Genomic DNA, 143668 nt, shown 5'->3' on the forward strand with positions numbered 1-143668 from the left:
CTCCGTGCATGTCAGCTGCCCTGCGATGCCACGATCTACCTCCCAATAACTTCCACCACCAGGTTTGGTTCTCAGGTTTGAATGCCTGACCTTACCGTAATCCTCCAAACCTACACTGTATGGGCAAAAGTATTGGGACACCTGCTCACTCATTACTCACTCAATTCTTCCGAAATCAAGGGCACTACAAAGAGCTGATCCTGCTTTTGTTGGAGTAACTGTCTCCACTGTCCAGGGAAGAAGGCTTTCTACTACATTTTGGAGGAGCACCGCTGTGAGGATTTGATTGCATTCAGCGACGAAAGCTTTAGTGAGGTCAGGATGTTGGATGATGATCACCACCCCACCTCATCCCCGACTCCCTAACTTGTCCCAAAAGTATCGGCTGGAGCACCAACCATCATTCCAGAGAACACAGTTCTTCCACTGCTCCACAGCTCAATGCTGGGGGGCTTTATACCCTATACTGTAGCCCATATGTCTGGCACTTCTCTACAGGGACTAGACAAGCCGTGTGTCTGTTTGCACACCTGTGTCAGCAATGGGTGCAACCTAAAGTTGCTGAATGCATTCGTTAGAAGGGGTGTCCACAAACGCCATTTGGACGTTTATAGTGTAGCACTGGTCATTGAGTCTTTGGCTCATCTGACCATTAAAAATGCTCCTCAATGGCTCAGCTGCAGTGTAAAGTAATTATTGTGATTTAGCAGTTTCCTGTGGGTCTGATTTCCGAGCTTGAGCTCAGTAAGATATTGCAGATTTGACCACGGTACATTTCACCACAAGACCACAAATCTGGTTACTGCAGTCATTTGTGCTACACCTTGTGGTGTTTTTCATGCTGTAGTCTTTTGCTAAATCAAGGACACTCTATGTTCCTCTTGCAGATGTTTCCTGTAGTTCGAAGAGAGCTCTCCCGGACGCCTTAAAAGTAATACAGGCTCATTCGCTTTACTGCATTTACACTAATGCACATACCATTGAATCCTGGCGCAACCATTGAGTGATCCTGCTTCCATTAAAGGATCAATTATAACTGGAAATATGCATTACACACTTTTATAATGCACGTCTTCATTTGTCATTTGAAACAGGAATCAGCAAAACCTCAAGACCTTCAGACCTATCATGATATTTGAGCTTCAAAGTTCATAAAGTTAGAGGTGAAACATTTCTGTAATGTTTCAGGACGGATTTTGTTTACATTTAATAAAGACCCGAAGCCAAAGTTTCGGCATACTGCATGTGTAGACCTTAGTAACATCACAGACAACAGCTCGTAAACCCCTTTTCGTAGCAGTTTGGGGGGTTTTCACCCATTCCTCCTGCAGAAGACCTTTAGTTTTGGTTAGGCCTCTAGATTCTTGGTCCGTCTTCCAGTGTAAAACTAGCTTGAGAGGGACACTGGTGTTTTGGTGGTTCCTGGGTTGTTCCTGACCATTTTAACCTATTTGCTTTTAGCCGAGGGTCACAGTTTGGGTCTTCTTTCAGACCTTCCGTACCCTGCATGTACAGGGTACATGTGTCTTGCAGCTATACTAAAAGAAGGCTTACAGGTGTGCTGTTGGTTTACGAGTTGTATACGTCTATCCCACTTTTTCAGTTTATAAAAGTACACTGTTTAAATCACAATATTACTGCTTGAATAGTTTTTATACTACAAGAAAGGACAGTCCAGTATACAGCAGCATTTTAACGCTATCTCTAACTAAGGGTGGTATTTCCAAATTAGCAAAGGTGCCGAAAGTATTCACATTCATTAATCAGCTCAAAAGTGTCGATATTAAGGTTTAAAAGACTTCTATAGAAGCTGAAGCTCAACTGAAGCTTTTTACTCCAGTAAAAGTGTAAAAGTACTGGTTTCAGAACGACTTCAAGTAGAAAAGTAAAAGTAATGGAAGGAAAACAAAGGCCTGAAGCTTAGGCCGCGCCACAGGGGTCTATAGTGCACTACCCCTCTACACCTCCCCTCCCCAAAAACCCCTTTCTCTAAAAGCCAGAATGAGTATAATGCTCTTTAATAATATTAATATCTGATATTATAATGCTCTATTAAAATGTTGATGTTAAAAATGTTGGGCTGCACTAGGCTCCTGTTTCAGCTGCAGATCTGCCCATTGAAAATGAAGCATTTCAGTAATATCAGCTCTATTAAAGGAGCGTCTCTGTGCTCTACTGAGCATCAACATGAGCTTCATGGAGGAAAATATGAGAAGTCGTCGTCTAGAAGTTTTGTAAAGCTGCAGAAAGTCAGACTTCAGAGGCGTGTGATCAATAAGCTTTACTGGAGTGTAAATGTGGGGCTCAGTCGGGACGTTTCACTGCAGCTCTCTTCATACTAGACTGCAGACGTCTGCTGTGAGCTCGCTGGAGTGGGACGGGACGTGTGCAGGTGCGATGGATCGATGGATTGATGGATTACAAACCAATAGGGAGTCAGAATGGTAGATGTTTATACTTCTCATCCAATCACGATCAGATTCACACTTCCCGGAGGCGGATTTATTATTCTGGATAGAGTTTTTTTTTGGGGGGGGGTTGAAGGATGGCGAGGCGGAATGAAAACAAAGGGAATGAAATAGGAGAAACAAGGCTGTTTTTTTTAAATGTAAGGAGGAGAAAGTTTAGATAGTTGGGTGAAAATGTTGAAAGAAGTTGAAGTTAAAAGTGAAAAATAATTACACCAGTAATTATAAGTATTGATACCAACATTTCTACTTGAGTAATTGTACTTTGTTACTTTTGACACCTCTGCAGATTAGACCTGTGTCAGATTTCTGTTAGTATCTGCCCCGAGTGCATTTAAGAGAGCCACAGAGAGGGGGCGCTGTGGGAGCTCACTGTTTGGTGAAGCCACGCTCTGAAAGCAGGTGGGAAACAAACGAAGCCCACCGCATTTGGGAGTGAACGACGCGCTGAGGTCGTTTCAAAGGGGAAAATCAAGCAAACCTGGATGTCAAATGAGTCTGAAAACAGTGGAAAAGCCTCCTAAGACCTTTACCTCAAGCTCTGCGCTCTCAGGTATGAGGCTTCATCCTCTAAACCTGTGTGGTTTGAGCCTCAGTTAGCCGGAGCGCGGACTGTGCTGTGGGGTTTAGCCCGCTAGCTAACTCAGCTAGCTAAATGTAGCCGGTATAGCCGACTACGAGCCCAAACCCGGCAGGATTTACAGTCTCAGTTTGCCTGTCTGTTCCTCCCAGCACCAGTCGCTGGACTTCTCTCTCTCGGACACGAGTTTTTACGGTCAGCGCTTGTGTCGGTAGCTCGCTACTCTGGGGAGCTGGAGCTAGCTGAGCTAGCTGAGCAAAGGCTAGCTTAGCGAGTGGCTACAGGTCCAAAACCATGAGGAAAAACCTTCAAATTCAGCTTCTGTCCTTTCTAACAAGTCACTCGACCCGAGTCAGCTGAGTTTAAGTGTGTATAAGTGGGGTTTCAGGTCTGACAGAGGTCTGTGGTGAGCAGAGTAAGCTAATGCTAGATAGCTAACTAAGCTAATGCTAACCAGCGTCTCTCTCCTAGGTCTTGCAGTTGCTGTCAGACGGAGGATTTAACACTTGTTGATGGACAGAGGTGAATCTTCACCCTGTGAGCAAGCTGACCCGTGTGTGTGGTTATTTTTCAGTTTGGAAATAAGGCGGGTTGAGGTGGCACAGAAGAGGAGGTGCAGAGGTAACACCCGGCAGCCGACGATCCCCCATTGATACCGTATACTGTATTTCAGACTGTATGATGGTGTGAGAGGTCTGTATGAAGATATAAAGATATATATACTGTAATGAAATATAAAGAACGTAGCTCGCATCTTAGAGAGGCACTTACACTTTATTTCTGCACAAAGTCACATCTGTACAAAATCACATCTGCACAAAATCACATCTGTACTGGTTGGTGTGGCGCAACAGACAACACCACTACCTGCCACTGAGCTACCACACCATGTGGGAGACCAGGGTTCGATTCCCGGTCTGGGTGACTATGCTGAGCTACACCAATAAGAGTCCTTGGGCCAGACTCCTAACACTACGCTGACCCTCCTCTGTAATACGAGTAACCCTGTAAGTCGCTCTGGATAAGAGCGTCAGCTAAATGCCATAAATGTAAATGTAAATGTCGAAAATACATTTATACAGAGCTGTGTGTGTATCTTGCACATCCAGTCGACTACACACACACAATCATTTCCAGGTCCTACGAACCATTTCGTATTACAAACAATTTCTGTTCCTTTATAACTTAAAAGTCGTCAGGTATTGGATGTTAAAATATAAAAACTTAATTTAAATACTTAAATTGACATTCCAGGATTTTAAGGCTAACTAGCAGGTTCTACTTCTCTACAAATTCTGCTATTAATTCTTTGTTAAATGGCCATCCTGAGACAGAGGAGCCACAAATCCAACCAAAATTGATGAATAAATAATATATAGAAACTTTTTTTATTTTTTTATTCCTGATTCTTTAAAGCTGCCTTGATAGATAAACATTCAGGTTTGGTTTCACTGCTGTTCTGTTTTCTTGAAGCTTTTCCAGGCCTTTTTAATTCTTATATATATATAATGTATACGTCTTGCTATATTTTAAAATATATATATATATATATATATATATTATATTTAAAATATATATTAATTAAATAAAAGGGTCTGAAAAAGCTTAAAGAAAACAGTACAGCAGTGAAACCAAACTTGAACGTTTATTTATCAAATCAAGTGTGTGTGTGTATGTATGTATGTATGTATGTGTATATATATATATATATATATATATATATATATATATATATAGCACAGTATTGCATACTTTTCAAGCACCTCATACATAGCCAGTTATTCACATGTGTTCCTTTCACTTATAGGATAGGTTATATTATATTTACAATATTTTGTAAAAAATAAATTCATTCTTAGGTTTGAAATAAATGTCTCCCCACTGCATAAAACTTATAATATTATTTTAAGAAAGTTTCCAAAATGAAGAATGACAATTTAATTCCAGTTTTCCACAGATTTTTGATAGTGGAATCTGTAAGGCCATGGCAAAACCTTCAGCTTACGCCTCTTGAGGTAGTCCGTTGTGGATTTTGAGGTGGTTTAGGATCATTATCCTGCTGTAGAAGCTCATCCTCTTTTCACCTCCAGCTTTTTTACTGGTGTGAATTTACTGGTATTTCTTGTACACTGGCTGCAGCACAAGCCCAAAGTATAATCAGTCCACCACCAAAGCTTAACAGTTGGAAATGTGGTCTTCTCATGAATTCTGCACCCTTTTTTCTCCAGCGATACCTACCTTTGCTCATAGTGGCCACAACGTTCTAGTGCTTTAGTGTTTCTTTGAAAACGTCTGAAGCTAAATTTTATGGTGAGGACGCAAGAACGGTTTCCTTTCTTATGACTCTTCCATGAAGGCTGTATGTGTGCAGGAGTTGCTGCACAGTAGAACGGTGCACCACCCCTCCAGAGTCTGCTCAGTCTTCAGTGTGTGGTTCAGGATGCCCTGCAACAGAAGAAGTGTAGCCAGAAAGAAAAGTCCTTTTCTTCTGCGTCAGCGTGCGAGTCGATTCATGATTGAGGACACTTTCTTTCAGTTGCATTAGTGGCTTAGAGTATTACTTTCAGTCTATGGAGGCTTACACCCATTTTCTATCTATTCAAGATTATTGATGATCCTGCATTAGGGGTGAACTCAGGAAGGCTCGCACGAGATGCCACTTTTCTGCTGAGCCTTTCAGCCAGTACAAATTGAACGCTCTCCTTTTCTTCACACATTAGAGCACATAAGAAGATCAAATGTGGCCCGCAAATGGTTTGCTGCCGATGTCAGCAGTATTTACAGCTAATGTGTGAAGAAGGGGTCGACTAGGGGTTAAAGCATATGGGGAGAAGGAAAGAAAGTGACGTGCGCGTGGGCAAAAGTGTAAGGCTGAGGAACGTGTGGGACGTAGACTGGACAGTTATCCACCTGGTGATGGTGTTCAGACAGACCTAACTTTCGGGCATTTTCACACCTGTAGTTGGTTTGCTCTGGTCCGAATCCATTGACTTGGAGCGTTTTCCCTTTGGTTTGGTTTTTCAAGGAGTATTTTGAGGAGTATTGGTTTTGAGGAGTATTCCTGTGCACTACAACATGGAGCAGCGGCATCTGTTCAGAGCTGTAATAGTCTAATTATTTGGGCAGTACACCAGGTTAACAGCTGGTTAGGGGAGCCATTCACCTCAAACTTGCAGAGTACACCTGATAGTTGGGTTGGATCGAGGTCAGATCACGTTCATTTACATTTATGGCATTTAGCAGACGCTCTTATCCAGAGCGACTTACAAGGTTACTCATATTACAGAGGTGGGCCAATGTAGTGTTAGGAGTCTACTAGCTACTACTAGTAGACTAGCAGGTAGTGGTGTTATCTGTTGTACCACACCAACCACTACAGCACGTTCCCACCACAAACAAACCTTCCCAGAGTTCGATAGGGGTTGTTTTGGTCTGCATCCAAGTGTGATTACTGTGTTCACACCTGCCCGATGTAACCGGACTAAAAAGTGCAGGTACTAAACCGCTTAGAAAATATGGAAAGGGTTCAGTTAATTGTTTCTGTAGTTGACTGTGGTAGGGTTTAAATCAGTCTGTGAAATCCTTTTTTTCCAATGGACTTAATTTGTTTTGCAACCTGCAGCTGGCGCTCTCCCAGTGTCCCAGAGGATGGAGACCAGGGTCTACCACCTGAACCAAGAAATGATTGAGAAACTCATCCAAGACTCTTCCAAGGTAAGGACAGTGGTTCTGTGCCAATCAGTCAAACATCTAAAACCATCTGCCTGATATTGTATAGGTCTCGCGTGCTACCAAAACAGCTCTGCCCATTCGAGGCATGGTCGAGGGACCAAGACATTAGCAGCAGACCCTTTAAGTCCTGTAAGTTGTGATGGGGGGCCTCCATGGATCACATCAGTGTTGCCATTTCACTCCAGGCCTTCTGGAAGTCCCCTGTACTAAACCGACAGCACAGGTCTACTAGTCACAAATCACCACTGCAACAAGTATGATAGGACGTTGGATTTGTAAACTTGGCCAAGCCTGGCTTCCAGAGCTGATTAATTCACACTAGGATGACGGGCAAACCTTCGTAGCATGTCGTCTGAATTGCGGCAAAGGTGAGTCATGCTGATGTTGAACATTTTATTGAATGGTGAAAGGCAAAACACACCCTATAGTGTTCCATTAAGTCTAACGGAAGCGTAATTATCACATTACGCACAGTCTGAATTTTAATCATCTGTAATACGAGGTAAGCTGAATGTTTAGAAAGTGAAAGCAGGGCATTATGAAAATTATCTGCTGGGTGGAAATAGTGGAACCATTTTATACAGCATATTCTCAAATGCTTTTTAAAACTCTATTAAAAAAGCATTAAGCTTTTTTAATAGAGTTCTATAGCTTTTTTATAAGTATAATTTATATTAAGATGTAATAAATCTGACCTATTAGTCTTTAATACTTAACAGGTTAAAAGGTATCCTAGAATGGAAAACTGTGTCCTTTGGCATGGAACGGACAGAGTACATAAAGGTTACAATCTGTGAACCTCAAACACTGTAATTGGTGACAAAGTCCACTGTTGATTGAGCCGTCATTGTGTAGTAATATGCGTTTTCTCATTTCTGATCAAAGTGAAGTACAGTCATTGTGCGTGCTTTCGGAGACGGGCGGACAGGCGGGAGGCTTGCCACTAAGAAATATAGGTGGTTCTCCTCTTCTGTGTATGCAGCTTCCATTTCTACCATCTTTTGGCTTTAAAACATCGCAATGAGAGTGAACAGGGACATACTATCCACTCTTGTATACAGTCTATGGTCTTAGCTGATTCATGGTGTCCCGTAATCACCCCTTCAGTGCCATCTGTGCATTTGATTGCCTAGGTGGAGTCCCTTCCCTTTACCCAAAGCCACTGACTGCTTTTGTTCGACACCCTGTGAAAGATCCTCCACTGCTTGCTCTCTCAGCGTACTTCCTACACTGGCCAGATCTTGACCTCAGGATCCCAGGATTCATGCTGTTTATGCCAAATTCTGTCTCCACTATCTGTGTGCCTCAGCAGAAATTGAGATTAATCAGGCAAGTCTATGTTTCTCAGGTTTTCTACTGTCCAGTGTTGGTGGGCCTGTGCTGAGCCGCTGCAGCCTCAGCTTTCTGTTCTTGGCTGACACGAGTGAAAGCCCAGTTGTAGCCAATCTACCTCAAAGTTGTTCATAGTGTTGTGCATTCTGAGATGTTTGACTCTTCCGACGCAATACCAGTACATCAACTTTGCGTATCGGCTGTTACCGGATCCCGCACCATTTGTTGAATTAATAAGCCATATACCTCGCCACGTGGGAGAGACTTCAGGGCTGGCTTTAACATTACTTTTCTAACTTTGGATAAACTTTGGATAAATATGAAAGACCATCTGTGGCAGTGACGTCATTACACCTTCCCCTCGCCCTCAGCTGTCCTCGATTACAGGCGCAGGTTTAGTTCTGGTGTCTTTTTGTTGCTGAAAAACGGCAGAAACAGCAAAGCTGTGGCTTTTTAAAACAGCGGCGGGGGATTTAACTCTGGAATTTACTGATTTTCTGTGAAAAGTCAGGTAATTTGTGGATTTTGGACACTTCTGGGCCTCAGAACAGACTGGGACTGATCTCCGATTCTAGTATCGCATCAGTGCATCCCTACTTTATACACCTCCAGCCCATGTTGCCAATATTTATCTCTCTCTCTCTCTCGTCTGTCTGTCTGTCAGTTTGTATGTATGTGTGTGTCAGCTATCGGTGCAACTTTAGAAAAAGGAGCTTATGCATTTAGGAGGGGTGTCCACAAACATTTGGTCCACAAACATGTAGTGTACTCAGACCAGCCTGCCTGACTCCATCAATCATGCCACACTCAGTGAGACCATATTCCCCCCAGTCTAATTACCTGAAGCTGCTGGCCGGCTCGTATCTGCAGGATATGTGTTGCCCTGCTGCCACGCAATTGGATGATTAGATAATTGCATGAATGCGTACATGCTCGCATGTCTTCCTAATAAATAGCTTGATGAGTGTATAAATATAAACATGACTTCACCCAGACTTCCAGCCTTCAAGACCGGATCTCTTAAGACCGTAAGGGCAGTCATCCAACCTCCTGTTTGAACTTCCCACTTAAGAGCATTTGCATTAGCAATTTCTGAGACGGGCCGCTACCTAAATATACACAGTGCTTTGAATAGAAGCACCTTTTAATCTGGTTACGTAAGCGATTGGCTGCGCACCCAATTATAAATACAGCATAACACTTGTGCTGTGACAGTTGGTGTGTAGGAGGAGGTTTTGAGGGGAAAGCCCATAGAGGTCAGAGTGTGTGTGTGTGTGTGTGTGTGTGTGTGTGTGTGTGTGTGTGTGTGTGTGTGTGTGGGTATGTCTTGCCTCTCTCATACACTTGCACTTCACTTCATATTACAGCATTTGTCAGTCTTTCTTTGAACTTGTTTCAGTGTGCTGACGCCTGCAGAGACCAACAGCCGTTAACTGAGCTAAATGGAAGGGAAGCTAAGACTGTGTGTGTGTGTGTGTGTGTTTGTGTTTGCTGCTGTTTTCTACGGAGCTACGCTAGTGACATCCCACAGAAATAAAACTTAGGAAGATCCTAAGGAAAAACTCTTTTTAATACCCTTAATTTCAGAAGAAACCCTGAACGTGCAGGTGTCCCAATACTTTTGTCCATGTAGTTTTAAACAGTTGCAACTCCTGACTTTTTTTTTTTGTATTACTTTACTTAGTGGGAACGAGATCCTAAATTGTGGCCAAGACTTATTAAGACAAGATCTCGTTCCCATGCTTCACTAAGTTGTGGGAACAAGATCTTAAGTCATGGCCGTGAGTTATTAAGGCGTGGGAATGGGATCTTGTCTTACTTAAGTCACCCTAGGATCTCGTTCCCACGAACGCCATGATAGTCTAAAAAAAAAAAAGTATATTGCCCAGCTCCAGCTGCCAGTATAAAAACATATGAAACAAATATTAATTAACTGAATTGATTTTTGCAAATGCAAAAACAAAAATCACAGTAATATAAAATAATCATCCCTTGGCTTGATTTGAAGGTTTGGTACTCTCCCTTTGGACAGTGGGTTATGTTTTTTTTTTTTTTTTATTCCCTTCTATATTGCTCTTTTACTGCATTTTTGCCAAATGTCTTTCCTGTCCGGTGTAGACCAGAGGAGGCTAGGTTCCCATTTCAGCCTTGGTTGTTCTACTCGCCACGGTCAGCACTGGCCTGCTCAAAAGAGGCTTGAACCTTACTTGCTAAATTTGAACTCGCTGAAGCTTGGCTGCCGGAAGACGTACGAACCCAGGACCGATTCTGGCTAGTTTTGGGGGAGGGGCTCGTTATTGTGAAATTAGTGAAAGTAGTAGGACCTAGGTTCATTGGTTTTCAGCACTTTCTGCAGTCATGGTGTTTCACCATGCAGGAAACCCTGCAAACGAGGAGGCATTCTCACAGGAGAGAGTTTTTAGTCCTGCAGGCAATACCCCCAGCGAACCCCAGACCGCTGATTTCAGGAGAATCAGAGGTTGGTGCTTTTACAGTGGCTTTTACACTTGACCAAACGTACCGAACTCTCGGAGCAAGCGCTCCCAGGTCTGTAAACAATACCCTAGGGTGAAAACTCTAAGTCTATGGCCCTGTTCACACCTGCTGTTTCCATCTGTCCTAAGTGATCTGATCACGAGTGGACAGCGAGAAGTAAAGTTACACCTGGCATTAACATGGGTCTTAAATGCGTCTCCAGGGACCACTTATGAGGGGTCTTAAATGTAGGAAGGGTACTGCACATGCTTCACAGTGCATGTGTTGTCAGACAACCCCCCTGGCGTCCCCTTGCTAACACTTTGATCACATGACCTGTTAACTCGCCTGCCAGTGCTGCCCAGTTGTCTAGGTAGTCCTTGGGATACACATTGGGATGCTTTAGCTCAATTTACATGACAAAATCGATCAAGCTGGTTAGGCCATTTGAGCAGCGGAGCTCTTGACCAGCGTAGGGTATAATTTCATTTGAGTTGGATGGTTTAGCTAGTCTACAAGTATGAGCAGCCTTACCAGGATAGACCTTGAGAATGATGAAGCTTCACCAAAATCAGATGCAGTGTACGCTATGCTGGTCAAGACCTGGTTCCCAGCTGGTTTACTAGCATGGGGTATGTTTTATCCCCTTGCCACTGTCGCCATCGGCTTTCTCAAAAGAGCCTCAGACCCCTCTTCTCATCCCTGTAAAGCTGCTTTATGACATTTGTTGTAAAAAGCACTGTTTAATTTGAATATACAAACACCCTGCTTTGCTTTGTCCATCTTGGACTAACCTTGTCCCACAGTGGAGTGTACTTGGGAAATATCACCTTGGTCTTTTGTGGGCTCAAGTACAGAAACAGAGAGACTCCTGGCAAAAGAAGTGAATGGCCTTTGTGTTTGGTCTGGCAAGCGTTGGCAGAATTCACACCCGAAGGGTTTTGGGGTCACTTGGGGTCGTTTACGATTCCCAGAGTAGAATATTAAAAAGGTTTGAATGATTTAGGAGTGTTATATTAAACATCCGTACCAGCCCTGATGTCCAACCCACGCTGAAATGATGTGGGGAAAGAGCGAGCCATCTGCCCACCCAGAGAGACCAGGGCAGATTGTGCTCTTTCAGGCTCTGGCTGCTGATGGCAAACAGAGGTTTTGAATCTGCAACCCTACATACAGCTTGCTGGCATGGCTGGTTGGACAAACTAACAGATGGACAACAGATAGACGAGGTAGTTTGCTAGCTTTTGGTAATGCTGCTCAGTAGTTAGAGATTGCTCACCAAGTTTCTCATGGCGGAAAACAGGGAGTCCTACAGTTTTAGATCCTCTAAACATGTGATTTGAGCCTCAGTTAGCTAAAACATGATCTGTGCTGTGGTGTTTAGCATGCTATAGCTAAATTAACTAAGCCTAACTAGCCGGCAATGAGTCCAAACACAGCAGAACCGGCCTCTCGTTTTACACCAGTAGCTCGCACTAGTAGTGGTGGTCAGACTGACAGTTTACACTCATTAACTGATTGATTTAGGGTTGCACAGTGTTCATTTAGTATGTGACCTATCATGATAACTATGTTTTGGCTGATATTTTGTCAAAGAAATATTGTAATACTCTTATTGTCATTAAGAGCATTTTATGCCACTGATATAATGCTATTATAGTAGCATAATAATGCAGTTATTAACCTTTTAATGATTAAGAAAATTCAGATATTGGAATTGGAGTATTTATAAAACATCGACATACTGGTTCACATTAATATACTCTATGCTAAGTCTGTGTATTGTGAGATGCTGATAGTGTAATTATTTTGATGGGCCTATAGTTGTTGTTGTTGTTGTTGTTAGACTGATTGTTCAACATTAATTGGGTGAGAAACCTTGGGTGGTGTTATTAGTATTAGTGGTGGCTCAGCGCCGATTACAGCACCAGGCTATTGATGAAAGGCTTGTGGGTTCAATACCTAGGCTCGGCAAGCTGCTTGAGCAAGGCCCTTCAACCTCCCTGCTTTCCTGGCTGTGTGTGTGTGTGTGTGTGTGTGTGTGTGTGTGTGTGTGTGTGTATGTGTGTTTTTCCATCCAACACAAAAAACTAAGGTCTCCAACAAGTGATGGAAACTTGAAGCCCGCTAAACAGCACCATACCTGTAACCTGTCGTGGTTTGAGAAGTGTGTGTGTGTGTGTGTGATTACAAGGCAGAATCTTTCACACTGAGCGCCAAGGCCGTTTCCTCCAAGCCTGATTCGGCTGTTAGCTGCAGGCAGCTGGGTAAGGATGGGTCCTGGCCAGCAGGCTCCAGGCTTCCGGCTGATTTAAGGTACGACTGCCATCTAGTGATTAATAATAAAAAAAAAAAAAACATTTGAGAGGCTCAGCATGGGCAGACGGAGGGCACAGAAATGTAGGCCATGACGCAGCCATGAGACAGCAGCATGCTGAGACAGGGTGGATTAACCTTATTAAGCCTCCAGTGGCACAAACACCAGTTTCAGCTTATAGAAACAAACAGTGCAAATTTGTCTAAAGTAAATTTGAAGTTACGGGGGTGTTAAAAAACACGGTTTTGCAAATAGCTTTAGCTCTCCAGGACGCGTAGGCTTGAAGAGAGGGCGGAGCCATGTTAGCCTTGTGATTGGTCAGGGGTTTGCTGACGTAAACCTGACCCACTTTTAGGACCACCCATTCCAGGATGGCAATGCTGGTGAAATCCAGCAGACATTTGTTAGACCTTAGGAAGATACAAAGGGAGACATAATCATAAGACATACTGTGTATGTTCACACTGGGGGCCCTGAGGAGCCAGATTTAGGTTCCCAGGGGCTTTACTATGGAGTTGGTCCCCATTTCCGCTCTTTTGAGAGTGGCTTGCAATCTCTGTTCTAGTCAATCCCAGAGATTTTGGATGGGGCTGAGGTCAGGGCTCTGTACAGGTCAGTGAAGTTCTTCCACACCACGTTTGTCCAATCATGGCTTTATGGATCTTGCTTTGTGCACAGGGGCACAGTTAGTCAGTCATGTTGCAACAGAAAAGGGCCGTCCCCAAACTTTTTCCACAGAGTTGGCACAGTGCAGTCAGGTAACTCCTGTAACTCCAGCGTTCTCCTGGTATTCGCCAAACCTGGACTAGTCCATCCGTTCTTCCAGTAATGTATGTAGGAAAGGAAGGCTGCATGTCTAGGTGATTGACTTTATACACCTGTGTCAAATGGACTGAATGAAACACCAGTGATTAATACGTCTGACAATTCTTTTGTCCATATAGGGTAGGTTGTAAAAACAACATCTCATGGTTGATTTTACAAGTGAGTATCTCCTTAGGAGATGCGTTGGCATAGGGCGTAATGATGGAACAGCTCTATAATCATAAAGACTCTTAATGAGATTTTGTATTGTTTTTAACATCAATATCATGATACATTAGTTTTATTGCTATGCAGTAAGTAAATACCACTATCTAGGGTAGTCCCACTAAAATCTTAAATATAGCTTCTTTTTTTTTTAAATCCCTAAGCAATGCTGCAACTCAATAATTAGCCTATGTCGTACACATTAGGTCTCGTAAGAAGATATTTTCATAGAATTACTTCTATATGTTATTCTCACACTTTCCCTAACTATGTTAGTCATAATTAACATTAATTTCATAGGCCCTCAAATAGAACCCTGTGGGACGCCACATGATATGATAGCCAAACAATTTAAAAGTTTCTACAATGAATAAAAACCCTAAAAAATAGGGGTTAAGGATTTATTTATTTTTTTTGTCGCGACACTTTAATACAGTCCCATGTTTAAACGCAAGTAGCTTTTTTTAATAATTCATTATATACGTTTAATTTAGTAACTTTTTCTGTGCTGCAGCGTACGAGTAGTGAAATTACTGTCGAACAAAACTGAATCTTTAAAATCTAAAAGCTAGCATTTATATCCTTAAACACAGACACCATGTGAGCACAACCAGTTTATTAAGGAATTGAGTTTTGACTCAGCAGTACTAAACAGATTCCAACAGACGCAAACAATAGGTGTGTACTCGGGAGAAAAGGTTCAGGCTCATTATTTCTACGCGAGACAAACTTGATTTAAGAAGTGTGTGTGTGTGTGTGTATATGTCTCACAGGATGGATACAGTAGCAACAGCAGGCTTTCATTTAGACTTTAATACAGAAATAAAATTAAAATACAGAACAAACACAAACTCGCGTAGAAAACCAACATAAAGGTCAGGTCTCTGAAGATCTATTAAACATGCATCCATCCCACAAAAAAGGAAAGCTGTGTGTGCATGTTTTACACTGCAGCAGGATCTGTACTAAAAAAAACAAACAGACCAGCACAAAAAAGGTGCTTAAAATAAGCGATAGAAAATAAAATCCACTCTAAAAGTTATGAACCTCTATAAAATATATACATACAATATATACATATACATAAACACACACACATATATATAAACCATGCAGAGAACTTTATATACACATTTGTGCGTGTATGTATCTGTATGTACATTATGTATACATTTCTTCCTGTCGAGCTCCGTGTCTGTGTGGGTATACACGCCAAGGTCAAATAACATGCTGCAAAACGGAGGTTTTCCTAAAGTTTAGAAACCATGCCGCTCTTGGTTTATTCTCAGAAGCAGCCTTTAGAGCTCAACGATAAGTAAAAAGAACTTGAATCTGATCTGTCCACTTGGACTAAACCTGTAGCCTCACGAAAGAGCGGAGCATCGGTAATCTGGTCGAAGTGCGCAGGAGATTATTTCCATCTGTGTTCGTCTAAAAGAAAATCAAAGAAGCTCCTTTTTTTGGGGGGGGGGGCTTGTAAATAAGTTAAGAAAAACAGAGTAAAGAGAAGAAATTGAGGAAAATGATAAACTGAAAACTAACGAGAGAGAGAGAGACAGACACACTTATTAGGTTCTCCCTCACAGACCATGAGAGAGAACCATTGTCTCGTATGAAGCTTTTCCACTGGACAGTGCGGCACAGAGCAACAACTGGTACCCTCAGAGTACCAAGGTCCGAGCTAGATGGGCAGACCAACCTCTTAACAACCTCACATGCATTATATCGCTAAAACCCGGTCAACTTTCAGTGGAAGTCAATGTACGACATTTAATTCCAAACCATTTGAGCATTTCTATTGGTCCATTTATCATTGCAATACATTACAGGGAGGGTAGGGGGCAGTGTGGCTACAGGAAAAATGACTTGTGGTGAGGGAAGTGAACAAAACAAAACAAAGAATTGTTGAGTTGCCATGTATCGTCACAGTCATGCAACATTCAGCCAAACTGCTTTTACCACTCGAGGAACAACGTGCTTAATGCTGTAGAAGTATCCCTTTCAGATAGCCTTGCTAGTTAGGGTAGCGAACTGCTAATATCGCCAAAAACATTTTAGCTACAACACAAACAAACCAAAATTAAATCTGCATCATCCCCGCTGCCGAATTGGGGTTTGTTAAACTTGTATCGGCAGTAGATCCTCAGTCACACTAGACCTGCAGTTAATGCTGTCTTGGGAAATGCATAAAATATGCCATGACTGGCTGGCAAAACAGTCTCCATTAAAAGGTAAAATTACAGAACCATGATAATGCAGTCTCCTCATTCACAGAGCATGCAATTGCTCTCTAATGAGCTTAATTACAAAGAGGAGGAGGAGGTTTCTCGGTTTCAGGTCTTCCCCGGCCTGGTCAGGGATACAAAATTAAACTCTAGGCGAAGTTTTGCACACAAAAGCCAATACAATGGATGGCAGTTTGTTTGTACAAACTGCTGGGGTTACAGGACCTTCATGGTGGCTGCATGACTCCGGTGCCATTGATCGTTTAACCAGTCAATGTTCCGCCGCAGCCGGTACGGGCCGCTTGACAGTGGAAATAACGACAAGTCGCGCCACGCTGCACTGTCCAGTGGAAATGCAGAGACCGGGACGGAGAATACCTCACGTCTCAGGCAGACTGCTGGTGTTTAGATTGGTTGACGTTAGTGTGATAAGCCCCAAAAATCCACAGTTCGTAAACTGCCTTCTTAAAAAGTACATGAATCACTCTAGTCAGGACTTCATGGCTCAGTTTCCATAGCAACTACTCTTGCTGCTTTGCGTGCCAAGCTGATGCTCAACACCCCAAGCCGGAGGCTCACCCCATTTGCCCTGCCCTCTCTGTCCATCTTGCTCACTCTCTCTCCCTGTATGTGTGTCCCGAGTTAACTCTCCTGTCCTCTCTCATCCCTCATCCCCTAACCCCTCTCCCCCCCTCTTGTCAGGAAGACTCTAACTGCTGGCTACACTTTCCCTCCTTCACTCACTCGTTCGTTCTCTCTGCTTCCCTGAGTAGCCGTGTAGTAGCTGTCCAGGGTGCTGATGCCTCTTTCGTTCTCTCCGGCCTCAAAGCTCTTCTCCTCCAGCGGTTTTCCGATCCAGGCTCCGTAGCCCTGCTGTCCCAGCGCCTGAAAGAACTGCACCTTGGCTTGCTGGAAGGAGGTGGCCCCCATCTTGGCGTGGGCATACGAGGGCAGGGCCAGCAAGTCCGCTCTGCCCGAGCGCTGGCACACCTCACAGAACAGGCGGTAGAGGTTGGACTTGGAGACACGGGACACCTCTAGCTTTGCACTACAGAGAGACAGAGAAATGTGTAGTACCAGTCACTCTTCAGTTCATGCAGTCCAGATTTGGACTATATACATTCTGTCTAGTCTCTAGAGAAGTACTGCCAATAAAATAGGACTCTCTGGAGCAGATCAACATAAACCTATTAGGGTACCATACGCCTAATGCCAGACGTTGGCTAGAGGGGGGTATAAAAGCCCCCCAGCATTGAGCTGTGGAGCAGTGTTGGGAGGAGGTTGAGTGGTGCTCATCCAGCATCCTGACCTCACTAATGCAAGTCACTAAATGCAATAAAAATCATCAAAGCAATGCTCCAAAATCAAATAGAAAGTCTTCATGTCCCAATACTTTTGTCCATATAGTGTATATTGAGAAAAAAAAAAGGACTGACTTTTTGACTGTCCAATTTAGCACAATCAGAGGGGAGTGGGGACTAGGAGAAAAGTCAACTGCCGGCTGATCAACAGGTCTTACCTGTCCACCTTCCCTTTGGTCCCGTCCAGCACTTCGACGCTCAACTTGTCGGGGAGGCTCCAATTCACACTTGACTCTTTGGTCTTTCCTGTGTGGCGGGTGGAGTCGTACACACTCACACGGCCCACCTGCATAAATGCAAAATTGTATATACATTTTTTTATATTTGCCTTGTATCGTGCAGAGAACTACTAATCCAATAGCAGTGTTCACACAGGTGTGCTGTACGGCTTTACCTCAGGATGGTTAAGGGTGAAGTTTGGAGGCAGGCTTTTGCTGAACTCTCCGTCTCTGGCCAATCGGCAGCACACTGCTCGCGTCAGGTGACCGTGACTGTACAGGTAACCTGGAATGATGAAACAATGTTACCCTGTTCAACTGTGTTTTTTTTTTTGTAGGTACAAACTACAACACAGATACACTTGTGAGAAAAAGTAAGGGAACCCTTTGGAACCCTGATCATCCCGTTTACAGACGAATCCAACACACAAACAGTTCAGTACTGTTCATGTCTCTGCAGGCTAGACAAAGTAAGTGAACCTGCGTGTTAATGACCTCTCCAGTAGCTAAGTGGCAGTTACAGAGCTTGGCTTGTGTGAAGTGTGAGTTTCACAGGTGCTTTGCCCATTATATAATAGCCCACAAATCCTGGTTCCTGGCAAATCAGCTCTTTTCAAGAGACACTGGTTAGTATGAACCATGCCTTGATGCATGCAACTTTCAGAGGACCACAGAAAAAGGCCACAGAAGCACTGCTCTTATCACTCCATGGTCTGAAAACCTGTCTACAAATAGAGACTACAACTTTCTTGCAACTTTACCAGGATGGTCTGATTTATACAGTGGCTGGAGTTTATGGAGAAGTCAATATGTAACTACAAATATTAGGCTGTCAAGTCTCTGGATGGTTACACAAACAGACCCAAATCCTTATTTAGATTTACATTTTTTCTCATATTAAATACAAACGTCTACATACTCCCTCACATGACCCAAGAATTTGCCCAGTACCGCCTTTAATGACTGAACGCTGCATGAGAACAGCCTGTAGCAGTGTTACCTAAGGTGATGGAGCTCAGGTAGACAGGGTGAAGGAAGTGGCTGAGCAGCGCCCCCTGCAGGCCCAACACGTTCCAGCGCAGGATCTTGTCGCTGCAGCTCATGGTCCTCAGACGCTCTCCGTGCTGGATGCCGTCCCATGTGGGCACGATGGCACTCGACTCCACTGGAATTGTGCCTTCACCTGAAAGTGAGAGCGTGACAGAAAGCAGAACATAATCCGTCAAGGTTCAAGTAATGAAGCGGGCAACAGAGAACAAGGCAGAGGGTGTTAAAGAGTTGCAAAGGAGGAAATGAATCCCAAAGGAAATTACAGTTACAGCAGCGATAACAAGAACGGCACTAGTCAGTACTAGACAATTAACACTATGGATTTCCAAACGAAAGCAACCCACAGTTTTATAGAACTTAAGCTTAAGAACAAGGAGAAAATTAAGAGCCTAGAAGACACTGTGAACAGTGCGAGGCATGCAGAAGTCCCAACTTCCCCACGAGTTATTAAAAAGAAAGCACAATAAGTCATTTTTCCCCTCTTAGAACAGCGGTCAATACTCCACAGCTGGCCTGATGGGGTGAGCACAGTGATGGAATTAACTGGCCTGCTTTTGCTAAAGACCCCGGCCAGATTTATGACCCTGGTGCGAATCAATTTACTCTCAAGACTGACTGCGCGACACGCAGAAGCTCTAAACATTACTCTCATCTGCTGCTATTGATTAGGCGGCGTATGCATAACCAGATTAGAGTTCATGCAGTGGCACTTACTTTCAAACAATTACAAGGAGCTACTTAATAGAGTCTGTATAAATGAGTGTATTTAAAAAAAAAAATTAAAAACAAGCCCAAAAACGAGAGCATACAAATGAGCGGCTGCCTCACCGTTTTCCACTTTGGTCCGAAGCTTGCCCTGTTTAGCATTCTCAAAGAGCGGCATGTGAGCCGAGCCTGTGACCTCTGCTGCCTCGCTGCATGATTTATCAAAGAGTGCGCCGTCCCCACACGGAGCAGTGCTGCAAGAGAGAGTTTAATTACTTTAAAATTTAGCTCCACATTTAGCTGAGCAGTCATAACATGTACAGCAGCAATTGTAGAGTCTTCAAGCTTGGCTTATGTCAATATCTAGAGCATCGCAGTATGTTTTACATTGCCTTTTGCGATTAGGAGAGTCCCGATCCAGGCCTATTTTAATGGATCGGGTATTGGCTATTTTAATCCCATTCCAGTTCCGACTGTTTGTTTTAACCATGGTGTTCAGCGCGCCATCTGGTGGTCCCAAGTCACCATTAATCCTGCCCCGTCAGTGCAGATGTCCTCAGAAGGTAAATAAAGGAGTTGAGAGTCTGCAGTGTGGAGCTATATTTTACAGAAGAACATGAAAACGGACCATAATACCTGAACCTTTATGAAACGATCACTGAAACTCTGCTTTCAAACCAGCACTGAGGAGCACGTTCAGAACAGAGTGGAGACAAATCTTAATACACTTACACTACAGAAAGCTATAGAAACCCAAATCTCACACAAGGCACATTCACCCACAATTTCACAATGGGTCTGTTTATAGCTCTAGTGTAAAAACTGGTGTTAATGCAAGTTACTGGAACTCAATATTTATTGCACACTGCATAATTTGCACACTACCCCTAATTATTTATTATTCTTTGTCTGTATTGTGTTGTGTTGTACTTGTGTTCTGTATGCACTGTGTCTATGATGCACCATGCTCCTGGAGGAACGTTGTTTCGTTTCACTGTGTACTCTGTATGTAGTTGAAATGACAATAAAAACCACTTGGTTTGACTTGATTTGACTTGAGAGGATGAAGCCATGGCTTAAACATTAGAGGAGTTAAGACTAAAAGGTCTCCGGTTCAATCCTTGGACCGAAGTGGGGGTTTTCATGGCCAAGGCTGCCATGAGCAATCCCAGTGCTCTAACCACTGAACCACCACTGCCTTTTTTTGTTGTTGTTAATAAAGACTGTGTGTGTGTTCACATGCATTGCCACAGATGGACTAAATGTGGAGACTGAGTTGCTGTGCTATGGCAATAAAATGCCCTTTCATTTCCTTCATTCATCATAATTAGAAACATGTGAGACAGAGTTCTGGTGCAGGCCATACCTGATGTACAGATGGAAGGTGATATCAGATTTAATCTTAAGCTTGTTGTCCTCGGCAACCTCAAATATGCTGTCCTCTGCAGGACTGTCCCAGTGTTTCATCAACTCGCTGTACAAAAACCTGAGAGGGGGGAGAAAGAGACAAATGGCAGCCAGAATCTGAAGGATGAACAGCTGAAGCTGCAGCGAATATAAATTTACTCCACTCTTTAATATATTTATGAGAATGAAATTGGACTCCTGGTTTTCAGAGAATGAGATGGAGAAAATGCGTTTGGAAAGAGCGTCGGGGTAAAACGATACCGGATGAAGCCTCTTCTGGAGATGATTTCGGCGTGGCAGTCGTTAACCGTGTCCCCTTTTAGGCTCAGTTCCTCTCCTTTCACGCAGCGGTTTCCTAAAGTTGGAGAAAACATTTGAAAGGTTTATTGTTACACAAACATTCCCACAATGTGTGTGAGAACATCTCTCTACCATTACACTACTCATCAATAAGCATCTTGGTTTATCATACCTGGAAAAGGGGGGAAAAAAAAAAAACACCACAAAGATTAGCCTCAGTGAGCCAGTGGCTCACTTATATGAACACCACAAGAGGGCGCCACTTAACATTGCAAGTTACATTAAAGGTGCACCTGAGTGGAAATGTGTGTTTGTCTGGTAATAGTTAAATAATGAGAACCTCAAAAACACGGCTGTTCCTCATTCAAAAGAGCACCCAGCAGAACCAAAACACAGCTGTAAAACAGACCAATTCCAAAACCCAAAAACTGTTACATCACAGTCTTGACCTAGTTATGTTCCCCCCCTTTAAAATTTATATAAACCCACCCACTAGAGAAAGCAATAATGGTTATACGTAAGGCGACTTCGGGAGAAAATGGGTGTTTGTAAAAACTGGAAAACAGCTCCTCACCACCTAGTTGTGGGAATATGGACCCAGGCTTTGTGACCACAGCTTTTGACAGCTCAGCGTCCGCAGAAAGGGAGCGCAAACTCAGGACGTGACTAACAAAAGCTGGGGGGAGCAAGTGACCTCCTTAGATGAACCAAACTGGAGCCAAACGCACATCACAGATTTTTTTTTGGTTTGTTTGTTTTTTTGTTCACTGGTAACACTCAAAAAGGCAAAACCTGGAAAAGCAAGCAGGGCAAAGCTAAAAGCTAATTGGCTACAATCTCAACTGGCTAACAGCACATCATGCTGAGAGGACAACGAGGACAGCAACACTATCTGCTAAGACTCTGGAGTATTTACAGCTTGTGTTAAAGGATGGCGGGTCGAGCCAAGCCGTGCTTGAAGCTGGAAGGGCTCTTGGTGCAGATTGGCTTTTGACCATTGCCATCAAGAGCGGAGAGGCTGGTCCATTCTTGGCTTTTGTAGGTCAGGGTTTTGAATCTCGCAAACATCATGTTACTGGATTACAATCTCATAATGACTAAAATCGTCAGAACCCCACTGGCATGAACAGCACCCAACCCATCGCTGCTTACACTCAAAAGTGTGACCATGCACAAAACAGAGCTTCTGAGCAGCTTTTACTGACTGAGGAATTAAGGAGGGTTGACAGCGGGACACACTGAGTCAGTGCACATTATCAGTGGCACATGACTGAGCTTTGCCTGAGTGTCCTACTCTGCTGCGATGCTGATGTGCGTTTGTTCGCACAACTGTGTGTGTGTGTGTGTGTGTGTGTGTGTGTGTGTGTGTGTGTGTGCGCCCAGAGGCATGCTGTGCCCTGGCTGTCAGTTAGCTCTCCTTGTGAAGTCTGAGAGCTTGTGTTGGGACTGTAATTACACAGATAAATATTAGGACTGCAAAGTATCGCATTGTGCTACACAAGAACCATTTGTAACCTACTATAATGATTGGCCTACTCTGATCTAAAGGGATCAAATATTAAGGCTCCCCAATTGTCAGAAGCAACTGTGTCCCTTAAGTTATCAGGAGGACTATGTATTGGTAAGAACCTGGCAGGGGTTATGAGATAGTGGGCTCTGAAGACATCTAGCAACCGGGGGTTTAAACACCACAGAATGAACCACTGCCTGCCACCAACCTTATTTACAGATAAAACGTTAATTAAAATGTGAGAGTTTGAGAACGGACACAGTACTGCAAAACAATCACAATACTTCAATATATAGAGCTTTTCTTACACCCATAATATTGACTTGACTATATACATTGCTGAGATTATTTATTTATATATATATATATACATCGCTTTTTAGTTAAGCATGGTCTTAATTGTTATTTACTGTTCTTAAAAAATAAATCATTAAATGCATAATTACTACATTTAAAGTAATTTCCAGAACAAAAATAAACAAACGGATACGTGAGCCTCTCTTCCATGTTTAGCCCCACGCTGCTGAGAATAAGGAAATGCCATTTTTCAGGGAGGACAAGCTTGAGACCTCAGATCATCATGTCTACGATTGGTCCAAAGAATTTGTAAGAGCCAGTTGTTTAAAAAGTCACTCCACAGCGTCATAATTCATTGCTTAGGAAGTCTTTATGTACTCGATTTGTTGCCTTGCATAGAAGTTATGGAATTAGAAACTATGCACAAATACACAAAATACAACGTTAAGAGAATTAAAGAGTTGTATGCATTCATATGCAATCATTTACATAGGAATGCAACACAGCCCATTTTGCGGTGTTGGACTTAGGTTCTACACTTGGTTTGCCCTCTAGTGGTGGAGAAATTCACACATCCAAAGGTCCAACAAAAAGGAATATAGCGGTCAACCAATTTATTTATTTATTTATTTATTTAAATTCTGCCTCATTTCTACCATGTGTCTTCAACTAGATCACCCTGTTGTAAAACCCTGCTAGAAAGGTCAGACAACTGTGTGTCAAAGGCAAAGTGTGTGAGTCTAGGAGAAAATCAGTCTGCTGCTTTACTTTAGCCTAGTTACCGAACCCGTGTCTTAATAGACTGTGCAAGTCTCTCGTAACCAGGTTGTTCACAGATCAGATATTTTCATTCTAATAAAAGTTAAATTGGTGAGACTGGTGAACTGTTCTATACAAAAATGACTGTCAGGATGCTGCGCTGTTTCTTGTGTGTTTAATCACACCTCCTCTGGGACCCAGTGCAGCTTAAACACTCATATTTAACAGAGAACATTTTGTTGTTAACCGGGTGGTATGAGCGATGTCCCCTCGCTCCCTGCACTGAAATAAAAACGACACCACTGCAGTGGTCTGCGCAGCCCTAGTGCGTACCTGTCCCGAGGCTGACGACTGTACCCAGGCTGTCACCTCCTCTCCTCATGATGATTGTGGCAAGGATTTTCCTACCCAGAAGGCTGTGCTGGATACGAGTGGTCAGTGCATTGAAACGCTGATGACTCAGCATGGCGAGCTGATCATGCATGGTGCTGCCTGACACCGGTAACTGCAAACACAGACACACAAACATTTGATTATCTTTTTATATTGGACCAACATAAAGCATTTAATTAGAAGTAAAGCATTAAATTAGTAGGTCTCAGCCCATGTTTCTGCTTTATAGCACCTCAGGAATTAGTCTTAAGACCATGAACAGCAGGTCTGGGGGTTAAAAAGTTAAGGTGGTGCCAAAATGACAAAAATTCTGAATTGCCATTTTCTGAACCTTAAATATACAATTATATGTGCCAAGGTTGTGGGTCACCAAAGCTTATTTAATGCACTTGGCTTATTAGTCTTGGAAACTACACTGGAGAGACAGAGACCATTCCTCCAAATCAATATTCCCCCAACTGTTTGGACAATTGTGGTGAATAGCACCCCCCCCCCCACTTTAACTGGTCATAAAAGGTGGTGAGCCAAGTGAAATGTGTAGAAGTGCATCACCACCATCCTTAAGAAGGACCCTTTCAAACGTTTGGTATATTTTAATAAAACATACCTCAGGTGTGAGCTCTCCAGTGCGTGCTGCTTTTTCAGCCTCTCCTATCAAGACCCGGAGAGCTGCGTCAGCAGCCTCCTGCTTCCCCTGTTTCTTGTTGCTGGCGCAAACAGCAGGGAACCAGCGGCCTCCCAGTTTAGCCTGGTAGGTAAACCTGTTAGGAGGGGGAGCAAGAGCAGAGAAAGATTAGATGATCAAATGGTTGCACCATCCTAAAATAAAGTTGTGGTTTTCCATCACTGTGTTCATCATTAGAACATCTTCCAAGTTCTCCTCATGGAGTCTAGTATTATTTAGAGTTCTCCTCAGATCAACACCTGGTTGTAAATCAGGGCTTAATGATGGTAAATCAAGTGAACTGCAGCTGCTCCTGCTGAACACATCCATGCTGTGCTGGCTGGACTGGGGACGTCCAGGAAAAACCTGGAAGAACCGAGCTCTGTTCTTCAGACTAGTTTAGAAGATCTCACTACTTTCTTCAGAAAAAGAAGCTCTTGCTCCTTTTTACTTTTTAAAGGGATTTAGAGTAAAAAAACAAAACAAACAAACAAAACACTTATTGCAGACATAACCTGCTTTAAATAATGTGCTTGGGTCCCAAAAACGTTACTGTGTGTACGCGCACATACCTGGGCTCATGTGGAGGTCCAGACTGGCCCACCAGACGGATCTCTGCGGCGAAGCCTCGCGAGCGGGCGTACTCCAGCAGGCCCGACACGGCATTGTTGTTCAGATGGTTAATGAGGTCGCCGACTCCAGCCTCATGGGCCGCCTGCAGCTCAGCCGCCGTCAACGGGGGCAGCGAGGGGCAAGGGGGCATCGCCGGGGGAGACTCTCCATCACCCAGAGGGCAGAAGGCATACTGGGGCTGCCAGAGATAGAATTTCGTTGTCAGGGACTCGGACAAAGAACAGAGGTGAGGAGTGAACTGTCTGGTAGAGCTGCACGACTATCAATTAATCAAACCAAGTAATGCCCCTGCAGATCGTCCTTCTGCCGATACTTAGTAGGGATTTCAGTTTAATTCAGAGCTCTCAATTCAGCACTGACCTGGATCATCACACAGAAAAGACTATAGATGTGAGGTTCTCTCAATCAGCACGTTAGCGCAAGGCTAGTGCCTTACAGTTACTGCAGTAAGTTAACTACAGGACACCACCCAAGTAAATATCACATATGCACCCATGCATCGCATCGCACTGAACGATGCACTGAATTTCCAGAACAATCACAGCACTAGTTCTTAGCCGTGCTCTTGTAAACGGACTCTGGCAAGTCCACCCAGCTTCTTCTCATGCCTTTTCTTGCTCCTCAGAGAATGATCGCCTCTCATAAGTCACAGCCCCCTTTTCCTCTGTACCTTGTTGAGCTGCAGTTGTCCTTCTGCCAACAGCACCTTCACGGCTTCCTCCGCTGCCAGCTGCCGCGCTGCCTTCTTGCTTGGTGCTGAGGCTTGTGGGAACAAGTTGTCCCCGATCTTTACTCGGAACATGAACCTAATGCCAGGAGAACGAGAGAGAGATGAAAAGAGAAGACCATTCCATAACATTAGAGGGGCTATCGAGCTTCACAATACTGCACAAGCTTATGACATTACACAACATTGATCAAAATCACCCTACAGTGCTCCAGTACTACAGGTGGCACCATGACAATTTATGGTTGTGTCATGACCGTTTGCTATAAAGCACCGCCTCTTTAGCAAAGATCAATCAAATGCTTAGTCACATGATATCTGTGGTGGTTTGTTGTCTCCAGAATTTTTGCTTACAGTGAACTGTTAACTCTTTGGTTGATCATAGGGCTGCAAACTGCAACTTTAAGGGGCCATGTTAATAGTAGGAGGGCAGTGATTTGATACTCAGTCTCTGTATCAGTCTGACAAGCCGCAATACGTACCCTATTTAACCACGTTATTATAGTCTTTACGAGCAACAGCGCCAGTCAATATATGATCAAAACATGGTCAACTCTTAATATTTACATCTCAATTTCAGACATATTTAAGTAGCCTAGAATCTCCTAAAAACATATGGCATGGGTGATCATCTTTTTTGCCATCAGCAGCCAGAGTCTGAGAGAGCACAATTGTCCGTGCCTTCTCTTGGGGGGCAGATGGGGCTCTTTCCCTTCATCAGTCTTAAAGCGGTGTTGGCCGGCACTGGCGTCTATTAACTGGCCCTGGTGCTAGTGGGAGCTTTGAACAGGAGGGTTATTTGGCAGCACCAAATTATTTTTATAAAAGAAAGTGGCCTAAAGGTCTAAAGGTTAAGAGAGAGGGGGAAATTGGCAGAAACTCAAGGTGGCGGTATCTGTATATACGGACATAAATAAAAAAGGGGAGTCGTGCCACCCAGTGGTTCTTTTGGATGCTAAACTCTACTGATTTACTTTTACACCGAATTCAGTTTGTTTACGCTTCTGATTAACTTAACTTGTCAGTGGACCCTGAGATAACTGCATATTTTAGGACACATGAAGTCAAGAGGACAACGCGCGAGCTCTTGCATTAGCAGTTTAACACAAGACATCAAAACACAGCCCCTTATTACTGCATTATACTGCAAGCAGGCCGTCTCTCCGCACTCGGTTGAACCGCAGTCAGCTCCAGTATTTGCATGCATTTGCAACCGTGCGGCAGAACAGCACATTACGACCTGGCCAAAGCGAGCGAGAAATAACGTGCCAGGGTCTTTCGCCAGGACACTGCAGACACTTGTAAAAATGCTTTTCCACATCATTAAACACCATTTTAGGTAACACACGTGCGCACACACGCCGCCACCTGCTAGCCCTGGTGAGGGTTCATCTCGCTCTACAACATCATCCTGAATGAAGAGAGCGCCTGCAGAGATGGGCACTAGGACACGAGGGTGGAGAAGGAGAGGGAGAGGGGACAGAACAAACAAAAGAAAGGAGATGGATAGGGAGGGACAGGGAGGGGACAAGAATAGCTCTACCAAAAAACACGTTGGATAACAAGTTCAGCACACGACAGGAGAAAGGAGAGACGGGAGGATGAGCTCGAATAGAGTTCCACCTGAGTGGTTAGGGTTATGGTCAGCATTGGGTTTGGGGGGTATTTAGTTACAGTGTGACTGGTGTACAGTAGCACCTGTATGAACCTGCAAGTGTAGAAATACAATACAGTGGATAGGCACGTTACCGCGGGTCGTGCGGCGGTCCCTCCTGTCCAGTGTTGAGAAACTCGATGGAGTTGCCAGTGCGCTGACTGTGCTCCATTAAAACCGAAACGGGATTCTTTCCTCCGGGGAGCGAGCGAGACAGTGCCTTCGGGGGCTCGTCCATGCACTCCTGTATCGCCACAGCACAAAACAGAAGAAACGAAAAGTCAGAAACAGTTCAATATCTGCACATAATAACAGTCACATTTTGTGACCCTGTTAAAATACGAGAGCTTCACTAACGCAGATTAAGCTTCATAGCCCATTCATGTTCCTTCCATGCTGAACCCTTTGCTGAGTAACTATACAGCTTAGTTAGTGACCCATAGAAATGTATAAGTATGCAACCAGTATCCTAGCAGCCACCTTAAAGCAGGGGTGTCATTAGACCTGATTTACTGGGCCATGTACCCCAGTAAAATGTTACTGTGCCCCACTAAAATCACAGCAATAAAAAGTAAACACAAACTCACTTCAGGCACTTCGGGCTGGGCCATACAGTACAAATACTATATTACAATATTTAAAGACTTATTTTTTAAGATACACTTTTTTTTTTTATCACAATACATGTAAAAACAGACAAAACACCAGTAGCGACAGATTCTAATAAACTGCTATTCAGATATACTGCAAATACAGTGACTTATTAACATCGGCTGCACTTCATCTAATTAAACCAGTCTAATTACATTGTTAGTAATGAAACCTGTCGCTGATCAGTGTTTATTAAGCACATACAGTATCCTCAATATGCTTAGAAAAGCATAGTTATCACAATATCTTATTGTATTGTGATAAATTATTATCATATCCCCAGTATCTTTCCCAAAACCTGAGCAGCTGTCACCTTCATTTAGATGCATTATTGATTTTGGTTTAATAGAGTTACAGTCTTTCTTAAGTATTTAAAGGAAAGACAGCCACGGAACAGACAAGCCAATGCTAGCTCTTAGCTGTATGATTTGGTTAAGGCCACTTGGAACCACATAACCTACCAAACATACACACATATTAGACCACTGGAGCAAAGGCTTTAGCCAATTAAACAAGCAAAGGCCTTTTTTACGCTAACTGGTAAAAGAGGCATTGATAAGCTTGCAAAATAGGAGTCAGTATAGGAGATATTTCATCAGTAATAATGATACTAGTTATTATTCGTACAATTACTATGGGATCACTTCACCTGGATGGTCCATTATTGAGGCCTTGTTCACGCTCACCTGACTTTTCAAATAACATTCAGCTAAACGTTTATTAAGTTAACCTTACCTTTGGATCAACCCTAAATCCAAACCCTAAAATGGGAGGGGGGGGGGTAAGGATAGGTACAGGGTTCAACAGTCAATCATCTACATTAAACTTTCAGCTGCCTTTCAGACACATTTAGTTGAAAATGTTAGTCAAACGGTAGGTGAACATCTAAGAGACATCTACAACGGACCATCCCAATAAAGTGTTACAATTATTATTCTTTTTATTATTAACTAGTAATATTAGATAAGCAGTGGGTACAGTTGTGCACCTCCAACTTCTCTGTATGCCCTAGTACAACAAGTAGTCTAGAAATGTCCCTGCCTCGAAGCCTTTATTTAGTCAACTGCCAGACAGCAGTAATATTCAAACTGTCCAAATGAACATAAGCTAGTTCATCTGGGGTCTAATTTAGGGACACAGTTAGCACAATGCTAATTGGTGTTGCATAAGCCTTCATTACTTGCTACCTACATGAGCCAAATAACTCAAGTTATTAAAGAAGCACGCCAAAATGACTTGGTTGATAAAATAAGTTTTTAGTCTCTCCTCACAAATCTAAAATAAATAAATAAAATTACAACTCACAAAGTTATCCTCAGTAAAGTCATTCATTTCCGCTGTAGCCGGCTGATTTTCTTCCTCCTCCTCCTCGCCGCTCGTCCCTTCGAGCTCTCTGGAGAGAATGCGAAGGGTCAATGCAGCAGCATCCTTCTTTGCCACTTTCTTGTTTGAGGCTTCCGCTATCGGAAACCTGCGCCCGTCAAGCATCACCTGCATCCGGAATCTAGAGGCAGCAGAGAGAGACGAAATACAACCTTGCAATTGAGGACAGAAAATGACAAATTATGCATTTCACTTTGAAGATCTCAGATTTCAGGTAGCTTTAGTGCACAGTCCTTATATACATCCAGCCATAAACACAAACATAACTAACCTGGGGTCATGCGAGGGTCCTGACTGGTCCAGTAGGAGGAATTCACAATTGTGACCAAGGTACTGGGCGTACTCCATCAGGCCACTGACAGCATTCTTGCTGCGGGCCTCCCTCAGCTTCTGTAGTTTGCTGGCCTCTGAACTTAGAGCCGGAGCTGGAGGTGCGGCCAACGACACGGCCACCTCCGACCGAATCGTGTTGAGGTACTCTGGGATTTCGTCTGATGCCCACTGTGACTGCCCTCCGCCGTTCCTATCGTCCGTCTGGTAGTATGATGAGCGATGGGCAGCGCGAGGGAAGGAGGCGTAACTGGGGTCTGGGGATATGCGCTCAAGGCCAGGTATGGTGTCAACATGCGACATGCGAGTTCCATTCCCCAAGACTGCTTGCTTGTCGGTTGATTCCTGCTCCATGGGCTCAATGGGCTCAGCAGACACTCCTGACAAGCTAGACACTTCTACAGTCTCTAAGGTAATCTTCTCCGATCTAACAAGAGGCACCAACTCCCCTTGGCTTACCGCGACGGCAGCTTTCCGTTGCCGGTCCATCTTATCACGGCGATGGGCTGTGAGCTCCCAAGAGGGAGGCCTGACACCAGCCTCCTTGCTGAGATCACCCTGTTTCTCCATGGCATAGAGCATCGGATTGACTTGTTTGGCATTTCGCAACCCGAGGTTTTTGGCGATCAACAGCGCACTGGCCTTGCCTGCCTCATAGAGGTACTGCATGATCCGTTCTTTGTTATCTTTAGCTTCCATTGTAACGCCAAAAATTGCTGCCTGTGTAGTAGTTGGAAAAGTCTCTTGATCCTGGCCAGAACCAAACGCTTCAAAATAAGTTTCTTTTTGAAAATCTTCAGATTCTTCACTGGAAGAACCACTGGCCTCTACAGCAGCTGAGGCCTCACTGCGAGAGTCGTTGTCTGGTTTTACGGATGTACCTGGAGGAACCTTGTTTTCAGAGCTGACCCTGTACCCTGTGTTCTGTCTAAAGGTTTCTTTAGAGGGTTCAGCTTCACCCTTCCTACAAAGTCTCCAAAGAGGAGGAGTGTCTCCTTCCTTCACTGCTTGGCGCGAGCTGGATAATGCATACAAGGCTTGGTTTACAATCTTCTTGGGCAAGTGAAGCTTTTTGGCCAAGACCTTGGCCTGGATGGTCTCTCCTGGCCCGAGTAAGGCCAAAGAACTAAAGATCTGCTTCTGGATGTCAGTAGTCAAATGCAGGGAATGTCGGACTGCGGGGAGCGAACTGGAAGCCCTACTCCCGGGACTACTACAGGATGAGGCTGCAGCTGAGCGTTCAGCCTTTGCAAAGCGGCCCTCCTCTAGCGACAGGTCACGAAAGCCTGAAGACAGCAAAGAGACGTTGTGGTCTAATCGGCGGTCCCAGTGACCTCTCTTATACTGATGCTGCTGACCTAATGATGAGGAGTACTCGCACCCAGGTGGTTTCCTCACACCAGGAGGGTACCCAATGGGCGACGCCCTTTGCCAATTTGGCCTGTCCCTTCTATAGCCCCCTCTTTGCACGTAGCTAGGGTAATATCCTGTCTGTTGCTGGTGATTTCCAGTGAAATTAGATGGATCTCCCTGTTGGGCCGCCCTGAATTTGGGCGCCTGGGCACTCTGGCCCCGAAGGAACAGAACCTGCTGCTGGCGAAAGTCCGCTGCTTCGTCTTTACGTCCTACTCCATTTGGCGCAGGGTTCCGAGGGTCAGCTTGGGAAGGTCCAGGCACAGGAGGAGTGGAAGAAGCTACAGGATAGGTAGGGCCACGGGGTGATGCTCCTGGAGAGTCTGGGTATGAGTAAAGGGGCGGAGGGTGAAACCTAGCAACGCCGGAGCTGGGGCTTGGGATACGAGGGGTTCTGGGATGAGTCTGTAATGTTTGGGAGAAGAATCCTAATCTGGGCTTTCCTTGATGGGGCGGGAAGGAGAATTGCTGGTGCTCGTTGGGAGGCCCTCCTCTACCTCTGCTCATAGCGCAGGGGTGGAGGGCAAGGATGGGTTCAGGGCACTGTTTCACTGCCCAATGGCTGGAAGTGACCGGAAGGATGTGAAAAGGGGACAGTTACAGCAATCAGCAGCCAATGGTGGAGGCTTAAATCCAAAGCTGAGCTTTACCTGGAAAAAGGAGAACAATTATATGTATATGAGAAGTAAAACAGAATGTTAACACATGAACATGCTCCCTCATAGCACAGAGACATGAGAGGTGCAACCCAGGTGCACATATCTAGGTCTCAGACTAGACTACTGTAACTGAATAACTTAGCAAAAAGCCTCCTTGATTAATTATTCATGGCTGTTGTGACACGGGCAATTTATTCTTGGCTTAGCAGGTAATATGCAGATCCTCATGGGGAGGGAAAAGTGAGGCAGTCCATCAGAAAGAAATAGGGAACAGGAGGGACGAGGGCACACTCAAGGACGTTCTGTCCCTGTGTAACCAAAACGAGGTGTGGCCATGAACGCAACACTGAACGCAAGCCACAACAGACCACCAATTTGTTGTGGTAGACTCACACATGCCACAATAACCTTTTCAGGCATTACAGAAGCTCTACGCAAATCATGCATTACCAAGTGATGTTCCTGCACCGTCATTCATGATGAAAGGTACTTTACTTTTTGGAATAGACCACGTTTAAAACGCTGTGAAACTCTGAGCAGCAGCTGAACTGCACTGCTAGAAGCGGCTGCTTATCTAGCGCTAAAAACCCCCAGCACTTTGGACGCGACTCCTTTACTACTCCTGTACTTTTGGCCATGGCTAGAGACGGTTGTCCAATCTGTAGTGTTAAAAGTCTTTACCCTTCCTCCACAAGGTGTGCTGGTTTTTATACGTTCTACAAATGTGAGAGTTTGAGTTAGATATGATTTTAATATAAACAAAAACAAAGCAAAGACCCCAAACACCAGACTGACGAACACACAGACCAGAAAACTGGCTGTAAATGGGTTGCTGCAATCGGGCATGAGCTCCATAGCTCATCGACTCACACGGGATAAGAAATCTCAGCATCAATGACTGAGATGGGAGTGGCTACTTGACTTACGCACTGCAATCACCTCTGTAATGCTGAACAATCTTATAACCCACTTATAGTAATAATTCAATTGTAGTGTGAAAATTGACAGCTACATGTTCATAACCTCATATGTAGGCTACACAAGGACTTTCCTAAAGGTGCCAGAAACGAACTTTGAACAACCCAAGGAATCTGTTCCATATACAACGCATCTAAATGCCTCCTCAAGGGCCTTCATACTGGAGAGAAGTCGCAAAAGGTCAACTCACATATAAGTAATACAACCTGAGGTTATCTTTATGGATCATTTTACAGAAGATCTTTACTGATGCAGGAGCTTGCAGTCCTTAAAGTGACGAACATGGTGTATTCGAAAAAATTCATAGAGTAATAATTACGTTACCCCACCTCCCCATATAAGACTAATTCTATCCGGATAGGGCTGAAGTTAGAGGAATATCAGCTGATCGCCGAACACACATCTGGGACAGTCAGACAACTTTTTCCATCTCTAGTAAACAACAGAGACCAAGAGACCATCTTTGAGACCTAGAGACCATCTTTGAGACCTAGAGACCATCTTTGAGACCTAGAGACCATCTTTGGCAAAGAGGTTTTTGGTCAAACTGTCCATTTAAAAATTTATATTTACATAATGTGATAAATAATCAATTATAAAGACCTTCAATATCACAGTATAACAAAACAATATTAAATGTTTGCAGTGTGTTTCCAACTATAATAATTCAGCAAAAAGATAGTTTCCTTTGTTCACATGAATTAATTCTCCACAGGATTTGGAATATAGCAATATTTACTCGTCAGTTCACGTTACGGCTTGCTTTACAGAAAAAAAAGGGGAAAAAAGGCACCAGAGTCTGTACTGAAAATGATGCACATGGCACATTCGGACAGGACTAAACGCACAATAATTACATTACCTCACCTCCCCATATAAGACTAAACCCATCCGAATAGGGCTGAAGTTATATATGGTGAAAATAGAGGTAATAAAAAACACATCAAAATTATTTAAAGTGATATTTTTTGATTGTAAGTATGTATTTCGAAACCTTGACATTGTGTGAACTACTGATGAACAGACCCATCTGAATGGAACGCTCTAAACAAATGGCATTAATGTGCTTCCCAATGAAGGTTTTGGTTTAAAAAAAAAAAAAAGCAATAATAATAAAAAAACCCATAATTTTAGAAAGTAAAAACATTCAAAAAATACTAAAACAAAGGATTTTAGGTGGTCAAACTGTTCAGAAATAGAGCTGTGTGTCTCATCAACCATCCCTTCAAATACACCTAATATCAGTCCTTGGTGTGGAACATCACATCTCCTTGCCCATAAGTGCTGACTTCATGGGAAGCGACAGAACTGCTGCGCCTTGAGACTTGCTGGCCTCTCGTGACTCACGTAGACTCTAACACAGAGGAACACTTGACTTGACTGTTAAAATAACAACTCAACCAAAGGGGGGGAAATATAATAATAATAATAATAATAATAATAATAAATCTTAACACCACTGGATTAAACCTGAGAGAGAATCAGCCTTCATCCTTTGCCTACAGGTGCTTTACTGGAAAATACTGAAGTGACATAAGAAGGCTATTTCGGTCACTTTCCTTTTCACTGCCCGAAGCCCGTCGACCGCCAAGCTGAGTTATGTACCCAATAACAGTTTGCTGACCTGACCACAGTGCTTTGGTAAATCAGGTGTTGAGACATCGTATTCTACAGGTTAAAGATTTGAAAACACCACTGACTTTGTAGAAGAACATAAACACAAAATTGTAAGTAATTTTCCAAAATAAAAGACTTATTCTGTAAGCATTATTATAAATATACAAATGTGGTCGCACAAAAACCTGGTATCTCCAAAATCGCAGTGAGACAAACCTCAACTTTCAATGAAAGTCAAAAAAAAAAAAAAAAAAAAATTGAGCATTTCTATTGGTCCATTCTAGGAATGCACTGGGATCGGATATCAGTCCCAATACTAGCAAAATTAGCTGGATCTGGGATCGGATAATTAGTTTGGTTCAAACGACCCATCTGTTCTCCAACCCGATTCTCGCACCGCCGCTATTCTAAGCTTCATAACCCAGGATTAAAGTAACCTACAGAGATCATACACATATCATACGAGCAAACAGCAAGTGTGGTGCCCTCAACCAGTCATCATCATCATCATCATCATCATCTCAGCGCAAAATGCAGCTCGTCTTCCACATATAGAGGAAAAACGAGAAGGGAGGAGCTGCTCGCTCCTCTTTAGACTCACAGACTTTCAGAATAAAAGTCCTAAGCAATACTGTGCCAAGGTCCAGCACAGTTATTCATTTTAGTGACCAATAAACAGAAATTAGGTTTATTTGTTGATTTGACTGATAAAGTTTATGTATCGGTATCTGTATCGAAACAGAAAGATGGATCAGCGCATCCCTAATTCATTTATCATGAAATACACAACATTTACCACAACTTCGGGATTTGGAAGAACATCAAATGAAAAAAGAAAAAAAAAAAACTGCAAAAAATTGATCAAACGCAGGTTACGCACACACAAATTAAAGCTGGTTAATCTCATTGCTCCATATAATAAAAGTTAATTAATAAAAGTTAATTAAAAAAAGGTAGGAAAAATGACTTTACTTGACTAATGATTTACTTAACTTATAACAGAGAAGCTCCTAAATGTATGATACTGAAACCAAAAGAATATTGTGGAAAGTCTTTAAAGTAAAAATAACTGGTTGTTAAACTCCCCATTCTAAAATAGTTATCATTAATTTATCATTTTATTATCCTGGTGGATTTTTGTCTGTATAAACACTGAGACTTAAATTTCTCTGCATTGGAAAACTGATTTTTTCTAAATACAATCTGTGCTGCTCACGGACCTTAAGAATTCACTGGTACTTAAACCAAGCATACAGTAAAAGCAACAAAATTTGTGATTTCAACAAATCTCAAATTACAAAAATTACAAGGTGCTTCAGGTCAAATTCCGAAAATATTTTCTTAGTTCATAGTTACGAGATATTCTGTATGAATTACGGGGTGTTTTATATTCTACGTACAAAACTAAATCTATTTTTTAGAAAATCAATGCATCAATAGATATTTTTTGGCAGATAGAATATGTTCTGTCATAATAACCACTACATTTACATTGTAAAAAGTATTTCTAAAAAAATTATTCTAGGTCAATACGGTCATTTCTCCAACATCTCATGTGAGTTTTCATAATTATGATCATTTTAGCATGACTTACTTGGCAGCAATGACTAGAAAATCAAACATTAAAACAACATTATCCACAACATCAGGCAGATTATTCTCACTGTATTAAAAAAAATAATAATAATAATAATAAAAAAAAATAATATTTTTTAAAATAATAATAATAATAATAATAATATTTTTTAAAATAATAATAATAATAATATTTTTAAAAATAATAATAATAATATTTTTTAAAATAATAATAATATTTTTTTTAAATAATAATAATAATAATAAATCAACGTTTAATTCTTGGTGTTGTGAGCATCTACAGACCTTCTGGACCCTGAAAGCAAAGCTGAGGCAGTCTTCATAAGCATACAGCCAGAGTGTAGACTGGTGGTGTGTAAGGCCTAATAATAATTAATTAATTAATTAAATATAAATAAATAAATAAATAGATAGATAGATAGATAGATAGATATTTCCAATTGCAGTTTAGTGCCTTATTAATGTCACAACATGCCTAGAGGTCTGAAAGGACTGCCCAGGAGGCTTCTTACCGGAACTGCCCGTTCCACCTTAAACGACGCAGCAGCTCCATTAAGCGCTGCACCATTTAAGGTGGAACGGACAATTCCAATTAGCCAACTTCGGTCCATTTCGTTTATTCTCGCACATAATCATATTTAAAGACTGTTACATGACTGGAACCCACATGTGGAGGCCTGCAGTGACCATACATACCGAAAAAGATGGCTTGGGAACGGCCAACAGCAAAACCTCGGCTCCTCGGTATCGTTAGCTGGCCCTGAGGTGTGCCAAGTTGGGGCTCGTTAGTTAGCTAGTTATAAACAGGAGGGCGAAACGGCGCCGAACTAACAGCCTGCTAGCCCAAAAAGCTCGAAAGGAAAGCGGAAACAGTGGCTGGCTAGTGCTGGCTAACTTCACAACAACGAAAAGACCGAGAGAGCGCAGAAATCTGAGCGCTGAATCTCCGCTTCTTAACACAGCAGCACTACAGTCCAGCTTATACACACACACGCGCGCACACACACGCGGGCGCGCGCACTCTCTGTCCCTCTGCGGTAGTTAATGACGTCTGGAAAGTGCAGGCTAAACACGACTAAGCGGGGTGTGAAGTGTGGCACTGATGAAACGTGAAAGCACGCCGCGCAACGAAGCTCTTAAGTTTCGCTTTTCATTCCTCTCAGCAGCTCCGCTCACTTTCTAAACCTGCACTTACCCCCGCCATGACTCCCGCTGGCCAGCAGGGGCCGCCAGAGCGGCGCCGCGCTTTGCCACTGTTTACAGTGGAAGCTGAATCCCAGTCACTAAAGTCTTAAACTTGCACTATAAAGGCAAAAGTATTTGGACACCTGCTTATTCAATGTGTTTTTTTTTTATTTTTTATTTTATTAAACGAAAAAAAAAAAAAAAAGAAGGCTTACTTCTAGATGTTAAAGCATTGCTGTGAGGATTTGACTGCGTTCAGCGACAAGCCGTGACGAGTGCATTACTAAGGTCAGGATGTTGGATGACCAGCGTCATACCTCATCCCCAAAGTATAGGATGGAGAGCTCCTCCACCGCTCCCAAGCTCCATGCCGGGGAGCTTTATACCGCTCTAGCCCACAGCCTGGCATTATAGGTAGGTCAACAGGCCAATGGGTTCATGCTTATCTGTTCCAGAGAGAGAAACCTATTCTATGCTTACTATACTATTCTACAGGAACTAGAGAAGCTGTCCGTATGTATGTGTGTGTGTGTGTGTGTGTGCGTGTGTGTGTGTGTGTATTCGTTCATCTGCACATCTGTGTCAGCAGTGGGTGCAACTTTAAGTAGCTGAATGCATTCATTAGAAGGGGTGTCCACAAACATTTGGACAGCTTACAGTGAGGCGTAAAAGACAACAAAGAAAAAAAAAATTATAATTCAGTTAAATTATTGAATTATGCCTAAATTCTGAAAGTTGATGGAGTTCTTTTTGCCTTTAATGCCTTTCCCCCCCCCTTTTTGGAGTCGGGTCTTAATTGAAGCTTGAGGGCAGACAACTCTCAGGTGGATCCAATCTGCTTTTATTTATTTATTTATTTTTTAAAAAGGGCCGATATCCATTGCAGCTCGTGTTCACATGGCTACTGGATAACCAAACAGTCAACATGACCCACAAATTGGGGTCAAACTGTACAGCAGGCAGCACAGGGTTTTTGTATTAAACGTGTTCACAGGCCCTGTAACTAAGCACTCGCCAACACGGCCTTGTGATTTCAGCTCAGCCTGTGAGAAGAGTACTGTTCATATTTATGATAAGAACCACCACCTACCCAGGGGCAGCTGCAGATGAAAGTCAGCCATTTGGCTAAATCTGGCCTACTTACGTCACAAAACAATGCAGTTATTAGCGTGTATGTGAATGCCAAATGTGCAAGGAGTCAAGCATCAATACCATTAAAACACTAACGGTAGTACAAATATATACTAATGTATCTGCCTCCAGTCAATACACTGAAGGACAAGGCCCAGCTTAAAGGTTGTTTATATACTCCAACATCGCTCATTTCATCCAGTGGAAGTTTCTTTGTGCCATCGGTTTCGTGTCATATTTCCCGGGAGTGTCACTAGCAGACAGGCTGAAACCAAACTGCCTCCGAGATGCATAATACATGAGGACACATGAGCTATGACGGCCTGCATTTTGCTGCTTTTGTCCGGCCTGCAGCTGCGCCACAGCACACTTGCTGCATGTGATCGGGGACAGCTAAAGCAGTGACCCGCAGCTGCCTCAGGACCACCACCAGTTTGTTAGGCCCACCAGCATAGTGGAAATCAACCTACTGAGATGTACACAAAGTCATTCAGAGTGGGTTTGGTGTAAAATGCCCTATTGTGGAGCAAAGTACCAACAGATTTCTGCATAGTGGCGGGGAGTGGAAACCAGGGGTCACCATGAACGAAACGCCACTATAGGCATTGTGTTTACTATCCAAACCGATATGAGTCTTCTGGGATTTGTGTAAATGTTCACGACAGGAAAATGACCCACCAAAGAAAACATGTTTCCAGCTTTAGGACATTTTTGCCATCCAGCACTTTGGACACCCCTTGCTTTAGACGAGGGGACGACATTGCTAACACTGCACCTTCCTCATCTTTAGTCTATGTCAATTTTAAACATCAGCTTACTTGCAACTTCAAACAGCTGAATGCATTCATTAGAAGGGGTGTCCACAAACATTTGGACAGCATACAGTGAGGTGTAAAAGACTGGAAATCAGAGTTCGTACGTTTCTCTACAAACTGTATCAATTCTGAAAGTTGGTGGAGTTCCCATTTTTTGAGCATTTATGAGCAACCAAAAGTCATTAAAGCAATAAAAAGGAGACCACCAAGTACCATCCAATTCTGACCCTTATTTTATTACTGATATTGTAACATTGATAATGTACCAACATGCTGCCTGCCATCAACAGCCAGAGCCAGATAGAGCATAATGTATGTCAAAATACATCAATTTTAAACATTTACTTGCTTTAGAAATTAACGGAAAGCAAAAATAATAATAATAATAATAATAATAAATGAGGTCAGGGTGAATGGACCTTATTGGACAAACAGTATGAGCAGACCCTTTGCCAAACTAGCTATCCCTTTAAGACCTGCCATTAAACTTAGCCCAGCATCAACACAGTTCTCGTGGTGGCATATTACTCATTAATATTTAAATTCTACATTATATTAAAGTAAATATTATCATTTTAAAACACCAAGGAACCTATAAGCCTATATAAGCCTATATAAATCTTGCTTGAGCATCTGTACAACCAGCTCTTTGAGGGGGTCGTGAAACATCTGTCACTTGAGACCAGACAACAAAAGTGGCCTGTAGCTGTTTATCGGTTGCAAGAAATGAACAAGAATGACAAAAAATAAAGAGTTAAATAAAAATAAATAGCATTTTAACCTTAAAAACAAGAATTAAATACTATTTTTGCAAACTGTCTAATAAACCTGTTACCATTATATATTATATATACACAGCTCTCCTTCCTAGAGCTGTAGGACATCACCAAACATCTCCCAAATGCCGAAAGTTCCTTAAACATCTCCTAAAAGAACCAAAAACCAGCATTTTTAAACCTCCCTGTAGTAAATAAAGCTCACACAGCCTAACCCAGCTAGCTAGGACAGCCATCTACAGTGCAACGAAGCTGGCTAATGCTAGCTAGCTAACTTCTTTAGTAAGGTTTTGAGCCATTACCAGTCTAAAATATAGACAGCACACAACACTTAAGCGAACTGTAAAAGCTCCTGTTAGCGCTTAGTAACAACACACACCTAAAAACAGCCTAAAACTTGACTTTGCTCGAATTGCCCGTTCCACCTTAAATCCTAACGCTGCCGCAGTTCACCGACTGCTGTGGCCGTGCGGTTACTCCAATGGGCGGCTGCCGTATTTAAGGTGGAACGGAATTGTGGCGCAGAAAGTCGGAGAAGACGAAGCGGCGATCGTTTTTAATGACTTTTTAGGTACACGTGATTATATATTTTTATATATATTTAAGTCCTGGACGTTTGCTGTTAGATAAAATAAAGAAAAGAAGTGTTTATAGCAGGTTAGCTTCTACAGAGCTGGGTTAGATGGAGAAGTGGCACCAACTGGGATCTGCAGAGGCAGAGGTTAGACAGCTAGCTGGCGATAACGTGGCCATGTGTTTATGTTTTTCCGTGGATGCAATCAGCTCTCACCCCTCTGACACACTAGCTACGTTAGGTGGTCATTTTAGCGCACTAGTGGGGGAGGATGTGTGCCCACACAATAACAGCGCTCGTCTCCATAGCTAAAGCAGCAGCATCAGTGGCCGATTATCCATCAATCAATCAATCAATCAACCAATCAATAAATTAGTCAGTCAGTCAGACCTATAACCAGGTCTACAGAGATACACATGCAGCTCAGACCACCGGGCTGGGCAGCAGGGGGTCTACGGGATCACCTGCCGCTGTGTTTATTATGAGCCGGGGTCTCTGCAGCCTCCTTCTGCTCCCCGCTGTTTTCACCCACAGCAGCGCCTCTCACCGCACCAGCTCCAACCGAGCGCTGCACGTAACCGCCCCGAGTCCACTTACCGGCTCCGAAAGCGACCGGGGGAGCTGAAGATCCCGACCGAGCGTCCGACTCTCCGACAGGAACACGCCACTGCTGCGCGGCGGGGCGCGTCATATATCAGCGACTGCTTACTCCGACGCCTTTTTAGATGACGTGCGCGCGCCTTGGGTTCAGTCCCAAACGGCGACCTGAACTTCTGGCGCCCCTCTCCAAGTCCGCACTTTGGTCGACCTCAGGGCACCTCTCACCCGTGTCTATCGCGTCACCGCTGTGTTTAGAGAGCAGCCCGGTCCTGAACGACCTAAAAGCCCGGATGTTTCCCTTAAAGTTTACTAGCTAGCTGTCCTGGAGCGAAATTGAAGTCGGCTCTGTCCCAAATAGAGGGATAGTGGTTAGGGATTATTTATTTACATTCATTTAACTTGAATTCAATACTTTATTTATTAATTCATGTTTTTGACATTAGTATTTATTACTATTATTACAGTATTGTTTTTACCATGTTACCTTTAAAAAAAACTAATAAAAATATAGTAATACAAATAGAATGAACAATAATTGTTTTAATTATAATACAATACTTGTACTAATACTTAGTTTTTCACATGACTTTTATAGCTTGCATTTATTTTTTATTTCTAAACAGTTAAAAAGTACAAAAGTGACGCCAGGTCATGGATTTCCAAACGCTACTCAACAGCTAGGCCAGAGCCCAGCACAGTTTGCTGAATTTCCCTGCGCCACGAGACCTACTAGACCAGGTGTTTGAGCAGGAAAAGCCCAAAACTGCCTCCAGGACCTACCAGGAACCTGACCTGGAATAAGATGCACTTTCAATTCATGTAAATAATGTCAACGTTAATTTTTTGGAATTTAGGAAACATTTTGGAATTTTTGGAAACATGGAAGTTATAATAATTTTGATGCATATTTTCGGTGGTACAATAAATAATATATTTCATACCTAAGCTGTAGAGTTTTGTAATATTTTTGTAAGTATTTCTAACATGAATTTATAACCCATACACATACAAGTTCCTCATATTGAAAAATCACCAAAACACTACAGACACTTAATGAAGTGCTACACAATACACACTACATAAAATGCCGAACACACTTATCCCCCCGAATGTTTACCCCTTTTATTGCTCTTATAAATGGAATCATGGCCAAAATAATTTCTATGAGTTCTTCTTCACCAGGCAGAGCTCCCTGCTACAGAACACCCACTCCTACTGGAATGCCAGCTACTTAATACACACTTACTGAAATACTACACTCTACACAAAACCCCACTTATTATAACTCAACACACTACAGAATACACACCACACAATACACACTCACTAAAATGCTACACACTACAGAATACACACTCACTAAAATGCTACACACTACAGAATACACACTCACTGAAATGCTACACACTACAGAATACACACTCACTGAAATGCTACACACTACAGAATACACACTCACTGAAATGCTACACACTACAGAATACACACTCACTAAAATGCTACACACTACAGAATACACACTCATTGAAATGCTACACACTACAGAATACACACTTACTGAAATGCTACACACTATAGAATACACACTCATTACAACTTGACACACTACAGAATACACACTTACTGAAATACTACACACTACAGAATACACACTCACTGAAATGCTACACACTACAGAATACACACTCATTACAACTTGACACACTACAGAATACACACTCACTGAAATGCTACACACTACAGAATACACACTTACTGAAATGCTACACTACAGAATACACACTTATTATAACTCAACACACCACATAATACACACTCACTGAAATGCTACACACCACATAATACACACTCACTGAAATGCTATACACTACAGAATACACACTTACTGAAATGCTACACACTACACAAAACACCACTTATTATAACTCAACACACCACATAATACACACTCACTGAAATGCTACACACTACAGAATATACACTTACTGAAAACACACTTCATGGAACACTAATTTTTACATAATACACGTATACTGGAACACTACACACACACATACTACATAATAACTACAACCAAAACAGTGAAGACAAAAACGTGCTCTTTGGCCAAGGGTGCTTAATCCTGCTCTTACGACTTACATACTACGACGTACATATAAAAATGAGCACTGAACAGAGCAGAGCAGAGTGTAGCTCCTCTCGAGTTTCAGGCCCTATTTGTTCTTTAATTGTTAACAGCCTGATACAATCACCGGGGTGAATGTCAGTGACCCAGTGACCTGAAGAAAGCAATACTACTGTAACCCATCCCTTACAGTATTTATAAGGCTGCCGGATAGAACATTGTTCTCTTTTTCTGAGTTGACGCCTCCCCTCCGACTCCTCGTCTCCCTGCTGTAGTGCCTGGTGTCGCTATACCTTCTCCCTTTCACTCTCAGACACGGTCACGGTCTGCTCCATCTGAGAGAACGATGCAGAAAGCTAGCGCTCAGAGGGGAAAGTGCTAGGAGCGTGTTCGCTTTACCATGCCCAAAGCTCTCGTGGAGGAGGCCCAGCTCCCATCCAACACTCGACTTATCCAACCAATACTTCACTAAATATGTGTCAGTGTTTCTGAGGTGGCTCTGAAACAGTAGAACATCTAGAATTAAATTGGTAGTCAAGCTTGAACTTGTGGATTCTGGAGCAGGGGCTTCTTACTTGGATAGGAGCCTTGATGAGTCTTGGGTTCTTCCTGACCATCCCAACCAAATTCCTCTCATCTGTTTGGGTCTTGGGTCTTCCAGAACCTTCGGAGTTACCTGGGTAACTAAACCACAGTTACAGACAAACACAATGAAAGCTCCGGCGGTCTAAGCTGGATTTGATGGTCAAGGGGGTCGGAAAGCTGGTCATACAGGCAAAACCAGCTCCTGACCAGCATAGTGCATGTTGCACTTCAATGCTGGGCACACTGCTCAACCTCAACCTCAATGATGCTAATGTAGGAGATTGGTCGAGATGGCTATGCAGTGTATTTCGCATCTGTATTTGGTTGGTCAAGTCATGTTGGTCAAATGGATCGAACAAAAACGTGCCCCAAGGCTACGCTGGTCAACAGCTGGCCATGCCGTTTTCCCCACTAGAGTAATAACACACACACACACAGTTGTACTGTTCATGTCTTTTATTGAGAACGCCGAGTAACCGTCCACAGTTCAGGCATTCAGGCGATGCCCCTCCACCATGCTTCACAGTTCCTTGGTGCTAAAAAGTTCTCGGTTTTCGGACAGGATAGGGGAGTAGCAACTAGGGTTCAATTCATCGAAAACGAATCCAAACCAACGTTCAGAACCTCTAATCGACTTAGTCTTCCGCCAAACAAACATCGAGCCAATGGAGCAACTCCAGCAGCTTATATAACCATTCATTAATTGAATCACAATTAAGGTAAAATGTTCAATTAATCGTGATATTCATTTGAGGTCATATCACACAGCACTAGCAGCAACAGTGCAGACTTTCCTCTATTTGTAGTCCAACTGTGTAACTCTTCTGTAGCCTTTTCCAGCTTTATCTGCTGAGGTCTTCTGGAAGACCAGGTTTGAATCAATGAATGGTTCAAACTAACCAGGTTAACCTTCTTCTCCTACTTCGTAGCTGCTGATTAACCCACCCCTTCATAACTACCCCTAGCTTTAGCAACGCTCCTGACACTAGAAGGGTAAGGACTTAACACACGTCTTCTCTGATTCATGCAAAGCCAGCCACCGCCTCTTTTCGAGGTTTCACCGGACAGCTGACACGCTCAGAGGAAAGCGCCAAGTCCTTAGCTACCCACCCGGAAAGAGCACGGCCAATTGTGCTCTCTCCGACTCCGGCTGCTGATGGCAAAGCAGCCGCTGAGCCATTCAGAGCTCCCAGCATCAATTCACACAAAGTGGTAAAAAATACAAGTGGTAAAAAAGTGAACACGCAAACGTTTCCTCATTAAATCGATTTATTTAAAAGAATATGTTACAATTTATTATAATGCTATGTGACCAAACATTAGCAAACATTTTGAAGGTATGTTCATTTCATTTCGTCAAACATTACCGTGATTCTTTCTGCTCGGTTTTGCCAAAGGCGTCTCATACGTAATCTTATTTCCGTTAAAATACCATTCCGCCAGTTAGAGCACCACCTCTGCTAAGGCTCTGTTCTCTGGATTGGAAAAAGATCAGCATAAAAGGTCTGCTACTGAAAATACTGTACATGGAAAGATCCTGCCTGATATCTCAGTCAAATAAATTACACAGCTGATTTCATTCGGAGAGAAATGTTCACGGACAGGGCGAACAGCGCGAATGAGGAGAGAGAGAGAGCACAAGGGAGAGAGAGAGAAATGCTGCTGATTAACTAGTGGAAAAGAAGAAGAGGAAGCGAGCGAGCTCAAGACAAATATTGCCGTATTTTTGTTTTCTATAGCCCTCGTAATTGTCGAATTGGACACAAGAGCATCAGATATTGAAAAAGTAGTTCCATTTGCATCCTCCTGGAACTGCAAGCACACCCTCCTTAATGCCTGGCACAGAAAGGGTCTTCTACACTCAATCAGATGCTATAGCCAATGTAAGGGCCTGTAATGGGCCTATTTATTACCATATGCACATAATCATACCGGAATACCATGACCACCCCTGGTTTGGAATACTTCACTGCCCATATAGCCTCCTTTGTTCCTCAATGCCCAGGATCCCACAGGACTGACCCCTGCAGAGCAGGTAGTATTATTTGGGACACTGACTGACATGGTGGTGGTGAGTGTGCGTTGCACTGCTGGTACAAATGCATCGGGAACAGCAGTGCTGCTGGAGTGTTTAAACACCTCAGCGTCACTGCGGGAGTCCACCAACCAGAAATATCCAGCCCTCAGCATTGACAGCATCGCTGATGAAGAACTAGTGGATGACCAACACAAACTGGACAGCAACAGACCAGAGCTTCTGTCTTTGACTTTACCTTTATCTACAAAGTAGACCAACTAGGTAGGAACGTCTGATTCGGTGGACCGTCAGCGGACATGGCGCCACCACACCACCACACCCACCACCACTTTGATCGTGTCACTGCAGTGCTGAGAATGACCTGCCACTCCGATAATCTGCTCTGTGGTGGTCAGTCCTGTGGGGTCCTGAGAACTGAAGAACAAACAGGGTGAAAGGAGGTTAATAACAAAGCATGCAGAGAAACAGATGGATGACCGTCTGGAATTCTAGTGCACCTATATGGTATAAGTGGAGCAGATTTCCAGATTTACCAGGCTTTTTCACCCTTCTGCATTTGAGCACTCATTATTATAGTATGTTTACCTGTACATTAAAAGGCATACCTATAAGAGAAGTCATTGGGCAGCTTCTGAATTCTGTCAAAAGTAATCCGATTACACTTCTTCGCGGCTTAGTGTGCAGATTGTTCTTTCTCTGATGGAAACAGTTTGCAGAACCTGTAGGCATTCCCCATGGACACCAGAAAAACATAAGACAGTAAAACGAACCGGAACTACTTTTTCCCCGTCCTACAGCTGTGGCTTTTTCTCATGTCCAACTCATCCTAATACCCACACAGTTTAAAATTTGCGGGATAAAAGTCAACTACATATAAAGTGACCGAGTGCAGAAATGCATGGGTCCACTTTTTGCAGCCTAACCCAATGTAGTGTTCTGAAAAGACCCTGAAAAGACAATGGGAAGTTGCTGAATTCTGCAAACGAACAATTTCATATCTCCATGCCTTGGCTAGAATCCCAGAAAACCTCAGGAAAAGCAGAAGTACCCATGCTCATGTGGGGCTTGCGTGGGTGGGCATGGGTTCGGAGTGGGTTTGTACTGTATGTGTTGTTACTGGGACCTATTTGAGCTTTCTGAACGGACCCCATTTTTACAGCCCTCCCTAATCTCGCACATGGGTCCGATCTAGGCCCCATGTGCAGTGTACAAACTAGATGGGAGCCGTGTTTAACCCATCCTGGTCCAATCACTGACCCTGGACAAAGCCTTCGGGTTCCCAGGTGGGCTAACCAGACAGACGACATGTTATGGGCACGTTATCTAGGACATCTAGTGAGTTCTAAGGCAATTACTTTCTATTATTTTTTATTTTAATTTGGACCGCCGATTACCCATACATACTCTCTCCCTCAGACAATAGTGAGGGTGGACCAACAAGTCAAGGCCGTCGTAGTCAGGCCGCCGAAGCAACATCAGCCGGCAACCAAGCGCTCCAGTGCACCACCTGTGGGGAGAGAGTGCCATCTACCCACCCTGGAGAGAGCAAGGCCGACTGCGACCTCTCTGGGCCTCGGCTGTTGATGGCTAGCAGCATGACCGGGATTCGAACCAGCGATCCCCTGATCATAGTGACAGCGGCTTAGTCCGCTGGACCACTCGGGGGGGGGGGGTGTTGTTTTGTACTCGCAGAATTCAGCAACTGCTCACAAAACAAGAGGTTTTCAGTTCTTTACTAAGCAAAGGTGTCTGATGGCAGATCAAATCAGATTAATTCAGACTTAGAGTCTGATAACTAGAGTTACAGAACCAGGAAACTGAGGCCAAATAAAGGAGGGGGGGGGATAATAATAATAATAATAATAATAACAACAACAACAAAAAAAAAGCTGCAGAAGCCACACATGCTCACTCAGTTTCACATAAACACACAGATAATACTATTAAGTGCAAAACCTCACTGAGCTTCGACACCCAGTTATTATGCGCCTGCGCTTAAGGAAACTTAAAAATATATATATATATACACACACACACACACACACACATATATTTGAAGACAAATGGCAGTAATGGGTGAAGGTGATATACCCTCTCTGAGCTGTAAGCTAGGTACCCTAGCTACCACCCGCGAGGAGAACATCAGCCACAAAACAAAACGAGCAAACCATGCAACGCAAACATTATTAATACTACTTAAACGCGTCTGCGAATATGGAAAAAGCCCTCCCCCCCTCTCTCAGAACAAATCATCATACCACAGTGCACATACGCATGTATTGCTAACGGAAGGACAAGCAGTATGGTGCCAGTGTCAAAGTCCACCTACCAACAATTCCAGCCAAAGCAGCCACTTAGTAACTAATACATAAAAACTCAAGTCCAGAAAAATTATTCGGGAAAAAAACAATAATAAAAATATATGAACCCCATCAACCCCCTGTAAGACCTGCTAGACCCCCAGAACAAAGCTTTCACCTTTGTGAGAGAGGAGAACATCAGGGTCCACTCTTACATCTACAGGTGTGTATGTGTGTGTCCATCCAAGGATGTGGAAGAGATCACTACAAATCTGAGAACATCCACAGGTGCTTCCGTTCGTTCTTCCACTGGGAGAAGACTGTGGGTCTGAAAGGATGTGGAGACGATCCCTTCAGACCTAAGAGCATCCACAGGTGTGTGTCCATCCTTCCTCTCCGAAAAGACTCGGGAGAACTCAACGCTGGGGGTCTGAAAGAACATGGAGGTGATCACTTCATATCAGCCTCCATTTGTTCTTCTACTGGTGTCCGAAACGATGTGGAGGTGATCGAGACGCTCCAACTGAGAAAAGTAAATGGTTCTGTGTGACGACGCCTGACTTTAGACCTCAACATCACCTCAAGTGTTTGAGAACTTGGCTGGAGAAAACCCTTTTCCCTGGTGCTGAAGAGACTGAAGAACTTGTACTTAATGACTGTTTTCACTGGAAATTGACTTAAATGAAGGGTCTCTGACTTTGGCAGCATACTGCAGACCAACAAGCACTGGACAAACAAATAAAAACAAACAAGCAAACAAACAAAAACACTAATTGCAGTAGATGCCTCAAAAAAACAGGAGCTGCTAGTGTCGTGAGAATGCGATGGACATATTCAGTGTGAGACTTCTACAGACTTCAGACTTTACAGCGTGTACGCTGCTTAAAGAGGGACTCCACTGACTTTCCTTTCCCCTGAAGTTTCTGCATAATTAAATGGTTAAGATGTGAACAGTTACGGTTAAGAGTCATCCAGGGCAGTTCGGTGCGAAATGCTTCGTTTTAGAGAGTCTGTAATTGTTCCACAGTGGTGATGACTGGAACAAGCTTCATTAACGGAGCGACTTTTTTTAAGGCGTGAAAATTCTGCAACTGAAATAATAACATGTACTCCCGCCCGTAAAGATGTATTTAACCAAATATATTTATAGTGCAGAGATACACACAGGATGTTGTTAGGCAAAATAGTTTCTAAATATATATTTAATTTTCCAGATTTACGACTATTTTAGCACCATCAACATTACGCATAAACCTCAGGAGTTGCCTGCCCTGAAATCTGACTTAAGGTAAGTTACACGATTTTACAGCAAACCACCGTTTACAGGCTCAGAGTGGTACAGCGGACTCAGGCGCTGCTGGTTAGAATCCCGGGTTATGCACGTGTCGTCAGCAGCCGGAGCCCGATAGAGCACAATTGCTCTTGCTCTTGCTCTCTCAGCGGTGGGTTAACGGCAGTTCCTCCCCACATCACTGCTGAACTGGCGTCCATTAGTTGTTATATCAGAGCTGGGGAGTCGCGCTCGCCTTCCTCAGAGTGCGCTAGGCTACCTAGCAACGCTGCATCAGGGTGAGTTCGAAACGAGGCGATTGCTGGCTGTGTTGTGATAGACGTGCGCTAGTCTTCACCTTCCTAGTGTTGGGGGCGTTGCTTGCGACAGCAACAGTGGGATTGGGTAATTGGCCTGTCAAATTGGGTAGAAAGTGGGGTAAAATTTGTTAATTAGTAATAATAATTTTTTAATAACCTGTTTACTGCTCAACCATTACGTTATGCAAAAATGTTTGAAAATTGGTGGAATTGCCCATTTTAGGAAACGAGAAAAAAACAAAAAACAAAACACATGCTACTGGTTCTACCTCTTCAATCTATCTTGAGTCTTAAGTTAACAAGAAAACGATTGTGTATTCATGCCCTAAAAATAACAAAAATATATATAAGCAATTTCTGCTTCACACCACCTTCATAATACTGTTAACAGGCCATTTGTCCAGTTTCTGGGGGAAAGAAAACACAAAGAAAAAAAGCAAAAAAAAAAGCCAGAAGAACCAGAGCATGCACGCTGGATCCTGTTCGACACAGCTGTGGTGGGCTTTGATTCTAATAAAATGTATTTAGACTGAGAGGTCTCCAGAAAATGCTTGCTTAGAAAGATTAAATAGAACAGGAGAAGCAAATGGAGGGGGGGGGGGGGTAAAAAAAAAAAAAAAAAAAAAAAGTGATTTTTGTCCATTTCTCAACATCCTTTCTGCCAGCGGTCAACGGTCATCCGCTGTGCTCGTCCTGGTAGGCGGTGAAGTTTCGTTATATCTACATATCTTATGAATGAATGTCGCTCTCCTTGCTTGCCATTGTCCCAGCAGTACTTTGTGCTAATACATTCCGAGGGAGTGTCTCATTTTCCACTCTGCATGGTCCATGTACGTGTTTTCTATATGCATGTTAGTGTCAGAATGGAGTAGTTAGTCTTACCACAGAGGCATCCTGCCTAAATCTAGGCTCGCATCTCTTGGCCTTCCTCTCGTTTCTCGTTTTCCGCCTCGCTTTTCCACTCCAGCTTCCGTCCTGCCTCGTAATTCTAGGCCGAAACGTTGAACAGGCAAAAAAAAACAGACCAATATGATCGTCTCTCTTCTCAAGTCTGGCTGCATGCGTTGGTCACCAGGACCAATTAGAGTGCAGGGACGGAGCTTAAGACCAAATCAAACCAGAAGCGTCTGTTCTGAAGAGCCAGTAGTGTTCGAGGCGTCCGTTTCACTGACCAATCATATCGCACGAATCCTTAATGAAAATAGCCAGCCTTGAGTTTCTAGTTTTGTTCTCTTCTGTCGCTTTTGGAAGCTTTTTGCCTCCGTAAGGACGATTCAAGTGAGTCCAGTCTTGAGTAAAGAGATGTGTGGATGGAGATGATGAAGGAAAAAAAAAGTTAATTGTAGTTTCCATTGTCGTCTTGTGGTTCTAAAGAAGTTCGCTTAAGTTTTTGTTTCCTTTTTTGTTGTTTTTTTTTTTTTTTTTGGTTGTCTTTCGAATGTGTGAGTGTATGTGTGTGTTGTATGTTAGTGGGTAGACTGTGTTGGTAAGCACTACCCGTATATATGACTGGCGTGAGCTGGTCTTGTTTTGAGTCTGTTCAGCTGTGTGTGTGTGTGTGTGTGTATGTGTGTGTGTATATATATATATATATATATATATATATATATAAAAATGTGCTTGTGTAGGTGCATGGATGTGTGTTCACGGGGCGATGAGTTCATGTCTCAGGTGCCTCCATCCCTTCTGTGCCTCAACAGCTGGAAGATATTCTGCAACAGAAGACGGGTATGAGAGTAAAGCCACACACTCGCACACCAAAACTTACTGAAAATGATCCTTAATAATTATATTGATTATAATAATTATAATAGAAATTTGTTTGCTCCCAATTTGGTACTGCCAATTAACCCACCGGTTCGTAGTGCCCCCTAGCACTAGCAATGCTAGTGGACTTAATACACCTCCCATCAGATACAAGCGAAGCCAGCCAGCATCTCTTTTTCTAAGCCGGGCAGCCGACATGCTCTGAGAAAATCATGGGGTCCCCAGCTCCACTGAACCAGCTAACAGACCTGTGCCGGCCAACATCGCTTTAAGTGTGACGAGGGGAGAGAGCGCCATCTACCCACCCAGCTAGTTGTGCTCTCTCGGACTACGGCTGACGATGAGGGATTTTAACTCACGCCTTCCAAGCCATGATAATGATATGGTAATGATAATTAATAAGTGTATTTGTGAATTCTAAAGAAGGACATTTGCTGGAGCATTAAAAACATAAGTACAACCAAGGCATTTTGACTGGCCTACATTCAACATCCAACCTTTTCACTCTCTGTAACGTCAGCACTGAAAAGTCCACTGACTGTCCTCTGGTTTGCTGTACTGAGTGAATGGCACACCCTCTGCCTCCCTTTCTAGACGGTAGTGTGCCGACCTTTCAGCTGTTCAGAACTCGTTTTGGAGGCTTTTGAAGGTGCATTACCAACATTAAAATATTCATAATTCACCGACATCACGAGCTTGAGGGGTCCAAATGAAAAAGAAAAAAAAAAAGACAGGCTGAGCCTTACCTTACTACACATACCATCTTTACTACAGTTCTTATTGTCTTTATCCGTTGCCTCCTCTTCAACCTGAAAACACAAGGCACTTAATTAACCCACATTTGAACTTTCAAAACTTGCAATAGATTCAATTCTCTAGAAGCTAGAAGACCAAAAACATAAAAATGGAGGAAAATAAATATGTACAAATTCATTTTAAAGCCCCTGGGAATCTGATTTTTCTAATTTTCTAATTTTTCTGATTTCTTTCTAATGAAGTTAATCTGGCTCCTCGGGGTCCCCCAGTATAAAATGTACAAGGTATGTCTTATGAGGCTCTTCCCAAAGTCCCCAAATAAATGTCTATTGTCTTTTTTTCCACCAGTCTTGCTCTCCTCTCAAAGCTGTGCCCTTTATCGGAGTCTGAACAACCTGAAAACCTAAAGCTAAAGGTCGGTCGGTCGGACGGGACTACAGGGTACTCGGGGCAGCCGCTCCCCCCAGTCACGGCTCGATGGGCTGGTACTTTGTTCCAGATACCAGAACCTCAGTAAACCCTCAGTAAAGATCTGTGAATCAAAAGCGCAACTCAAAATAAAAGACAGCTTCTCTGTCTCATAGTAACATTTACAAATTTTGTCACTGCCGGTGATTGGAGGGGGGGGGCTGTCAGTCAAGCAAGTTCATTAGAATATTAAGACCACGCCCAGACCGTTCTCAGAGAGGTGTGAGGAGTGCAGTTTGAGGAGTGCAATTTGATCAGATTTCAGCTTTGGGTTTTTTTTTTCCTATTGAAACTTTGCTGAACGCCTCACTTAACACCCAAGTTTTGTTTTATACAAAAATAAACAAACAAAAACAAAACAAAAAAAATAAATACATGTATTTATATTTAAAAATATGTGTTTCCAGGGGCAACGGTTTAGGCCGTGTTCAGGAAACTGGCCCTTGGTGTTTAGACAGTGACGAGTGTAAAGTTTTACGCCCGATATCTTGACCCCAGTAGGTTTAGTTTAACTGTCCTTTACTGGATGTCTTTTGTGAATTGTCAGATTTATTTATTTATTTATTTGTAATAAAGTAAAAAGTACCAGACAAATCTGATACAGTTGAAAACAGGGTAAGACTTACTTTAGTCTATCAACACAGCATCTCCAGTTGTGAATTAGGAAGGCACATAGACATTAAACATGTCTTTGCAGATTAAGTGTATCTGATGTAAGCTATGAACTACATGCATGGTCATTTGGGGTCAACTTTAATGCAGTTCAGTCTGTATTCCAGTTATAAAGTTAAGGAGTGGATGACTTCCAGGCATAAGCGTGTAAAACCATTACATTTCCAAATGACTGATATCAGTATAGGTGCACAGAAATCCACAGAATCTGGCGGTTTTACTGGCAAGAACATACCAGCCATAAAATCAAGCACATTCATATGATCTTGCTGTTCTCTGAAGAAAGCGGTCATACCTCTTTTCTCCACTTGAGTTCGCAGAAGACCCGTTCAAAGCACTCGTGCATGTAGTTAAACTGGGGACGAGAACAGCCATTAGGTTTCAAAGCGTTATGCGTGTGTGAGCAAGTGTGTGTGAGCAAGTGTGTGTGAGCAAGTGTGTGTGAGCAAGTGTGTGTGAGCAAGTGTGTGTGACGGAGTATAAAACTCACGTATGGAGTGAAGATTTTGACCCAGCGCGGTTTCTTCTCGCCTCGTGCGTACTCGAAGCAGAAAGCCATGCCCTCCTCGTCAGTGTCCCACCTCTGCATCTCCCCCCACTCGAATGCGATCACCTGATTCTGCGTGCGAGGAGAGCGGTTTAAAAAGTGGTTAATGCCTTACATTACATAGGGATGTCCTGATCAGGTTATTTTGCAACCCCGATCTGGCCGGGGCAGCTTCAGCCAGGACAGCTTTTTAAATGGGGCGCAACACAGGGCAGCCAATCAGAACAAGGTCATTTAAATATTTCAGTCTTAAAGGCACAGGAACAAACAGCGCACACACTCTCCCTCTCACCTCTAGAGTGCCCTCTTCGGTGCAGGCATGCAGCTTGAAGTGGCGGATGCTTATCGCCGTGACAACATGGCCTTTGCGGCGCGAATCACAAGCACAGTGCGGAAAGATGATCTCATTGTAGCCCTCGCACGACCTCACCATGCTCAAATACTACAGGCAGGGGGGAAAGGTGGCGTTAAGTTCAGCAGAATTCTAGTGCATTTCTACAGTTTGTTTTTACACTGTCCCGCAGCTGAGCTGTAGCTACACTTTGTTAGAGGGAAGGTGTCTTAATTGGAAGTCAATAAATAAATAAATGAAAATAAAATTAATTATAAATGAAATAAACAAATAAATAAATAATTTAACTTGATGAGATACAGCACCAAACTTCATGACTGGAGGGCTTTGGTCCTACAGTCAAAGTTCCTGCCCTGCACATTTTAGCGTGCTTCCTGCTTTAAAACACCCATATCAGCTCAGTAAGGGGTTGTTAATGACCACTGTGATACTAGTCATTTTCAATGGCCATATTAACAGCTCGAGCTAGCCATTAGACTAGCGCATACTCCGGCACTTCTGTCTCTTTTGTCTCTTTGGCCAACAGGCTCAAGCGACGCTGCGGGCCGTAGCATGCCTAATGTGCAGCTCTTTAGACAGTCGGATTGAGAGTAGAGATTGTGGCTGATTTTTCAGTGTTAGCAGGGTCATGCGATGGTCAGGTCAGCTGGACTGGTTGTGCTGGAGGCACAGGAAACACAACAATGTGCTTTGGGAAACGCTTTAAGAGTGGCCCAAGAATTGAACCCTGAAGCACACCATGGCTAACTGACAGGGTTTGTTTCTTGCATGTATGAACTGAACCATTTAAGGACAGGTCCTGAAAGTCCAACCCAGTTCTTATTTCTATGCAGATTTTACGGCCAGTCGTATCAAAAGCAGCAGTACAGAACAGCTCTTTTTACAGTATGTATTTAAAGGCGGGGGAAACACTGGAATGTCCAGACCAGTGTGGGAAACGCTTTCTAGCTATAGGTGAATGCGAAAGCGCTGCCCTCGGTCACTTCACATCACGTGATTTAAACCTAGTGCTATTCAGAGACTTTTTTTCTAGTAGATATTATTTTTATGCAAAGTTATACACTGCTGAACACACATCCAGGTACCAGATTGTGTTTTTATGACATTTTCCATTAATTCTCTGTTTTTTGCCCCTTAAAAAAATGGAATGTAGCCAAACATCAATGAACGCCTGTTTTGAGAGCAGCTAAGAATATCTTTATCCACTTGAACCTACTATGCCCATTTGTTAGCTTTTTTCATGGTGAAAACAACAAAAAGAGGAAAAAAACAACATTAGGGTTTGGTGTGCCTAGTTTAAATAATAATTAAATAATAATAATAATTTAAAAAAATATCCAACTCTGTTTATTTGTGATACGTTCAGTATGTGATAGTCTTTACACACATACACACTGATATATGACTGAATGCTAAAACCCACCATAGACATTTTCCTCTGTTCAGACAGTTTCTGGAGCTGGTACGATTTCTCTTCTGCTTTAATAAATCCCTTCTTCACATCATCCAAAGCCTGAGAGAGAGAGGGAGAGTACAAAGAGAGTTTTACACATACACAGTCAGCAGACATGAAAACTCAGGAGGAGTGGGGGGGGGGGGGGGGGGGGGGTGATCAAGGTACTGTGGCTAAAAGGTTTTTTGTATTTATTAATTTATTTAAAAATTCAAGGGCACATCACCACCTCCACCACAAAAACACAAACCTGGTGGAAGCAGTAGTTGATGGCCAGCTCGTTGTCATTGAGCAGGACCTCCTCCTCAGTAGTGAAGAGCCATTTGCGGAGTGTTAGGCAGGTTCCTGGGACTGCAGATGTGTAATTCTGAACGTACAGCTTGTGCGGGAATTCATTCGGAGCCAGCTTTCGCACTGACAGAGAGGAAGACGGGGGAAAAAAAAAGGTAAAGGTAAGAAACAGTACTTACATACTACAAGTATAAATATTTAATTTTGGAGCATTTCTACTAGAAGAACTGTTAGATCCCCAATAGGTCAAAGTGGAAAAAAATCACCACACGTTTTTTGTTTTTTGTTTTTTTGCATGACTGGGACGATATGCAGCCTTTACAAATGTAAACTGCACCATGTGACATTCAATTGTGCCTAAAATCCCCAAAATTCACACTTACCAAAGGAGTGGTTAATGACTTCAAACAGAGCAAAGTAACTGGCTGTAATACTGTCCATCCCGACCTTAATCACCACAGCCTGAGACACAAATATCAGAAAGAGAGTTAGTGTGCTTTACATAACATACAGATAAAACCGCTGTTCTAGATAACAGACAGAATAAAAGCAAAATGCACTGTTTGGAAAACTGTCTAGAAGCTAGAACACTGGTGGAAGGAAACCACCATAGAAGCTCTGCTAACTAGTGGTAGACCACTCTCAGCACATGATGATCTGACCGGACATGACTGCGGCTCTGCAGAATGTGTTGCGCTGGTAGGTCGGACAGGCATTTGTAATAAAGTGGCCAGTAAGTGTACACTGTAAAAGCCTCTGCACCTGATCTACCTGTACAGACCTCAACAGAGATGGACTACAGTCAGGTGATCCAGTTGTAAAACTTGTCGTTTTAACTCTTTTGCAATGAAGTTCTGTCTTCCCAGAATGAGATCTTCTAGCACGAGTGATATCTAGAACGTGACTGGTCGACTAATCATGATTCATCATCTGCAAAACAGTGTGTGGAAGCAGCGGGTTCTAGATCCTGGTCAGATTTAGATCATAGATTATGTGGTAATTTGGGTTGCGCTGGTAGGTCAGGCAGGCGTTTGTGATAAAGTGGCCGGTAAGTGTACACTGTAAAAGCCTCTGCACCTGATCCTCCTGTACAGACCTCAGGAGATGGACTACAGTCAGGTGATCCAGTTGTAAAGCTACAAAGTGTGCCCACACTACCAGTCAAAAGTTTGGAAACGCTTGCTCTACATCATCTGCAGAACAGTATGTGGAAGCCGCGGGTTATGGATCCTAAACAGATTTAGATCATAAATCATGTGGCAATTCCACCTTAAACTGGAGCCACAGTTCCATTCTGGTGCATGTACAATCTACAACACTTAACACTTACAGCTGCCGAAACAGAAGCCAACTTTGACCATGTTTGTTTACAAATGTTTAACTGAGGTTCTGAGTTTATTACATTGCCAGAGTGAGGCTGAAAAAAAAAGTAGTGGAAAGACACCTTAGGTGGGCATTTTATGGGCATGGAACATTATCGAGCAGGGCACGCAGACTCGTGTTGCTTAACACAGACTGCAAGTGCTACTATGTTTTGGTAGATTTTAGGGATGCACTATATGTTGTGGAACTAATTTGATGAACCAAGAGCATTTTAAAGCACATGTATTGTCATTATACTTGTACTGTACTTAAAAAGCTGGGGTCCCAGAGTGGGGGTCACTCATGCTTCAGTGCCCCTGGAGCTAAAAGGGTTAAGTGCCAACAACGGCAGCTTAGCGGACCCACAGTTACACAACAAACAAACAAAAACTTTAGCTCAAACTTTATTGTTCCCTCCAGTATTTACATTATTAGGTGTTCAGAGGGTTCCTGTAGTTAAACGGGGGCCCTGGACCAACTTGGTTTTGTTTAAAAGCATCATAAGAATCCTGTGACCTACAGGACTTGCATATTGCAATCATTTTACACACCAGTCTGCAATGGCTGGGCACTGGTTTTGAACGTTTAAGCTGTGTATACAGTGTATATGGTATGGTGTGCCAGATATAATGGGCAACGAGTGCAGGTAGCGTATCTATTAGACAGTGTGTCATCATGGCTTGGGCCGTGCAGCAGTTCTTTGCAGTACCTGATAGACCTGGTCTGTAGTGCAGTTCTTCCGCACCCGGACGGTTACTGTGGTTTTGTCTGGCATGGCTATCCTCAATTCCACATCAGAGACCCCATTATAGTTCTGAGAGAGAAAGAGAGAGAGAGCACCAAGTGTGACTCACTGACAGAGATGAACGAGCAGGCGAGTAGACGCAGGGCTCTCGGAGACCGCTCGGAGAAAAGAAGAATGGGAGAGGTGGGGCGGAAAGACAGAAGAGTGTGTTTAAGAAAACAAAAGCTCACACTAGCTATAAAGAGGGAACACGCTCTAAATCCTCTCCAAAACAAGCATCACCAAACGCAGGAATTCTACCAATGTGCATTTAATTAGAGCAGTGCAATATGGGTGCACAACACATCTAGTTTGCTGGAGGTGAAAAATGGCAAGAGCACATGGTCAGAATTATACATAGAGGATCACAAATATTTTTGTAGCCATCAACAAGATTCAGGTGGGGTATTTGATCACTCTTCTTGGCAGAATTGGTAGAGTTCAGGCAATTCCAAAAGCTTAATCTCACAGATGATGAACACTGTGTACTTTGAGCTGTACAGATTCAGCGTATATAACTCTTGTAGTGTCTGCTTAGCATGAGAAACACCATTTCTCTGCCTTACTGATTCTAACAGAACACAGACAAAGCAAGCAGAAGCTACAGCACCACCAGCTGATGTGATATGGTGCTAAATGGATTGCATGCTGGTTATGCTTGAACTGACACATAACTTTAAAAGCAACGTCTAGAACATCCCTAATCAACACAACAGCCTATACAATGCCTAAAAAAAGGTACTACCTTCTTTATGAGCTTGTTATGACTGTATACCGCAGTGCTTTACAGGGCTTACCTCGTCGGATTCAGACAAAAACTCTTGCATGATGTCACTCTCCCCAATCACTCGCACAGAACACACTGCAAAAAAAAATAAATAATAAAGAAAAGCAGTAAAATTCAGTAGAATTCATCTTCTCTTTCACACTGAATATACAGAGCTGCACAGATGTTAAAAACACCCAAGTACATTAATTAAAATCATGTCTCTCAGCAATAGGAGTGTTATTTATTTATAGAAACTCCAGAACCTACTAAAACAGGTGCACATTATAAAAATACTGTAAAAATAACAAGAATTTCTTATTTAAAAAAAATAATAAAAATAATAATCAGCATGTGAATGTGTTCAATTCCACCACCAGCTCACCAGCTAGCATCATTAGGCACCGATTTACCAAACCAGGTGTTGGATGAGAACTATAGATAATACCAGGCTCCTATGAGGAGAACTTTGGAGATGTTTTAATGAACAAAGTGATGGTAAAGCACAACGTCTGCATGAATGCTATTAGTACTTATTCTATTATTGTTTTTTTTCTTACATACATTTATATATAAATGGCTCATGACTCAGCTAAGCGCTAAATGAAGTACGTTTATAATCATTACACACTTGCACTGTACAGTGAAATTGTAAGAAATTAAATATTCCATCTTAGGTAAGTTGGAGTCAGAGTGCCGGGTCAGCCCCTGGAGCACAGAGAATTAAGGGGCTCATTTAGGGCCCAAACGTGGCGGTTTTGTGACCTAGGTATCGAATCCAAAACCCAGCATTCTAACGATTGGGCCACTTATGTCTGGCAAAAGCAGCAATAATGGAAACGACCTCCAATGATGAGGAGGTTAGACAGAAGGTGTGTATACTGACAGAGTGTGACTGGTTCCAGATGTATAGGCTGTTAATGCTGTGTTTCGCGCTCCCTTTCCGTTGCCTAAAACCGATTCTGGTGGCAATCAGTGCGACACTGTTGCTGGGTGAGAGATCTGCGCTGGTTGCACCACCGAGCTTCATTTGTGCTTCTTTAAATGATGACTGTAACTAATAGCTAATTACATTTGGCAAGTAGGGCCAATAAATAACATTATGCTGATAAACTCTCCGATTCATGCATCTGAAACAAAAATAAAGCTACTTTATGGACAGACAGCGTTTATAAGGCCACATGACACCGACATAAGCCTTTCAGGACTGAAATACACCTACATTAATGTTTTTAAAAGAGAATGCTGGATCAGATATGGGAGATGGGGGGGGTGAATGAATTGGATCTGATCCAGGAAATAATTTAGCCTAATATAGACTGCACTCACACAGTGTAATGTGACGTTTTAGCTGAGTGGTTCTTCCTGCTATAGCCTTCTTTTACTTGCTCATCTATTGGCTCAAGCTTTCAATACTGATGTCGGGAAAAACATGGTATTGTTTATAGGCTGACTTTTGAGTTAGCTTTGTGCAATATATGCTATTTTTTTTAATCGAACACTGCTTCTTCTTCCTCCTCCTCTTCGTGATACAGGAGTACTGTACACATTCACTTTTAATTAAGCACCAACTGAACAATTCTTTGAGCAGCTTTAAAATGCTCACTGTGAGTGTCCATTTTCCCCCCTTCAACCCGAGCTAAGTATATGCATCAAGGTGTAAAAGAGGAAGTTCCCGGTTGTCATGAATGTAGCAATAAAGCCCTGTTATTTAGTTAGTCATTAAACTGGCCTAGAACCCAATAAATGTCCTCTTGCGCTTAGGTGGCCTGACTGGCACAATAAAACCAGGTCAGAGCCGCCTGTGGTTCACTCGTCCTCTGGGTGCATCTCACCTCTCTCCAGATATTCCTCCAGTCCTCTCCTGCGAGCGTCCAGCTGCTGCTCAGACAGAGAGAAGGGCCATTTTCCTGGCAGCTTGGGGAACGTAAAGCTGGCAAACTCTCTCTTCAGATTCTGATGCAGGATGGCAAACTCCCGATAGCGCTTGGAGCACAGCTGCCTGCCAGCCATGTACACATTGTACACCTAAAAACAAGCACGGACATGCAGAGCCTGATGAGATGCACATTAAAAAAGATGCTAAAGATAACAGAGACAACTGCACAGCAACTTGTGATCTTGATTTAAAGATTATAAAATCAGATTCTAAAAGGTTCTGATATTTGATTTAATATGAAATATTTAAGTATTTTTATTTGACATTAAAATGACGGAAAACAAACCCCCAGTAGCTCCTAAAATTCTGGTGCATTCTAAGGCACCCTAACACTAAGAGGACATTGGTGCCACACAGGTATCCACTGTAGTTAGGAGGTCCTGGCTGGTGGGGGTTCAATTTCACAACATCCTAACCAGGGTGTTCCAGTGTCCCCAGAAAAATGGTTCAACTTGGGCTCACCACAAATTTCTCGCCGTTCTGCTCGACATGTTTGTAGGTGGGCACAGAGATGGGCACGGCCTGTTTGTCGCTGTAGTCATAGCAGGACTGGGCAGAACCGTCATCTCCAGGGTCCAGACTGTCCGTCTCCGGCTGGGGCACCGACAGGACAGCCAACACCAGCTCCCTCTCCCCGGCTCGGATCAGATCTACTACCTGTTTATGAGTGGCCCCTTCCACGTTCACCCCATTCCTACAGAGAGTCAGAGAGACACAGAGCTTTATTAGGATGAATGACCAGGAAGGAAGTTTTTTTAATTTATGCATTTAAATAAGCTTTCTAAACATGTGCTTTTACTATTGATAAACCAGAATATGCTAATGAAAACTAACGTCATCATTAACGCAGAACAGTTGGTCATCCACTCTCATTTACATCTGGCTCGCATGTTGTTCATTGGACGCTGCATCAATCAGCAAATCAATCAACATTCGGGCAACGCATAGATGCCTTTGTGCTCAGCAGACCTAGCAGTCTTCTCTTCATTTTCAGCAGCTTTGTGCATCGCAAAAACTGAAAATGTAAAAAGACACTTCACCCCAGACTACACTAGACTGTACCCCTGTCTAATAGGAATCAGAAATAACTGCAGTGTTGCTGCTCTGTTTGCTGGCAATATTTAGACTAGCTGGCTAGCAGCTAAAGGTGCAACTCCCTACGTAGACCACATATACCACTCATATACACCCAGTATGTAGACAATAGGGCTACGGTAACTCCGCTAACCATTCTGTACAGTTATGGTGAGCTGAACAGCCTCTCAGAATGCACAGCACTACATCCAACCTTGCAGTGGACGGGTTACAACAGCTTAAGACCATGTCAGGTTCCACTACTTGCAGCCAAGAACAGAAAGCTGAGGCTGCAGTGGGCAAAGGCTCAGCTTAACTAGACAGTTGAAGACTTGAACTGTCGAGTGAATTGGTGAAAACACCAACACTGGCCACTACTGAAGTATTGAGTGTGCATTTATCACTGGTCATATTGCCTAACCCTACCCCCCCCCCCCCAGGGCAGATCTTTAAGCTGGGCAAACAGCCACATTCCCCTGAGTGAAACGATGTCAGCTAATACGCACACATCAGCAGCAAGATCATCAGAGCAGAGTCCTTAAGAGTTACTCAACAGCAATCAGAAGCGCTCTCTCGCTCTCTCCCTCTCTCACACACACACATTCTCCCACTCATACATATGTACACACAGCGTCTGAAAAGCTGAATCAACAAGATACCCCCCCCCCCCACTACCTCCTCATTTTGCATTCATTATAGGCCGGTTAATGTTTTACTCTGAGCCTCTGTTATGCAATACAGCAACACAGAGAGAGGGTAGAGGGAAGTTTGTGAAATGCAGTGTGTCCTTCACACTGTCTGATACACACCGAAATAACTGAAGGCCACCACTAAGGATACACTCGGACTTTGCATTGAACTGTAGGTGTTCCCCAGGGTTACGTTGTGGGCCCGCTGCTGTTCCCCACACACTTAAAATCAATAGTTTCTGTAATCAATTTGGTACTTTGGATATCCAATCTTGACTCCTCCTCCTCCTTTCATGCTGCTGTTGTAGTTGTTGCTGCCGCCCATCACTATCTCAGAAAACACGCCCATGTGTGGCCTGTACGGTTAGCCCTACTGGTAACCAAAAAGCTTTGCCCATGGGTTCCATGTTGACCCCACATTTGGATGCTCATCAGGGTCCCACCAGGGTCAGTGATGGGACCAGGAGGGGTTGAACATGGTCCCCGTCTGGGTTGTACACTGCACATGGAGCCTAGATGGGACACGTGTGAGATTGGGGTGGGCTGTAAAGATAGGGCCCCATTTGGGAAGCTCAAGTAACACCACATGTAACAAAAAAAGGCCACTCAGAGCCCATGCCCACCTTGAGCTTGTTGGCGGGGGATCCTAATTTCAGTTCTTTCATCCTTTTTTATTTTTACTGCCCCAACTAACATCTGGGCCAAACTGAAGGATAACCAGGCCGATTTTGAGCCTGATTCACCTCTCCGAACGATCCCAAAAGGCATCCTGATTTCAGCCTTGGGTGATTATTTTCCCAGTTTATCTGTGAACAAATCTGGGTGTGAACAAACCAATCTTTAGACCAATGACTGACAATAAGGGCATGCTTCACAGTCACTTACACATCAAAACCAGAGCTGAACAGAGAGAAGAGTCGACAAGAGGGTACATTTCAACACTGTCTTTTCACATTAATGTTGCTAAATATACACATATCGAGCCCAGGATTGATCTAAAGTCCTGTTTGTTCACAAGAAATTCTGCAAGTTCCCAGCATCAATCAAGCTATAGCAACTGCCCTTAGCCTTCTGTTGCATTTTTCTATTCCAGCATATCGGTATGGATGGCTATGTTAGCTGTTTGAGCAGCTTGGGTATGATAAAAACGTTAATTTTAAAATGCAATGCATTTCAACGCCTGGCTTAGTATGAATGCCGTTTCAGTGGATTGTGAATGTGGTGTTGTGTGGTGGAGAACAACATCGCCTTCTCAAGCAAACTACGGTTCAATTGTGGCCTGGCATGCACACCAAGCCATCCCAACAGGAGTCCTTGAGCAAGACTCCCAGGCTCCAAGCAGCTCTGGATAAGAGCTTCAGCTAAATGCTGTGAATGTAACTGTACCCATCTCTAGTGGTGATCAATCGTAGCAATAATGGCAGATGTGGAGATCTGATTAGAAAACATGGGAATGTTCCTTGGCTATACTAAGACCGTAGCCTCAACTGAGCCAGACCTCCGTTAACGCAGCATTTGATGCTTTACTGAATCATGCTAAGCCAGCAGTTACAGTCCGCCTCCACTGAAACTGTGCAGCTGTGAGAACATAGCCTAGCTGTGGGACCGACCTGTGGGTTATTATCCCCTCGTCCCACCTGCCAGGACGCTCTGTCGAAACCACAGTAACACATTTTCCTTTCACAGGGCGAAGAAAAAATTGTGTGTTCGGTCATCTTGGAGCTGAATTATTCAACAGGAGAGCAAACGTCACACCGACAGTGCTGATATAACACCTCACAGCTGACAACTTCAGCAGATTCCCTTCTAACCGGAGCTTGTGCTATCTGCACAAATATCTGACTCAGGGGAGTCTCCGTTCCGGGGGAAAAAGGACTGCGCTTAGTCATTGCCATGGCATGTCCCCGGACACAGGCCTCCAGCGTTCGTGGGTCGGCACGCGCGTCAACAAGCTCAGAAACTCACAATTATCTTCATAATTCTCATTCATGTCCCTAATAAAATGACATGAATGAGAATAGGGGAGTCAAGTGGTATTCCACAGTGCTGCACGACTTCCCCCATCCCTTTCCTTCCAGCCTGTCCTAGCCTTGAGCTGGTGCTGGTGCTGATGCTGGTAGCTCCTATACTCTGCCTCCGACGCCACGGAAACGCAGCTCCTCACCATGGCAACCTGCTCTAGCATCACCGAGGTGCCCCTGTGAATATTAACAGGTATGCATGGCGATCTCACACAGAGCGACGCCAATTACAGACGGACAGGACCGGTCTGGAAAGCCTCGTCTCACCAAATCTTCAGCAATGCATTATCGCAGTTATTCCAGTCCATCTTCCATCCCGTCATCACTTAATCCTGTCTATTAATAAAAACAGGCACGTGTGAAGAAAACATTCACGACAATCATCCCTAAACAGTTCTAAACATTTCCGCGCCTCCTTCATCCTTCAGGCCTGTGCTCAAAAGGCCTGGGGCTGCATTAGCCAGCCACGAAAGATGATAAAGAAAGAGAGAGGTTGTCTGCTCACGGTGCGGCTGTATGTGACCAGCATTGGCAATGAACGCAGGCCTTCAAACACAAGCCTCCTTTTCATGGGGACGAGGCGGCTATTCAAACAGCTGTATCTTGTGACTTGCAAAGATAGCTGCCTACCATTATGCAGGGAAATGTAATCCTACCTCTATATAACAGCTAGCCTGCTCCATCCAGTCCTTCTTTAATAAAGCACCAGGGCTTTCAAGCAGGTGTGGGCCTTTGCAGAAACAAAATCATCATCATCACCATCATCATCAACACGGAGAGCGAAGAGCGAAGAGCTCTGCCAGACGACAACTAGACATGAGATGGGAACTAATCGGAAGCTTGTCTGGTCAGCAGGTTAACTAGGGAGAAGGAGAGATAGAGAGAGATAGAGAGAGAGATCACAGGAACTGGGAGGCCTCAGGAATATGCAACCACTAAAAGCTACTTCTTGCAAATTTCGCTGTCTATGCTTTAGGTGCTTAGGTGTTTAATCTCTCAGCTGGACTCCTGTGTGTTAAGTCAGCTTATTGGTGTACCCTGGATGCGTGCAGGACAAATAGGCTTAAAAATAGCAGCTCTAACATCCCTCCCCTTCAACGCATCAGCCCTGCTTCAGCCAGCCACCTCTTCACCATGCTGGCCCTCGGCACGCTGTTTACTGCTCGTGCTCGTACACGCGCATACATGCATGCATCGTATCGGCGTTTTGTCCATTTCGAGAACTGCACAACCCCGTGTTCAATCAAATCACAGCAAAAGCTGAGCTGCAATAATGACGCAAATTAGCGCAGATGACCAAAGACTCATTACCAGCCAGGTTAAAGCTACAACCGTTCAATAAACGTGTTTATATGTGTAGCTAGCTGCTATCTAGCTGGTCTCGTGCTATAAAGTTGTTTAGAGGAGCAACCTAGCTAGCTAACTCGCTAGCTAGCTCCTTTCGTTTTCAGGCAGCTAGCTAGCGCTAGCCGTGAAGCTATAGATAGCTAGCTAGCACAGCAGGCTAACTCGCTAGCGATACCCCTGGGTTGAAACGCTTAGCTCCATAATAAACAACATAGCTAGATAAGTGAATGTAGCCAGGCTCGTTAGTGTGGTCCCTCGAGTTAGCCGAGTTAGCCGAGTTAGCTAGAGATAGCTAGCTAAACGACAGCAGTGGGGCGCTGTAGCCTGGTCGCTAGCTAGCCATGCTAACGTCTATGAGGCGAGTTAGCCGTTAGCTCGCTCCGCTAGCTATAGCTAACTCACACTTCCAGGATCCGGTCTCCCTTGGAGATCCCGGCTCTGTCCGCCGCGCCGCCCGGCAGAACAGCGCTGACGTGCTGCAGCGGCGCGTACAGCTCCCCGTTGATGCTCCTCAGCTGGCCGCCTTCGCTCACTTGCCCCCGCACGTTGAAGCCGTAGCCCGAGTCCGACTTGACGATGCGGACCAGCCGCGGGCCCGAGGCGACCGTGGCGACGGCCGTCGGCGGTGGCGGCGGTGGCGGCGGCGGTGCTGGTGGTGCGTGACCGCCGATGACAGGACCGTCATTACAGGAGGAGCCGCCGCTGCTGCCGCCGCCGCCACCGCCACCGCCGCCGCCGCAGCGAGAGGTCGAGTGGATCGCGGACGGAGCAGTCGAGCGAATGTCGTCTCCCTCCGCAACATCTGCCATGATTTGGGAGTAAAAAGGATTCCTCTTTCAGTTGTGTCCCCGTTCGCCTCCGGTGTGTGTTTTTAGGAGCCGTAGTGACACATCGGCTGTCCGCGAGCGTCAGGTCCTACACGGAGACACGGACGGCACGAAACCGCCCCCATCACGAGGCAAGCGGCTCGCTCTGTTTTCGCCCCGAGAGCATTTCCTCCCTCCGTAACGACCACAAAATAAAAGTTGCACCTCGGGACTTGTAGTGAAAATTAGGCTCTGTCTAAAAGCCTCGAATATTCAACGATGCTCAACAGCAGTCAAATAATTCACATTTTATAATAAATAATACTAATAAAAAAAATTAAATTAAATCAAAATAAAAATAAATAATAATCATTTATCTGGTTGACCTACCTCACCAGTATGACCAGATAAAACACTGGCATTGGAATGGTTAAATAATGAGAGTTCAGTATATTCAGTATATTAAAAAAATCAGCAGAATAATTCATATTTTACAATAAATAATACTAATAAAAAATAATTTAAAAAATAAATAATAATAATAATTTATCTGGTTGACCTACCTTACCGGTATTATCAGCTAAAACATTGGCATAGAAATGGTTAAATAATGAGAGTTCAGTATATTCAGTATATTAAAAAATCAGCAGAATAATTCATATTTTACAATAAATAATACTAATAAAAAATAATTTAAAAAATAAATAATAATAATAATAATAATAATTTATCTGGTTGACCTACCTTACCGGTATGACCAGCTAAAACACTGGCATAGAAATGGTTAAATAATGAGAGTTCAGTATATTCAGTATATTAAAAAATCAGCAGAATAATTCATATTTTACAATAAATAATACTAATAAAAAATAATAATTAAAAAATAATAATTATAATAATAATAATTTATCTGGTTGACCTACCTCACCGGTATGACCAGCTAAAACATTGGCATAGAAATGGTTAAATAATGAAAGTTCAGTATATTCAGTATATTAAAAAATCAGCAGAATAATTCATATTTTACAATAAATAATACTAATAAAAAATAATTAAAAAAATAAATAATAATAATAATTTATCTGGTTGACCTACCTTACCGGTATGACCAGCTAAAACATTGGCATAGAAATGGTTAAATAATGAGAGTTCAGTATATTCAGTATATTAAAAAATCAGCAGAATAATTCAGATTTTACAATTAATAATTCTAATAAAAAATAATTTAAAAAATAAATAATAATAATTTATCTGGTTGACCTACCTCACCGGTATGACCAGCTAAAACACTGGCATAGAAATGGTTAAATAATGAGAGTTCAGTATATTCAGTATATTTTTTTAAAAATTCAGCAGAATAATTACACCCCAACCCACCCACCCACCCAAATTTCCATACATCCACTTGAGAAAGCCTTTCAAGGCTAAACGTAACATAAAAGAGAACATACAAGTGAGGCTAAAAAAGATTGAAATCTAGCGAACCGGGTAAGCCATCGTTGTTGCAAGCCGAGAGTGAGGAGAGTGGCAAGTGGGTGCTTAATAGGTGCTAGGCTAAAAGCTTACTCTACCAAACCCTGCTGCAGTCTCTTTAGCTGGTTTGTGATTGGTCCTTCCTTGGACAAATGTTCCAACCCAGTCATAACAATCTGGCCCATGTGGTCCGTAAGCCTGTCAACTACGAGAATCAACCTTTTAGTGACCGTCTAGCATATATCCCAGATCTTCACATGCACTGTTGGTCATCTGTGGTCAGAATATTTTGGCTCGTTAGTGTAGATGTCAGAATCAAATCTTCATCTAATCCATTGGTTCCCAAACCCGGTCCTGGACAAGCCCCTGCCCTGGACTTTTTAGTGTTTACCCTGAGCCCAACACACCTGATCCAGCTAATCAGCTCATTAACTAGCCCATGCAAAGTCGAAGGTGGTGTGTTGGAGCAGGAAAACATCTAAATGTGAAAGACTCTGAAATATTAATGACTATATATAAATATTAATAACTGTAATTACACTGTACTTGTTACAGTGCTAACAGCTATGCTAGGCCAGGCTACACTGCATTAGGGTAGGCTAGACAATGCTATACTACTGTGGACCTTCTCTGTGATGTAAACCAGCTAATCAAAGCAGTGCTCATAATTTTGGGTGGGTGGCATGGGAGGGGTTATGCACTTTGGACCTACTAAAGCTGCCAATGGCCATCACATTTATACCATCCTAGTTGCCAGTATCTCTAGTTGAGATGAGTAGAAAAGGATCCCAGACTGAAGCACTGAAGCACCACATGATGGCGACATTCACCTGCATAGCAAAACGGAACTAGGCGTTCCAGTCTTGCATTGGGCACACAATCTAGCCTGCTAGCAAAATGAAATGCTGTATTTACTATGTGTGTGTGTGTGTGTGGCAGACGGTTGGCAATACCCCTTAAGGGCCCTTTCAGTCACAGGCCCTTGGAATTGTGCTAACTTTCCCTATTCACTAGATAGTGCACAACTTTGGGGTTATGCCGTTTTGTAGTGGTGTCCGAAAACTTTAGCCTTTGTTGCCCTTGCATGATGGTGGCCCTTGTCACAGTGCCTCAGGTCTATAAGCCTGTCAACTGTGAGGATCAATCATTTAGCTACCATCTAGCATATATCCCAGACCTTCACATTCACTGTTGGTCATCTGTGGTCCTAATATTTTGGCTCATTGTTGTAGTTGCAGGCCTACAGGCCTACAGGATCTGCTGCACACTTTTTTTGAGTCAATCATACACCCATCCTTTCAGTGCTCCTTTACAAACCACCCCCCTCCCCCAATTCATACTGGGCTACTGACCTCATCCAACATCGCTACTGTGGTGTTAGCGTGCCAGCTAACAGCCTTGTCTAACATCGCTACCACAATGTTAGCACAATGGCTAGCAGCTTCGTTCCAGCATAGCTTATTCAATGTTAGCGCACCAGCTAACAGCTTTATCCAATATCTACTTACCACGATGTTAGCACGCCGACACATTGCTACTGCGGTGTTAGCACGGCGGCTAACAGTTGTCATGGGGACAGTTGTCATTTTTCAATATTATGATCCTAAAGTCTTGGGCCAGATCCAACCTGTGAGTAAGTTTTCTTTAGCATCACCTGTCCTCACCTGTTCTTTGAGGTATGTTATGATGATGAAGAGTCTACACAAGACTTGAAAACTCTTGCCTCAGCCAAGAATAGTGCTCATGACTCAACCATTTGAAAAACACTAGGCAAGAATGGGATCCATGGCTGAACAGCATGGTGGAAAGCATTGCCAACCAAGGAGATGTTGATGCTCCTCTCAAAGTTGCCTAGATTCACCTAGATGATTGTCCTGTCCAGATCTGGAACAATCTGTTCTGGACAGATCCATTTAAAGTTGAAGCTAAAGTTTTTTAGGCAACAAAGGCAAAAATCAATCGCTGCTTTTCAAAATAAGAACCTTATACCACCTGTGAAGCGCAGTGATGGTCGATGGTGGCTTGTGGACAGTCTACCACATCAGTACTTTGTCTTCCTGCTACCATCAAGGGAACTATGAATTCTGAATGAGTTAATAGAACTCAGACTTTCAGAGAATTCTTCAAAAGAATGTCAGCTCAGTCCATGAGCTGAAGCTGAAGCACAGTTGGGTCATGCAACAGGACAATGATCCAACAGTACCTCACAAAAACAACAACAAAACCCCTATTATTAATTATTAAAATCCTCTTATGTTCTAGTGTTTGTCATTGAGTGTGTTTACATGCACATCAAATTGCAATAACTAATCCGATCAACGCGTTTACATGCCCTCGAGTAATCAGACAGTGGGAAAAATCTGGTCTACACGAGTCAGGCAGTGATCGGAGTTCTACTTTGCAACCAGTAAAGGTCAACTGCATGATCATACATCGTCTAGAAGTGTTGTCGCCACCTTGTGGGTGCTGTGTTAAACACTGCTTGCTAATTTCCGGTACTACGACTGAGAAATCCGATAACTGAGGTAAAGTCCAGCTTTCTTTATTGGATTTTTAGGCCTTAATCGGAGTATGCTGTTTACATGTCCACTTCAAATTACTGCACTGTACAGCACATACAGCACTGTATCCCTCCCCCAAACTGCCCTAGAAACTCTGTTTGCCAAGTTCCTCATATGGCAGCAGCCTAACCAGAGTGGACGTACGGTGGCTTTCTTCCTGGATGCCTTCCAACCTAGAAAATGTCAGGGGCGGGCAGTTAAACCACAACCTGTTCAACCCTCTGTAAATAGCCAGGAGGCATAAACTGCTGTCTAAAACCCTGCCTAACACTGACTGGGCTAGCGAGTTTAGCCAGATTCTGTGAAGTGGCAAAGCCTTGTGAATACAGTGGTTGGGTGTGTCTGGACATAGGAGTGCAGAAACTACATATGGTGTATGTATGTGCAGACGTTGTAAACAAGAAACAATGGTAACATGGCAACTAGCGCACTAAGGCAGTGCTAATAGGCTAACGCATGCTAACATGGCTAAAAGGGTGATAACTCCAGCTAGACCCAAATGTGCAGCAGGGGTCGCAGGCTAACACAGGCTAGCTCTAGCTGACAGGGTCAAGCGGTCAGTGACAACTAGCCTGGTCGACCAGCTTAGCACCAGCTTAGCACCAGCATCGGGTATGTTTTAGGTAGAGTTTGATGGTTTAGCTGGTCTACAAGCCTGACCAACATCACCAAACTGGGCAGGCAGCATGACCAGCATGACCAAGCTGTGTTGACCAGCATGACCACCTTGACCATCAAAGATGGTCCAGCAAAAGCTAGTCTGTGTGTGTGTGTCCTAGGAAGTCGAGCCCAAGAGCAGGCCGCACGATGAGTAAAGGGGCCTCCAACAATCCCGAAATGTCATCACAGGACCCTCCTCCTTCCACAGTTGATGTCAAATCACCTCCAAGGTTTTCACCGGGTCGAATCCCGGATCATGTGGCCTGCCATCAGCAAGCGGAGCCGGAGAGAGCACGATTGGCCCTGCTCTCTCTTCAGGTGGGTAGATGGCTCCCCCTGTCTCTCCCTGCACTCCCTCCACTTCAGTGTAATGCTGGCCAGCATGGGTGTCTGCTAGGCGATAGGCAATCATCTAACAGCTCATGCCGCCGAATGCAATCAAATCCTCACAGCAACACTCCTCCAGAATCTAGTAGAAAGCCTTCAAATTCTTTATTTAATACCCTTGGCTTCCTTGGAGACAATGAATGAGCAGGTGTCCCAATACTTTTGTCCATATAGTGGTGTAATCCATGTGTTTGGACCTGCGCATATCACCATGTTAAGTGCATGTGTGGTCAGACACCATGTAAGTGGAACCTCATGTGGTTAGTGCCATGGTCTGCATGTGTGTGTGTGTGTGTGTGTGTGTGTGTGTTTGAGTAAGCTCACTGAGGCACTGTTCAGTGAATCAATTGCTTCAGATTCATGTGTCGACTCAGGTGAGGCATTCTGCCAGGGCTTCACAATAAAGAGCTTCTTGTTTTCAAAGCAAGATGCTTCCTGCTTCCTCTACCCCTTTGATAGTACTATAGTAATGCAGATTAAGGCCAGTAGGGGGCAGCAAACTACCTAACAAAATACTATAACCTCTATTATATTATATTATATGTTTTATTATTATTGTTTATTGCTAAAACCTTCATTGCATTCTTTTTGACAGCCAATTATATACTTATTCCATTGTCCGTTCCGTGATCAACCCCCTCGCCCTCCTTAATGCACACAAATGAATACACACATGGATGACCAGAAAACAAATGTTTTATTAACACATATTAAAATAGTTCATTTTAATTTTGTTTCCTTTGTACAAAACGCTAAAACTTGGGGGTTTTTTTTATATGTATGAATATGGGTGTGTAAGTACACGTGTGGCTAGTGAGTGTCCCTCTCTACTTTTTATTGAAGAATTCGTTGCAGAGCATGGTAAGGCAGGCCACCAGGGTGACGTACTCCTGGAAGTCAACAATTCCGTCAGCGTTAGCGTCCAGATCCTTGAAGATCTTATCCAGTGCTTTCTGGTCTGTGTTTTTCTGTCATGCAAAACCACACACACACACACACATTCAGAAAAGGCAGTTTATTATTTCACTATCCTTCAGAAAAGATCCGTTCAACATAGCTAAAAAGTAATGGACGTTTATGTGCACCAGTTAGCAAGCAAATAGACTTGCTTATGTGCTTCGAAAGGCCGGATGCTTGAACCGACTTTTATACTTGTGTCCATTTTTCCAGGTTTTTCCAGCGCCTCTAGGGTCCGCGCAATGCTAACTGGCTAATTCATTAGCAGTCTAACTCTAGTGCAAAACTACTGTCCTAGCTGATTTCCTACGCCTAGAAGAACTGCAGTTAGCTTCGGCTGTGCGGATGCTAATGTGCTAGTGCGACTCTCACCCCGAAGATGTCTCCGAGCTCATTGTTGAGCAGGTCCTTCAGCTCGCCCTTGCTCAGAGTGAGCTTGTCTCCCTCCTTGCCGGAGTACTTGTGGAAGGCAGCAATCAGGAGTGCCATGGCTTTCTGGACGTCGGACATGGTGGCTTCTGAGGAAAGAGAGCGTAAAGGGTTGCAGTAACTGCGGTTCAGTTTTGCGTACATTCAGGTTAGCAACTGCTCAAGTTTTGAGGCAACTTGACCTCAAAGAGACGTTAGACCATCCCTGAACTTTCTACTCTTTCTGTGATTAATTTGCACGTCTGGAGAAGGGACAGATCCCAATTGAATGGGATCTTGTTCCGTCAGCGACAGCTAGCGTTCATCAGACATTTCAGGCCTGCAAAAAAAAAAACGTGAACGGCACCACACGCCTTCGTGTACACAAACAGTGACTAACAGAGTGCCACGCCCAGCTTTAGCCTGGAGGAAGGGATGGGCGCCCTTTTCTCTGCGCCGTGGCCGAAGGAATGGCCTGCAAAGAAGAAAGTAAGAGAGGAAAAGGGGAGGAGGGAAGGATGAGGACGAGAGAGGAGGTTGAACTGGTGAAGTAAACCACCAGTTTTAAACACAAGCAGATTACGGCCAACGCCCTTCGCTGCGCCCTGTAATTAAGTCATTGGGTTAACGATTGAATTGAGAAGGAGAGAAAGAGCGATCAAGAGAGGGTGAGAAAGGAGAAAGATCGATCTTGGCTCTCCTAAAAGACTAGTTAAATGCTAGCTATGCTAAAAGGAAAGTTACTGGCTTCGTTTGGGTCGGTCGGCACTCCACATGAACGTGTTCCCAAAGGTCAACAACACTCTACGCTACACTCTGCCGGTTAAAATGAGCTCGGAGGCATTGGAATACGTCTGGACGAGAAACGTGGCCTAGATAAGTTGCACTTGAGCAAACGCAAGGGTCTCAAACTGAAGCGACGGACGGCTGTGAGCCTAGAGGGGGCGACTGAGTGCGGAGAAACGGAAGCGAAGAAAGGAAGGAATGAAAAATAAATAAATAATTAAAAAAAAAAAAAAAAAATCCCAGGCAGGCAGGGAAGCAGGGAGGGAGGGGTCTGTGAGCAGAGAGAGAGAGAGAGAGAGAGAGAGAGAGAGAGAGAGAGTTTACAAGTCCTACGCAGTGCCTTGACTCACTGTCAATGAATGCAACAAGCACTAAAAGAGGGCATGAAGCCAGAGAGAGAAGGAGAACACTGCACAGCCTGATAGGAAAAGGCTGGAGAAGAATGCCCTTGTGTAGCGTTTGCGAGAGCAGTGAGTGCAAGCAGTTAGCTGCAGTAAAATTCCACCTGGTCCAAAAAAAGCGGCCCTCCCAAATCTGTTGATTCAGTGCCACCAGGTCAGCAGGTCAAGAACTAGAAGCTACCGATAGATCTGGTTAGGCTAAAACTTCTGCTGCACCCACAACAAACTTTCCCAACTTTAAAAACTTTAAGAACTTTTCCGAACCCCCACTTACCTTGGGTTTGCACGGAGACCTCGGGCAGCAACGAGAAAGAGAGAGAGAGACGGAGGGAGTGATGGAAAGAGGGACGGACCTGCTGTTATATGCGCTAGCTGCCACACCCTCTGGCTCCATCCGTTCTACCCTCCTTAACCCACTGCTCACTCCCTCCTCCTCCTCTTCTGCTGTTGCTGCTTCTTCTTCTTTCTCCTTCCGTGTCCATGCTATCCCACCCCGAGTCTTGGAGGTTTACAATAGCACCATAATTATCACCATAAGATGCTAAAACGTCCCTGCAAGTTCCAGGCCTTTGTCTGAGCTAGCATGCAGCATTGTATCCCCCCCCCCCCCCCCAACCACCCCTCTAAAACTGCCATGGAAACTCTACTGTTTGAAGCTCTACTTCCTCATATGACAGGAGCCTAGCCAGAGTGGGCGTACCGTGACTTTCTGCTTGGACACCTTCCAAATCTAGATGGGTTCGGGCTAGCTCAATCACACCACAACGAATATTCAAGCCTTTGTAGACCTCCAGGAGGCATCTACTGCCATTTACTGCTGATACCAACAAGTGGTTTACTGGATGAGCAAGTTTAGCCAGGTTTTGTTAAGCAACTGAACCTTGTGCATACAGTAAAGCTAGGTGTGTCTGGACGTCGGACCACAGGGTATTACAATAATCCATGCTTTCTCTACAATGGAGGGCAAATAGAACCACCTACATGTTAAGCAAGCCGCAGGTCTGGCTTCATTGGGCAGCTGGAAGGTGCAGGTGGGCAATGGGAACAAAGCTGAAGTGCTTCCTCGTCTGCAGGAGATCAGACATGTTGCATAAGGGTAAAGATGCAGCTTTGCACAATCAGGTGCTGTAGAGGAATCAATGATGCACGTTTTGTGTCTAGCCTCACGTCGGTGGTCAGTTTCGGACCGCAGAGCCGCTCCTGGTTGGAGACTTTTTGGTGGTGGACCTTCATTTATCCCTGCTGTGATCCTGACCTGAGAACTACAGCAGCACCTATGTACCTGAGATGTATCTACCAGCAATAGATAGCTAAGATAAGATCGCTAATAGATAAGCTATGCCTCAGAATGGACCACCTAGGGGGGGTGCTGGCAGGGATTTTGGGCCCCATGAAGATATATGACACTAGGCCCTACAACATTAACAATTCTGATAATAGAATAATCCTAACTCCAATCATATGGCTAAGATAAGATCGCTAATATATAAGCTATGCCTCAGAATGGTCTAACTAGGGGGCGCTGGCAGGGATTTGGGGCCCCATGAAGATATATGATACTAGGCCCCACAATGTTGCTCACTTCTGCCAAAATACTCAATTAACACATTTATTAGGGGCCCTGTCAGTCAGTCAGTCACATGCCCTTAGAATAATCCTAACTCCGACCATATGGCTAAGATAAGATCGCTACTAAATAAGCTGTGCCTGAGAATGGTCCACCTAGGGGGCACTGGCAGGGATTTTGGGCCTCATGAAGAGGTATTACACTAAGCCCCACAATGCTGCTACCATTTCTACCAATAGTCCTTGCTCCAACCATTCAGCACCCCTGGGTCCACCACCCATGGGGTGGAGGGGGCCTGACGAAAATTGTGCAGTACACACCTTTAAAGTGGAGCTATAAAGGTCAAGCTGGTGATTGCAGTGTTGAGCTTTAAGCAGGGGCGTTCAGGTTAGTCATATAATTAGCTGCAGGCAATCCATTGTACAAAAGTTTTGACACACCTTCAGATAATGAGCCATGATAGAAAAACCCTCAGGCTGAAAGACGGTGTTCCGCCGAGTTGTGCTACCTTGCCGAAGCATGCTAGCATAGCGCATATTATTTATAGGTAAAGCTGCCCTCCGTAATCCATCACTGAAGCTCTGTATGCAGAAAATATGGGGTTTAAACGAAAGAGGCTAAACAACGTAGCCTGTAGACTGCATAGCAAGTATGCTAGCTACTTAGCTACCATAGCAGGTTGTGGTAAGTTTTAAGAGATATGATCATGTAGTTTACAAACAACTTTCGTTAGATTAGGCTAATCGTCTGCTCCAGTCACCAGATTATCTGAAGTTGGCAGCTATTCTGATTAGCTTTAGCTAAATTAGGTGTGATGCTGGCTGCCTAGCATACTTCCTTACAAGTTCCCTAAGTTCTATCCAGGTCTCAGGTGATTTATGATGGTGCGGAGCTGGTGTACCTGGTTAGCTAGCACAGGCATGCTGGTCGACTAGCATACCAGCATTCAAAGCAGAACCTAATGCTAGCTTCTGATGTGTTTTTCCTTAACAGGGTTGCTACCGAAACTACAGGCCAGGCAGTCGATTCTTTAGGGTTGTTCAGCTTCTTTACCGAAGGGAGCGTCTCGCTTCTAGTAAAAGTGGGTGGCGATTGCGTTGGAATCGGATATGCCCTTATATGCATTGCTCCTCTCTAAAAGAAGGAATCCACAGGAGGTAAACTGTCATTAGCGTCCACAGAAACTCTACCCGCGTTGTTGGAGCACTTCGGTAAACAGCAGAATTGTTCATTAGGCCATAAATCCTCACTGCAGCTCTAAGGCATTCATCAGATTAAACTAGCAGAGCGCTATCGCAAATACAAAGGAGCATTATGGGCAGGTGCAGCAGAGATGGCCACGCCGTGCTCTCATGCCCAGCGCTGAGAGGTCTACTGTGCACACAGAAACATCAGGGTTGGGCAACCCGGACCAATGTCTACATGGTATCTGGTTTCTTTAGTGGCATGTAGCATTTAGCTAACACGGCTTTAGTTGGAACTAACTCTTTACCCACAATGTAAAGAGTCTGGCTGTTACTGTCATCTATGAAAATGATAGATTCTGCCTCCAGAAACTACATAAGCAGGTCTAATAGAATGGAAAACTATATTTAACTGGCCAATACCAAAACCCTAAAACCCTGTTACTCTTATGTAACAGTCTTGACTCCTTTTATTTACGCCCGCAAAATGTGCATACACCCAGCCCACTAGCGAAGGCCTTTCGAGGCTAAATTCCAGGTGTATGCGTTCTTTGGCTTTGAGGCAAGTGTGACCACATAGGTGGGTAATTGTAACAGACTGGCTAGGTGTAACATTGGCTAATAAAGGTAGCCCACCATAAAAGCTAAATTAGCAGGGTGCAATAACAGGGTGGTAAATAGGGTGGCTTGTTAAACGGCCTCTAAGCATAGTTTGCATACATGCTACAAATAACCTAATGGGAGGATGGCTGTAACAGATTGGCTAGATGTAACATTGGCTAATAATGTTAGCTCACTAGCGAGGCCTTTCGAGGGTAAATACTAAGGACACTTGGGAAGAATACTGAGGTAAATGAATTCCTTGGCAGCCTTAACTTGATATACTTTAAAGCAAAAGTGAGCAAATGCTACATCTAATCTAATTGGGGCGGGGGCATTGTAACAGACCAGACAGGGTGGTAAATAGGGTCTAAGCATAGTTTGTGTACATGCTACAACTAACCTAATGGGAGGGTGGCTGTAACAGATTGGCTAGATGTAACATTAGCCTATAATGTTAGCCCGCTAGCGAAAGGCTTTCGAGGCTAAATGCTAAGGCTACTTGGGGAGAATGGGGAGGCGAGGTTAAAAGGCTAAAAGCTACCACAATGCAACATATGAAAGCCGGAGTACCGAGAAGGCAGAAGGGCTGAGTGGGTACCAGGCTAAAAGCTAATCTAGCCAACCTGTTACAGTCTCTTCAGCTAGTTGAGGGTGAGCTGATAGTAAGACTCAGGAATAATTACAAAATAATAACAATAATTAGTTCTTGTTGCACTTCTAAGCTAAATCAACTAAATAAATCAGCACATTTCATTCTGAGGTCAAATAACAGGGTTGTAAATACTGTTGTAAGTCGCATCGGAGCATTTTCCCTCCTAATCAAAGTCACATGCTTACTATTTGTACATCATAGAACATAAACTGTTGCTGAACAAATGCATTTATTGGCAGGGAAGTGTGAGCAAATGCTACAGCTAACCCCATAGGTGGGTCATTGTAACAGACTGGCTAGGTATAACATTGGCTTATAATGTTAGCCAAGTTATCAGCTTGTTTCAATACGATAACAGGGTGGTAAACAGGGTGGTTTGTTAAACAGCACCTAAGCATATTTTGCTCTAACCAAACGGGCATATGTGCTGTTCATACACCGCAGAACAAGTTCATATACTCAATACATTCTTCATTCTTTGAAACATCCAACCAAAAATGATAACGCATAACCCATCATAAACAGGGTGCACATTTGAGGTTGCTCGAGTTTCACCTGCGGTTCCAGACTGAGGAACAACAGGTAAAATGTGAGCAATACTGCAAGAAAGGGGAAGTCTTGTTTTCTGTTTGGGTTCCCACAATTTCCCTTTATGCTAAATTCATTTCCTATCAGCGTGCTGGCAGCTTGGCCAACGGATGCTAAAAGACAGTGCTTCGCTATGGAGCCTTTGGAGAACCTAAGTATCTCCAAAATGTCAACTCTGCAGAAGATGGAAATAACCGTCTGTACCTTCTTTCAGTTAGGGCTGGGCAACGTGCCGATATTTCAGCGTATCATAAAAAATATTTTATTGTGATATACAATTTGCTTTTCTAAACATATCGAGAATATAATGAGTGCTTAAAGAACCTTGATCAATGGGTTTAATTGGATCTATTGCAATACATTTTAAATAAAAAATATTGTACTCAGTACGGGAGAGTATTTGAATGGTAAATTCTAAGAATCTGTCGATACTGATGCATTTTGTCTGCGATTACATGTATCATGATACATTTCTTCAAATATCGTGATGTAATAATAATCATTTTAACATATCTACTTTTAAAGAATGTCAATGTAAAAAAGTAAATAAGTAAATAAAGTCATTTTGCAGCATTTTTATTGGTTCATATATATATATGTATAGAACACCTTTTATACATATATATATATTTGGCACCTTTTGCTTGATATACTTTCAAGCAAGTGTGAGCAAATGCTACAACTAACCCCATATGTGGGTAATTATAACAGACTGGCTAGGTATAACATTGGCTACATAGCCCACCATAAAAGCTAAATTAGCATGATTTTATTCAGAGGTACAATAACAGGGTGGTAAATAGTGTGTAAATATATATAGATATATATGCCTGTGTGTGTGTGTGTATATATATATATATATATATATATATATATAGTGTACATTGGCAATAGTTCAGTAAAAGTTAGCTTTTCAATGGTGAATCACTATTTGCACTGCAAACACACTTCTGCATTGTGGAATTAAGAGCCCATGTTATGCAACTGCCTTGTTTTGCACTGCACTACATCTTGTAAAACTGTCAAGTTTTAAGCAGGAAATGCCAGAAATGATCGAAAGGATCAACAAAGTCCAATATACGGTTTGCTTCTCCAACCCAGTGGTTGTGGCCTATAAGCGTATGTGTGTGTATGCTTGTGTCGGCATGTCGTGCATGCTCTGAATGCCTCTGTGGTCGTACAAATGATTTTGACCTCATTAGCTCAGATAGTTTTGTTTCGCTTCTACGATGCAGCAGTCGAGAACTGCCAGGACTCCTCTTTCTATTCACGTTAATGGAGCTGTCACTGTGCGCCTGGACAGTGGTTCCTCATAGTCCAGTCAAACCATGCCAGTAATTCGCCCACAAAGTTTGACCCAGTTCTTGAAGAATGCATGAACAACATGAATGCACGAACTACAGTAGAATTCAAATTGTCGCTATGTAAACCTGTGGCATGGTTAGCGATTAGCGATATCCTAATACAGGCATTTTCTAGAGGGACAGGTATCAGCTATTTTAAGCCTGAGCCAGTTCAGATCCTTTGTTTTTACCCCTGTGTTATAAGAAAGCACCTTCTGGCGCGTTCTAAGGGTGGTAACAGAACAGTTCAGAGTCTGCTATGTGGAACTATTTTACAGTAGTTCTACCTTAAGTCAGTCAGACTGGATAATATGATATTAAAAACACTGTAACATAATAAAACGATCATCCCTAGCCAAGATTTTATTTTAGGTTGAGGGTGCCAGCTAAGAAGCATCAGGATCGAAGGCTAGGAAGCTGACGATATTGCGCACATTATAAAATGGTCATCCCTAGCCGAGAATTTATTTTAGGTATGTCGACCATGACTCATTACAGGGTTTTCCATCCTCCAAGTTTTTGTGAATTTTGAAAATGCGCACCCAAAAACTGAATAGAAAAGGCCCAAATTCGGAAAAACACCCAGTTAGCGCAAAAATATTTAGGTGGAAAAGGTAGAATATTGCTAAAGTCATATAGTGGGAAATAAAATATTTTTAAAAGGGTTTTAGAAGGGTTTTCATCTTTCTATTGTAGTATACCAGGACTGAACAGAGCCTTTAGAACCGTAAGGAAGAGGCTAACGCTAACACTAATGGTGGCCCTACGGTTGGTCCAGTCAGGATACTCAGCTCTTCAAAGGTTTCTTTCCACGTTCTGAAATGCTGATTCCAAAAAACAGACTACAAACGGCTGTAAAACTGATTCTGCTAAAGGCAAAGGCTGAGCTAAATCTCTCAGTTTCGCTAATTTTAACGCCACTGCTAATCGCATTAGCCTACGCTATCTACAGCTCATTTAGCTCATTTAGCTCATTTTCATGACAAAATCTCCTAATTGCGGGTAACGTTTGTGAAACGTCTGGATGGAAACCAGCCTGTTGCCATAGTGCGGCTGACCCCCAACAGCTAGCCAACTAGCCTTCTTCACAGCAGCTTCCATGACAAGAGGAAAAAGGGTCCATCTTTTTCAGCCTCAGATAGATTAGATATGTGTGGCAAATGGGGCGAAGATTTCCATTTCTGGTCATCGTTGTTCCACAGAAACCTTCTTTGCTAGTCAGTTTTGCTGTAGTCTATGCTAGGAGTCAGCAGAGCTCAGCTGAGCTAAGCCAGAGACGTTATAAATGAGGGGTGAGGCCACTGGTTAAGATATGAATGGGGGGCTCTCGTAATGCTCAACATAGCGTCCAAAACATCAGTTTTTCTGTGCATTATTGAGCAGAACGCTACAAACAGTTAGGGTTGTGGTTTTCATCAGATTTATCAGCGATAAACTTGTTTTGAAACACTAATTTGACCAGTTTCCTGTATTTCATAAGAATAGAGACATAGTCTTGTGTGACTGGAAGTACCTGCCCGGTGGCATTGAAGAGAGGGCACCCAAGATGGGAGGGAATTTGGCTTCGCAACAGAACTGAGGTAAAACCATTAAGTTTCATGACTGTTGGCAGTGTGTAAGCATGTAAACCATGGGTAAACACTACCATGGTAGTAGCTGCTTCCAGGACACTGCCGATGAATTGGCAGTCGCTTGTATTTACTTAATGTGACAATACAAGAACCAGGATGCCAGAACTCAGCATCTTGGAGCTTTTCTTTATTATCAATTACAGGCACAAATCTTGGGGCCTTGTGAGTGGGCCTAAGCCCTCCCAAACTCCCCTCTCTCTCAGCTGATGTACGCTTAGTGCTGGTGTTTGGTGGACCATAGCTCATTTGTTGGTGCACAATTTGTGTTAGCCATCCTTTAAACTCTTCATCAGTCGGCCTTGGCATTGATGTATGTAAAAAAAAAAACTGTGGTATACCCGTACCATAGAAAGGTCAAAGTTCAAATTATGAATAGTCATATACAGAATTATAATTATGAATGGAGAGGGGTTGGTAAACTGTTAAGACAAACAGCTGCACACTCATACAGTAGATGTAGAATGACACCAATTTTCCCTCTGCCATGGACCACTGGGCATCAGTGGTGGAGAATGAACTCACACATACTGTGGAGGCATGACTAGGCTTGACTCAGCAGTGGAGGAAGGGCAAGTATCTCAGTATGAAGAACTAATGGCGCTGGTCCACTGCATGGTACCTACACTACTCTGCTCCACTCTACTCGGCTTGTTTGCTTATCTATTAGGCAAATTTGGCACTTGGTACCTGGGAACGTGCCACAAGTGAGCCTTGGTTGCCCATGACCCTGTCGCCAGTTCACTGTTGTTTTCTTCCTTGGAGCACTTTGGACTTTTGGTAGGTACTGACCACTGAATACCAGGCATACCCCACAAGACCTGCCTGAGGTTTTGTGGATGCCCTCAGATGCCCAAAGTCAAAGTGGCTCAGATTCTTACGCTTGCCCACTTCTCCTGCTTCCAAGTCAACGACTTCAAGAATTGATTGCTCACTTGCTTGCCCACCCCTTGATATTGTAAGGTGATTGCAACCAGATAGTCCATGTTATCCACAAGACCTCAAAAGGTACCCTGCGGTATCTGCCCATAAAGCATTAGCGGCAGATCCTGGAAGTCCTGGAAGTTGTGAAGCAGGACCTTCATGGATTACATCAGTGGGAATTGGTTGCCCATGGCCCTATCGCCAGTTTCCTGTTGTTTTCTTCCTTGGAGCACGTTGGACTTTTGGTAGGTACTGACCACTGAACACCAGGGACACCCCACAAGACCTGTCTGAGGTTTTGTAGATGCCCTCAGATGGCTCAGACTCTTACACTTGCCCAGTTCTCCTTCTTACAAGTCAACAACTGTACATCCCACCCATTGACACTGTAAGGTGACATTGCAACCACTTCACCTGTCAGTGGTTTTAATGTAACATGATTAGGAAATGGTAGGAAATGAAGAATGGCAGATGGTACCGGAGGTTACGCTGTTTTGTGCTGTTGTTAGTTGTTGAGGAAGCATGTAGAACATTTGTAGAGGTAGTACCACAACACCACCCACTATCTAAGCTATCAAGCCTGGACTTGACTTACAGCGAGCAAAACCAGAAGGAACAGAGAGGAAGCGTCCATGAAACCCCACTACTCCTCGGCCTCCACGCAAACACACACTGGATGATTCAGTGTCAGCTGCCTGGCTTTGATTAGCGTCCTCTGTGTGTGCCGCTGTTGTGTTTCTATGACGATAGTGTCCTTTGCTGGCGTGAGAAGCTAAATTTGCCACTGCTATTGGCTGGTGACAGAGTGCCACAAAGAAAGGAAGGAGGAAGCAAAAGGCTGCGTGTGTTTATGTGCTGCATATGCTTATTGTGTCCAGACAAAGAAGAAAAACCCCAGAGGGGTTGTGTCTGTGTGTGTTTTTAGCGCTTTGTGAGGACCCGCTGCGACCGTTATGACGTTTTGCTGCACATTCGGAATAGATTCTTTGATATTTTGATTGATGGCAACCAAAGTTTGTCCTCAGGAATGATGGGCTGGGCCATTTCTTAAGGCATAAACATGCTAGTACACTGGCAACATCCTTGCAACCATGTGGAATACCAAAGCAACCACCAAACAATACCCTACATTAGCGACATTAGCTATGAATATCTAGCATACTTGCTGTCTTAACCTTCACATGTCCATTCCTGGTCCTGGAGAAACCCCTGCCCTGCACATTTTTAGGGCTATGGCTATATTATGTTCTCAATCAATCTTAATCTCAAGCTCAGCAACCACCTAGCAACACCTTAGCAACCAACTCCTATACCATGGCAATGCCTTAGCAATCATGCAGCAACACCACTGCTAAGCTGCGATGACACTTGAGGACCATAGCACCTGGATAGCAGCAGCTAGCAACCAAATGGATTACCATAGCAACCTCTTAACAAAACTGAAAGTTGGTTGTACCTCAGATACCATAAAAACCACTTAGCAATACCTTAGCAACCAGAGCAATTCATTTTTTGTTACACTGTTGTCTGCTGAAGGAATGATGACACCAGTAGCTAGTCTAGCTGTATATATACTGAGCAAGCACTATATTAGGAACGCCGTCCTAAAGCTGGGTGGTGCCCCCCTTTGCTCTCAAACCTTCAAGCACCAGAGCCCACTGGTTTTAGATCTGCTGACTGGGAAGGCCACTGAAGGACCTCGAAAACGCCTCGCCCTCTTCATTAAACCAGTTTGAGACAGGCCATGAAGGGATGCACATGGTCAGCAACAGTACTCAAATATTACCGACAGTAGTAGCATGTAGTTGAAATACTCCAAACATCTTAATTGTGGTACATCGGGGCCCTGGGTAGTCCAGCACAGGAAAAAGGCGCTGTCACTATGATCAGAGGATTGCTGGTTCGAATCCTCTGAGGGGCAGCTGAGGCCCCAGAGAGAGCACAGTTGGCCTTGCTCTCTCAAGGGTGGGTATTCGGCACTTCTTTAATCAGTGGATAAGCAGCTGGTGATGAATATGAGCGAAACTGACCGAACCCAAACTTTTATTCAGTTCCCTGCCTGCGACAGTAGGTAGGGGGCGCTAGCTACTTTCAGGGCTACTGATCTAGAGCGGATGCGCTCCAAAGCCTAGGCTGCGTTTCTCGGCCGCTACATCATAGAAGGCTGTTCCAAGGCGAAGTACCCTACAAATGCAGCCTACGTGATCTCGAGGACACAACAGATGTATGCTTCCCAGAGCTTCTTTACCCACAGTGCTCTGCAAAGGGGTTGGAGCTGCTGTAGAGCATCTATTTCTGGCCCAGCAGTGAATTTTTAGAGCTTCATTTTTGTTATAATTTACTCCATAAATCACTGAGACTGTGATTTTGTGAGCTGGTTTTGCAGTTTCCTGTTGAAACGCCTCTCGGGACTGGTGCAAGATCCAGTTGTATCAGTGCAGCGCTAACAGGGTTATCCACCCTCCATCTTTGTGAGGTGTGTAGGCCGCTAAAGGGTTCACTGATAGTCTGAGCAAAGGTCTGAATGTATTTACAACCTCTGCAGAACGTCAGAGCGATGGCAGTGATACGGAAAGATCAGACATGATGAAAAAGGAGGAAAGAATGTGGAAGAGAACAGGTTTAGGGGGGAGAGGGGAGTTCGGGGGGGTGGGGTGGTCGATGTGGGGGAGGAGCGTAGCCGTAAACTCAGCTAACCCTCCCCTTTCATTATATAACCCAGCTATGAATCACTGGACTAGAATTTCACTCTCATTCGTGCCACGGCTGAACTGTGTTTATAATGTCTTTGTGTGTGTGTGTGTGTGTGTGTGTGTGTGTGTGTGTTTTGTACATATAGGACGATCCACTGGACAGCCTTTGATATTCTGTGAGACCTGTGTGTCCTGAAACACATACACACACACACACACACACACACACACACACAAATATCGAACCTAACATGGTTCCTGTGGACAACAACGAACAAATGAGAGGACGAGAGAGGAAAAGAGAAAAGCAAGGAGAGGAGAAGAAGAAAGCGAAGAATAGAAGACGAGAGAACAGCCAAGAGAACAGCCAAAAGAACAGCCGACAGAACAGGAGAGAAGAGAGGAGGGGAGAAGATCTGCTCCAAGAGTCGATTCAGTCGATTCATCTCCACCAGAACACACACACACACACTAACTCCCACACACACACTAACCCACATACACACACACACACTAATGGAACTGTTTTGTTCCATTCAAATGGCTTCACAGCCTCCTCAAACACACAGTATGGCCAAAAGTATTTGGACACCCGCTTATTCATGCTTTCTACTGAAATCAAGGGTACTGGTAAAGGGTTTCTCCTGCTTTTGTCGGAGTAGAAGGCTTTGTTTTGGGAACATTGCTGTGAGGATTTGCTTGCATGCAGCGACCTCAGCGAAGTCACGATGTTGGATGATCACTATCCCACCTCATTCCCAACTCCCCAACTCCAATCCAAAAGTATAGGACGGAGGTACATAGCTAATCCTACTCCTGTTTCAGTAAGTGTCAAAGAAACTTAAGGAACTTCGCTATATTAGCTATTTAGCGAGCTAGCTAGCATACCTGCTGTCCTAAGCTTCATGGGTCTTAAAGCAGTGGTTTCCGACCCTGGTCCTGGAGAAACCTCTGCCCTGCACATTTTAGGGCGTATTCACATTAGCGTTTTGTTTCTGGCTTTGTTATGTTCTCAATCACCTAGCAATGGCTTAGCAACCAATAGCTATACCATAGCAACACCTAAACAACCCTGATCACAACTTAGCAACCATCCAGTAACACCACAAAGGCCTAAATCCTACCCGTATGTGCTCTGCACATTTTAGGGGGCGTTTTTACCCTAGGGCTTTTTTTTTTCGAGCTATGTATGGTCTTAATCACCTAGCAATGGCTTAGCAACCATTGCTATACAATAGCAATCACCTTAGCAACCACCTAGCAACACCTTAACAACCATGGAAACACCATAGCAACCATCAAGAAACACCACAAAGGCCTAAACCCTACACACGTGCCCTGCAAATTTTAGGGCATTTTCGCAATAGCATTTTTTTCTGGCTATGTTATGTTCTCAATCACCTAGCAATGGCTTAGCTACCAACAGCTATACCATAGCAACGCCTTAGCAACCACCTAGCAACACCTTAGCAACCACTTAACAAAATCTTAGCAACCATCCAGCAACACCACTGCTGAGCTGCAATCACAGCTTTCTGCCCTCTGTTGAAGGATAACCCAGATAAAATCATAATTGAGCGAACAGATCTCTCTCTCTCTCTCTCTCGATCTCTCTCTCTCTGTCTCTCACTCTATTCCTCATACACACACAACTTGGCTCAGTATATAACTAAACAACAGAAGCAAACCCTCTCCTATTTTGGCCCAAAGGCCTAAGGTCCTACCCGTATTCGGAAAAGAAGGAATCTGCTTGGTGTAAACAGGAATGACTTTACAAATGCCCAACTGTGTCTCTTATTGGAGAATTACAGGGGGGGGGGGTTTGAGTGTGGTTTTGTTGTAATGCAAAACAGATGACAGTTTGGGTTCTCGTACCCCGAACTGACCTCCGTGCGTACGATTTTCCCAAACTGCAGGGAGAGCGATGAGTGTGTGTATGTGCATGCAGGTCGAAAAAAGAAATTGCGTCTCTATAATCATAAAATAAGCTTGTGCAACAGCAAAGCCTGGGTTCATTTAAATGTACTTTAGAAGCCTTTATTGCACTGGCTCAGAAAGAGAGAGAGAGAGAGCAAAGAGAGAGCGAGACAGAGGGAGACTTCATTAAACGTTCCTGCTCTAATTCCTGCGTGCTGGAGGGCTTGGAGGGCCTGTGCTGTCTGGACACTGTCCAGTGTGTTCATTACCGAGGCCCTTTATGCCTGAGTGTGACTCCAAACAGGCCGACCACATGATATTAATATGGCCTTACAGCACGGTAAAGGAGCAGGCCCTGCTGACTTCTGGAAGTACATTTCAGGACTCTGAGGACCCCATTTAGACCTGGTCACTTCATCCGGATTGAGTTTCGGCATTATATCTGGCCAATACACATCAAACTGCAAGTGTAAGGCTAAAATCAGGATACAATCCAGATACTAGTCACATGAAGTGACCAGGTGCAAACGGGATCTTCGATTGGACAGTTAACACCTTAGACCCAGTATTAGCTAGCTGACCGATTGCGAAATAATGGTGTCCATGGCTCTTGAACAATCACTGCTTACCTGGGACTCTTCTAAACAAAGTCTCATCCTGTATTTAGGTCTATTTTGGCCATTATGCTTGCATATTTATACTTCAATATGTGCACCCCTGCTGTGCTAATATCATTGTTTTAGTTATCAAGTGTTTTAGAGTCGTTTTGGCATTCTGCACACACACACAGCTTGTCTAGTCCTTGTAGAGAGGTACTCTCTGAATAGGACTCTCTGGAGCAGATACACATGAACCTAGAGGGGTATAAAGCCCCCCAGCACTGAGCTCTGGAGCAGTGTAACTACTGTGTTCTCTGGAATGATGGCTGGTGCTGGAGTTGGGGGTAAAGTGGGGTGGTGATCAGCCAACATCCTGACCTCACTAATGCTCTTGTCGCTGAATGCAATCAAATCCTCACAGCAGTGCTCCTCCAAAGTATAGTAGAAAGCCTTCTTTGTATGATATTATTTGCATAAGTTGGCTACAAAAACGTTAGCGTCTTTTGTGTGTTCTTCCCGTAGCCTTGCTTGGCTCTGCATGTGTATCAGGTTAAGTGGTTATTTGTAAGCGTTTGGAACCCAGCCCGCAGTTTTAGAATAGCACACACACACACACACACACACACACACCTCTCTCTAGGTGGATAAAAGCTAATGCTTTCCTGCTGCCCGCTCTCCTTCCCGGGCACATTGGCACAATAGCTCGACAGAGGAAGCTATCCAGCCATCCAGCCTCCAGTCTGCAAAGTGTCGTTTTCCTCCCTCGCTGTTTTTTTCTCTCCCTTCTGTAACCTCTCATTCTCTCTTCCTGTGACTTATTGCTGGTGAGCAGCTCACTGTGGGTGAACAATAACAACTCAACACTGCTTTTGGAGTTCGTGCAGCCCAACACGATAGGCCTACCGTGAAACCCTAGCACCTGGATCAAGAATGCTGAAGTAGCAATCCAAAAAGAAAGTAGTGGCAGCATGTCTACCATCAACATGCTGTTGAAGGCATGAAAAACATCACGCCTGGAGGCATCTGGAGTCATTAAAAAGGGAACAGATTCGCCGAGTGTTGTGACCAGGGTGACTCAAGGATGAATCACACAGTGTGTAATTCTCCCCTCTTAAAGGAACGGTTTGGTTTTCCTGTTATGCCAAATGTAATCCATCCAATGAGGCAAGTCTGGTGTGTAAAGTTTGCTACCTTAGCTTCATGTTGGAGCTAATGGAGCTAACGAGTATGGGAAGATGACTGCCTCCAGAGCAGCATTGTGCAAACTAGACAAGCTATTGAAGCTGGTTGACCAAATTAGCTCTTGTCCATAATAGGGTGTTCAACTTTGATGGTATAGCTGGTCAAGAACAACTTGAGCACGCTAGTTGCCCGGCATGACCAGCACGACCAAGGTAGTCACTACGCTAGTTGGAGAGTTACCAAGCTCTCAGACCTTAATCAGCTTGTTAGGGCTATGGCTTGTTCGCAGTCATCGTTAGGAAAGCTCTGAGTAAAGCTCAGATTTCACAAACCTCGTCCCAACAATCAGCAGCCATGGGCTCCTCTAAGCAGCTGCTAAGCACTCTGAACATTAAACTAACTGAAGCCCAAAAAGCTGGAGAAGACTACATAGCTAGCCGAAGAGGTCTCCGAACACTTTCCGACAGAACTGCTCGTAGGATTGCTAGAAAGGCCAACAAAAGACCTTCAGGAAAATCATCCTGATGCATTTGGGGAACAAGTCCTGTGGGCTGATGAAATTAAAATTGAACTTTTCTGAACCGTCGCACCAGCTAGCCTACCGGATGCTTCAAGAGTGACGAGGGGAGATGCCATCTAGGCCATCTACCAGCCTGAAGAAAGCACGGCCAATTGTGCCTTCTCAGACTCCGGCTGCTGATGGCAAAGTGACTTTTTTATTTACTCTTTTTATTTACGGGACATGACTCAAAATGCATTTGCATGCACTATAGCACCGCCTTGAGGTCAATCCGGCAGATTTTTTTGTGCCTGAGTATTGGGAGAGAGGTCTGTAGGCCTTACAGTTTGGTCAGTGCCATTTTTGGCAACTTTTAAGGCATAATAATAAGGAGAAATAATAACAATAATTCTTACAAAAACAGATTACAAAACTTACAATTACTGGTGGGAAAGACCAACAATGTTGGAACTGTGTTCAATTTATGTGGTAGCATTTCTCATTTCAGGACTGAAATGATACAAAGGAAAGTCACCCCACGGTTCCTCTAAATCACCACACCCAGAATGGTTGGTTAACGACAGTTTGTGCAGCCGGATCAAGCTGGACTTATTTTAATCCAAAGGGCATTTCTCAAATGAAATGCAAAGGACTTGACTCATCAGCAGCTGCATTCTGTTGAGCACTGAGCGGATCGTTACTGGCCTTGAGAATGAGACTATAGTCGCCATAGGCAAATGCGTTATGGAAATGTCATGTGAGCACAGTCATGGAACGAGCTTTACACAAGGAAATGTAGATCTGTGCTTTGCACTTCCATGCTTTGTGCTTCCTCATGCTGGCGCTTGTTTTCTCCAGTATGTCTGCATGCATGTCAGTGTGTTTAGTGTTTAGAGGTGAATTCCAAGTATTCTCAAAACCTTCTGCACAATTCAGTCGTTGAGCCGCAAACAAAGTCATTCAGAGTGGGCTTGGTATGAAACTCATGAGTTCTTTACAGTGGTAGTGATGGAAACCAGGGGGTCACCATGACTATAATACAATAGAGGGTATGCACTGACGTCACGTTCCCGCTGGAACACGCCCTCTAACGGCCAAACCGGGAATGCAGCAAGCGACTATCTGCTCCAGTTAAAGGCAGCTGGACTCAACAGCGATCCATTCAAATGACCAAAGAACCAATGGTCAATGGACAGCAATGTGTAGCCAGGAATGTCCAAATCACACATGTTTAGAGGATGAAGCATCATATCTGAGAGCACAGAGTCAAGTGAATGGTCTTTCCACTAGTATTTCTTCTGTTTTCAGGCCCATTTAGTAGACTGGCTCATCCAGGTTTGCTTGCATTCCCTCTTACTTTTGCTGCAGAGCGTGACGTCACCAACACCATACATTCACACTGAACGCTAACACTGTCTTTTTGCCACTCAGTGGCCTTTTCGCCACCCTCTATTTTACAGCAGCTAGTTCCGACCTCACAATCTGATTGGTTGAGAAGCCTTTTTACACTAAAACTGTGAAATCATTCCGCTGAGGCGTTGACAACAACCGACAAGGGTGAGCTGAACTAACATCCCCACAGGCAAGTCGGTTCACTCTGCAACCATCGCATATCTATTAAAGGGGAAAGACTAAACTACTCGAAACTGATGGTCAAATTACCAACATTCACCCATTAAATCTCCTGACTGGTTTGTAGCGTTCACCTCAATAATGCACAAAAAAGAGATTTTACGGCTTCTTCTGGCTACTGTGCTTGTACAGATTTCCACATCCAGGGGGGCTCTCCCCACTAACATGTCAACCCTCCTCCTTAGCACATAACCAGAAAGCGAACTGGCTCTTTTTGCTGAAGGGCGACACTTTATCTGTAAACGTACGCCATGTTGAGCGTTACGAGAACTCCCATTCATATTTCAACCAGTGGCTGGGGTCCTCATTTATAACGTCTCAAGCTGAACTTGATAGGTGGACAGTTCTATGGCTCTAACTGTACCAGTTAGCGGACTTCAACTTAGCCGGTTCTGGTATTTTGGGATTGTTTCTATTAAATAGAGCTTAGAGGAACTACTTATTGGAGGAAGGATTTGACTGTTTTTCAGGATGAAATTCAGGGCGTCTTAGATTTATTTTGTTGTAAAAACTGTTGTATAAAAGCAATGAAGCACTCGAGGTTGTGTGTTATCGCGGATAACATCACAGATGTGTTCTACTGCTTAACACCCATCAATCAGTCCACAGTGATGAGAGCTAAAACATGGATCTCAGTGCTCAGCCAGTGTATTCCTAGCCATTTAATGTACTAACACTACCCTTCAGTCAAGGATTACTGAGAAAAAGGCCTAACTAGCTTGTCCTAAATGACATTACCAAGGTGGATTGTGCTTGATATGACCAATGGCTGAGGATGGGTTCCCTTTTAAGTCCCTGGCTTGCTCAAAACAGGCTCAGACCCGGATCTCTGTGAAGCTATATAAATAAATTTGAATTGATTGGTTTTGATATGTTATGCTATGTGTTTTCTGTGTGTTTACATACTGTTATTATTGTTTCGTTCATTTTATAGTCTTATTTCTTTTTATTTTTTACCCATTTTTAGATATCTTCTCCCCCATCACATGTAGTGCTCCCCATACCAGGAGGGTGACAACTTTTATGGCTCGTATGGCTGGAGTGATGGCATTTTAGGGTAAAACGGCTTGCCATACTGTATCAGTACTTCACAGTAAAAATCTTCTAGGCGTAGTCAATAAGGTGCTATCAGGGACCAGGTATCTACATTCTTGGTTCTTGGTACAATTTTTGGCTTAAACTTGGATTTAAGTATACGCCCAGAAGAACCTACCTCCAGTAATACAGGAGGGCAGCAGCCAACGAAAACAGAGAGCTGTACAAGAGTGTGCATGTAGGTCTACGCCTGATCCCAGAAGATGGCCTGCTGTAGCCTACAGGAACAGAGGAATAACAGGGACTGCAATATGGGAAAAACACTCCAACGCAACTTGAAAGGCTCTTGAGAGGAACCTCGCCTCAGCTTGGTACGTATATTTCATCATACACTGATAGCGTTTGGATCATGCCATTGGTAATGTAAACCTGAATGCAAAATCTCAATACACAGCACCTGAATGTAAAGCCCATCCAGACATGTTCAGGCCAGATAGCAGTAGCTGAGCCGAGCATATTTGCTTAAAATGCTTGCTTAGGTCACCAGCAATGCAACTGGAAGCAACAATGGCCACTTCTAGGTATGTTTAACTAGGCAAACTGCAATTAGACTCTACTGTACTACTCCTATAACTGCGATATAAGCATGAAAGATAGGCGTGGCGAAGGCTAGATAATAAAAGCAGAAGGCCTGGGGTGCATGGGATGGGCGTATTTGCATACTGGCTGAATGATTTGGCTATGTCTATAAGAGTCAAGTTAAACATGCCGCCATGAGAAACACGGCCTGTCTTGTGGTTTGATGTTTTAAGACTGCAACACTGTTAAAAATAAAGGTGCTACAAAAGGGTTCTTTAAGCCATGCCATTGAAGAACCACTTTTGGTGTCATAAAAAAAGAAATAAGTGTAAGGAACCTTTACATGGAATTCTTAAACCCACAAAAAATGGGTCTTGGAGAACAAGCATTGAATTATGATATCTAATGCAGTGTGCAGATATCAGCACACTCTACACTTGGCAGCCAAAGTTGTCCTTTTTATGACTATAGACTACGTACCTTTAAATCCCTCCAGCAAAAGGATCACAAGTTCCAATCCTGGGCCATGCAGCTTCGCCATCAGCAGCCGGAGCCTGAAAGAGCACAATTGTCTATGCGTCTCTAGGCTGACGTTTCAGGGCTGACGTATCAGAGCTGGGGACCCCGTGCTTTCCTACGAGTGCATTGGCTGCGTCTTTGGCGGCGGTCTTTACATGTATCGGAGGAGGCGTGCGTTTGTCCTCACTGTCCTAGTGACGGGAATGTTGTAAGTAATAGAGGGTAAATTAGCAACAGTAAAAACATCCTCAAAAGCAGTATTAAACACTGAAATGTGAACGTCCCATGACCGTTGGTAAGGTAAAATAGGAGGTTAAAACACAAAATATCGATGTACTACTCCATTGTCTACGAACAGGACGTGATCAAGCGTTGCTTTACCTACATACGTCACCATAACTTCTCCTGTAGAAAAAACAAATCGTATTTATCCAGACGTGACTAGCTCCTCTCTATACATTGTGTATGCATACCAACACTACATACTCAGGAACTAGTTAACATACTAATTAGCATGCAATTGGCTAACTGTGAGCTCTATTACAGCCAAATTTATTTGTATAGTGCATTTATTTACAACCGGCATTGTCACTAAGAAGCTTTACAGAATCAGTAAGAGGACAGAAGATCCCCAGAGAGCAAACTAAAAGGCCCCAGTGGCAAAAACTCCCTCAGAGCTGGAGGAAGAGGAACCAAGACTCACAAGGGGGACCCATCTGTCCTCCTCTGGTCAAAACTATTTATAAATTATTGATAACCTAACCTAATATCATAATCATAATGATTATATAACCTAGAATAACCATAGTAGTAAAAATAACAAGAGTACTGATGGTTAACTGTGGCAATAATAATTGTGGCAGATAGTTAAGAGGACAACTGGTCTGACACGGGTGGCAGGGGAGCCTGGTGGTCAGTGTGGTGGGTGGCAGCTGGTCTGACGCAGGTAAAGGGGACCCCAACGGTCCATCTTCTAACAGGTTGGGCCGGATGAGTGGGCACCGAGAGGGAGATATAATATAAAATAAGTAATATAGCAGTAAATCCTCAGGAAACTCAGTGATCCATCACACTTGATGGGAAAAGGTTACTTTAACGGCCCTTTAAAAGCAGTCTTCAGGGTCAATGTTGAGAAATATCCGTCTGAGGAGGTCAAACTTTGCAGATTATGTTGCTAATGGAAATATCTGATGGAAAGAATCTACATAACTACATAAAATCTGAAACTGTGTAGAATTGAATTTTTTGGCCAAGGCTGTAGAGCGCTGCGCTACAATAGGTGCTAGTGGTGGAGATTCTCAGTCCTGAGGGAGAATTGCTCAAGAGGGGTCTGTCAAGCTAGACAAACAAATGAGTCATCAGCTCATTATAAGCAGTCTATGAGGAGCACACCCTGGCTCAAGGGTGTGGGCACACACACATACATGCATTCACACAAACACACACACACATACATACATACATACTTGTCATGTCATTTTTGTGTAGGGTATTTCGATAGACTTCTGTCTGACAGTTCACAAATGCAGTGCTAATAGCTCTTACTTCCCACCAGCACTTTACCTCAGGAAATGTCCCCATAACACCGAGACATTCATGTTTCCCATGGGAATAAGTTGTCTCTGCAAAAATGGAATATGCGAATCACACATACACACATTGTTTTCCGCCTATAACAAGTCATACCGTGAGACGGAAGCATACAAGTGAAGCAGAGTCATGGACTTGCGCGAGGCCTGCAAAGTATTTGTGTCAGCATGGTCCTTTAAAGTGAAGTGCAGCGGCATTAGCCACGGGACTTTCATATGTCCGCACCAAAAAGCATTCAGTCTCGCCGCCACACACGGCTAAATACAGCCTTTCATCCGGTGATTCTCTGCAATCTCGCGGTAAAGAGACACATACAAGCAATAGTTCGGAGTACCTCATACTCCCAGCTAGGAGACGTCAGATGTTCTTCCCAAATAAATTAGCATCAGACTTCATTTCCCATTACAGCAAGTGAACTTAATCAAAGACACATATAGCAGTGGCTGGCATTTGCTCCTGTAGTTTTGCACTGCAGCGTCAGGGCTAATTGCTAACAAACAACGGAAATTTTAACGAATTAGCATCGTACGCATTTACTCAATTTTACACGCTTTACACATTATCTGAAGCGTACATGAGAAGCTAAGGCATGTTCAGTGGTTGACACTTTTTTCTTTGGTCTTGCGCTAGAGCTCTGAGGCTAATGCTAATGCTGTTTACCTCACGTTTACCTCAGGAGTCGACGGCACATCCGAGTTGACCGCATTACAGTTAAAACGTTCAGATAATTGGACACTATTTCAAAACAAGACACCTGTGAGTTTACCCCAGCTGTTCTGACAACACTTCTAACCAAATCTAACCAAAATATGTCCCACTTTTTATGACCTCAGGTTAGCATTGTTAGCTAAACCAATGGATAACAACACAGTTTGGGTTTTTTTACATATAGAAAGCCCATGACAACATGTCCACAGATAGACGTCGGACAGTACTGTGTGTACGGCTGATTTAATGAGACAATTTAAGCTAATTTATGCTTAATACTACTGATTCTACTGGTTGTACTGTGCTAACGAAATAACGGAAGTTTCAACGAATTGGCCTCATACGCATTTACTCAAATTTACACACTTTTCTCTTGATCTTAAGTGCACTTGGTCATCAGCAAAGGCATGGTTAGGCAAGCTGACCTTTGGTTCTTTACTTTTACACAGGAGCTATGAAGCTAATTGGAATCGTACAGCTTTCCTTTCAAATATACCTCACCAGCAAACACATGTTCAGTGGCTGGTGTTTGGTTCTTTAGTTTTGCGCTGGTGCTACAAGGCTAATGTAGCTAACACGTAATGGAAGTTTATAAGATACTTTCTTCGAATTATTTCCTATTATCTGAAGTGTACATGAGCAGCAAATAGCGATACGTGTTTAGTGGTTATTTTGTTTGGTGCTGGAGCTTTAAGGCTAATGGAACTAACTAGCCGTGTTAGCATGGCACAAAATGGGCCTAAATCATCACAAATCTGAACCCCTTTTACACCATTTATAATAGACATACTTTCCGATACTAGAAATGGGCCAAAGTACTTAAAAAATATATATAATTTAAGATAGCGCTACTGTAGTTTTAGCAAAAGTAGACTTTCTCCCACTTGAACTGCAGTATGGATTACATGATAACCGATCATCTGTAAATATTACACAGTCACAGTCAGTCATTCGAGAAAGACGGGATAGCTTTAGCAAAAGGAATTGACTGGAGGCTAGTGATTCTCAGTTCATAGGTAGAGACAGTGCCACAATGAACAACACTCATGTTTCACTCATGCTTTATTAACTGTGTACGTCCACGCTGGAACGTGGCTGTGGTAAATATATCTTGCACATATTAGGAGCATGCATGAGGGGCTTTATGCATCAGCTTTTATTTCTTTGCACCCTTGTCTTTGCCATGCTTCATCTTGAAGTAGCCCTTGGCAAGAAGGGCCACACACTGACTGAACTCGCGGAAGTTCACCTGGCCATCATGGTTCTTGTCAATTTTTTCCATGGCTTCCTGGATGTCTTCCTTGTCGATCTTACTCTGTGAAAGAGAGAGAGAGAGAGAGAGAGAGAGAGTATTCCTTATTAAAAAACTGTTTTGCGCTACGATCTTTATCTTAACCGTCCATTAAACGTGCTGATTCTGATTCCATAGGTATTGATTTGACAATTTGATCAAATTAAGAATACAATTGGGCCCAAGATTGATCCTTGGGGAACACCACGGAGGTTATTATAGGCTTTTTAAAGCAGCCCGGACAAACAAAATGCTAAAATACTGTCTTCAACTTAAATATATGATAAGAACTATTTTGGTATGGGCACGTTTTGCTCTGGGCAATGGAGAGTGTGCACAACCAGGGAGTGGTTACTTTGTGATGTGACTCATCGCACTCTCCATAGAGGAAAGGGATTTTCTGTAGTATGCAGTGTGGCAGGGGCATGAATCATACAGGGAATCCCCTTCACTGGCAGTGTTGCTACAACAGCCTTCCTCTGGTGCGTTGGGATTGTTTTCTGTAGGGTGTGGGTGAGCAGTTTAAGCAGGGGCAGAATGCGCTTGGCTTGCCCTAAAATACTTTTGACAGCTTTGCAGGAACGTGCCGCAGATCTTGCCCTAGAAAATGACATGTGCTGCATGTAATTGTTGGCTTGCATTCATGCACACATTTGTAAACACAGTGTGTACATAGCTGTTGAGCAAACACCTGTGTTCACAAGGCCTGGAGGCACAAATGCCTCAGCTAAATCCACTAGGGGGCAGATTAGGCCCACAGCATATCTGGTTAACTCTGGAATGCCTCCCCTGAGTACTTCTGGGGCCTGTCTCACAAAGCAAGTTCGGCGCAGATAGGGGCTGAGACCAAAATGGATGTCTATGTATATTTAACGGCACTGTTGAGCATGCCACCATTTCGCTCATAGTGTCCATAGGACCGGAGTGCCGTGCGAGTCTTTTGGGACTACACAATGGTCATTACATTAATGGGAGACAATTCTTCAATTCAATGGGAGATCAATTCTTTTCTTTTTTCTCATCCTGCACTTTTCAACACTCTCAGAAGGTTGCTAAAAGCAGGGTTCATCTTTAGTACGTTGGTGAAGGACTATACCATACTCTTTGCATTTATTCTTAAGTAAGCCTTGCAATAAATATGACAACAGTTGTTAATCCTAAAAAAACAGCTAAAGTGGTTGTTCTCATGGTTTGTTCAGTCCACTGTTAATGTCACATTACATTGTAGTATACTGCCCCTAATGTTTCTTTCTGGTATTATAGCAATCTATTACAAGGAAATACAACGCAGATTTAAGTCTGTCTGTCTGTCTATCTATCTATCTATCTATCTATCTGTCTGTCTGTCTGTCTGTCTATCTATCTGTCTGTCTGTCTGTCTGTCTATCTATCTGTCTGTCTATTTATCTATCTATCTGTCTGTTTGTCTATCTATCTATATCTATCGATATATGTCTCTATCTGTCTGTCTATCTATTTATCTGTCTGTCTGTCTACCTATTGTAACGACTGGAAGTATGGTGTTAGGTGGGTGCTCTCGTGGAGAGGTGAATACTTAGCTCCATTAAGAGACACGCAGGGAACACGTCGTGCAGGGGTTTCAGAGACGGTTTTAATGAGAATGAGAGCACCTCCACTTCACTCGTCACAACTTCCCAGACAACACCAGCTGGAGAACCCAGGCTACAACCCAGCACGGTTCACCATACGCACACACTCTCCCGCGCTTTCCTCCAAACTCTCCATGCACATGCGCACTGTACCCCACCTTAAAGTGACCGTTACACTATCTATCTGTCTGTCTGTCTATCTATCTGTCTGTATATATCTACCTATCTATCTATCTGTCTGTCTGTTTATCTATCTATCTGTCTGTCTATCTGTCTACATCTGTCTATTTATCTATCTATCTGTCTGTCTGTCTTTCTATCTATCTATCTATCTATCTGTCTGTCTATCTATTTGTCTGTCTGTCTATCCATCTATCTATCTATCTATCTGTCTATCTGTCTGTCTGTATATATCTACCTATCTATCTGTCTGTCTATCTGTCTATATATCTATCTATCTGTCTATCTATCTATCTATCTGTCTGTCTATCTATCTATCTGTCTATCTATCTATCTGTCTGTCTGTATATATCTACCTATCTATCTGTCTGTCTATCTGTCTATATATCTATCTATCTATCTGTCTATCTATTTATCTGTCTGTCAATCTATTTATCTGTCTGTCTGTCTGTTTATCTATCTATATCTATCGATATATGTCTCTATCTGTCTGTCTGTCTATCTATCTATCTATCTATCTATCTGTTTGTCTATCTATCTATCTATCTATCTATCTATCTATCTGTTTGTCTATCTGTCTATCTATCTATCTATCTGTCTGTCTGTCTGTCTATCTATCTATATCTATCGATATATGTCTCTGTCTGTCTGTCTTTCTGTCTGTCTATCTGTGTTTATATATATATATATGTCTGTCTGACTATCTCTCTGTGTTTCTATCTGTCTATATGTCTATCCATCTATCTGTATATCTGTGTGTAAATCTATCTATCTGTCTGTCTATCTATCTGTCTATCTATCTATCTGTCTATCTATCTGTCTGTCTATATTTCTATTTATCTGTATTTATCTCTATTCATCTGTATCTATCTGAATATGTCTATGTATCTATCTTTCCATCTATCCACCTGTCACTTGTCTATCTATCTATCTATCTATCTATCTATCTAAGAAGCACTCACAGAAAACGTACAGTATGACATTGCATAGCCATCAATTTATTTGACTAAAGGTAAAAAAGAAACTCTCACCTGGAATTCAGGGCTGCTCAGCTGCTTGCTCACCAGCGCACTGAGTTCTGCATTACTCAGCGCTTTCTTGTTGTCATCTGCCCCAGCGTACTCCTCAAACACCTCCACAATAGCCACAATCGCCTTCTCTAGCTTAGACATGGCTGAGAGCAAGGGGTTGAGAGAGGGAGATGGGGTTGAGAGAGACAGGAAGAGAGATTGTTAAGCATCAGTAGACGTGTGAGTTCTACCCTTAAAAATGGAAAAGTTCATTGTTGAATAATTTTGCCGACACAGAATCTAAGAAAGCAAAACTGTCTCATGAACATAACTGCAGTTTCCACGTCGGCTCTTTGCTGGTTTAGACGTGTTAAAAAGGGGTTGGCTTTCTAAATATGTGGCTTTACATTGCCCTGTTTCTTCATAGATGTCAGTGTGAAATGGCTCTTTTGTGGTTCTTCGCAGAAGTACGTCAAAACAGCAGAGAGTCCACTTTTCATGGAGGCATTTTTGAACTAGCCCTGGATATGCCGGCCTGTTTACTCCATCTCCTTTAGTGTTGCAATGGAAAGTAGGTCATTTTACAGCACAGAGCTTCTGAAATGTTAAAAATATGAGTATCAGGTTTCAGCCAGTACTCAGGCTCTCAGTAGCAGCATCAGTATCCACACAGTTGAATTTATCACCGCCACCAAGAACAAGCTCATAGACGGAGCTAAAAACTGTGGAACGAAGCAGCTACTACACCCACAAGCCCTCCAACAGCACCCACCATAACGTCCTACCTCAGTACCTCTCTTAAGTCCTGCACTAACAGCTAACAGACCCCGCCCCTGCCCACCCGTCTTCTCACCTGATGCTTTGGAGAGTGTGCAGTGCTCTCAGATGAGATCTGATAGAAACTGCTCCAGAGTGCAAGAAGTTCTGCAGTGTGCTTTTAAGGTACTACCACCCCTGTGATTCATGCCTAGGCAATGCATGTCCGGCAACACACCCAAACACAACCCCCCCCCCCCCCCCCCCCCCAAGCCACAACAATAACAACAAAAAAAAACGAACAACACTGAAAGCATCATGTGACAGTTCTTATCATTTCAGATGTCAAAGCCATCTGAAGAAGCGTTGTTCACATGAGGTATTCACATGAAAAGGCAATTCTCTCTCTCTCACACACACACACACACACATACACAGGGTGTGTTAACGTTCATGGAGATTTTCCATTCCAGGCACAAAACAGAGATCCATTGACGCTTTCGGGTCCACCCCTTTTTCTCTCGTCCCCCTTACCCCACCCTGGCTGGCTTTTCCAGGCCTTTCTGTACAACTGGTATCTGCCTACAGGGGCGCTGCCAGAGATTTTGGACCCCATGAAAAGATATTTTATATACACTGGACACTGGACTGAGCTCTAATATTTCTGTCAAAATACTCAATCATTTTTAAATGGCCCTGTCAGTCACAGATCCTAACCTTTCCGCCCTAACGGTGCACCTGTCTATCTGTATTTTAAAAAATTCATGGAGAATTCATGGTAAAGGCTGTAGATGTCATTGCTGTCGCACAGAAAACTCTCCAAAATGCCACTTTTGGGCATTTCTATTGGTCCAGTCACATGTCCGAGGGTTAATTAATATATAATGCAGAGTAATTAGAGAAAAACAATCATTTCAGAATCATCTATCAGCAGTTGCTTTACTCCTTAAACAGTCTATGTTCCACCGGTGGGCCAAAAATGTTCTTACAAATTTCTATTACCAAAGAATAGCCCCACCGGTTTATACAGAAGGCCCTGTGGTAACTAAATAATATGCCTTAGTGTGTTTTTTTACAGTTTTTCTCAGTCGATCTGATATATTTCTCACCCCATGATTTACTTTGGCATCACAACAAGTGATGTAATCATGGGAATCATGGGAAATGCACTTGGGATTTGGCATCACAACAAGTGCATTTCTCGAAACAGTTCGTGCAAACTGCAAAATCCAATGAAATACCTGCAAAAGCCTCAAAAGCAATATTTATGTCAATCAACTTGTCAGTGCCATCAGAATGTCTATTATCAAATACTACAACAGCGTGCACTGTAAGTATATTCTAAGGGAAACTAGCAAAGCTGTGATAACAATATCGCTGCACAACAATCTCTGGCTTATCAATATTAAAGGTATGTGTTACACACAAAATATAAAGTTGCCAGCAAGAAATTGGACTGGAATCAAATATATATATAGTCTCAGTGCACAATACTGACATTCTGCTGCACTATGCGACCAGCTTCTGCCATTATAAGACCATCATTGAAAACATGGTCCACCTTTGTTGCCCTTATTTCATCTGGGGCAAAGCTATGGGCACAAACTCTCCTACCTCGTCCTCTGTTTTGTCCCCTCAGCCTTACCCCCTTACCCTGAACGCGGCCTTGTCTTTCCCTTGTGAGACTTTGCAGTGACACTGCAGTGTTTTGTGTCTTTATATGTTTGTCAATTGAAGGTTCGTTAGGTGCACCTTTGACCTATGGATGGGAGCTGTTTGGGACCATTGGTTGATCTAAACCCCAAGATCTAAGATTCACCTGAGAACATTTTAATCAATTTAAGATAAATTACCAACATTTGCCAATAAAACTATGCCTAAAACTAAGAGATTAAGGCAACATGTTCAGCACTTTTCCATGTAATGACCTAGGCAATGAGCTAAAGCCTAGAACACATTTTGATAGCAATTGATAATGCAAAAAAAAAACAAAAAAAAAACAACGACAGAATGTCCAAAAGCATTTGCAAAATGTGAAACATTTGCTGTTGGAATTTTAACCAAGACAACTGAGAAAAACTGTAAAATGAACCAAATCCACTGAGAAAAACTCTAAGGGCTTAAGTTGCTTACAGTTTTTCTCAGCCGCTTTGGGCCTTTTCTTGGATCGGAACAGAATTTCTCCAATTCTGTCCAACCTCCACTTCATCTAGTCACTTGTGCACCCCTCGCAAGCGTCTACCAGCTTTGCCCATTGTATAGGAGTGGACATAGCATCTCCATCTAGCCTGACAAATGTGGCAGACAAAGCTAATGATGAGCCATAGAGGTCAAATACTTGAAAATACTTCATATTTCAACACCTTAACATTCATTTCATTTGCTGTGTTCAGATCTACTACACCTAGTTAGCAACCCGAAGGCTGCTGGGCTAGCAACACCAAAAGACGAAGGTGACACGCCACAGTTGTAACGCAAAGCTTATATGTAAGTGTTAAACTTAGAGCAAATCTGACTGAGAGTTTGCTTCAGAGTTAGGAGGGCATGTTAAAAAGTACTAAAACAGGGCCACAACAAGAGCTTAACAACGTGACATGGGTGGAGGCTCTCAGTTTGCAGAGTGCTAACTGGTGAGCCACAAGCTCCCATTACTCATTAGTGACATATTAGCCTAAAAGCTCAAACGCAAGGCAAGCGTATGCCTTTTAGAATAGATGTATTCCTTTTCAGCAGGCTTATGATATGCCACCTGGGACTGTAAATAGTGCTTTGGCCTTTAGGTTTGTTGAAGACAGGTTCGTCTACATGCTGGTTTAGCATTTAATTAAACCAACAGGGAGTGGAATATTTGTCTTTTGACTGTGACATACCCAGCACATCTTTAAAAAACATGAAGGCCATGTTTGATGACATGACATGGTAATGACATGGTAGTACTAACTGTAGCGTGTCTGGTTTTACTAGGTTGGGAGTGGGTCCACCACCCGAAAATAACGAGCGAAGAGCAGTTCTCCGGTCAGAAACTGACCACTGGCAAAGATCTGGATGATGCCCAACTCGAATGAGCTACAGTCTGGAACTGGACACCAGCATTAGAGCACCAGTTTCCAGTGATCATCATTTTGTATCACCCAAGGACATGGCCATTCATGCTGGTGATGAAATTACACCTGGATTACCACATTCTCAATCCTTTCTGCCTCTTATCACCTGATCCACCACCCTGTAGATCCACACCTTCTCCTCCCATACACATTACAGGGCTTGAGGGCTTCAGTATGCAGAGCGTAACCTGGTTATTGAGCAGAAGGAGGAGCCTCTGGTTGTTTATCCTCTTTTTGTACGAGCAAGCAAAGCAAGAATGTCCCCCAGCATGGTATCGTCTTTATCATGTTCAAGCTGAGTGTGTAGACTGGACGTCATACCTCTCACCTCCACCTAATTTAGTGGAGGTATGTCATAACTTTATTTTGGGAGGTGGCCAACACCCCAAACTCCTCCAAATTGCACCCTCCGTCTCCACGTCGCCTACTCTTTTTCACCTTTTCTCACCTTTGGGGGGGTCCAGCTTCATGCATTCACCTAGAAGCAGCACCAAACGCCATGCCAAAAGCCCTCCGAGTTCCTAAAGGTGTGGCACATGCTAGCAAAATACCAGTTTTAACAAACTCTAGTCCACTTAGCATCGCCATTTAGCCAATGCAAATCTTATTGCAAGCTACAGAAGTTGATTATTTTTTATAATAATTCATATTCCAATACCTTAACATTCATTTTTTGGCTATGCTATGCTAGCCTGCTAGGCCAAACACCACAGGTCGAACTGAAAGCTCTTATGTAAGCTCATGTACTTGATGATTTGTGTTATACAGGCATATCTGCTGGGGTTGATTAAAAATTACACTACGAATGAAGAGCTGCTGTTGGGAGAGGTAGGTCACATGCATTCTAGGATCTTTGGCTATCCAAACAAGTGTCCTGATGCATCCTCGATAACACAGCCGGAGCAAGAACACATCCGGGCGTTCGGACTGTACTCGGCTAGATGTGAGCTTCTGAATGGAGGAGAACTTGGGTTGCGTCTGATGACGTTTCACAAGAACGCAGACTGAGAGCCGGCCATGGTTAGGGACCTCAGAGAGGCCACTGATTTTCCAAGGCAGCTCAGATGATATCATATACTGTGGTTTTGAATCATGGTAGGGGGTTATTTTGAATGCCTGAAGCGATATATAAGCAGGCAGTAGGAATCAGCTTTTAGGGTCGTCAATGCCGCCTTTGCTCACCACATTCGATTTTCATCATTTTCCTCAACAACCTGGTGTCAGAGGTGGGATCTCTCCCTTGAGTGATTCGTCTGGAGTCTTGGACAGATGGTGACCGGCCACCCTGGTGAAATCTCTCCAGCCTGTACCTCGCCACATCGTTCAGAGAAGAAAGGACGGGCCACCACTGGGATCTCCAGCAAGCTCAACCCCTGCTTGAGCAAATTGCCTCCTAGAGACACCTTGACCATCCGTGACCTTTTTAGACGGATCCTTCCCGTGGTCATTCCCTTAACCTTGCTGCTGATTTTAGATTAGTTCCTAAAACTCAAACAGGGGGACGTAGGTTTCCTCCGAGGACTGCTTATGGGTCTGCAGTAGGTCTTGCCTTTACCTATCGCATATAATGGGAATCTGTGCAAGCACAGTTAGCAGCAGAGGGAACAGTGGGGTCGGCAAACCACAAGGAACGGCCTACCTCTGTGAATCCGACTAGCCCCAAAAACATTATTATGACTGCTTAAGCGTGGAGCCAGTGCCATACTGGGTCAAAAAATACAGGTTTCCAAAGGAGGGAACTTTTAGTAGAAAGACTAGAACAGCAAATTTGAGAGCAAAAGGGATGTGATGAGAGGGAAACGGCATGTGTCACTGAAAGAATTAGAGGATTTCGAGGATTTGAAAGCCAAGAAAAAGCTCTTGGAAGACTGGGGGGATAAAGCTGAGTGGTGTGAACCCAGAAAGTACCTCAAGAACAGAAAATCTCTCAGTTTATCCCTCCAGCAGTGCTAACACCCCGACCCTGAGGCCTACCTCCAACAACCAACCAACCAACCACTGATGTACCAACAAGCTGTCCAGACCCCAAAAAAGACAACAGTGAATGGGATGTGACGCTGTGACATCCACGTCCACCCTACAGCCGTCTGCCCCCCCTCCCCTTTCCACCTCAAACTATTTTCATGCTAACACAAGCTAGCAGATTAGCGCACTAAGGCTAACATAGCTGAAGGCAATTGCATTCTGACCGAAAAATATTCTCCAATGTTAAAAAAGTATTGAAACAGAGCCCCAACAACTACTTAACAACTTGATGATGATCCGAGGCATGTGTGATGATGAGGTAGCGCAGTTTGCACAATGCTAATTGGTGGGATATAAGCTCCCGGTACTTGTTAGCGACATCAGCTGCATCGCTCAAAGGATGAATTGGTACATTTAATTCATTAATTTTTTCCTTTCAGAATGTGTGTATTCCTTCTTAGCTGACTTCTGAGGATCCTAAGTGGTTCTTAGCCTTCACATTTGTGGGTTACAGGTTTCTCCACATTCTCTTTTAACCCAGAGAGGAGCAGAGTGTTTGTCTTTTAACTGTGGCACACCCAACAGGCCGTCAGCTTTACAAACCTGCTCTACGAACTTTGGTGCGAAAAACCTGCTGCAGGAAAGCTGCAATTCCCGTCACCAAACACTAGCATGTGACCACCCATTACATTCTGCTAGGCCAGCCTGAGACATTTGCCGCCTGCATTCATAGCTCTTGGCTCATTCTTGCCATTTCTTATTCGGGGAGACTCCCCAGCGCCACCATATGGCCATTTCAATCACTGCAGTTGCTTAAATGAAGGCCATTAGATGAGCCTATGGAGGAGTGCGGTGTAATACACCACAGTTCTAAAGGAAACAAAGCTAACATGCTAAAATACAGACTTGCTTAAGACCTGCTTTTGCTGGCATTTGGTTTTAAGCTGGCCTAAGATAAACTAAGGGCTGGTTGCAAAAATTGGCTGGTTATGGTGGTTGATTATTTTAGCTTTTGGCCAGCATAGCATAAGCATATGAGCTTGATGGACTAGCTGGTTTATCAGCATGACCAGCTTGACCAAATTTGACTAGTTTGCTCAAGCTGGTGGACCAACATGCTCAGGCTGGTCATACTGGTCAAGATACATGCTCATGCAGATAGACCATAGTTTAGTTATATTTATAATGATCATGCTGGTCATCGGGCTGATTTTTGACTAGCGTGGTCATACTGGTCAGGCTGGTCATCTTGTTTTTGCTACTCAATTAGCTTGGTCATGCTGCTCAGGCTGGTAGACCAGCTAAACCATTGAACTCAACTGGTTCTGCTCTTTACTGGTCAAGAGCTAAGCTGGTTTCATGCTAATAGCTCTGGCCCCATTAACTTCCCTTAAAGGAGAAAGTCCATTGGCATTGGTGCACCCATTTCCTGAAATCAGTTGCATAGAGGAGGGATACACGCAGGCTGTTGTTGGGCAAAGTAGTACCCAAAGAACACTCAGAGACCTCAGAGAGGCCTCACCTGTATACAGGGCTGCCGTATTCGGGTGGGGCGGGCAGTTCGGACGATTCTAAGGGCCTGAAAATTGACTGACAGGGCCCTAGAAATGTATTCATTGAGTTTTTTGGCAGAAATGCTTGAGTTGTAGGGCCCAGTGTAATATCTCTATATAGGCCCAAAATCCTTGGCTTGGCAGCTCTCTTGCCCACATGTCATGAGTTGTAGACTGGTTGCTTACCATTGACATGCTCAACCTCAAGTTTGCCTGTAAATCTAACCAAGCAAAGAAGCTCTTTTTCACGAGAGACGTCCTCTGCATGATGTCCGATGCTGCTATCTAGTGGTTGTTTGGTTTAGTTGTTTATTTATTTATTTATTTTTTCATACAGTAACTGGGAGGTGACTTGGATCAGGTTCCTTCCTTGTGTACACGAACACCAAAACTCGTGTTTCTCGCTGTTTTTCATACTTTTTTGCACTCTTTTTAGGCCCTTATATACATTCAGCGAATATAGAAGACTTAGGGCTTCTTGATCTCCATAAGTGCAGTAATCCTGATGCACCGAGTAAAGGGGAAGGGGGGGACAGGAAGACCCACAGAAACATTTTTGGGAGCTTAAAGAGAGAACAAGCGTCTTTCATTACCTCATTAGGTCACGCCCTACTTCCTTAGCAACAACTTTGTTTGTACAGACAGGCCTCTTGTCCTCGCCCACTGCTAGCAGGGGTGGGATGTTTTGGTGGGAGGGAAAACACAGAGAGAGAGAGGCCGAGCACATAGTGAGTTAGTGCAAAGTCTGGACACTTAGCTGACGCTCTTACCCAGAGCAACTTATTATTTATATATATATTATATACTTATTATATACTTGTAATACTGTATACTTATACTCATATATTAACTGTTCGTTTACACAGCCGGGGCTCTGATATCTGGCAGAGGCTTGGAGTAGAGCAGCTGCAGATCTCAAAGAAGACCCAGGACCTGCTAGAACCATTATATCTTCAGGCTGGCCTGGGAGCACCTGGGTACCTGCCTAGGAGGAGCTTGTGGAAGTGTCTGGGGACATGGAAAGCCTGGGCTTCTTTGTTTGGCCTATTGCCACCGTGATCCTCAGTTGGACTTGGTGGATAAGAAGAAGATGATGATGATGATGACGATGGCATTTATAACAGATGCTCTGTAACAAATGTAAGTGATATAGTGATAAGTGCATGAGGATGGTGGGTCAAACCAGGACTGCACTAGAAGCTGGAAGGGATCTGGGCCTGTATTAGGGTTTTTGACCAAACTAGGAGATTTCACCCACGTTTCCACTTCCTGAACAACAGAAGGTTCAAGTTTTTGATATGGTCATTTTGTAAATCTCCCAGCCAAACAATGCTCTCAACCTGGCACCGAGTTGCGTGATTTCAGTGAATAGAAAACAGATGTTGCTCTAAAGGCTGGGAGGTTGGGAATTGAACCCGGGTGCCGGATTCTGCCACAGATTACCATGTGGGCATGTGTTCACCATTAAAACACCACTGGTTTAGCTCTGTATGCTGCGCATGCAAGAGGGTTCCATGTTTAGAGGGAAGAGTGCATCCATTTGAAAGGCAAGTACCTTCTGCTGGACCTCCGGCAGCCTTCGGCAGCCATTCCCACAACAATCAGCAGCACATCACCCCCATACTCTGCTAAACACTGTAAATACTGGAAAAACAGATAACCTGTAGGGAGGAGAATTACCACTTGAAATGTAATCTGGGTTTGTCAGACACTAGGGGGCGCTCTAGAGCGAGTCCAAAAAACAAATGGGTTAATATGGAGCATTTGAGCGAGACGGAAGTTTATAAATGTTCGATCATTTTCATTCCTCCACCCAGAACTGGGTTTCCACCTGCTTCAGCTAGGGCTGGGCGAAAAATACTATATCACAATATTTAAAAGACGTCAGTAGCGACAGATTCTTAGAAACTGCTATTAATCTAATTAAACCAGTCTAATTACACTGTTAGAAATGACACCTGCAGCTGATCAGTGTTTATTAAGCACTAACAGTCTCCTCCATATGCTTAGAAAAGCATTACGTGTATCACGATAACAAAATTTATCACGATACGATAAAATATCGTCAAATTGCCCAGCTGTAGCTTCAGCACCTCGCTTTACAGCAGCCGCTAAGAGATTTAATACGTCTCTATTTCTTTACTGCAGTAATGCACATGTGTAACCTTGTTAAGAGAGTCGCGTTAAACATTAGCGTAGCATTAGCTGGCTGGGATCTTAACTTCCGGCCATTGTTACCACAAAACGAAGCAGTTGCGTTGTAACTGGCCGTAGCTCCAGCGTCAGCTCGCTAACCAGTCTAACCAGTCTAAAAAAGAGCCCGTCACTGTGCCGTAAACCACCCAATAAAGGCTTCAAGTTATTTTCTTTTTTAATTATTATTATTATTATTTTATTATTATTATTGATTTGTCCTCAAAAAAAGTAAAAAAAAGTGTAAAGCAACAGGGTGGTAAATAGGGTTTGCCACCCCAGCCAAAGTCACAGATTGTTGTAGCTATGGTTATTAAAAGGGGGCCACATTAGCGAGTCACGTTAGTGTTGTCTAAATAACGGATTTAACAGTGCGCTGATCCAACAGTCTCGTGTTACACAGCGGTTGGAATCCGATTGAGAGGCGCTAATAGAGCTGGACCTTGACGTAGGAACGGGATGGTAGCACACTAATGAGAAGAGAAGACTCACAGCAGTGTCTCACAGGCCAGGGCGACAACAAAGCCCACTCTTCTGAGGATGTCAAGAGTCCCGTGACCAGCTACAGGCCTGTCTACGTGCAGCATCCTGGAGTTGAGCTGAGCATGGATGCTGAACTTGTGGGACATACTGAACTCCAGAGATGTCCAGGACAGGTTGTGTTATGAAGGTCTGATCTAATCTCGTTGGATCCACCATAACCCACATTTCCACCAGATCTGCACTGATATAAACATGATATAAACCCATAATACTCCAACGTTTTTTACCATGAAAATTCTGGTCTGTGTTGACAGGGTTGCGTCACACAATTGTTGCATGGGGCTCTTTCTTTCTTTCTTCTTGTTCTACCGCATCCCAGAGGTGTTCAGATTCAGATCTGATGACATAATTTACATTTATGGCATTTAGCCAATGCTCTTAACCAGTGTGTTACAGAGGTGGGGCAATGCAGTGTTAGGAGTCCTGCCCAAAGACTCTTATTGGTGTTGCACGGCATAGTGACCCAGACTTGGAATCACACCCCAGTATCCCACATGGTGTGGTAGCGGTGTTAACTGTTGCACCACACGAACCATCAGCCACCAAGCCACTAACCTCTGAACTCACTGCCAGGTTTATTAAAACCAGCTGGTTTTAATATATATATGTCCACTATATGGACACAAGTATTGGGACACCTCTCTTAATCACTATATTCAGGCCAGTGTTAATTCCATCCCCTTGCCACAGGTGTATAAAATCAGGCCCCTAGCCCTGCATCCAGCCTTCACACACATTAGTGAAAGAATCGGCGGTTCTGATGAGCGTGGAGTGGTGTTTGGAATAAGATGCTGTCGTTGCAGCCGCAAGTCAGCTTGCGGAATTTCTTCCCTCCTAGATCTTCCACCATCAGATGGAAGCGTTTAGGAACCACAGCAGCTTAAGTTACAGTCAGGGCCGAGTGCTGGGCTCAGCGCATGGTGCAGGAAAGTCTCCAACGCTCTGCTGACTCAGTAATTGCAGAGCTCCAAACCTGCTGTTAGAGCTGCAAAGGAGGACCAGCTCCATATTAATGCCTATGGATTTAGAATGGGATGTCAGAAAAATGCATGTAGGTGTCCCAATACTTTTGTCATATTGTATATTGTTGCATAGAAGAGAATTCTGTACTAATTTGTGTCATATATCATATTTCTGTATGAGAACACACACACACACACACACACAATTACACACACATACAACTGTAGGCTTGTTGTTCGCAGTGGTCTTTATTACAACTCATTTATAAAATGATTCAGTAGAAAAAAATCCAACGCCTTCCGTCCTCTCCCGTTCCTTCTTTTACTTCTTTCCTTTCTGCAGCTGGTAGCACTGTTCACAGGCGATGGACAGGCCGACCACCAGGGACACATACTCCTCAAAGCTGACCTCTCCGTCTCCATTAGCGTCCAGATCCTTCATGATCTTGTCCACTGTTGCGGGGTCTTTCTGGGCCTGCGGAGAGAGTGATGAGTAAACATATATATATATATATATATATATATATATAGCTAAAGAACAATGGTCGTGAGGTCATGAGTTTGGAGGTGTGGAGGAGAAGTAGAGGAGTGAGAAAATGACTTGATGACACTCAATGAAAAGGTACCTGGAATCAGCAATATTTAGGTACCCGCACTGGCTAGCGCTGAGCTAAATGGATGGGGGAGGGGGAGGGCCATTCTCTATTGTTCTCTATTATGGCACTCCTCCACCAGACAGTGTATCCGGTACTATCCATACCCTAGAGACACGCAACAGACAGTGTCTTAAGGCAGTAGAAGAAGCTAGCAGCCTTTGGATAGCACCCGCAACAAAGCAGTAGGCCTGGCCTGTCTATGCTCACTCCTTATTACTCCTATAACTTAAGCACATCTCAGCACATCTTCATGGTGTTAGTGAATAATAAGCCCACGCTGTACCTTAAGGAAGCTGGGGAGCTCGGCCTCCATGAGCTGTTTGAGCTCCTTGCGGCTCAGCGTGTTGCTGTTGCCCTCTTTAGAGGCATATCGGTGGAAGACCGTAATCAGGGATTCCATGGCTCTCTCCAGGTCAGACGGCATGGTGGCTCACTGGAGGGAAACACAGATGTTTGGCATTGATTTACACTAGAAGCTGCCTTTTTGTATGAGATTTATTCGTTATGAGAGGTAGGGTGGTATGGCAAGGCTGGAAAGCCACTAAGATTTGACTAGGCAAATGTAGAATGGGAACTTTCCGTTCCACCTTAAATGCTGCAGCAGTTACCAAGTCAACTCCAACTCCAATAAGTCAACTCCAATATGGCAAAAAATTCAAAAACGCACAGTAAGGCCTAATAATTCATAAAATCCATTTAAATGTTACTAAGCCATGAATTCCTGCCACAAAAAAGAACGCATTAGAACTAAACCAGAATACAACTGCCCTAGCTACCCTAAACGTGGGGTTCTCCACGGTCCACACCCCATGCAGCATCTTGAGACCCCCCATATCTACCATACAAACTTCCTACACTACACAGCACTTACCATTGGACATTCGCCTCATTTCTCCCCGTCTGACGCACCTTGCATTTCTTCTTGTCCTCCATCCACTGATTCTAAAATGCGCTGGAGTCGAAAGGTACTTTTTTGGTGTTTTTTATTTTTTTTTATTTTTTTTTTCCTCAACCGGATTTCATTGCGCACTTAGCCAACAGTGACTAAGTGTCCCGGAATGCGTTGGCATTGTGGTAAATGGAGGAAAAACGTGCTGCTCAAGCCTTTAGAGCTATAGACACACCATGCAACAACAAAAACGCCCTTATTGATCCAGCGCAACGGTGCGCGACCACCGCGCGTCATGCGTAAATGGAGAAATCATTACGCACAGGGTTTCTTTCAGTGCGAATAAGAAGGAGTGAAGCTAAGGACGGTCAGATCGCGATGTAACCTTGAAACAGGCTGTAAACGTCCATCTGCCATTACTTCAGTTTAGAAAACCCAGCAGAAAGCCAACTTTTGAAACTTTTCCACTCCATGCCAAGCCACGTGGCAGCCGTGTATAAGCAAGCAACTGTGTTTTTTTTATGTTTTAGAAAATAGAGCAAAAAACTTACCGGGTTTGAAGACGGAGAGGAACTTGGGGAGCAGAGATTTGTGCCTTTGCAGAACAAAAAAATGTTTGCAGGGAGATTATATACTCAGGCACCGCCCGGGCGCTGCGCATGCGCAGTGTGCGCCTGTGCGCCTCTCCCTGTGTGAATGAGTAAGCTCAGCGAGGGGGTGGATAAAGCAGCCTAATGGCATCATCTAGTAAAAGACAGTTAGCCTCTTCAGTGAAGCTATATCCCGAGTAAAACTAGTAGAAGTAGAGGGGAAAGCACTGACTGCTGCGTAAAAGTTAAAAAAATGGAGCATCTGGAAATACAGGAACTGAAGTTTCTCACTAAAAACCTAAAACCCAGCAAATGGCATAAACCTGGCACAGGCTTTAAGCTTTCCTAAGTGTACAGTAGAAGTAATATAGATCCTAAAATGCATAAGAAATACCCATTTTCTCCCATTTCCTCTCACCAGTTACCCAGCCTGTACATATTCTCTCCCCTGTTGCCAGCGGGTGAAGACCATCAGCCTGCCAACGCCTCTTTTTCTAGCTGCCGCCGACACAACATCACCAGGCACTTGAGGGAAAAGCCGTACACCCGGCACCATCTACCCATCTACCCATCCTGGAGAGAGCAAGGCCAGCTGTGCTCTCTCGGGGTCCCCGGCTGCCGATGGCTCGCAGCATGGCCGGGATTCGAACCAGCGATCCTCTGATCATAGTTAATGCTCACACTGTAACTGGTAGCTAATTAACTAGCTGCTAGTTCTGGTTTCTAATGTTTTGGCACTAGATTTCATTTCTTGACTTCGCTTCGCTAATTAGTTCACCTTTTTAAAATGTGTCTGAGTACATGAGTAATGGCTAGTAGCTCATTAGCTTTTCTCTTAGCTGCTAATTCTGGTGTATCTGGTATGTCATCAAGATGTCGTACTGACTTCAGAACATATATCCTTTATTCTGAGTCTAGTGAGGCTAGTATATAAGGGAGTAAGTGCAATGGCTAGCAGCTCTTAGCCGAATGCTACTTAGTTCCTTTGCTACATGGTTTACATGATGTAGCTATAAATGTCTAATAGACCTGCACTCGTGCAGATAATGCTAATTAGCTGCTAATACCAGTTCAATCTTGACTGGTTTATGAGAAAACTTTTATTGTAAATGATAGTGTTCAAGCGTATACACTGATAATGCTAATTAGCTGCTAATAAAGGTTACATTTTGACTGGTTTATGAGAAAACTTTTATTGTAAATGATAGTGTTCAAGCGTATACACTGATAATGCTAATTAGCTGCTAATAAAGGTTACATTTTGACTAGTTTATGAGAAAACTAGCATTGTAAATCTACAGTGTTCAAGCGTATACACTGATAATGCTAATTAGCTGCTAATACTGGTTACATTATGACTAGTTTATGAGAAAACTAGCATTGTAAATCTATAGTGTTCAAGCGTATACACTGATAATGCTAATTAGCTGCTAATACCAGTTCAAGCCTTACTGGTTTAGAAGAAAACTAGCATTGTAAATCTACAGTGTTCAAGTGTATACACTGATAATGCTAATTAGCTGCTAATACTGGTTACATTTTGACTAGTTTATGAGAAAACTAGCATTGTAAATGATAGTATTCAAACATATACACTGATAATGCTAATTAGCTGCTAATAAAGGTAACATTTTGACTAGTTTATGAGAAAACTAGCATTGTAAATCTACAGTGTTCAAGTGTATACACTGATAATGCTAATTAGCTGCTAACACCAGTTCAATTCTGACTGGTTACGAAGAAAACTAGCATTGTAAATGATAGTATTCAAACATATACACTGATAATGCTAATTAGCTGCTAATACTGGTTACATTTTGACTAGTTTATGAGAAAACTTAAAGCGATACACAGATCATGTTAATTAGCTGCTAATACCAGTTAAATCCTATATTTATTATGGTGTGCTAATGATAAAATGCAAATGTACCATATCTGTGAATCAATTCTGTAATCCCTTCATGTTTATTCAGATAAACGTCGCAGAGAACATGGTGGAATCTGTTTGAGCGGCCACCACCCTTCTCATTCCCTGCCTCTCTTTCCCAACACAGTGACTCATAGCTTCCAGGCGTACACTTAACCCGCTGCCCGTGTGTGTGTGTGTGTGTGTGTGTGTGTGTGGTGGGGGTGCGTTTGTGAAATAGACAGAAAGCGAGTGTGTTTTGGATCTGAGTCAAGAACTGGTTGTTATCAGGACGTTATTACAAGGGGAAGGGCCGGTTTGGGCTGCATACCCACAAATCCTGTCTGGTCAGACTGCAGCACTGTTTCACGGTTTCACTCTGGGTGTGCTGTAAATAACGGGACTGCAGTGGCCCACATCCTGCTGCCATATGGCCAAACCTCGTACCACAGGATATTTTTCCATATGATACAATATCAGTCACATGCTGCCATTACTGATAATTATGTACAATCCATCTGGCTCAATGTTAGGTCTGAATAGTTGCCCATATGTAGTATTAATAAATACCATGAACAGGCCTCAGACCTTGATTAGCAAATTAGGCCCGAGGCAGGTCACCGAAGGGCTTTGGGAACTGGTGGCTGTATCAAAGTTTTTCACGCTTCTCCGTCTGGCAATCTGAAGAACGTGTCTGGGAGAAAATTACTTATTTGACTGCAAGTGTAAAGTTTGGTGGAGGGGGGATTATGGTGTGTGGTTGTGTTTCAGGAGTTGGTTTCGGCCCCTTAGTTCCAGTGAAAGGAACTCTTAATGCTTCAGCAGACCAAGAGATTTTAGTCAATTTCATGCTCTCAATATTGTGGGAACAGTTTGGGGACAGACCCTTTTCGTTCCAACATGACTGCGGACAATAAAGGTCCATAAAGACAACGATGAGCGTGTTTGGTGTAGAAGAACTTGACTGACCTCAACCCGATAGAACACCTTTGGGACAAATTAGAGTGGAGACTGCGAACTAGGCCTTCTCGTCCAACATCAGTGTCTGACCTCTCAAATGCGCTTCTGGAAGAATTATTAAAAAATTCCAATATCAAGAGAAGCCAACATCGAATGATGCTGTACATTAAATACTCACCAACCAGCCAAAACATTAGTAGGACACCAGACATCAGGTGACGTGAAGAACGTTGATTTTCTTCATCTACAGTGGCATCTGTCAAGGGCTGGGATCTACATATTAGGCAGGAAGTGAACCGTCAGTTCTCAAAACTGGAAGATTGGTCAAGCGATTGGTCAACTTTGATAAGGGCCAAACTGTGATGCCTAGACGACTGGACAGAACGTCAGAACATCTCCAAAGCACCAGGCAGGTCTTGTGGGGTTTTTCTGATATGCAGTGGTCAGTACCTGCCAAAGGTGATCCTGGAAAGGATAATCAGTGAACACCTAAGGTCCACAGATACTCATGAAGGCCCCACCTCACAACAACTTACAGGGCTTGAAGGATCTTCTGCTAACGTCCTTCGGCCAGATACCACGGGACACCTTCAGAGGCCTTGTGGAAGGGTCAGAGTTGTTGTGGCGGCTTATATCGTCATGAAATTGATAGAAATTATGAAAAATTGGGGGGGTGGGGGGGAGTCAAGGACAACCTTGGCTACTACAGGGCACATTCAGATGCTTTGTAGAGTTTGGGGGGCATGTGGAGAACTTACCTTTTGTGCCCCTTTTCAACAGTACTGGTCAGTGCCTGTGAGTTGGGGTCAGGGTGAAAGGGTATATTTTTGGTGAAAGCAGCCCCAGGCCTCCACCCTCACTCTCCAGCTCATGAATGTCAGTGCAGGGTGTGTCCTGGTAACATCATTCTCGTGCATATTTCAGATTTTGTTCTTCTACAGGATCATCCAAGCATGAAATCACATCAAGTCCCCCAAGACCAGCTATCTGCAACATTCAGACGTTGCTGCCAGAACACGAGTGGGAGTGTAGAGCATTCTTCTCCAGTCACAGAAACCCTTAATAACCTTCTAAATAGTCATTTTTACCAGGGGGGTAGAGACGAAAGACCGGGCTTGTGCAAACCTGTGGAAATCACAGCTTGTTTGAACATAGCATTCAGCCTGGGCTTGTCCAGCTGTTTTACCTGCCCGGCTTTGTTGGAGTCTGTTGTTCTGGAGCCTTCAGCACTTCTGCGCATTGTCTGCATTCCAGGACTGGACTGTATCAGGCAAGAAGGGAACGTTCACCAAATTCGAAATCTTTCTGTCTTGTCGTAGTTTTACTTGACAACAAATTTGAGGCCTAATGATTCTTAGACAATTTACTCATTTCAAACGGAATAGCTGCAATTAATTTTAGGCCAAAAAGGCTTTTTTAGAATTTGTTAAAGTATAGTTAATTAGTTTTTCCAAATTTCAGCCGTCAGTTGGGTCCATAAGTATTTGGACAGTCACAATTCAAGAAATTTAGCATTAGTGCCCCTAACTAGATTTGAAGCAAAGCAAATTCAAGGAATTTTAAATTCAAAGTCCACCCATTTTCACAGCCTCAGCAGTAATTTATCAAGCACTCATTTATTTTTAAATACTAATTTTAAACCATTGAATTATTCAGGAATAACTGAAGACTAGCATACTACAGCACCAGCTCCTCAAACTGTGCTTTACCACTCCCAAATAACCTTAACCAGCCTTGTTTGATGAAGCTTGCTAGTTTGTAGGGGCGTATTTTGGTAAGGTGGCCAGTCTTATGATCTCAGTAGAGAGTGCATGATGTTAAACCCGCATTTCGACTCGTTAACGGCCTCGTAATTCAGAGAATCCAGTGACATTTGGGAGGAAAAAAAGACTTCAACAAGTATTTAGCCAAATAAATGAAGTCTGTCGTGTGTAAAACTGGATATATCCCACATATTACTCAGCTGTTTTGAGTAAGGCCAATATTCGTGGTTGTGTTTCCAGATCTTTGAGTTGAATCAACTTAAAATAATTCATGGATAGTAATTGGCGCATGCAAACTTACCAACTGCACTGATTTGGTATTCAATAATTCAATAAGTCCAGTAACAATAACAGTAGGCTGTACTGGTTTAAAATATATATATATAAAATATAATATATAAATATTAAACAAAAAAGGTTTTCTCCATCGTTTGAACCTTGTAGCTGCTCTCTGTTCACTCACTGTGTAAAAAATTCTGGAGGAATGGACGAATTGAAAAGAACTAAATTACCTGGAATAAACATTTTACCATTTTGGAGATACATGTTTTTCACTGGATTGGGACTACATACAGCTCTCAGAGAGCACTTAAATCTGCATTTCTACGTGTTTGGCAGCTGTTTTATTAAATAATAACTTTTTTGCATTATAATTATTATAATCATTTCTTTGCATTACTTAAGCAGTTGTTTTGGAGCAGCTGCCATTTCTGTAAATAAATAAATGCTCTAAATATGAATATTTGTCATTTGGAAATAAGAGGAAATGTTGTCCATGGTTTATGAAATACAACGCAAATGTTAACTTCCCTAAACACACTGCCTATAAATAGTAAAACCAGAGAAACTGATGATGTAGGGTGGTTTCTTAATTTTCTTCTGGATATATATATATATATATATATATATATATATATATATATATACACACACACACACACACACACACACACTCAGTATGTAGATACACACACACTTCTTTCTCTTAAAAAGTTGGTGAAGCATTTTCTCTATTAAAGCTTCTGTTTCTGAGCTGTGTTGTGTGTTTATTAGGCATGTTAGATATTTATTAGCTCTGTCAAGAACGTGAAATTATAATTAAATTAAATAAAAGTATTGTTATAATTAACCATATTAAACTTTTTTTAATAGATTGACCCTGCCGGTTGGAATGGAACAGCGACAATTTTTAAATTCATGTTAAATAATAATATCACACATGTTAGACTTTCCTTCACGGTAGTTAGTGGCTGCCTATTGGTGGACATTGTGTTTAGAGGTGTTTTTAAGGTCAGTGGGTCAGTGTGGTAATCCGCAGTAAGATTCAGATGTAGAAGACCGAGATACGATTGAAAAACACTGGATATTGCTTTCTGAAATTTGTGTCATGTCCTGGAGAGGCTACGACTTCAGGCTACGACTGAAGACTGATTTGTTCAGCTATTCAAAGGCTGAGAGTCTCATGATGCTCAGCAAAGCCTGCAGCTGTTTCTTACAAAGAACACAACCCCACTATACTGATGTGCGCTCGTCATACTTGTGGTGCTTCTGAGTGGTTTTGCTGTTATTACCACAAGAAAAGGAGAAATATCAGAAATACAGACATTGGATTTGACGTGTTTTCTCTGTATTTTAATTACAAATCATTTAACAAAAATAATTGACGTGAGGGATGATGAAACAAGATCATGACCATCTTGACGGTTCCCAGTCAGGAATTGCTGTCAGGGGCTGCACAGGTTTTTTCCTCGCTGTGCAGAGATGTTATTTTTTTTGCATCTGAATAAAATGCTGCACGACTGCAATCATGTAAACATACAAGCACGTCCATTAATAACACCCTCTCAAACGGTGACGCCATTGTAAGCTGTGATGAATGCTATTTCAGCAGCTCCTGACGGGGAAGGCTGACGGTGATGGAATGTACCTTAGAAAACCTTAGAATCAGTTAAAAAAAAAAAAATGAAATCTATAAACGACTGCAATGTGCCAAATAATCCACCTCACTGTGGAGGGCTGCTGCTGTGTGTGGGAGGGGGGCTGCTTGGACGATAACGGACAGTTTCTTCAGTTGCTTCAGTTCTTCCTCTTGCCCTTGCTGGTGGTTTTGGCAGGGGTTGCCATGGGAACGGCCGCCTGGTAAAGAGCGGCGGACACTTTGTTGATGTAGTAGAGGGCGAAGAGCGAGAATATCAAACTGTGGAGGGAAAGACAGGAGCAAGCCATGAAATACGACGCAATGTTCTACTGACTCCATAACGGGGCAAAGTGCTTGGTCCCCTGGTGATTGCCACTTGCGATGTCAATAGAGCACTGATGCTCAATTAATACAACGGTTAAGACGGACCACAAAAAAAACCTTCTGCATCAATTAAAGATGAAAAGGAAATATGTGCTGGTTGCTTTGGGTGCTAACAAGGATCATTCACACAAATTTATTTTGCTCACTGTTAGAAAACTAGAGAAAAAAAGAAAAATGTATGGATTATTTATAGTTATTTAGTTTATATTTGCAGAGCCTATAACTAAAGGTAAAGGTGCACGTATTTGTCACTGTACAGCGAAATGTGTCCTCCGCATTTAACCCATCTGGTAGTGAACACACACTCACACACACACACACACACACGTGTTAGGGGCAGTGAGTACACACACACACCCAGAGCGGTGGGCAGCCAACTCCAGCGCATCGGGGAGCAGAGAGGGTAAAGGGCCTTGCTCAAGGGCCCAACAGTGGCAGCTTGCCGAGCCCGGGAATCGAACCCACAACCCTGTTATCGATATCCCGGCGCTCTAACCGCTCAGCCACCACTGCCCCGTGCAAGTGCAAGTGCAACTAAGTGCAAGCTCTGCTATTGTGTACAGTTCTCAAACTAACTATAGATTAGAACGATTGTGTTAAAAGATAGCATTTAAATGGCTGTGTAAACAGCAAAGAAACGATAATAATATCAGCAATTAATGTGATATTTGACATCAATTATGGGCCAAACTTCTGTAAACTGCTTTCTTGCCATTTGTAATTATGTACTGCACATCTAAGTGCACTGATACCTACAAAACTGTTACAGTTTCATATGATTTGACTCAGGATTTAATCCAAGTAATTAAGTAATTGGCCTTTGTTATTTTAATCATGATTGTGTCCATGTTCAAATTTAGTAGTCGGTATTGCCTTGATATACTTAACATACTGGTAAGTATTTTGCCCCAACACGCATGTTATCTGTGGTATTTTTGATTTGACTTGGCAAAAAAAATTAAAATACAATAAATAATTAGTTATTAGCAGCTTACCATGTGGTTACACACACGCGATGCACCAGACCAGAGGCAAACAGGGACAGACAGAGGCACAAAAGAACTGCAAATACATGAAGAATCCGACAGTTATCATACTTAATAACAGTCTTTAACTCACATATAACTTCATAACAGTAAATATAATCATCTTATGATTATATAATAGTTAGGTAATATAGGTAGCAGGTTTGCCCTCTCACTTTCTGGGAAGATTTTTGCCTGGAAGCCTTTTCCAAACACAAGATTCTCCAGATTATTGAAGGCCTGGAAATGAAGGTTAAGGGGAAACGCAGGTGATGTCACTACAGGGATTTTACAGGGCGTGAACAAGTAACATACAGATTCTAGATTGAGGAGAGCAAGTTAAGAAAGTTAAGTTTGTCTAATGAAGTGGATCCCCTCTATTGCAAAGCCGCAAATGACCAGGAGATGGTGCTAATGTGCTAAATAGGATGATGTGACTCCCACTGTTAAATGGATAGTGTGTGATTTTGTAACTGTGTATTTTAGTCAAATATACATAGTTTCTATTTCTTGCATTATTTTGACATGCAGACAAAACACATCAGTAGTGAAAGATTCTTAAAAAGTGCTATGTAAATCCTCTCGCACTGAAATCTAGTCTGCTGTGCTTCATTCGATTAATCAGCACTAATCACACTCTCTGCAATGAAATGTGCAGCTGGTCAGTGTTCTTTAAGCACAGACGATATCCACGATAGGTTCGCTTGTATCACAGTAACATCAGTTTATCATGATTTTGTTGATAAAATATCATCATATTGCCCAATCCTAATCGTCTGTGTTGTATTCTATAAAGACAAGGCGTTAAAAGAAGTATGGCACAGCAACCATGTCGCAATATAAAAAATCTAAAGCAATTATATCAGCAAAATTCAATGCTTTAAAAAACCCAAAAAAAGAAAAGCGGTGACAGTGTTGCTTAGTGCAAACTTATCCAGAGCTGCTTACAAAAGCGCCTCACTTCTGTTTAGATATGCAGTGCAATCATATCTTGTTCCTTTGCTGAATAAGCTACTTGACTCCCTCCCGTGCCTTAAGCGATGATGACCAGCTTTAGTATCTAACCCTGGACTGGCAAAGGACATGTTTACGAACTGCTGTAAAACACACGAACTGTAGCTGCTGAAACGGCTGCTAGAAATCAAAGGCTAAAACCAAGGCTGAATCAGGATACGGTGAGGGAGCAGACGAAGAGCACTGAACCCAAGAAGCCTCCCAGGATGGTCAGCCACTCAGAGGAGCCCAGCTGCCTGCTGAACATCTGCATCCCTGCGAAGACCAGGACCGACAACAGGCTGGACAACACCAGAGACGTCCCTGTGTTCACCGCTGAGTGAAGGAGAGGGAGAGAGGGAGAGAGAGAGAGAGAGAGAGAGAGAGAGAGTGTGAGAGGGGAAAAAAAAAAGAGGCTCTTAAACAGTACAATGATCCACAATCCAACATTTTACTTTTTTTGGTAAGTAATCAAATTTGAGCATGCTGGTCGTTAAGCTGGTCATACTTGTTGACTAGTTTGATACAAGCAGCTGGACAGTTCAGTCAACTCCTCAGGCGTCATCATCAGCATCATCATTAGGCTGGACCAACAGCTTGGTCATGCTGGTGGATCAGCTAAACCATCAACCTCTAACGAGAACACATCATCTGCCCATCCTTTTGGCTGATCATCTGCTTGAGCCGGCCAGACTGTCTGTCTGTCTATCCATCCATTCATTCACTCATCCATCCATTCATTCATCCATTTATCCATTCACTCATCCATCCATTTATTTATTCACTTATCCATCCATTCACTCATCCATCCATCCATCCACTCATCCATCCATCCATTCACTCATCCATCCATCCATCCATTCATTCACTCATCCATTCATTCACTCATCCATTCATTCACTCATCCATCCATCCACTCATCCATCCATCCATTCACTCATCCATCCATTCATTCACTCATCCATCCATCCATTCACTCATCCATCAATTCACTCACTCATCAATTCACTCACTCATCAATTCACTCACTCATCAATTCACTCACTCATCCATTTATCCATCCATTCATTCACTCATCCATCCATCCATTCACTCATCCATCCATTTATCCATTCACTCATCCATTCACTCATCCATCCATTCACTCATCCATCCATTTATCCATTCATTCACTCATCCATCCATTTATCCATTCACTCATCCATCCATTTATCCATTCATTCATTCACTCATCCATCCATTTATCCATTCATTCATTCATCCATTTATCCATTCATTCATTCATCCATTTATCCATTCATTCACTCATCCATCCATTTATCCATTCACTCATCCATCCATTTATCCATTCATTCATTCACTCATCCATCCATTTATCCATCCATCCATTCATTCATCCATTCACTCACTAATTGCAGCAGAAGTGTAAGAACTAGCTATTAACTTCACTAGCTGAGACTTTAGGCAGTTGGGGAACCTCTGAAGGGTCTCTCCAGAGGCTTGAGTAGCCCGCCAGCTAAAGGCTAGCGCTAGCTGAGTATGGGACACGTCAGTGTACACACCTCCTTCTGTTCCGGCTGGAAACAAAACCAGCCCGGGTAAAACGTTCGCGTAAAATACTGGTAAAACGTCTGTAAAATTATTCATTTGCGTTTGCATAATTACTAACAAGTGCAAATGACCAAATTACGCATAAACGGTTTTATTTATACGTAGTTAGTTAGTTAGTTAGTTAGTTAGTTAGTTAGTTAGCTAGTTGCCATCGTATGCAGCTGGATAACTACACGTAGCGCTAGCTAGCATAGCTAACAGTGCTAACTAACTAACTTAGATGGATGGCAGGAATGAAAGTCAACAAATACAGATAATAAAAACACAGTTCAGCAAAAAAACACACCATTAAATGGGAGTTTAACAGTTTATATTCTGACAGTTTATCTGGCACTGCCATTCATCCGGGCTTCACAAGTTAGCTAGCTAGCAGCTAATCGTGAAGCTCTGGGTCCCTCTTACAGTTTCTAAAGAGTAAATAAAGGGTAAAAATAAAATCGTACCCATGCTTTAATCCGTAAGTCCAAGTCTTAAAGATGAAAATGAGATCAGATCCAGGTAGTTTGGCTGGTTTCTCCACTGCCCCCTTCTTCTCTCACCGCTGTCTCCAGACTGAGCGCCGTGGCTTGTAGTGCTGCCACCTACAGTACAGTACAGGCATGAACGGGCTGGGACAATTAATCTGATATAAATATGCAATTAGGCAAATTAATTATGGTTATCTGACTTCTATTATTGTTCCTTATATACGCAGTTTCTGCCTGATTTTTGAATGAATGTCAAAACACCTTTACAGTGATGCTACTCAAGGCTTATAGCATTTCAGCACTAGGCCGACTAATGCTGGCGCACCCTTAGATTGCTGTGCCCTTCAAGTTGAAAAGCATTCAAATCATTTTCATATTCATCATCTTAAATTTGAAACATTTTATCTTGTATTTTTAACTTTACCATGATTCCCTGTGTTTGCCATCTCTCCGACCGGATCAACGGGCTTGTAATTTACAGTCAGTGACATATCTGACATATCTAGAACTTCCAGACTGACGTCTTGTCTTGTCTCAGAGTTGTCCTCACAGAACGTCAAAATGCCACTGTCACTGATTTCACTGTCACTTTCTATTCATGTTGGCAGTGAAATGGTGGTTCAGCCACCGAGGGCCTAACCAATGAGAGGGCTCGCCAATCCAAGACCCTAGACACGGCACCAGGAGCACTGTACGGACGTTCAGCACGTGTGCCTGGCCGTGGGAGAAGGCCCAACATTTCGTCAAGAGGCCTTTAGCTCATCTCATCAGGGCAACGAAGAAGAGCGTCCATGTTACTGCTGCAGAAGACTGACAGGAGGACCTGACTCATTTGGAGGGTGAATGTTAATAGGAATGGGTCCTGGAACACCCTGGAGTGGCCTTCTGGTCTGCAGATCTAAATCCCATAAAAAAAACATTGGTGGTATTTAATGAAAGTTGCTGCATGGACGCCTTCAAACCCTGAGCTGGAAGCTTTTGCACAGGAAAAACAGACAAACAAGGCAAAAGCATGCTAATATTACTAATAGTAAACATGGACATATCTCAGACTAGATTATATGCATCAGTAAATATTTTATTTTGTTTACTGAGACTTAATATTGTCATTTCCATCCAATTTTATTCAATATACATCACTACAACTGATATTATTGTATTTTATTATTATTATTATTATTATTATTATTATCTTTTTGTGATGGCAACTGTAATCTGCACTACAATAGAGGTGCGCTATTTATGCAGGCTATGTAGTGTGCTAGCGTGCGGTTTGGGACGCAGCTATAGGGTCACTTCACTCTGGGTAAGGACGCTGTTGCGAAACCCTCCGCCGCCCCCTGGTGGACGCGAGTGCGCAGGACAATTATTTACATAAGCGGATATTTTATTCGGAAATATTAAGTCAGCAAATAACACATACATTAATAATAAATCATTTTAAATGAAAAAATATATTTTTTCAGCTTTATTTATTTTATTTTTTTTTACAGTGTTTACAACCATTACCTCCTGCGACCGTTAGTCGCACGGAAAGCCAGCACGCATGCTCCCACCCGTCTCATCATCAGTAGCCTATATAGTGGACGTGTGCTATATCTAAGACCGTCGTATTTCCAGCACGACCACCCGTCTGAAATGCTGGGGAGGGAAATGGACTGGACCTCCCATCGCAGCTGCTGCTGATGCTGAGCTCCGGACACTAGCCATCCATCTACCGACAGACTGGGTGTTTTTACCGCTGGCTAGTTGCTAGATTCGCCGTGGCTTTGCTGTTTTTATGGACTTGAGAGGAAAATAAGGCATCTTTCTGTCAGATCGTCCAGCCTGTGTTATTAAAAGCCATGACAGACGCGGAATTGCACACCTTCACGTCCATCATGGATGCTCTCGTACGCATCAGCGTGAGTACCGTGAATTATTTAGGGGTTATTGGGTCACTTCGGTGCCCTTATGTGCGTTGATCCGCGCCGTACGGCCTCTATTCACAGCCTGGCTTCAGAAATAGCTTCACAGGGTCCAGCATTTGGGCCACCTGGGTAGCTGGCTACTAGCTGGGTAGCTGGCTGGCTGGCGCTGGTGTTCGGGCCATTGCAGCCATGTGTAAAAAAAAAAAACGTGGCGTGTGTCGAGGCGCTGGGTTAAACATATTAAGGCTTAAATAGATATTATTAAACCAGTTTTTGGCAATGTACCTCATGGTGGCCTGTCAGGTGGTCCCTGGCTTTGGTTCAACGGGGGGAGGGGGGGGGGATGCCTCCGCTTTAGCCTCTATAACGTTACACCTAACGCTAGAGCCTCGTGTGTTTTTCCATTTCCCCCTATTTTATGTGTCTTTTGTGGCCAGAATGTTGCAAATAATTAATAATTAATTAAATAATTGTAAATAAATAAAAATAATAACAAATAAAATAAAATACTGATTAAAAACAACAGGGCCCGAGCGCCGCTGTGCCTGGCGTGAGGGAAGCGTGTTGCCATAGTGACGGAGCATGCGAATCTCAGGCGAGTGACGGGAAGTTCGATTCAGTTTACAGAACCGATTCGTTAGGACTGTCCGTTTCAGCGAATCGAGCACCCGATGTGCATAGCTACAGAATATGCTGCAAATCAGATTTATGTGAGTTATGTTTATCGTTTTATGGGGTTGAAATGTGAAAACATAATGTGTATATGTAGATATTTGTTTCAGTTTTATTACAGTCGTTTAGCCTAAAACACGGACAGTGCGTAGATGCCAAAAAAGAACCGATTCCGTTTGGCTTGAACCGATTCAAAAGAACAACACGTTCAGGAGTCTTTATTAATGTTGATAATACGGGCTCAGAAATGTTTTTAAAACGTACATTTCATAAGGGAAAGCCTTATTATTATTACCTTGTTATTATTATTATTTGAGTGGGGCTCTTAATTATGTTTTTTAGTACTTTTAGTTAGAGAACATAATTATTTTGATTCTGATTCTGATTCAGTCATTGAATTTAGGTTGTGGCGCGCCAATAAAACTCATTAACCTTAAAGAGGAACTTGACTTTTGACTTTTCTTACGCAGTTGAACGACTAAGATGTGATTTCAGACGTTCAGAGTAGTTTGGAGCTTGTAAAATGCTCTGTTAAAGAGAAACGAACCGAATCAGATTTGTTCCCAGTAGTGGTGAATGGAACCAGACGTCTGAGGAGTGTTAATGCACTTCTAAAAGCTACCATATATGCTCAGAAGCTAACAACATTTTATATACACACACACACACACACACACACACACACATATATATATATATATATACACACAAACACACACATAACTCTCTGTCTCTCTCCCCAGTCCAACATGAAGAGCATGGAGCGTGAGCTGCGCTGTCCGGTGTGTGAGGAGATGGTGAAGCAGCCCATCGTCCTGCCGTGTCTGCACAGTGTGTGTGTACTGTGTGCGGCCGAGGTGTTGGTCCAGAGGGGCTATCCTCCTCCTGAGCTCCCTCCGGAGCCCAACACACCCACGTCCAGCCCCAACACCCGCTCGCCCCGGCAGGCCCGCAGACCCCCACCCAAAACCGACCGCCTCGACCGCGTGCTCAGGACAGGTGTGTTTGTATGTTTGTGAAGCATCTGGAAGCTGCCTGTACAGTATGTGTATGTGTCCAAATCTGAGATCAGGGGCCAAATTACGGCCCTTGCTTGACCGCCTTAACACCAGCACAACCATATCCGAACACATTCCGACACTCACAAGCCAAAATATTATGACCGCCTGCCTAGTATGGGATCATAATATTTTGGCGACCTTCTTCCATCGTTCCAAGGTCCAGCCAAGATGCTTGTGTGTCCATTGTAGGCGCTTTTGATGGTGGACAGGGGTTAGCATGGGCACTCTAACTGGTCTGCAGCTATGCAGCGCTGCCAGTTCTGTCCAGACGGAATATCCGTCATTGCTCTCACACATTGATGAGCCTTGGGCACCCAACACCTGCCACTGCCTTCATGTTTTGGAAGCTCCAATCCAAAATTGTGGCCCATGTGACCCTTTTTGGCCCATGTCAAAGTATCTCAGGTCTTCATACCTGACCATTTCTCTTGTATCAAACACATTGACTATGACAACCGACTGATCGGTGACCATCGAACATACATCCCAGACCTTGCTGTGCCCTGTTGTTACAGGATAGTCAACTTAATCAAATCATTTGCTTTATCTGATCTTAATCTTAATGTTTTGGCTCATCTGTATACATAGGCAACACCCAGTTATAGGGTGCATTTTAATGGCAGGTCTGGTTTTAACAGGTTGTAGTTATTGTGATTCAGAGATAATCCAGCACACACTGCGCTCTCTCGGATCGGTGTTTCAGCTAAATGCAGGGTGGCCTGCTTGCCTACGAGTCTGGTATACAAGTTTCTGGGCTGTTCCTGCCCGTCTCGCCTAACAAGCTGTTATTTTTAATCACAAGAACATCGAGGACAACCTTGGGTCTGTGAGTGAGACACAATGCCTGCTAGCAATAAGTAGCCAGGCCAGCATGCAATGTCAGTCAGCAGTGTGTTAAACACAGCATAGATCATGAAGTAGGAATTACAAGTGAAAGCATTTTGAAGGGAAATAAGAAAAAAACGGGGTGTGTAGATGACTCATTTATTTCATTTTATATTGTAGGGGTGTAACAGTGTGTATTCATACACATCTGGCATGGAACTGGTTTCACAGTTTGTAGGGAGTCGTAGGGAGGAGCTGTTGGATTTGCATGGTATTGTGGGAACTGGGAACCTCCCACCTCAGGGGGGCGCTATCCAACACTAAATTGTACAAACTGTAACTAAACTAACAGATAAGCTCTGCTTTTATTAGCGGGTTACAACACCAAGGTGGCCCATAGCATGGCATAGCCTAGCTTAGCATAGCTGTTAAGACCGTAACAAGAACTTCTTGAATAGTGTACCTGTCCTCCTCGGGTTCTCTTATCCTGCCATGTGTGGCTTCCGTGGAGAGATACCCGCGGCAGCACTAGCTTCAGTTGGCCCTTCTCTGAGCGGTGCTTCACCGTTTGCCTAGCTTTAGCTTTAGCTAGGTGTAACTATAACAGGTCAGATGATCAACTCTGGGGACCAGTATGCATTAATAATCAATAATAATATTAATGTTTTTCATTTTTTTGTGATTTACAGTCACAATATCAAACCAGAGTGGCTCAGCGGTCTAATCAAACTCATGGCTCAGGGGCCATGCCGCTTTGCCATCAGCGGCCGGAGTCTGAGGGAGCACAATTGGCCGTTCTCTCTCCTCATCACTCTTAAGGGATGTTGGTCGGCACTGGTGTCCCCAGAGCTGGGACCAGTTGGAGGCCATGACACATATAGAGAATACCATGGTTATTTTCAAGCTGGTAGGATTGCATGGCCCTTCTTTATGCATATGATAAGTATTTGGGGCATTAGCTACAAAAGATGTAAATGCCCTGTGTGTTGACTGGGTGATGAGGCAACAGATGTATCAGAGACAGCAATGACATCAGTGAGTATGACATCATCACTTGCTGTTGTTGCTCTCCTGCATATGCAAGTCTCTTTTGAATGTGTGTATGTGTCTGTGTGTGTGCCGCTCTGCCTACCAGATGTACAGTCTCTTTTCTATTTCTTGCAGGTGTGTGTGTGTGTGTGTGTGTGTGTGTGTGGCAGCAGCTGGGCTAAATATGAACGTGTCAGCACACCCAGTTCCTCTGGAATTTGCTCTCTGTTTGCATCTTTCTCTTCTGTCCACAATGCAGTCATCTAAGATACAGTCATTTGTCGACCCCCAACCCCCACCACCCCCAACCCGAGACCACCGCTCATACATTGTGTTTAATCTGCTCCCACAGTCCTGTGGTCGTTTGTCATTGCTTGTCTGCTCTCTCTTTCTGTCTTCCAGTGTGTGGGACGTATCCCGGCCGCAGGCGGAAGGACACTCCCGTTCTGACCATGATGTTCCCGTGTCCCACCTGTCGGTGTGACGTGGAGCTGGGGGAGCGCGGCCTCATGGACTGCCTCAGAAATCTCACACTGGAGCGCATTGTGGAAAGGTCAAACACACTCACACGTACACATGTTAAATCCCTACTGGTTTCACTACTGGGTTCAGTGCCAACTTTTAGCCCGTGCCATGTTCTTGAGTGTGTCACACAGCGTCAAAAACAACATAAGCAAGTCTCCGGATAGCCAGTCAGCATTCGTTGCATGTAGCATGTAGTTGAGAGGTGCATAAGCTCATCCACAAATCTTTTTTTTTTTTGTATCACAAGGCCTTTATTTATGGTTGCATGATGCTTATATGCAATTTCCTTCATTTCATATGTCTACATTGGTTATGAGGTAAGGAGAAAATTGTGTACATCTGATCTTTCTCCAAACTTTTGCTGTAATATACAACACATACCCTTTAAATTAGGTCTTGTGTGTCCATTTTTCAGTGTATTAGTGCTAAACCTGAGCCTAAACAAAGCCATAACGTTGACCTCAGTATTCCAAAAACGTCATTGTAGAGAAACTGTGAAAGTTTCCTAATGGGGACGAGCAAAATGCATAAGGGGCATTTAATGTGTTATTACAAACACACTTCTCACATTTTTACATTTGCTTCCTGGGTGTATTAGATGTCTTTGCAGCTATGTATAGCTCTGTCTAGAACATTTCTCAGAGCAGCATTCTTCCTGTAAATGCAGAAATGCAGTTACACTGGTTTATTTAACCTCCCTACTGATTTTCTTACCAGAGGAACAATTGTTTTCAGGGCACGTCCCGTTTCCCTTGACAGTTCCTCATGCCTTGAGAGCAATCAAAGCTACAAACTGGCTTCAGTTGCATAGCGAAAAGACTAAGCGTAAAAAAAAAAAAGGACTGATGCAGGCCTAAAGAATTGACGGGGGACTTTTCTGACGGCCCGGAAAAAGCTTCACTTGGCTTTTCTTGGCAACAGACAAGACAGAAAGTGTCCACTTTGCCCTCCCAATTCTTTAAACTGAGATATATGCCTGTCTCGCCCTGGCCCGGAAACACCATCTGCAGTAGAACTAGCACAGACACTGACCCACACTTAATTAAAGATCAGCAAAGAGAGTGGGGGTGGTGGAGAGAAGAAAGAACGAGAGAGCAAGGGAAATAGAGAGAGAGATAGATGGGGTGTGGATGCAGTGGAGTTGGTCCTTAGCAGTCTGCTGATGTGGTGTTTTGTGCAGCCTTTGATACGCTGAGCTGTTGCAGTGCATGAAGATATATGGAGGCAGTGCCTCTGCCAGATGCTCTCGGATGTTTGCACAAATCCTCTCAGCCTTGTTTAAATGGAGCGGATAAAAGGAATCTTTTTTTAATATATTACTGAACAGTAATGTCCTTAAAAAGAGTCCTAAAACACTGGAATAATTGGAATTCAGTATTTAATCACACACACACTGAAAAAGTCCAAGCTGAATCTCTAGTGTGCTAGAGAAGTCTGTCTCAAGTTTCTGGGGTGTGAGTCCTGAATTTTAGTCTTAGTCTTATACCAGCTTCTGGGTATAAGTCCTAGTCAAGATTCGAGTCTTTGGGTCTTGGAGTCTTAGTCAAATCTCCAGTGTCTGGGTCCGAGTCTTAGTCAGGTCAGTAATTCTTTGGGTATGGTTGCCAGACATGTTCATAAGTCTTTTCATTTGGGTTTAAGTCTTGAGTCCAGTTTTGAGTCGCTGGAGTACTAAGTCTAATATCAATTGACTTGTCTCTGGAGTGTGAGTCTGAGTCCAGTTTTGAGTCGCTGGAGTACTAAGTCTAATATCAAATGACTTGTCTCTGGAGTGTGAGTCTGAGTCCGGTTTTGAGTCGCTGGAATACTAAGTCTAATATCAAATGACTTGTCTCTGGAGTGTGAGTCTGAGTCTAGTTTTGAGTCGCTGGAGTACTAAGTCTAATATCAAATGACTTGTCTCTGGAGTGTGAGTCTGAGTCTAGTTTTGAGTCGCTGGAGTACTAAGTCTAATATCAAATGACTTGTCTCTGGAGTGTGAGTCTGAGTCTAGTTTTGAGTCGCTGGAGTACTAAGTCTAATATCAAATGACTTGTCTCTGGAGTGTGAGTCTGAGTCCGGTTTTGAGTCGCTGGAGTACTAAGTCTAATATCAATTGACTTGTCTCTGGAGTGTGAGTCTGAGTCTAGTTTTGAGTCGCTGGAGTACTAAGTCTAATATCAATTGACTTGTCTCTGGAGTGTGAGTCTGAGTCCAGTTTTGAGTCGCTGGAGTACTAAGTCTAATATCAAATGACTTGTCTCTGGAGTGTGAGTCTGAGTCCGGTTTTGAGTCGCTGGAATACTAAGTCTAATATCAATTGACTTGTCTCTGGAGTGTGAGTCTGAGTCCGGTTTTGAGTCGCTGGAATACTAAGTCTAATATCAAATGACTTGTCTCTGGAGTGTGAGTCTGAGTCCGGTTTTGAGTCGCTGGAGTACTAAGTCTAATATCAAATGACTTGTCTCTGGAGTGTGAGGCGAGTCTTGAGTGTTTAGTTGAGAACTTTCCGTCTTGAGTCTTACAATATTAATCTGCGTCTGTCTGTCTCTCTGTCTGTGGGCGTAGGTACAGACACACAGTCAGCCTGGGCAGCATGGCGGTGATGTGTCAGTTCTGTAAGCCCCCTCAGCCACTGGAGGCCACTAAAGGCTGCGCTGACTGCAGAGCCAACTTCTGCAACGAGTGCTTTAAGCTCTACCACCCGTGGGGAACGCCGCGCGCCCAGCACGAACACATCCTGCCCACGCACAGCTTCAGGCCCAAGGTAAGAACATCCGACTTGATGCTTCCCTTTGGAATCAAAGTCTGTGGTGACTAAGCACACTGTAAAACATGCTGCTGGACAAACATACAGGGATACAGGCTCAGTTCAGGCCTCGCCATGGCTACTAATGCTGCTTTTAGATATGTACAACCTACTTTAGCCCATTTCTATAGATAACGGTGTCAGGCAGTGTCAGAAACCATGAAAGAAAGCAAGCCTGTGGGATTATTTACTCTTTTAAAAATTCTCCAAAAGCTTCTGGAGAAAAGTCCTAGGAAAAAGTCCTTGATAGATTTTCTTCCCAAATTCTGAATTAGCCAATGACCCCCCCCATTCACATGTCATGCTCCCAACACTGGTAAGGTGAGGACTGACACATGCACAACCAGCCACCGCTTCTTTTCGAACTACCGCCAATACAACATCACCGGGAAACCAACAGGCTTGGAGTAAAGCGCTAGGCATCCAGCTCTAATGCATCGGCTAGCAGACGGCAATGCCGGCCAGCATCACGCTGAAGTGATGTGAAAGTGATGTGGGGAAGGAGAGCGAGCCATCTGCCCACCCGGAGAGAGCAAGGCCAATTGTGCTCTCTCAGGCTCCGGCTGCCGATGAAAAGCAGCATTCGAACCAGTGATCCTCAGGTCACAGTGGCTGTGCCTTTGTCCGCATAATAAAAAAAACTATTTGTATTGGTCCGTTCCCAGTTTGGAGCATTTCTATTGGTCCATTCATCATTTGGACCAATTTCAGACACAATGTAAAGGACAACTGCCAGATTGACAGGTTCTAAAGGTTTCAATAACATTCCTCTGTTGGTCTTTCTCTTTCAGTTGCTGGTGTGTGTTGAGCATGAGCAAGAGCGATTGCAGTTCTACTGCCGGTCGTGCCATCGCCTGCTGTGCGCCCTCTGTAAGCTCCGGCGGGTTCACAGTGGGCACAAGGTCATGCCCATTGCACAGGCCTACCAGACTTTAAAGGTAATCTCCTACATTTTTTGCCATCTACCTTCCAGTGTCAACCCCAAATCTAACAAAACCCCACAAACAGCTTTAAAGAGCCCTCATGTAGGGCTAAATAGGCAAATGACAACACGGGAAATTTGAAGTTTTTTTCAGTATCAGTACCAGTAGTTTCCCAGTGTTTACATAAATGCATCAGGTTTCATGACAGCATTGGTTTTATTATGGCTCCAAGGTCAATCAGCATATCGTGGCACGTATTCTTAAAAAAGCTAGCTGTAATCTGATCAAGTGTCATTTTCAGCAAGTGTGTGAGATGCACTTGAAGAGTGTTGAACATTTCCCGTTGCAGGTATTTATGAAATCAGTGGTTCAATCTGCAACTGGTTTGACTAAAATGCAGTGATGGCATTTTAGAGTGTCCACAATACCAATATTGTTCAACAGATTTTGTGATCTCCTTAAATATATACTATAAACCATAATAGCTTGTTGTGTAGGTGTTTGTTGGTAGCAAGCAAAACAGATTTAGTCTGTTGCAATTTAATCTGAAATTGAGGTAGAAATGCTGATTTCTATGGATATTCCAACTGCTATGAGAGTTGAGTGTCTGTAAGCGGCAATTATCGGGGGTCCAAGCATCATACGCCATCATGGGGCCAGTAGAGCAGAACTGATGGGGATGTGCTTTTAGATTGGCCTTGCCAGCAGACACCAGGCATCAGTTTGAAACCAGAAAGACATCGGACTCTTGCGTCAGACAGATGATGAATTTTAGTTGAAAATGAAAATTGGGTTGATGTCATAACACAACATTGTACAGACAATAAATTTTGGTTGGGAATCACAATCACAAAGTCACATATTTTAAAAACAGCATTGGGTTCTTATCAATCTCCAAGGTTAGACAAACATTGGATATGATTTTCTTAACACTGTGGCTTAACACCAAAACGTATCCATGTCTAACTACATTAGAGTTTAACATTGTGCAGACATTAACATTATTAGCTTAGCAGACATTGGGTTTTGCTCACCATACCTCACAACTAAATGTTCTTATTTTGGGTCAGTTGAGTGCCGGATCCACAGCTCTGATACATCAACCAACAGAAGCCTGTGCCGACCAGCATCATAATTGCAGTCATAAATCCAATTGTGCTCTCTTGGATTCTGGCTGCTGATGGCGAACTCACAATCCTCAGGCCAGGATTTTGCTTGCTAAACATTACAACTTAAGAAACAATAAAAATCAATGTCATGTTGTCACGATTCTACGTCAAATTGTCGTTGAGATTAGAAGTAGTCCTGACATTAACATTGGACACCTGAGGTCAACAACTTCTTTTCATATGGTGGCCAGCTGGGTTAATTATAATAGATGTGGGGTCTCAAAAAGAGATTTTTAGACATGCCCTGAATCTTAAAATCACTGAAGGTTTCTCCTACATTGCCACCAGAACCTGAACTTCTCCCGTTTTTTCATTGCTCATGTCTCATGCGTATTCTAATGCCATTTATTTATGAATGTATTTTTGCTTTTTTTAAACCTCATATCATTTATTAATTTCTTGATACTTTCATATCAGAATGAACCAGAATGCACAAGCCTACTCTGAATATCATTGAGCCGTGCTATAACAGCTTGTTGTGATTTCACAGGATAAAATCACTAAGGAGATGAACTACGTCTTGGGCAATCAGGATATGGTACAGGCGCAGATCACCCAAGTAGAGAGCGCCATCGCTCAGACAGAGGTAAACCCTTATTTATTAGGCATCTTACCAGCTATATCAATAGATGCATCAATGGACTGTGAGTGGGAGAGACAAACTAACAGCAAACTGCATGAGGCTATTCCCAGTATACGTAGTAAAAGGACAACCTATATTGAAAATAGATATAGGATATAGGTAACATACGCTAGATTTCGCACTGGACATACATACAGCAAAACCTGCCAAACTCCCTTGTAGTTAAGCATTTATTAACAGCAACAATAAAGGACATCTTCACCCAAACCAAAGCTGGAACACTGATCAAGTTCCTGTCCAATCACAGGACTTAAAGCATGTACCTGCCCCCCATGACAGTGTCCAACAAAACTGCTACTGCAAGGAAAATGGCCTATGAGCTGTCCTGGCTTTAAATAAACTAACTAACTAACTAACTGACATGGCAATGCCATAATAGTGCCTCCACCATGTTTGACAGTCCATTTCAGATCTGATAAGGTTTTATTTAGATGTTTTCTGATCAGTTTGATCTGACCGTTCTGTATTTGAGTGTTACCAGAGGTTTGCATCTTGGGAGTAAACCCACAGTATTTAACTTTTATAATGAAGGTGTTTCTTGATTGTAGACTTGTCACAATTCTACGTCAAATTGTTGTTGACATTAGAAGTAGTCCTGACATTAATTAATGTTAATTTTTGGGCACCTGAGGTCAACAACTTCTTTTGATATGGTGGCCAGCTGGGTTAATTATAATAGATGTGGGGTCTCAAAAAGAGATTTTTAGACATGCCCTGAATTTGCTCATCTGTGATCTTAAAATCACTGAAGGTTTCTCCAAGAACATTGCCACCAGAACCTGAACTTCTCCCTTATTTTCATTGCTTACGTCTGCATGAGGCTAATCTCAGTATACATAGTAGAAGGACAACCTACTTTGAAAATAGATATAGGGCCAGGTTACATACGCTAGATTCCGCACTGGACATACATACTACAAAACCTGCCAAACTCCCCTTACAGTTACCCTTACAGCATTTATTAACAGCAACAATAAAAAATCTGCCCCCCCCATGACAGTATCCAACAAAACTGCTACTGCCAGGAAAATGGCCTATGAGCTGTCCTGGCATTAAATGAACTAACTAACTAATTAACTGACATGGCAATGCCATAATAGTGCCTCCACCATGTTTGACAGACAATGTGTGTCAGTCCAAAACAGTCCTTTTCCAGATCTGGTAAGGTTTTATTTAGATCTGACCGTTCTGTATTTGAGTGTTACCAGAGGTTTGCATCTTGGGAGTAAACCCACAGTATTTACATTTTATTTTGAAGTTGTCTCTTGATTGTAGACTTTGACTATGATACAGTCTACCCTCTTAAGAATGTTCTTAACTTAACTAGACTTTAACTTCAGATACGTAACAAGTAATGACAGACTGACAACATTTAGACAGATGTAAATAAGATTTTGTGTGTTTTTTTTCCAGGTAAACAGTGCAGTAGCAAACGAGCAGATGAATCAGTGCGTGAACGAGTTGCGGGGGGTGCTGGCTGAGAGACAAGGTGGACTGGCTAAAGTTATAGAAGGGGCCCGATCCCAGAGATCTGAAGCTTTGAACAGTCAGCTCTCAGAGAAGCAGAGCCTGCTGGAAAACGCTGGACTCATCACGTATACACAAGAGCTGCTCAAAGAAACTGACCAGCCCTGCTTCGTCCAGGCAGCCAGAATCACCCATAACAGGTCAGGAGGAGTGATGTGTCAATTCAGATGTATCACACAAACGCAGCACAGTGTGTTCTGTAGCATAATGGACAAGGAGATTTTGTCTAGTCCTGGACTGGACAGTATTTTCAACTGGGTTTTTTCTCTGATAGGACAATATAGTCCAGGACTAGGCCTAAACCCTGACTAGGAAGCCAGTCCTAAGTATACACAGTATATGGAGACGGTGTAACTCCAGGCTCCGCCCATTCAGGCTGGTGTTAAAGGGCCGTTTAAGCCTGGACTGCTTTCTAAACCATCATTTCTCTTTCCTGTTTTGTTCTCTCTCCCATTCTCAGGCTTGTTAAGGCCATAGACAACCTGCAGCGCTTCTCGCTCTCCGCCGATCCCTCGTTCCGACACTTCCATATGGACGTCTCTAGAGAGCTCAAGCTACTGTGCAGCATGGATTTCATACAAGGTTCCTACTGCAGCTTTATCGGCCATAAATCAAGTCACTTAGCCCAGATGCAGTCGACCCACCTGGTTGTGGGTTTCTGTAGTTTCTGTAGAGAGATGCTAGGCTAACGGTCCTAACAAACACTGGACTTGGACTGTCACCAATCTCATCTTAGTGGATACAGCTTAAGCTTTTGCAGAGATGTTAAAATCAACAGTTTAGTAAAATGCCTTGGATAGAACTTACATTGAAATGTATTCGATCTGAACTAATGGGAACTAAGGGGAACCGATGTTGAATGGTCCCGGCAGGGGATCATGCTAACGGCACGATAGCACTGTTATGCAAGCCTGGCAGGTGGGCCATGCTAACATGGACCAGCTATTCTTGTATTTATCATACACCGTCTCCGGCATTTGCTGTACTGGAAATATATAGACCCAGGATCTTATTCCACAAATATGGAGCCAATCAGTGGATCCCTACGCCGTTAAGCCCTCCCACTTAACGATTATCTGGCCCCAAGGATAGTTAGCTAACCATGCTGAGATATCAGGGCCCATGCAGTGGACGAGCGGCCATCGATCGTCTTGCGGAATGAAACCACATAGTATGCTGGGGTGAAAGTAGTTCCGGTCCAGTCCAAACCCAGTGTATATTAGCAATGTTAGCCTAGCATCTCCCATTTTGAACTAAAATGGCTAACGTCAGATACCAATTCCATGTGTATTAAAAAACCCTGAGTAGTAAAAAACACCTGTGACTACTACCTGTGTGCTAGTCCCGCTCTGTCTCTTCCCCAGCTCCACTGGCTCCTGTAATTGACACTCAGAAGACTCTGGCGTATGACCAGCTCTATCTGTGCTGGCGCCTCCCGCAGGACTCGGCCCCCGCCTGGTACTACTCCGTGGAATACCAGAGGAAAGTGGGCGGGACAGGTCCGCTGTGGGGCGGGGTCAAGTCCGAAGGCACGGGAAGTGGGAACAGCCCATGGCAGCGATTAGAAGAGGTGGGCGGGACATGTGCAGTGATCGACAGGCTGGAGATGGACAGCGTGTATGTGCTGAGGGTGAGAGGCTGCAACAAGGCGGGATACGGGGAGTGCAGCGAGGAGGTGTACCTACACACGCCGCCTGCACCAGGTACGACATGCGCGCACACATACACACACACACACACACAAGCACACACATGCCACAGTCAAAAGTTTGGACACCTCTCATTAAATGTAAGTTGTTACAGTTGCATGCAAAAGTCTTGGCACCTTCCAAAAAAATATATATATATTCCTTTAACCTAGAATTCCAGCGTTGAATTGTGTAATTTTTCTGCACTCGCTGCCATATTTTTTCATTTTGAATTCACAGTTTTCTTCCATCCATCTCTGCACTTTTTCTCTTTGTTTTCACCCTTTTTTTGTCATCCTCTGAATTCCACCCATACATTCTGCTTGCCTTCCTGCTCCCTCACACCTTCCATCCAGTCAGCGTTTTCTCTTACCCAGTGGGCCTTCTGTTTCTCATGTCCCAAAACAGAACATCCCACTATCTCTCTCTCTCTCTTGCTCTTTCTCTCTCTCTCTCTCTCTTTCTCTCTCTCTTTCAAAACTGCTCTACCAAGAGATCATAAAGGTTCAGATAAACTCCAGTGTCTTCTACCAATGTTTTGGATTTTTACTTCCAAACCTTGCTAGATTCTAATGCTAATGCTAATAAAGGATTAACGTTAGCAGGAGTTCTGCCATTCTGTCTAGTCCGATCCACACCGGGAAGCCACTGCCATCGGTGGCCGGGAGTCTCTGCTTCTCCAGTCACTCGATTCTAGATGCCAGTGCAGACATTTGTTACCCGATGCAGCAGAACTGAACTAGATGCAGTTAGCGTTCTCCTCCAAGTGTGTTGAGCTGTCTAATGAGGATGCGTTAGCGACAGTGCTAGACAGAAGTTTCCTAAAAGGTCTTCTAGGTTTGTAGCTCCTAGCTTTGTAGATTACACTCGCTAAGAAATGTCATGAGACGCTGGCCACATGGGAAGCGCTCTCTCTCTCTCTCTCTCTCTCTCTCTCGTCAACACACTCATCCCACATCTCTCTCAACTCCACTGTGCTTTGTTCTTTTCTCACGTTTCTTTTTCTCTCCTGTTTGTTTTCTCCGCCTCGGCTCTGACGTGTATTCCCGTCTGAACTGGAATATATATCAGCTTGACCTCCTCTGAATCCTGGAATATGTACAGTAGTTGGGTTTCCATCCACCTCATGCACTAAACAGGGTTTTCACCAGGAACCATTGCAGTGTTTCCGTGTGCATAGCTTTCCCGACTTTTCCCGAAGTCCGAAAGCCCAAAGTTAACAACAACAGCAACATCCATGTTTCTCAAAGATGAAAGCACAGAGGGGCTCTAAGCGATCCAGTGGATTAAGGCGCTGCCACTTTACCCAGAGGATCGCTGCTTTAAATCCTGGGTCATGCTGCTTGCCATCAGCAGCCAGAGCCTGAGAGAGCACAATTAGCCTAGCTCACTCCAGTGTGGGAGAGATCTCACTCTCTCCCTCTCCCTCTCCCCACATCACTTCAGTGTGATGCTGGCCGGCACGGGCGTCTGCCTCAGCCGATGCCTCAGTGCGTTGGTTGGCCAGTGACGTCGGATCGTGAGCAGTTTAAAAAAGGGGCATGTGTCAGTCCTCACCCTGCTAGTGTCCGGAGCAATCCGTGTGATTGGGGAGAGAGTACTAGAGTGGGTTGGGTCATTGGGGAGGGAAATCGGGACCAGGAACGGAGCCACTTCGCTTTTAGCAGAGTGGTTTAATGAAACATGCCAACATGGCTGTTAGTGATTGAAAGCCAGTGATCACCAACCAGAGTAGCTCTGTTAGCATAATGCTAATTGGTGGGCGAAAACCTTTTGTTTGTTCATAAAAATGGTTAAGATGGAAACCTGCCTAATGTTCCTGCTCTCCTCCTCCCACCTTCAATGTCTCCCCAAACCCCTTATTTACCCCCCCTCTTCTCTTGGCCCGCCTCTTTACCTTCCCTTTACCCTGTTTATGTTTCCCCATTTGCTTTTCCCTACTTTCTCTCCCGTTCCCTTTCTCTCTCTCTCTCTCTCTCTCTCTTTCTCTCCCCTTTCTCTCTCTCTCCCATTTCCTCTTTCTCTCCCTCTTTCTCTCTCTCTCTCTCTCTCTCTTTCTCTCCCCTTTCTCTCTCTCTCCCATTTCCTCTTTCTCTCCCTCTTTCTCTCTCTCTCTCTCTCTCTCTTTCTCTCCCCTTTCTCTCTCTCTCTCTCTCTCTCTCTCCCCTTTCTCTCTCTCTCCCATTTCCTCTTTCTCTCTCTCTTTCTCTCTCTCTCTCTTTCCCATTTTCTCTTTCTCTCTCTCTCTCTCCTATTTCCTCTTTCTCTCTCTCTCTCTTTCCCATTTTCTCTTTCTCTCTCTCTCTCCTATTTCCTCTTTCTCTCTCTATCTCTCTCTCTCTCTCTCTCTCTTTCTCTCCCTCTTTCTCTCTCTCTCACGCTCCCATTTTCTCTTTCTCTCTCTCTCTTTCTCTCCCCTTTCTCTTTCTCTCTCTCTCTCTCTTCCCCTTTCCCTCTCTCTCTCTCTCTCTCTCTCTCTCCTGTTTTCTCTCTCTTCCCCCACTACTTCTTTCTCTCCCCTTTCCCTCTCTCTCACGCTCCCATTTTCTCTCTCTTTCTCTCTCTCTCTCTCTCTCTCTCTCTCTCTCTCTCTCTCTCTCTCTCTCTGCGTGTGTGTCAGTCTTGTCGTTTTGCCTGGACTCTCGTTGGGGTCTACACGCTGAGCGGATCGCTCTGGGTAAAGGTCAGACGTACGCCCGCAGCGTCCCCGGACTGACTCTTCTGCAGGCTGCTGACCGCGCCCTCACGTCCTGCCACCTGACCTCTGACCTCCTGGTGGCAGATGTGTCCATCACTCAGGGCCGTCACTACTGGGCCTGCTCAGTGGAGCCCGGCTCCTACCTGGTCAAGGTGAGCGTGCGGCAGAACCCGGCGTCAGGAAATGTACAGATGGAATACTTGAGTGGTGGAGGAGAGTGTTACTGGTGAATTGCTGACTGACAGTGGTGTGTGTGTGTGTGTGTGTGTGTGTGTGAGAGCAGGTTGGGGTTGGCGTAGAAGCAAAGCTGCAGGAGTGGTTTCACCTACCCCAGGACATGGCCAGCCCCCGGTAAGACAGCTGATGACTGAATAAAATGATTGAGTTAAAAGATGCACATGAACGTTCCTGAAACCTTCTTAAAGGGCCAGTATCGTCCTAAACGGGAAATACACAATGTGTCCAAATATTTGTGGACACCCCTTCTAATGAATGAATGCATTCAGCTACAAAAACAAAAGCACCTATGAAATATTTAAATATTTAAATATACCTCTTTAATCTTTCCTTTGCCCCACCTCCACTCGCTTCTCCACAGGTACGACCCTGACAGCGGCCATGACAGCGGCGCTGAGGACGCTCAGGACTGTCCTCCTCCATTCTGCTTCCTGACCATGGGCATGGGCAAGATCCTGCTGCCCAAGTGTGGTGCGTCCAACGCCTCGTCCACCCCGCTCACCGCCCCCCTGCCACCCCGCCTCGGGGTTTGCCTGGACTACGAGAGGGGCCGGGTCACTTTCTACGACGCCCATTCGCTGCGGGTGTTATGGGAGGGGACTGTCGATTGCTCCACCCCCGTTTGCCCAGCCTTCTGCTTCATCGGGGGCGGGGCTCTGCAGCTGCAGGAGCTGATAGCCAATCGGAGCTCTGAGCAAACCCCGCCCAGGAGAGTCACCATCCAGACACGTGCCACCAATCTCAGTAACTGAACGCCGGACGTCAGGAAGTTCTTCAGGATAATCCTTCATGACAAAGCACCTTTAAACGAGTCCTTTTTTGAATTTATTTTTGTTATTTGAGGCTACCTTTGATCTTTGGCGCTTGGTTCGTTTTTTGTTTCTGTCTCATGCATTTTATAATCAGGTTTGCTTCTGCATTCTATTGGAACAGTGCTTCGATATTCCAGCATGCCAGTTTAGCCAGCTGTTAATAGGCTAAATAATGAGAAATCCTTTAACCGATGCATCGCAAAATACTGGCATTGCTGCATGAGTGTTACGATTCTGCTTTCAGCATAAACAAACTGCAGATAATCCATCTGAGTATTCGTAAAAATAAACAATGATTTCTCACTATTTACCGAACATTTTTTACATAGCTAACCTGCCAAGCACCTAAAACGGATATGTTAATAGCCTGTGTATAGACCTAGATTTGAAGTATGCTTTTTTTAGGACTGTTTAATTGCCTTGGGCACGTTTGGGTCTTCGTTTGATTAGATCAAGAAGTTTTGTTTCCCGTTGGCGTGTT

General features: G+C 43.5%; 7 protein-coding genes across 12 annotated transcripts in view; 1 reads left to right on the forward strand and 6 right to left on the reverse strand.

The window, feature by feature from the left end:
- Positions 1-14534: 14534 nt before the first annotated feature.
- Positions 14535-41627, reverse strand: adar (adenosine deaminase RNA specific). Of its 2 annotated transcripts, none has more exons than XM_072680438.1 (15): positions 41542-41627; positions 30142-32263; positions 29793-29991; positions 27932-28080; positions 26126-26261; positions 25395-25633; positions 24766-24919; positions 24099-24270; positions 21161-21254; positions 20859-20978; positions 19616-19746; positions 18738-18920; positions 17914-18023; positions 17678-17805; positions 14535-17206 (listed from the first exon to the last, which is right to left on the reverse strand). In XM_072680438.1, the coding sequence occupies exons 2-15, from the start codon at positions 32118-32120 to the stop codon at positions 16879-16881; spliced, it is 4122 nt and encodes a 1373-aa protein (XP_072536539.1). In that variant the 5' UTR covers positions 32121-32263; positions 41542-41627; the 3' UTR covers positions 14535-16878. The 2 variants fall into 2 exon arrangements, with proteins under 2 accessions (XP_072536539.1, XP_072536538.1); XM_072680437.1 differs by lacking the exon at positions 41542-41627 and adding an exon at positions 37160-37639.
- A 3878-nt stretch (positions 41628-45505) lies between these two features.
- snx27b (sorting nexin 27b) lies at positions 45506-67441 on the reverse strand. Of its 3 annotated transcripts, XR_011979730.1 has the most exons (14): positions 66873-67441; positions 61802-62033; positions 61236-61428; positions 59432-59496; positions 58560-58664; positions 56872-56950; positions 56448-56611; positions 56168-56257; positions 54685-54834; positions 54336-54464; positions 54141-54200; positions 52710-52758; positions 46898-51894; positions 45506-46706 (listed from the first exon to the last, which is right to left on the reverse strand). XR_011979730.1 is itself a non-coding variant. In XM_072680439.1 (13 exons), exons 1-13 carry the CDS (start codon positions 67277-67279, stop codon positions 51827-51829), a joined length of 1791 nt encoding a protein of 596 aa, XP_072536540.1. In that variant the 5' UTR covers positions 67280-67441; the 3' UTR covers positions 45506-51826. The 3 variants fall into 3 exon arrangements, 2 of the variants coding, with proteins under 2 accessions (XP_072536540.1, XP_072536541.1); XM_072680439.1 differs by having other exon boundaries at positions 45506-51894; XM_072680440.1 differs by having other exon boundaries at positions 45506-51894; positions 52696-52758.
- A 5594-nt stretch (positions 67442-73035) lies between these two features.
- On the reverse strand, positions 73036-75291 carry LOC140556475 (ictacalcin-like). The gene is made up of 3 exons (XM_072680441.1): positions 75184-75291; positions 73687-73832; positions 73036-73325 (listed from the first exon to the last, which is right to left on the reverse strand). Exons 2-3 carry the CDS (start codon positions 73822-73824, stop codon positions 73185-73187), a joined length of 279 nt encoding a protein of 92 aa, XP_072536542.1. The 5' UTR covers positions 73825-73832; positions 75184-75291; the 3' UTR covers positions 73036-73184.
- Positions 75292-97400: 22109 nt separating this feature from the next.
- Positions 97401-113695, reverse strand: s100w (S100 calcium binding protein W). Of its 2 annotated transcripts, none has more exons than XM_072680444.1 (3): positions 113615-113695; positions 100464-100606; positions 97401-97666 (listed from the first exon to the last, which is right to left on the reverse strand). In XM_072680444.1, exons 2-3 carry the CDS (start codon positions 100602-100604, stop codon positions 97508-97510), a joined length of 300 nt encoding a protein of 99 aa, XP_072536545.1. In that variant the 5' UTR covers positions 100605-100606; positions 113615-113695; the 3' UTR covers positions 97401-97507. The 2 variants fall into 2 exon arrangements, with proteins under 2 accessions (XP_072536545.1, XP_072536544.1); XM_072680443.1 differs by lacking the exon at positions 113615-113695 and adding an exon at positions 101296-101427.
- On the reverse strand, positions 111749-113704 carry s100a10b (S100 calcium binding protein A10b). Its single transcript, XM_072680445.1, has 3 exons — positions 113615-113704; positions 112458-112607; positions 111749-111993 (listed from the first exon to the last, which is right to left on the reverse strand). Exons 2-3 carry the CDS (start codon positions 112596-112598, stop codon positions 111841-111843), a joined length of 294 nt encoding a protein of 97 aa, XP_072536546.1. The 5' UTR covers positions 112599-112607; positions 113615-113704; the 3' UTR covers positions 111749-111840.
- A 6188-nt stretch (positions 113705-119892) lies between these two features.
- On the reverse strand, positions 119893-124766 carry krtcap2 (keratinocyte associated protein 2). Its single transcript, XM_072680459.1, has 5 exons — positions 124657-124766; positions 122784-122938; positions 121786-121849; positions 121580-121646; positions 119893-120479 (listed from the first exon to the last, which is right to left on the reverse strand). Exons 1-5 carry the CDS (start codon positions 124658-124660, stop codon positions 120359-120361), a joined length of 411 nt encoding a protein of 136 aa, XP_072536560.1. The 5' UTR covers positions 124661-124766; the 3' UTR covers positions 119893-120358.
- Positions 124767-126221: 1455 nt separating this feature from the next.
- The window catches only part of trim46a (tripartite motif containing 46a), a 19189-nt gene continuing 1742 nt past the window's right edge, over positions 126222-143668 (forward strand). Inside the window, exons 1-12 of one of the 2 annotated variants that reach the window (XM_072680446.1) lie at positions 126222-126584; positions 128006-128261; positions 130580-130730; positions 133250-133448; positions 134282-134428; positions 136073-136168; positions 137639-137892; positions 138213-138334; positions 139117-139455; positions 142061-142290; positions 142422-142489; positions 142737-143668. The exon at positions 142737-143668 is cut by the window's right edge and continues 1742 nt beyond it. In XM_072680446.1, coding sequence (XP_072536547.1) covers positions 126525-126584; positions 128006-128261; positions 130580-130730; positions 133250-133448; positions 134282-134428; positions 136073-136168; positions 137639-137892; positions 138213-138334; positions 139117-139455; positions 142061-142290; positions 142422-142489; positions 142737-143127 — 2313 coding nt within the window. In that variant the 5' untranslated portion in view covers positions 126222-126524 and the 3' untranslated portion in view covers positions 143128-143668. The other variant, XM_072680447.1, reaches the window with a different exon arrangement.

This window comes from Salminus brasiliensis, chromosome 5 (assembly GCF_030463535.1).
Source record: "Salminus brasiliensis chromosome 5, fSalBra1.hap2, whole genome shotgun sequence".
Classification (NCBI taxonomy): Eukaryota; Metazoa; Chordata; class Actinopteri; order Characiformes; family Bryconidae; genus Salminus; species Salminus brasiliensis.

Coding starts and splice junctions, on each gene's coding strand:
- adar (XM_072680438.1), bottom strand. CDS start 32,120: ATGAGCAGAGGTAGAGGAGGGCCTCCCAACGAGCACCAGCAATTCTCC. Junction 24,920..25,394: donor GGACCTCCACATGAGCCCAG/GTATGTGCGCGT, acceptor CCCTCCTAACAG/GTTTACCTACCAGGCTAAAC. Junction 24,271..24,765: donor CTGGAGAGCTCACACCTGAG/GTATGTTTTATT, acceptor CTGTGTTTGCAG/TTACCGGTGTCAGGCAGCAC.
- snx27b (XM_072680439.1), bottom strand. CDS start 67,279: ATGGCAGATGTTGCGGAGGGAGACGACATTCGCTCGACTGCTCCGTCC. Junction 58,665..59,431: donor TTTTGTCTGAATCCGACGAG/GTAAGCCCTGTA, acceptor TTTCTCTCTCAG/AACTATAATGGGGTCTCTGA. Junction 54,201..54,335: donor TCAAAATCTTCACTCCATAC/GTGAGTTTTATA, acceptor TCTCGTCCCCAG/TTTAACTACATGCACGAGTG.
- LOC140556475 (XM_072680441.1), bottom strand. CDS start 73,824: ATGTCCGACGTCCAGAAAGCCATGGCACTCCTGATTGCTGCCTTCCAC. Junction 73,326..73,686: donor AGCTCGGAGACATCTTCGGG/GTGAGAGTCGCA, acceptor TTTGCATGACAG/AAAAACACAGACCAGAAAGC.
- s100w (XM_072680444.1), bottom strand. CDS start 100,604: ATGTCTAAGCTAGAGAAGGCGATTGTGGCTATTGTGGAGGTGTTTGAG. Junction 97,667..100,463: donor TGAGCAGCCCTGAATTCCAG/GTGAGAGTTTCT, acceptor TCTCTTTCACAG/AGTAAGATCGACAAGGAAGA.
- s100a10b (XM_072680445.1), bottom strand. CDS start 112,598: ATGCCGTCTGACCTGGAGAGAGCCATGGAATCCCTGATTACGGTCTTC. Junction 111,994..112,457: donor AGCTCCCCAGCTTCCTTAAG/GTACAGCGTGGG, acceptor CTCTCTCCGCAG/GCCCAGAAAGACCCCGCAAC.
- krtcap2 (XM_072680459.1), bottom strand. Junction 121,647..121,785: donor GGCAAAAATCTTCCCAGAAA/GTGAGAGGGCAA, acceptor ATGTATTTGCAG/TTCTTTTGTGCCTCTGTCTG. Junction 120,480..121,579: donor CGCGTGTGTGTAACCACATG/GTAAGCTGCTAA, acceptor TTCCCTCCACAG/TTTGATATTCTCGCTCTTCG.